The sequence below is a fragment of the Mustela nigripes genome, chromosome 9 (assembly GCF_022355385.1).
Source record: "Mustela nigripes isolate SB6536 chromosome 9, MUSNIG.SB6536, whole genome shotgun sequence".
Lineage (NCBI taxonomy): Eukaryota > Metazoa > Chordata > Mammalia > Carnivora > Mustelidae > Mustela > Mustela nigripes.
This window is the reverse complement of record NC_081565.1, coordinates 61,521,206-61,658,230: the sequence shown is the minus strand read 5'-3', so window position 1 is coordinate 61,658,230 and position 137,025 is coordinate 61,521,206. Positions and strand designations below refer to the sequence as shown.

General features: G+C 37.7%; 2 protein-coding genes and 1 pseudogene across 4 annotated transcripts in view; 1 reads left to right on the top strand and 2 right to left on the bottom strand.

Moving 5' to 3' along the window:
• Positions 1-15,515: 15,515 nt before the first annotated feature.
• UHRF2 (ubiquitin like with PHD and ring finger domains 2) lies at positions 15,516-100,937 on the top strand. Of its 3 annotated transcripts, none has more exons than XM_059411682.1 (16): positions 15,516-17,061; positions 22,626-22,859; positions 34,538-34,797; positions 52,085-52,303; positions 65,838-65,947; positions 68,831-69,017; positions 80,796-80,919; positions 81,227-81,334; positions 83,827-83,931; positions 89,544-89,650; positions 92,858-93,020; positions 93,694-93,834; positions 95,560-95,656; positions 95,974-96,144; positions 98,837-98,935; positions 99,909-99,998. In XM_059411682.1, the coding sequence occupies exons 1-15, from the start codon at positions 16,909-16,911 to the stop codon at positions 98,923-98,925; spliced, it is 2,268 nt and encodes a 755-aa protein (XP_059267665.1). In that variant the 5' UTR covers positions 15,516-16,908; the 3' UTR covers positions 98,926-98,935; positions 99,909-99,998. The 3 variants fall into 3 exon arrangements, with proteins under 3 accessions (XP_059267665.1, XP_059267666.1, XP_059267664.1); XM_059411683.1 differs by having other exon boundaries at positions 15,517-17,061; positions 95,974-96,129; XM_059411681.1 differs by having other exon boundaries at positions 15,518-17,061; positions 95,974-96,134; positions 99,909-100,937.
• An 8,947-nt stretch (positions 100,938-109,884) lies between these two features.
• Positions 109,885-110,379, bottom strand: LOC132025136 (small ribosomal subunit protein eS19-like; annotated as a pseudogene).
• Positions 110,380-121,193: 10,814 nt separating this feature from the next.
• GLDC (glycine decarboxylase) overlaps positions 121,194-137,025 on the bottom strand; it is a 95,774-nt gene continuing 79,942 nt past the window's right edge. The window contains exons 22-25 of the mRNA XM_059411680.1: positions 129,905-130,000; positions 125,190-125,362; positions 123,220-123,300; positions 121,194-121,908 (exon numbers count right to left, since the gene is read on the bottom strand). Coding sequence (XP_059267663.1) covers positions 121,765-121,908; positions 123,220-123,300; positions 125,190-125,362; positions 129,905-130,000 — 494 coding nt within the window. The 3' untranslated portion in view covers positions 121,194-121,764. The remainder of the gene's footprint in view (positions 121,909-123,219; positions 123,301-125,189; positions 125,363-129,904; positions 130,001-137,025) is intronic.

Genomic DNA, 137,025 nt, shown 5'->3' with positions numbered 1-137,025 from the left:
TCTTGTTGGACAGACCCTTTGAGTATGATATAGTGTCCTTCCTCATCTCTTATTATAGTCTTTGGCTTAAAATCTAATTGATCTGATATAAGGATTGCCACTCCTGCTTTCTTCTGATGTCCATTAGCATGGTAAATTCTTTTCCACCCCCTCACTTTAAATCTGGAGGTGTCTTCGGGCTTAAAATGAGTTTCTTGGAGGCAACATATAGATGGGTTTTGTTTTTTTATCCATCCTGATACCCTGTGTCTTTTGACAGGGGCATTTAGCCCATTAACATTCAGGGTAACTATTGAGAGATATGAATTTAGTGCCATTGTATTGCCTGTAAGGTGACTGTTACTGTATATGGTCTCTGTTCCTTTCTGATCTACCACTTGTAGGCTCTCTCTTTGCTTAGAGGACCCCTTTCAATATTTCCTGTAGAGCTGGTTTGGTGTTTGCAAATTCTTTCAGTGTTTGTTTGTCCTGGAAGCTTTTAATCTTTCCTTCTATTTTCAATGATAGCCTAGCTGGATATAGTATTCTTGGCTGCATGTTTTTCTCGTTTAGTGCTCTGAAAATATCATGCCAGCTCTTTCTGGCCTGCCAGGTCTCTGTGGATAAGTCAGCTGCCAATCTAATATTTTTACCATTGTATGTTACAGACTTCTTTTCCCGGGCTGCTTTCAGGATTTTCTCTTTGTCACTGAGACTTGTAAATTTTACTATTAGGTGACGGGGTGTGGGCCTATTCTTATTGATTTTGAGGGGCATTCTCTGAATCTCCTGAATTCTGATGCTCGTTTCCTTTGCCATATTGGGGAAATTCTCCCCAATAATTCTCTCCAGTATAACTTCTGCTCCCCTCTCACTTTCTTCTTCTTCTGGAATCCCAATTATTCTAATGTTGTTTCGTCTTATGGTGTCACTTATCTTTCGAATTCTCCCCTCGTGGTCCAGTAGCTGTTTGTCCCTCTTTTGCTCAGCTTCTTTATTCTCTGTCATTTGGTCTTCTATATCACTAGTTCTTTCTTCTGCCTCATTGATCCTAGCAGTGAGAGCCTCCATTTTTGATTGCACCTCATTAATAGCTTTTTTTGATTTCAGCTTGGTTAGATTTTAGTTCTTTTATTTCTCCAGAAAGGGCTTTTATATCTCCTGAGAGGGTTTCTCTCATATCTTCCATGCCTTTTTCGAGCCCGGCTAGAACCTTGAGAATTGTCATTCCGAACTCTAGATCTGACATATTACCAATGTCTGTATGGATTAGGTCCCTAGCCTTCGGTACTGCCTCTTGTTCTTTTTTTTGTGTTGAATTTTTCCGTCTTGTCATTTTGTCCAGATAAGAGTATATGAAGGAGCAAGTAAAATACTAAAAGGGTGGCAACAACCCCAGGAAAATATGCTTTAACCAAATTAGAAGAGATCCCAAATCGTGAGGGGGGAGAAAGGGGATAAAAAGAGGTTCAAAAAGGAAGAAAGAAAAAAAAAGAAAAAAGAAAAAAAAAAAAGAAAAGAAAAGAATTTAAAAAAAACAAATAAGAAAAATATAAAAAAGAAAAAATATATATATTAGATAAACTAGTTAAAAAACATTAAAAAAGAAAAAGGTAAAAGTTAAAAAAAAATTTTACCAGAAGGCGAGAAAAAAAAAAAGAAAAAGAAAAAAATTAAATTAACTGCAAGACTAAAAAAAATCACAGGGAAAAAGCCATGAGTTCCGTGCTTGGCTTTCTCCTCCTCTGGAATTCTGCTGCTCTCCTTGGTATTGAAACCGCACTCCTTGGTAGGTGAACTTGGTCTCGGCTGGATTTCTTGTTGATCTTCTGGGGGAGGGGCCTGTTGTAGTGATTCTCAAGTGTCTTTGCCCCAGGCAGAATTGCACCGCCCTTACCTGGGGCTTGGGTGAGTAATCCACTCGGGTTTGCTTTTAGGAGCTTTTGTTCCCTGAGCGCTTTCCGTAGAGTTCTGGAGGACGGGAATACAAATGGCGGCCTCCTGGTCTCCGGCCCAGAGGAGCCGAGAGTCCAGGGCCCCACTCCTCAGTGCGCCCTCAGAGAACAGCGCCCAGTTACTTCCGTCTGCCTGACCTCCGGCCGCGCTCCAAGCTCACCGAGCCTGCGACCGGTTCAAGGTAACACCGAGCTGTGAGCTTACTGTCGGCTCTGTCTCTGTAGCCAGCTTTCCTGTTCTAATACCCGCAAGCTCTGCGACACTCAGACACCCCCGATCCTTCTGTGACCCTGCGGGACCTGAGGCCACACTGACCCTGTGTGGGCTTCGCCCCTATTTAGCCTCTGGAGTGATGTCCCTCAGCGGAACAGACTTTTAAAAGTCCTGATTTTGTGCGCCGTAGCTCCGCCACTTGCCGGGAGCCCGCCCCTCCCCCCGAGGTCTATCTTCCCATCGCTTTGGATTCACTTCTCCCCAGGTCCTACCTTTCAGAAAGTGGTTGTTTTTCTGTTTCCAGAATTGCTGTTCTTCTTCTCTTCAATCTGCCGATGGATTTTCAGGTGTTTGCAATCTTTAGATAAGCTATCTAGCTGATCTCCGGCTAGCTGAAGTAGTCTCAGCCTGCTACTTCTCCGCCATCTTGACTCCTCCCCAACATTTTTGACAATTAAAAAGTAGTTAGCCTCTCTGCTGACTTTGGATAAAACTGCTGAAGATACACACAATTTCAACTACATTCATTTCTAATCCATGATTTTTTTCCCACTGATCTATGAATAATTCAGAATAATTGAAATCCTCAAGAATATATTTTAAATATTACTTATTATTTTAAAATTTGTATCTTGTTTCAATTTGTTCCCATACTTTTATATCAGGAAGCCAAATACAAATGTATTTTTGGCTTTTTTTTTCTTAAAGATTGTATTTATTTATTTGAGAGTGAGAGAGAGAGCTTGAGTAGGGGGAGGGGCAGAAGGAGATAGGGACAGAGGAAAAGGGAGAGGGGCAGACAGAAAGGGAGAGACAGAGGGAGAGGGGCAGAGGGAGAAGCAGACTCCCCACTGGGCAGGGAGCCCGATGCAGGGGCTTTGACCTGAGCCAAAGGCAGACACTTAACCTATGAAGGCACTCAGGCACGCCTATTTTGGCCTTCTAAATTGTACATATGGGGTATTTCAACACACTTTAAAAAATCCAATAGGTCTCTTTTGGACAGATCACAATAGGACATGTGAATATCTCATTCACATGCCATTCCAATATTCTTTATCAAAGATCCTAAACCATACTGTGAGCCAAGTGTCTGCTCATTCTTACCCCTATTTCCCATCCATGCCTTACTTTAGCGGGGTGGGCTCCCATCCCCTCCTTCATTTGTCCATGTTGCAGCAGTTTCTCTATTGTCACATAGTGGGGTTTTGTTCATTTCATTCCTGGTGGCCTCATGAATTCTCAGATCACTGCCCTCCCTCTCTATACCTTATGGTTCAGTTACATGAGTCTCAGGGAAAGGTGAGATGGTAAGGCTACTCTTCTATTTACTGTTTTGTTTCTTAATTCCCTGCCTACTGTCCCAACACCACCAACATAAGGCAGCAGAATAGGTACTACGTTTTTCTGAAGAATTGAGAGAAAATGTAGGGAAAGAAAAAAAAAAAAGAACTGGATGCTATAGGTCCAAAGAACAGAAATAAGGTTCCTTTTGAGGGAGTAGCATAGTTCCTAGACTTGCTTCACCCTCCTTCAAAGGTCACTTCACCCCAGAGCGCCTCTCTTTTTACCAATGAGATTCTAATACTACTTTATGAATATCAAACTCCCTAACACAGGAGTGATATACTAGTCCTAGGCTCTGTGCCTTGCGCTCACTTTCACCTAGAGCTATTCACTTGAGGTTAAGCATTTCTCCAAGTCTGCATTGTTATACCTAGAATAATAGTACTTAGGATCTTCAGCAAAATTTTGGGACTTAACTCAAAGCATGCACCCTTTCATGAAACCTTTGATATTTTAGAGGAAAGCTATGCCTCCAAGCTCCTCCAACGGGAATCCAGTAGAAAACAAAATGCACATACATACACAATCACAGGCACAATGTGTGCACCCAGCATATGCACACATGGTCACACACATGCGTGCATATTTATACACATGCATGTACATACACTATCATACCTTTCCCCAAAATATAGAACAACCAACCTCTCTCATCTAAGATCCTTAATTGCAGGGGTGCCTGGGTGGCTCAGTGGGTTAAGTCTCTGCCTTTAGCTCAGGTCATGATCTCAGGGTCCTGGGATCAAGCCCTGTGTCAGGCTCTCTGCTTAATAGGGAGCCTGCTTTCCCCACCACCCCCCTGCCTGTCTCTCTGCCTACTTGTGATTTCTGTCAAATAAATAAATAAAATCTTTTTTAAAATGATCCTTAATTGTAGAACCTGCAGAAGCTTTTAAATTTCATTTTTCTTTATCTTTGACCAGATCAAATTCTTATACTGGACTTTCTCCCTAATTAATCTCTGAAAAAGGAGAGAGAAGTGTGGAAGGTTAATTTCTCTATACAGATCAATGCTAAAGCTAGGATTTATATTTTCATTTATATCACCCACAGATAGAAATAAAAAGTCCACTTTTTCTAAGAAACTTATCAATATAACTGTGTGAGTATAGGTATGTATAAACATTCAATATACATAAAATGAACACCTCATACATAAAATTTTCCATATATAAACTCTCCTGTGACCACCATCCAGATCATAACTAGAATATTACTATCACTCAGAAGTTTCTCTTATACTCTCTTGGTCAACACCGCCAAGTCCTTCATCCTCCAAAGTTTTGATTTCTAACACTATGGATTAAATTCACATTTTTTTGAACTTTATATAAGAAATCGTACAATATATGTTTTTTGTCCTGGCTTCATTTACTCAACATAATGATTCTGAGATTCATTTATGTTGTGGCATATATTTGTAGCCCATTCCTTTTTATTGCTGTGTAGTAGTCCATGGTATAAATATACTACAATTAGTTCACTCATTCTCCTATTTATATTTAGGTGGTTTCCAACTTGGAGCTATTATAATAAAGCTACTACATGCATTCTTATATGTATTTTATTGAACATATGCATTAATTTCTATTGCATATATAACTGTGAGTAGAATTGCTCCTAGGGTAGATATGTAGAAACTGCCCAGGTTTCAAATTTGATTGAATCAATCTTTGTTCCCATTCTGCAAGGTACGAAACTCCCAGTTACTCTTTACTCTTGCTAACATTCAACATCGTCAGTCTTTGTATTTAGTCTATTCTTTTGAGACTTGTGGTAAGTTTTAAGAAACTAAACATTGCTGTGATATTCTTAAAAACATTTTTACTGTTGAGGCGCCTGGGTGGCTCAGTGGGTTAAGCCTCTGCCTTTGGCTCAGGTCATGATCCCGGGGTCCTGGGATAGAGCCCATCGGATTCTCTGCTCAGCAGGGAGCCTGCTTCCCTTCCTCTCTCTCTGCCTGCCTCTCTGCCTACTTGTGATCTCTCTCTGTCAAATGAATAAATAAAAATCTTTAAAAAAACACATTTTTACTGTTATGGACATAAAACAAAACAATAATTCCTAACCTCTTTCAGATTATACCATGATATATTCTAAGGGGTTACTCAAGAAAGTATATAATTTGCCCTAGCTGGGATTAGATAAAATGATACTGGACCATAAATTTGAGGTAGATCAAAGTTTAGCAACACCAACTGGTCATGTGACAAAAAATTCAGCCCAAACCAACAAATACATGAAGCACACTTATAGTAGCAATCTGTGGTTAGATTGAAAGATTGGTGGATTATGAGAAATGGAGAAACAAGCTTACCAATATTATAAAAGATTACCAATGGATAATCTATTACATCTAGGATTAATAGGAGATGGTATTTTAGATTAATCTAAATACTATTTAGATTATACATTTATATATAATTATCATATTTATATATAATTATTAATATATAATAATTTATATAATTATATATAAGTATTAAAATTTAAATATATATTATTATTTATTATATATTAATTTATATTGCTATACATAATTTATAATTATGATTAAGAATTTTGTATTGATTATTTATATTATATTTATTAAAATATAAAATATATTTATATATTATATAAATAACTATGGAGGGCCATAATTATTTCCCTCACTACCCCTTGACAATGAGTCTTTGCAATTCCTCCTATCAAGAGGGAGAGTCAATTCTCCCTCTCCTTGAATTTGGGCTGGCTGTGTACTTGATTTTTTCAATAAAATCTGATGAATTGACATTGTGCCGATTCTATGCCTAGACCTCAAGAGTTCTTGGAGGTTTCCACTGGCTTTCTTAGAACCCTGCATATCTATCATGTGAATAAGCACAGGCTAGACCCGTATGGTTCGGTAACAGATCATTTCAGGTGAGACCATTCTAGACCACTCAATTGAGCCTAGTCCAAATTTTTAACCTATAGAATAATGAATTAAGTAAATGGCTGTTGTTTTAAGCCATTTGAGGTGGTTTGTTATGCAGCAAAATCTAACAAATACAAGAAGTATAAGTACCTGATGAAAAAAATTAATTATTATGAAAAACTCCAACACAAGTTGCTCTGAGTCTGCCGATAGTTGCTGCTACTGACAATGGTACTCAACATTCACCGAATGGTATGTTAAGTGCATACATAGGATATCTCATTTATTATTACCATAAATCTATTAGGTAAGTAATTTATTTATGCTTTTATTTATTTAATTATTTATTCTTACCATAAATCTATTAGGTAAATAATAGATAATAGTTGAGATAACTGAGGTTTACCTCACAGAATTGACTCCAGAATAAAGCTTAAGCTATCAGCTTCCTTACCAGCTAATCACTAGTGGTTTATTCTAACCCAATACTACTTTTCCTGCTCATTACTATTTTAGAGATAGATAATCAATAGCCAATAAAAACTATGATTTGCTCAAAGCAGTCCCAGCTAACTCCTAGTCTTTTGCTAAAATTTTGTGAGGTTTATAAATTATATTAATGTTCATGATAAAAAATCTCCATGGTAGTTTATAAAGAAAATATGTAGGCTAAATAACCTCCAAAAATTCTCTTTCAATGACCTAAAAGGATAACAAAACTTCCTCACTGTATGTAAACTTTATAAAATGCAATTTTACCCATTCCTCCACCTTGAAATAGATAAAATGGGATTAAGAATACGTTTATCCTTTGGTGAGTGCTGTGAAGTGTGTAAACCTGGTGATTCACAGACCTGTACCCCTGGGGATAAAATATATGTTTATAAAAAATAAAAAATTATTAAAAAAATAAATAAATAAAATAAAATAAAATGCAATTTTAATAGTACAGTTTTATAGGGAGTACACAGATATATTTGGTTTATTTGCACAGTGTAAATATCATTTTAAATACCAGGAAGAAAGAGAAAATGGGACTATTGTATCACCATAAATTTATGTGTAATTGTATTGTGATGTTTTTTCTTTTGTCTTACAGAATTATTTTTTACATTTTAAACTTGGAGTCTGGGAGTGAGCAGAGAGAAGTTAAATAGTAGATCTTTCTAAGTTTGAAAATCTTCTGGGATTTCATAAGAGGATAGAAAGCTTCTTAAAGTGCCTTATAAATATTATGATTTGCTTGTCGAACTAACTAAACACAAAAATAATTTAGATATATGCCAATTTGCCAAGCAGAAGTTAGCACTTCATAATTCATCTCCATCTTAAGCTAACTGGAACCCTATCAGAAAGATAAACAAGCTCATAAACCCAAATGGACTAAAAATGACAACACAGCTTTCCATTCCACGTTCTTTATTGTCTCAAATCACCAAAAAAATCATTTGAAAACCAGAATAAATTCTTTTGACAGAACACACTCAGATATTGTGACAAAAACAGAAGAAAGTAACCATTATCAAGTACCTGTGCCAAGAGAATTTGCCTCATTTGGTTCTTGTGGTACTCTATTTCAGATACAGATCAAGACTTGGATGGGGTGCCTGGTGGCTCAGTCAGTTAAGCAGCTGCCTTCAGCTCAGATCATGACCTCAGGGTCCTGGGATCTAGCCCCTGCTCAGTGGGGAGTCTGCTTCTCTCTCTCCTGCCCTTTGCCCCTGCTTGTATGCACTCTCTCTCCCTCTCTCTCAAATAAATAAATAAAATCTTTAAAAGGAAAGAAAAAGAAATCAAGGTTTGGAGAAATTAAGCAAGTTGCCCAATGCTGTGACAGGCAATTAGCAGACTGCAGAGTCAAGTTGAGGTCTCTCCAATTCTAGAGCCCATATTCTTTCCATCATGCTACACACTTTCATCAAACCTTCATTAAACAAACCAATTACTAAACGGATATAGATCAGTTATAAAGGACTGCTTGCTCATGCAAATCAGCAAAATAATGTCAACATGTGTTTTCAATTGGAAAATGTGGGGGACACCTTTCTATAGAATGTATTTATGTTAATAACCTTTCCCAGTTCACAGGCAGTAATCCTCACAGCAAACTAATTATATTAGTGAGATTGAAACAATGTATTTTTTCTCTGTACTAGACAAAAAGCTATTTTTTATTACCTCAATTTTCTTATCCTTCATAGAGAGCAGTTAGTTTTAAAGGCATTCAATCTCTTAGAACCTGGAAATTTAGATCATAAGAAAATGTAAAGTTTTTCCACACAAAAATTATAATTATCTGTATAACTACCTCCCTGCAAAGAGGAGGTAGGAGGGCCTGAAGAAATGCTTTAGGGTGAGGTGGATTAGAATGGTGAAGAAAGTGGTATCTCTACCTTTAGAGGGCTGACGATTATGCAAATTTTTTCTTGATCCAACTAGACATCTGAATAGACTCTGGTTCCTCTCTCCCTCCCTTCCATCCTTCAACAACCACTTATTAAGTATATCTAGGTACCAAGCACTGACTTTTGTGTTGGAAACAAAGATAAATAGACTAAGTCCCCATCCTCTAGGGAATCAAAAATTTAATAGTGGAAAGACAGTCATGCAAACAAATTACAGCTCTGAGTTAAGTATTAGAGTAGAGACATGAACTAAATTTGATAATGCAGGTGAAGCATTTTCTTCAGCTGGGGAGTATCAGGAAAGTCCGCCTGGATGAAGTGGCATTTGAGGGAAATCATGACAAAGGAGTTGAAATTTTCTAGGCAGAGAAGGCATGGTAAGAAAGAGCCTGGCCAAGTTCAAAAGAGGGTGGCTACAGGGATCTAATTATAGCGGTTTACTGACCTTTACCATCAAGAATAAAAGGTGAAAAATAGAATTAAATGACGCTTTCCACAAATCAAAATTTAGTAAATCTGCCAGTTTCACTCCTACGTTAGTGTTGCTAAAAATTTCTTAAGGTAAAGGAATATGATAAGGATAGATTGGGGATGGGTTATAACCTAAAGCAACTTTTAGGGAACATGAGATATCTGTAGTGTTATAATTTTTATATTAGATCTGCGGTCAGCAATTGTGCACTCTGCCATGTATTTTCATAAAGTCTTATCAGAACACAGGCACACCATTCATTTACATATTAAGTAGCCACTTCTGTATTACAAGTGTAGGATGAAAAATTGCAAGATATCATCTGTTCAGCTTAACATATTCCCATCTGAATCTTTAATACAGTTTGCACTAGAGTCTATATATTAATGCAAATAAATCTCAGAAAAATAATATTGAGTTAAAACATGTTTCAATATTACAAATAATCATGTTATATAAACTGTAAAAAGACCTCAAATTTAATATTTGTTTAGAGATACATGTATTAAAAGTATAAAGACAGGCATGACAATAATAAATATTCAATTCAAGACAATTTCTAGAAAAGAGAGAATATAAGCAGAGAGGGATTTTAAATACTTGAAATGCTTTATTTCTAAAGCAAGTTGGTGAATGCCAAAGTATTTATTATATTATTCTCTATACTTTTTTATATGACTGATGTATTTCATAATTTAAAAACTCTTTGGTTATACAAAAAAAGAAAGATGGAAAATATTAGTGGAGAAGTTATATAAGTTTGTTTTCCTAAAATGGCTGCAACAATATCTTTCATCCCATATCCTCTTATATAATATGACTTTTGACACCCCTCCCATCAGGAGTTGGGGTATGTATCTCCTCCTCCTGAAACTGAATGGGCTTTTATAAATGTTTTGGCCAAAAGAGTATGGTACAGGTGATGCTATATGTCTTTCCAACAAAGTCGTAAAAAGTGATGCACCTCCAGTGATGCTCACTGGAGTTCTCACACTTGAAGATTTCAACTACCAGGTAGGAAGCTTGACTATTCTGAGGCAACCATGTTGTGAGAAAAGACCAAACTGCCCCACAGAGAGAAGTCCATGGAGAAGTCCTGAGACTTCCTAGCGAGAGATACCTAGATAGTTTCCAATTGCTCTAGCCTCCATTCTTCCAGTTTTAGCTGCATCTGATTACAATAGCATAATAAATTCTGAGCCAGAACTCAGGTTTTCCAACTGAGCCAATTGAGAAATCCTGTGCTACAGAAAATGTTTAAGACAGGAAAGTCACTGTTGTTATTTTAAACCTCTAAAATTTGTTTCACAGAGTAAGCTGTAACTAGAATTGACCCCATCACTAGAAAATAGAGCCTTACCTGCCTCCAGTGGGGGAAATCTGAGCTGAATTGATCCAAAGACCCTTAGAGAGGAGGGCCAATTCTAAAAGACAGGAGGGGTGCCTGACTGGCTCAGTTGGTAGAGCATGTGATTCTTGATCTCAGTGTTGTGAGTTTGAGCCCCATGTTGGGTGTAGAGATTACTTAAAAATAAAATATTTTAAAAAAATTTTTTTGAAGATTTTATTTATTTCTTGGACAGACAGAGGTCACAAGTAGGCAGAGGGGCAGGCAAAGAGAGAGAGAGGAGGAAGCAGGCTCCCTGCTGAGCAGAAAGCCTGATGCAAGGCTCTATCCCAGGACCCCGAGATCATGACCTGAGCTGAAGGCAGAGGCTTTAACCCACTGAGCCACCCAGGCGTCCTAAAAAAAATTTTTTTTTTAGGCGGGAGAAAGCATGTGACTGAAAAAACATGGATAAACTGTAAGTTTGTAGTGAGAATCCCAGGTTCCCACTTCTATCTCAGTCATCAAAGAACCAGAAGCACCCACTGCAAGAAGGACAAGGATTATTCTCTAGACAAAGTGAATGGAGAAGCCTGAGAGAAAACAAAAGAGGGACAGCTGAAGGGTAAAGAACATTGGTGAAAGAGGAATGCCACAGGGGTCTAAGCTCTAACACTGTCGTTCATTGATTACATGTCCTGTACAAATCATTTTCTTATTTTTTAAAGAGAAGATAGACTGGAATTATCTCTAAAGTGGATGTCCAAAGTAAAAATCTGTGATTCTATTAAAAAGAAGGAGCATAACCTTTAAATATAGCTAATTTAAGTAATGAGTCATAATAAAAATATTTTTTACCAATGGAAATTTTAGTTCACATCTCATAACAAATAGTTCTTTCAGAAATAGCACTAGAGATTATAACAAAACCTTTAATTAAGGTACTTTGGTGATACTCCCTGCCCCAAAAGGCACACATGCAAGGGATCAATTGAAAGGGTATGGGCCACGGTACAGAAAACTGAAGAAATATGTATGAATCTAGGACTGTAGAACTGTTACAATGTGCAGACCCAAAGCAGTAAGAAAAAGGAAAGGTTATCAAAATATGAAAGTGAGTCATGTAGAATAGGCTACTTTAAGAGTAGTAGTGATTTCCCAGGAAGGCAACAGAAGCTAGAGGTGAACATTCAGGGGGAAACCCAGTGGAATAAATATACAGACCTCATTGTTTTAGTGTTCTGTTTGTGCTTCCTTCCCTCTGGCCAGATTCAACTGGAAGCCTGAGAGTGCTGATTCCACTGATGTACTCCTTGCCCTTGGACCCCAGGACAGCAAGCTGGTAGAGTGATTCTGGTGTACCAAAAGGAAGACCACCAACATAGAAGTGCTAATGAAAAGATGATAATCATAGCTTCAGAGAGAAAATTGAAATTAGCTTTTTTAGTATATATGAAAGTTCTTGACTTTGGGACATTAGGTGGGAAAACTGGAGATATTCTGTGGTAGGAGGAGTCTGGAATAATTAGTTCAAAAATCAATTTTTTTCTGTTTTACCTGTTTTGACTTGAATAAATTTTGAGACATGACTTATGGCATAAATTTCAGTATTTGCTCTTTATCTATATAAATAATTCCTCTTTTCTTTGCCTGGTCACATCCAAGTTGTTTCAGCTACTCATGTGATAATAAAGTATGTTATGTCAGAACTGTCTGATATTTTGGTTTTTGTCAAAGAAATTCTATCTTGCTTTGACAATTGGGCAATTTCCTAAGTAAGCAAAAGCATATATGGAAAAAGGGGAAAACTTTTGTTTATTAAATTATAACATTAAATGTTATAAACACCATTTTACACTGAGGAAATTAAACGCAGAAGGGTGTATTTTGTTACATATAGAATTATTATTTGCAATCACTTATTTATATCCTAAGTAACTTACTACACACATAAGCTTACATTTCAAGAAGTAATTAATTTGGTTTCCACAAGACAGTGTATCTTTTTTGGATCTCACACCTCTAAGTCCTTATCCTTTGGGATCTATATTGACTAGATTAACACAAATCCTATATAGTCCAAGTAGATACCAATTTTGATGGTTTTCTCCCAAAAGTTCACCAGTGTAACAAGAATAAATCCCCTCATGGGGGGCAGTACAGAAAGTCTTCACTAGTTCCTCTTTCATAACTTTTCTACTTCCCTTCAAAACTTTGGGCTTTTATTTCCAGTGGTCAGTTATACATCTCCACCTACTTCAGTTAAGAGCATCACCATCTATCCAAGACATGCATTTTCTCCTAAACTAGAAACCCAGGAATTAGTCTCAGCATTTCACATTTCTACATCCCTCATATTCACACATTTTAAAAGTCTGGTAGGCTTGAAGTTCTGAATATTCTGGAATTTTCTCTTTCTTCTCTTATCCACTGCCACAAAATTTCACTGAAATGGACACAATTACCTCTTCACTAAACTTTCCGACTGGTCCCTTAGTTTTTCCCGAAGGCATCCTTCAAACGTCCTTCTGTTATCTTTCCAAATGCATATTTAATGCATCAGTGGACCCCTTAAAGTTTTAGTTTTTCCCTAGGGCCTGCAAAGTCTCCTGCTTTGAATGCTAATCTTCATACTCTGCCCTTCTCTATCTGGTAAATCTTTCTCTGATACAATATCTCCTGACCTGTAAAAATGCAAATCTTCTGTCTGTGTGTAAGCATTCTCTTCTCTTTGGGCATTCTCTGCTTATCTAAATCCTCTCAATAATAATACCATGAAAATACCTTATTGTGTACTACCAAGGGATGGGCACTATGCTATACTACACTATACATTCATTAAATATTATAAACATCATTTTACACTGAGGTAATTAAAACAAATTATTTGTCCAAGATCATATTTGAAGTAAACATCAAAACTGGGATTATATTTTCTTATACCATACATAAAGATAAACTCGAAATAGATTAAAAACCTCAAAGTGAGGCAGGAATCCATCAGAATCCTAGAGGAGAACATAGGCAGTAACCTCTTCGACATTGGCCACAGCAACTTCTTTCAAGATATGTCTCCAAAGGCAAAGGAAACAAAAGCAAAAATGAATTTTTGGGACTCCATCAAGATCAAAAGCTTCTGCACAGCAAAGGAAACAGTCAACAAAACAAAGAGGCAATCCACAGAATGGGAGAAGATATTCGCAAATGACACTACAGACAAAGGGCTGATATCCAGGATCTATAAAGAACTCCTCAAACTCAACATACACAAAACAGATAATCATATCAAAAAATGGGCAGAAGACATGAACAGACACTTCTCCAATGAAGATGTATAAATGGCTAATGGACACATCAAAAAATGTTCATTATCACTAGTATCAGGGAGATTCAAATCAAAACCACATTGAGATACCACCTTACACCACTTAGAATGGCCAAAATTAACAAGACAGTAAACAACATATGTTGGAGAGGATATGGAGAAAGGGGAACCCACTTACACTGTTGGTGGGACTGCAAGTTGGTGCAGCCACTTTGGAAAACAGTGTGGTGATGCCTTAAGAAGTTAAAAGTAGAGCTTCCTGGGCGCCTGGGTGGCTCAGTGGGTTAAAGCCTCTTCCTTCAGCTCGGGTCATGATCCCAGGGTCCTGGGATCAAGTCCTGCATGGGCCTCTTTGCTCAGCAGGGAGCCTGTTTCCCTTCCTCTCTCTGCCTACTTGTGATCTCTCTCTATCAAATAAATAAATAAAATCTTTTAAAAAAAAAAAAGTAGAGCTTCCTCATGACCCTGCAATTGCACTACTGGGTATTTACCCCAAAGATACAGATGTAGTGAAAAGAAGGGCCATCTGTACCCCAATGTTCATAGCAGCAATGGCCACAGTCGCCAGGTTGCGGAAAGAACCAAGATGCCCTTCAATGTAATGGATAAGGAAGATGTGGTCCATATACACTATGGAGTATTATGCCTCCATCAGAAAGGATGAATACCCAACTATTGTATCAACATGGATGGGACTGGAAGAAATTATTCTGAGTGAAATAAATCAAGCAGAGAAAGTCAATTATCATATGGTTTTATTTATTTGTGGAGCATAAGGAATAACACGGAGGACATGAGGAGATGGAAAAGAGAAGGGAGCTGGGGAAAATTGGAGGGGGAGACAAACCATGGTAGACTGTGGACTCTGAAAACAGTCTGAGGGTTTTGGGGAGGGGGCTGGGAGGTTGAGTGAGCCTGGTGGGGGTGTTATGGAAGGCATGTATTGCATGGAGCACTGGGTGTGGTGCATAAACAATGAATTCTGGAACACTGAAAAGAATTTTAAAAATAAATAAAAATTTAAAACAAAAACAAAAACAAAAAAAAACTGGGATTATAATCCAGATATATCTCAATCTATGAGTTGAATATTTAAATGTTCAATTACATTACAGTACGCCATCTAACTTAGGTCAAGTTGTACCCCATCCTTACACTTCCAGATAATTCTAGTCCCCCTTTTATCATTAACTGTTGTTTAAACTGACAACAAATTACTTAGTATTAAACAATTCTTTAGTATTTTCATCTTTTCTAAATCTTAACTGAACTAGGTAGCAAATTCTCTGTATGCAGGGAATTAAAGAAATTCTTAACATGTCTTCACAAAAGTATAGCACATTTTTATAATAGCAAATAGCTATTCCTCACTGGGGCAGGTTAGAAGTGTGCTTTACATATCTCCATCATCTCATTTACACATGTAATGAATATTCAATATTTGCTGTACTTAAGTCAGGAAATCAGATGAATTATATTTGGAGGATATAAGTGTATGTAAAATTTTCGGGAAGGGCAGAGACCCAAAATATGTGTGTATGTGTGTGTATATATATATATATATATTTTTTTTTTCATTCTCTCCCATGTTGGGCCATCCTTCTTTTATGTTACTTCTGGACTTCACCAGACTTATAATTATTTTAATTGGTTATTACAAAATTGCTTCTCTACCTTTATGGCAATAATTAGCACCAGTCTGAATATTCAAGTTACAGATTTTTGGCAAGTATAAAGTCCAAATTTTGTGATATATATTATTTTATATTTATATCCCTCTATATGTCTCTACTTTCATGTGTTCTCTTCCTTCTTATGAAAACATTTTCATTTTAAACAAACCCACTGTTAGGTAATCCTATGTTGGGCCTATTTCCAAGAATTTACTCCTAGTAGTTTTGGGAGTTTTTCTCCTGAGGTGTGTAGTTCTGCATCCTTTATAAGTGTTTTCCATGACCCTTCAATCCCTTAGTCAGAGGCACACTAACAAGGAAGGTCCACAAAAAGAAACGCCCGATTTTGACGAGCGGCCCTCCTTAAGAGCAATACCAAACTTCCGTGGCCAAAGGTCCAGGCCTGAGCGCGTTGGATCAGAGAGCGATACCAGCGCGACCCGCGGCCTGCGAACCTGAAGCCTCCACCTCGGCGCAGCCCCGGGAAACCACAGGAAGCTGCTTTCCGCGCGCGAAGGCAACATTCTGGCTCCGCGGGAAATTCGGGCCGGGTAGGAAGTTCGCGAAGCAGAAGGGTCTTGGGTCCTTTCCGAGCCGCGGGCCCAGCTAGGCCGCGGCGGGCCGCGTTCAGCTAAGCGCGGAGGAGCAGCTCACTTCCTTATGTGAGCTCTCTGAAATTTAGGCCGCGCCCGCTTATTTTGGGTGTGTTATTGAGACCACAGAAACCGTATCCGCTTAGGCCTGAGGAGTCGCTAGCCCCCGCAAAGACTAGATGGAATTTCCAAGGCCCAGGTGCAAGAGAAGCGACAAGTAACGGCTCTGCGCAGCCCCGCCCTATCACCCCGCTCCCGCTCTCCCCGCACCCGCCCATTTTATATCTCTTTGGTTTCTAGCCCTCTCCTCCCCGCCTCCCCACCCCCTCAGCTTCCTCTTTAAGGCGGAGCCGGGAGTCGATCTCGCGAGATCCGGGTTGGCGCCGTGACCTCCATGTGGGAGCTAGCGCTCTATAAGTAAACACTCCGCGCAGCGCAGACAAGGCTTCTTCCTATTCGTGAGGTGGGGTTGCGGTAGTGGCGGCCCGACTGGTTCCGGTTTCCTTTCCTTCTCAGCTCCGCTGGGCAGGCGCGCGGATTAGAAGTCGCCGCTGCCTGTGGGGCCCGGCGTCCGGTCGGTTTCCCTCATTTGTGCGCGCGCTCTTCCGCTGCCCGCGGAGAGCCGGAGCTGCTAGGGAAGCGGGCCGGGCCGGGCGGGGCGCGGCGTCCGGAACGCAGGGGGAGACAAAGCCCGGCCAGTCTCCTCTCCCGCCGCCAAGATGTGGATTCAGGTTCGCACCATCGACGGCTCCCAGACGCGCACCATTGAAGACGTGTCTCGCAAAGCCACAATTGAGGAGCTGCGCGAGCGGGTGTGGGCGCTGTTCGACGTGCGGCCGGAGTGCCAGCGCCTCTTCTACCGCGGCAAGCAGGTGAGGCGAGCCCACCGCACCCCCTCGGGAATCCCGGGGAGAGGGCTGCAGGGAGCCGCTAGAACGCGTGGGCTGGGCGGGCCCCAGGGCTTGGTGCGCCGCGCGCGTAGAGAACACCTGGCTCCACTTTGGGTGTGCAGCGCGCGAGGCTCAGAGTGCAGGCCCAGGCCCCGCCGAGGGGACGCAGCGGGGTCCGTACCAGCCCCGAAGTGCAGGTGCTCCTGGCAGGGTCAGAGGAGGAGGCGCCCAGACCGCGCACACCTCGCCCCCCCCTGCCCCGCCCTTTTCAGCGGGGCGGTAGCCGCTGGCACAGCCCGCCCTAGCGCCTGGGATCCCTAGCTTCCCGCCCTCGGCTGGGTCGGCGCGCTTGGAGGCGGGGAGGGCAGCGGGCTCTGGCGGCCATGCCTCAGCGCCGGTGGGGAGGGCCGACGGATCCGGCTCCCAGCGGCGCTAACCCGGCTAACGGCTCGCATTGCTTTGGTGGCTCCTCTGCGCACTCGGCTCTCAGACAGCAGGGGGGAAACTTACAACTCGTTTCCTCTTAGGCTCAAGAGCCCTAGTTCTGACTCTCCACTGTGAAAGGATTTGAGCACACTGAAGATTCGAAGGGTTTCCAAAACTTCTGGCTCTCTTCCCTCACCTCTTTTCTGGAATTGGAATCCGTCTTGAAGATTAGAAACTTGGGCTGAAGGGGCGAGCCATTGATGTAATTCGGGATCGGTTTTAAACTCCTAGGTATAGGCAAGAGAGGGTGGTTTATTTCCAGAGTGGAAAGGAGTGTGAAAGACTGAGTGGTCTGCTCTTTTTGCTTCTCCCCTTCTGATGTAGTCCCCCTCACACAAACTTTTAAAACAGCAACTGGAGTATAGCCAGCGGAACATACTTGAAGGCTGAAAGTGGTTTTGGCAGGGAGGGTGTCTGTTGGTGTCTCTGGTAGTTGTATGGTATGACCATGGTCTGGCCCATTAAAGATTTTTCTTATCCGACAAATCTACATCTGGAGACCCAAGCGTACTCAATTTTGTCTTCCTCACCCCCAACTAAAAAGGTGCATTCTCCACTTAGGCTACAGTTTGGCTTCATTTCTGTGGTTTGGAATAAATGTAGCTCTTTGATTTAGTGGAAGTACGATTTTCCTATAGCCACAAAGGATTTGAAAGGAATATTTTTCTTCCCTTCATAGGCTTAGCTTCAAAAACTGCCCAGAAATGTCAGTAACAAGATTATACTTTGAGAGAGAAAGAGAGCCAGGGTTTATTTTAATTTGTTTTTAAATAAGTGATAGCATCTTTGATAGGTGTTCGAAACTGTTTTATTGATCCTTTACTGTTTGACTTGAAAAAAAAAATGGGTGTTCAATTCCGTTGTAAACTTGGCTTTTGAAATCATACATGTTAAACCCTACCTAGCTTTATATTGCTATACCTTCAATGACTGATACCTTATTATTTTTTTGGTCAAAGATAAGAATTATATGATCACGTCTTCCGAATTTTGTTTTTTAGCTAAGGCTATAATAGTACATGAATTGCTGGGATACTTTGGTGACTTCAGCACAAGAGATAGAAATGAAACATTCTCATGTGTTCCTGGAAACTCCCAAAGTCTAATTATCAAATATCCTAAAAAGGTGCACCTGGCTGTCTTGAGGAAAAAGTAGAAATTGAGTTAAATTCAGGTCAGCAAAGTAGACTTCCAGTAAACCAGGAAATTCTGTTCCAGGTTTAGGGAAAAACTGTTGAGGATAATTACCCTTTTGTACTTCTTCTCCCAGGACAGTTGATAACTCACTATTTTGATTTCTGCAGCTCAGTGATAAACCAGTATGGACCTTTGGTGCCCCATTGAGTTGAAGACAGAAGGAAGACACTGCTTCAGCTGTGTATACTTTGTGAGCTGAGGAGTAGCCATGACAGTGATTATTACCTCTATTCTCTTTTACTCTTTGGAGTTCATAGTCCGTGGACAGAGTAGTAGGTCTATAGCAACTACTGGATTTGCATCACAGTGCTGCCCTAGCTTATAGAATGCCATTGTGCTTATTTGAAAAAGTCACCCCTTTACTGCTACATAGTGAAAAATGTAAATAAAAACACATTTACAGTGTCTCTGATGTAAATAGTACCCTTTCTCCCTTATTCCTCACCCCTTTTATGTGAGGTTTGCTGCTGTTAGTTTTTGGTATATATCAGAATCACTTATAAAGACTCCAGGTGATCTCTATGCAAATTAAATTTGAAAAGCAGAGTAGCTCCACTTTTGAGGGTCAAAATAGAGGGCAGCAATTCAGGGCTTTAAAAGTTCTGGTTAGAGTAGAGTAACCTCACTTGGACATTACTCTGGGAGGTTGAGCATGCATCCTGAGGATTAGCTCTTTAAGGAAAAATTATATTATGAATTCCTAAATATTTTGAGAATCCAGAGCTTTTCCTTATTTGAAAGGATTCTGTCACTTCCCCTCTTGCTCTTGTTTATACCACGATACCCTTTTGCCCCTGGATTCTTAATTTTTACATGGAATGCAAAGTAAAAGCATTTGCCTATTTAAACAGGGAGAGAGAATGAGTGTCTTATCTATATTGTATATATGATGTGCAAGATACATGAAGGTTGTTTAAGGGATGCAGGTCGAGGGCATTAAGTTGTCAGTAACCCCTTTGGAAAGCCTTTTCTCACTTTCTTCTCAGTCATTGTCAGTTGGTGTTTGCTTCCTAGTTTTATTTTGCATCACTGTTGCAGTTCTTCCTATTATCTGAAATTTCTTACTTCAACCCAATACTAGACACAAGACTGAAGTCTGGCAAAAAACAAAACACTCGGGCGCCTGGGTGGCTCAGTGGGTTAAGCCGCTGCCTTCGGCTCAGGTCATGATCTCAGGGTCCTGGGATCGAGTCCCGCATCGGGCTCTCTGCTCAGCAGGGAGCCTGCTTCCTCCTCTCTCTCTCTGCCTGAGTCTCTGCCTACTTGTGATCTCTCTCTGTCAAATAAATAAATAAAATCTTTAAAAAGATTTATAAAAAAAACAAAACAAAACACTCTAGGGCCATTTTTACACCTATAGTATTTTAAATACTGTGCTCCCATCTTCTAGGACAGCAGTTCCCAAGCATTTTGTCCTGTGAGACATTGATGGAATATTGTTACATGCCTGAAACTCACAGGTGTTTGTGATTTCTAAGTGACTCTGTCCCTTCTCCAGTTGGGGTATAAGTGACAGTAACTTCCAGCCAACACTTGTGCTAAATTTGGGAAAACTTCACTACTTTTCAAGTAACAATTCATTCCAGCATTCTTCACAAAAGCCTAGCTGTATGGAAGTTAATTATGCAATGGATAGTAATCAATATTTTAGGAAAACTGGAAGAATACCTTTGAATTAGGGAAGAAGTAGATAATTCAGGTAAAAGTGGCTGTCCTAGCAAGCATGAATAATTGAAGGAAAAGTTACATGTTAATGTGGGCCTAACTTCACGAGAGGGCCTCATGCCTTGATATGCAGTGTTTTTCTGACTTAAGACATTGCTTTTCATTTCAAACCAAATAATCATTTGAAGCAGCTTATATGATTTTGAGCAGTCACTTAGAAACTCATCAGAGGGATTGAGTATAAGAGTGTCCTGCCGACACTCTGATTCTTGTGCCTCAGATTTCAAAGGAAAATTATTTGTGGAAGCACTTTGAATTTCCAGTTATTTTACCACCTTAACAGCTTGCTTCATTTTGGGAAATGTCTTTCCTGTTAATTTGCATATTACTGGGGGATTTTTTTGTTTTGCATGTTCTATACTTTTAAGAGTTTGTTTTTAATCTTCTACTTGGACGCTCATAATGTGCAACAGTTGTATGGTTAATCAAGTTGTACTTTTTTAACAGTTCCAGACTAGTATGTTCTTACCTTTTTGGGGCAAAGGAGTATTGGAGAATGTCAAAAATGAAGGTGTGAATGTATAGGTTTTGGCTCCTTTAATTTTTCTCCAGGAGTTCAGAATTAGGTGGGAGTTGTGGTGGTGTTATTTTAATAAAGTAAGCAGTGGTGATCGCTAATCTTTGTAAGGGTTTATCTGCTTATTGACTTGGGAAACCCCTTTGGACTTACTTGGAATAAGCATGTGAACCAACCTCTGGGATAGTGTCTGATTTCCCTACTGGGAAATTTGTGAATTGTTTGATCCCTTATTATAGTTAAAACTGAATATGTATAATGTGTAGGATTGTGCTAGATGTGTTTTGGGACAACTTGAATTAATATTTATTTAGTATACTAGTAAGTTTATCATTTAAGGACAAACTCATTCTTCCCTTTGGTGGACTTCGGAAATACGGTCTTACTGTGTGTAGGGAGTTGAGAATGAGGATGGTTATTACATACAAAGAAGGGGAAAATGAACAGTGATTAAATTGGTAATGTTTCTAGAGAAATGTTAGTTTTGATCTTCAATGGAGTTTGGTTTTCTTACTGTATTATGGTAAAATGGCCAACGGAATTTTATAAAGAAACAAAAATGGGAGACTTAGTTTTCAAGGACTTCTGTGGGGGGAAAAAAAAAAAGGCCACCAAAACCTAGGTGGCTTAAAACAGAAATTTATTGTCTCCTGTTTCCAGAGGCTGTGAGTCTGAATGCAAAGTATCAGTAGTGCCATGTTCTCTCTGATGGCTCTAATAGAGAATCCTTCCTTGTTTCCTTTGGCTTCTAGTGTTGCTAGCAATCCTTTGTAAATTTCTTGGTTGTAGATAATTGCTTTAGTCACATGGCTGCCTTCACATCTTTGTGGTCAAATTTACACTTTTCATAAGGATGTCAATTACAGTGGATTAGGGCCCACCCAATATGACCTAATTTTAACTTGATTACTACTACTATAAAGACCCTATTTCCAAATACTCCTATACTGAGATATTTGGGATTAAGACTTTAGTATAATGGGGCAGTGGAGTGGTCACAGTTTAACCCATTGCAGAGACCTTGCCAAAATATGGGTAAGTTGCAAGATAATTTATTCATTATTCATCCTGGAAGACTTTTCATGATACAACTTGACTACCTTTACAAATGAATAGAATCAGAGAACTTTAGGCAAGTGGAATAGCATGAACAAGACTTGGAATTCCTGCTTGATTTAAAAAAAAAAAAATTGCAGTGCTTTAGAAACATAAAATTGTTAACTTAAATACGAACACAAGGTCATAAAACCACTCACCTTCAAAATTCACCTTTCTTAACAGTGGATTCAGGTACTGTTAATTTAAGTAAAACTTGGTGAGAAATCTAGGGTTTTTCTGCCTACATTTTGAAGTCCTGTAAGCAATGACATGTTTTTGGTTTTGGTGGCTGTCTGCATTCCTGATAGCTAATATGGATTGATTCTCAAGAATTTATTGAGGTCCTGAGATGCTGCTGCCATCAAAAGAGGCCATAAAGTAATAAGAATGGTTTAAGTATCACTAAATTGCTTTGCTATTTTAATAATTGGGCTAAGACATTTGGATGACTAAAGATGTGGAAAGATCAAATTTTGAGAGAAGCATTTTAATCTTTTAATGTTTTTTATCCTTTTTTTTCCAGTTGGAAAATGGATATACTTTATTTGACTATGATGTTGGACTGAATGACATTATTCAGCTACTAGTTCGCCCAGACCCAGATCTTCCTAGCACATCTAAACAGATTGATGTACAGGCCAAACCCTGTTCTAATAGCCCACCTAAAGTAAAGAAAACCCCAAGGGTGGGACCTTCTAGTCAGCCGTCTACATCAACTTGTGATTTTCTTATTGATCCTGGCATTGGTCTATATAAGGTATGTTGTCTTCTTTAGACTTGATAGTTGTGAAAATACAGATGTCTCTTCTCTTAAGGATGTTGCAAATAAGTGAAGATTGATTGTCATTTGAAAGTAAAGACTGAGCTATTAATATTTTGACTTTTAAAAGTTTCACAGAATTGTGCAATATGTACTTTAAATGTATAAAATGTGTACATACCGCCTAAAAAATACAAAACAAATACCGGTGTAATTCCACTGAAACTAAGTAGAATAATGCCAATTCCTTTTTAAAGCGACTACCAGAACATGTCTTCCTTTCTCCTTAAAGAGTAAACTACTTACTCTGAGTATTCTGATCTTTTTTGTTGTAGTGTTACTACTTTTGTTACCTCTAAAAAAATGTTTTGTTTTGCTTGTATTTAAAGTTTATGTAACAATTCTTTTTCTCAGCTTTGATTCTCATTGTATTAACATACCATAACATATTTAATCAAGGATGAATAGATAAATTTGGGCTTTTCCCAGTTTTCACCTGTTTTGAACCTCCTTTATGTATCCTGGTGCACTATTCTAGAATATCTTTAGGAATTTTTACCTAGAAATGGGAATGCTGGTTCACTCCCAGGATACTGCCAAATTGCTCTCTACAGTGTTCTTTTGGTCTGCTTGTGTATCCCTGTGCTTGCTATTCTAAGTACTGTAGCCTAGTATACTGTTACCTCCCTAACCCGTATCTCCCAAATCTATTACTGTTTAAGGGTGTCTTGGTGTTTGGCTTTTAAAACTTGCATGTAAAAATTTTAGAATTAGTTTGTTAAACTCTACAGATCAGTAATACAGGATTTGATGGGGAGAATTGACAACTCTACATACAACGTTGAGTCCTTCATTCATGGACATGATAGATGTCTCCACAACTTAGATCTTTGATAGCTTTATTAGTTTTCTCTGCATATCTTATTTCTAGTGCCTGCGTTTTTAGTGCTATTATAAATGGTTATCTACTAAAATTGTGATTTGTTTGCCTACGTATAGAAAGGCAGTTGATACATATATTGACCCTTGTATCTACCAACTTTTTCAAATGCTAATAAATTTTGTAGAAATAACTGAATGACAGTTTTGCTTCATCCTGTCCTATCCTTAACACTGTTTTTTCTTAATTATTACCAGTTGGACAAATTGGGACCAAGACTCAATTTTTCAGAGCATTTTTAAGGCTAAAATTAAAAATTAGCTGAAGTAAATTACTTAGGAAAATGCAGATAGAGGTAATTTTTGATCTAAGAAAAAATGGAAACAAATCCATATATGTAGAATCAAAAAAAACTGGCCAAGAGCTATATGTCAAAAGTACCTGGCCTAGATGGCTACAGTGATGAATTACCTTAAACCTCTAAAGAATAGATAATTATATTAGCTAACTTGACCCACAATTTAAAAAAAGGAAAGCTTCCCATTGTTTTTAAAAAGTTAATATAACACTGATACTAAAATATAACAAAAGCACACCAGTATCACTACATATTGATGTAAAACCAAAGTTATATTTAACAAATAAAATGATGACTGTTTGTTAAAAGAACAGAATATCTTGGCCAGGGATGGCTTGGAAGTGGGATAGTTCATTATTTGGATTTTTTTTTCAATATATATAATTTGCAGGTATATAATTTATCGTTTGTCTTCTAAAATTCAGGTTTATAGCTTTAGAATTCAATACATTACAAGGTGATCACCACCATAAGTCTAGTTACTACCCATTACCACACAGTTGACACACTTCACCCATTTTACCCAGCCCTCAATATAGTAATATTAATATAATTCGTCATAGTAATAAGCCAAAAAAACCAAATGATCTAATCTAAAAAAGAGATCCATTTCTGATTTTTTTTTAAATCCTTTGTAAGTGGAACAGATAGATGAATTTTTTAAACCATTACCAGCATCATGCTTAATGGTGGGGAAAAGCCAGAAGCATTCCCATTAAAGACAGGAGCCAGACAAGAAAGCAGCCACTTAATGCTGTTACTTAACATCTTTCTACATGATGGAGATAGGCAGGACAACAACAAAGTAGAATTATTGGAAAAGTCAAAACTATTATTTGAGAGCATAAGTGAGCACAAGGAGGAAAGAGAAATAGGCTCCCCACTGAGCTAGGAGCCCAACTCAGGGCTTCATCCCAGGACCCCAGAATCATGACCTGAACCAATGTAGATGCCTAACTGAGCCACCCACATACCCCCAAATTTAGAATTCTTAATATTGAATGCCCACTTTCCTTATTGTCTACATTGATACTACCCCTTTGAGTAACCAGTATTTTCTGTGTTGTTTTCTTCTTTTTTTAAAATTTTATTTATATGAGAGAGAGTATAACAGTGGATTGAGGGGCAGAGGGAGAAGTAGACTCCCTGCTGAGCAGGGTGCCCAGTGTGGGGCTCGATCCCAAGACTCCAGGATCATAACCTGAGGTGAAGGCAAACGCTTAATGGACTGAGCCACCCAGGTGCCCCTCTGTTTTCTAAATAAATTTGTTTTAGAACAATTTGAAATTTATAGCATAGTTGGGAAGATACATATATCCAACTTCTGGTTTGCCCTGTTAACCAATACTTTACATTAATATGATACATCAGTTATAAATGAACCATATCTTCTTAGATTTTACCTAACATCCTTTTTCTGTTCCAGAATCCCATCTAGGATACCATATTATATTACATTAGTACTATACTAAATAGTTGTTGAATCTCCTTAGGTTCCTCTTGGCTGTGACAGTTTTTCAGACTGACTTTGTTTTTGAAGACCTTGACAGTTTCGAGGAGTACTGGTCAGATATTTTGTAAAATACCCTTCTATTAGGATTCATCTTGTTTTCCTCATCATTAGACTGGATTTACATATTTTTTGGAGGAAGACCACAGAGGTAAAGTGCTATTTTTATCACATTCTATCTAGGGTACAAACTACCAACATTCTATGTGCTAATTATACCTTAGGTTTTTACATCAGTAGTAACTTGCTGTACTGTTGATGTGAACCTTAATCACCTGGCTGATGAAGTAGCATTCGTCAAGTTTCTTCATTGTGAAGTTACTCCTCCCCTACCCCTTTTTCACATTATATTCTTTGAGATGAGGTGCCCATATGCAGCCCACACATAAGGAGGTGGCTTGGTTACAACTCTACTTCTTGAGGGCAGATTATCTACAAAATGTACTGGGAATTCTACATGGGAGACTTGTCTCTTTGCCCTCATTTATTCAGTTAGTCATTCACATCAGTAGGGATATTTTCCCCTGTGTCCCTTTGATATACCTCCATTATTGTGGGTGATTTTCGTTGTTTTTGTTAAAGCACTTTCAGGCACTAGAAGATGCATTAGGATCATCTTAGTTATTTCTTACACCAGCCTTAGAAAACCAAGATCTAGGGTCTAGGTATGTTCCTTACTACTACAGATTCTTCCTGTATCTCCAGTATATAGCCATCTGTATATTAAACTTACATTATTTTAACTTTCTGGTTAAGAGCAGTAGTTCAGAAGCTGCTGCTTTTGACTTAATATGTTTTAGGCAGTGCAGGCATGAATTTATTTTCAAAGAGGGCCAGCTTATGTATCTGTAGGTCTGGGCTGAAGGTTAAGCAGTTCTAGTCAACCTAAATTCTTTCTCTTTAGCCAGGGTCATGGTCTCAGGCTGTGTGTTGGGCTCTGCACTCAGCACAGAATCTGCATGAGATTCTCTCCCTCTCCCCCACCTCCTGCTGACACGCTTGAGCTCTCTCTCTCAAATCCTATTAAAAAAAAAAAAAATTCTGTTGAGCGGGTATCTCCATACCCTGCCATCTCTCCACTCTAATTCAAAAAAGCATTAAGAGAAACTACGACTCTCAGCAGATCTGTCCTTTTTTTCATTATTAGCACTTCGACTAGCAACTACTTCTAGTACCTAACTTGTTAAAAAAAATGTTTATTTTTGTTTTTTAAAAGATTTTGAGAGTGAGAGCGCATGTAGGATCAGGGGGAGGGACAGAGGGAGAAGCAGATTCAGTGCTGAGCAGGGAGCTTGACACAGGGCTTGATCCCAGGACCTTGCACTACCAAAGTCCAAGGCAGACTGTGTTACCCAGGTACTCCTGTTTTTGTTTCATTTTAAAGCAGATTTTATTGGGCCGCCTGGGTGGCTCAGTTAGTTAAGCGACTGCCTTCAACTCAGGTCATGATCCTGGAATTTGAATATTGAGTCCTGCATCAGTTTCCCTGCTCAGCAGAGTCTGCTTCCCCCTCTGACCCTCTTTCCCTTCACCTCTATACTCTATTTCAGATAAATATAATCTTTAAAATAAATAAGTTATTTTATTTCTAGGATGACCCCGGAGTGGTTTTGTTTCGTTGTTAGGTTGTTTTGGGTTTTTTTAGAAAGTAGGCTCCACGCCTAGCATAGAGCTCAACAAGCCTGAACTCATTACCTTGCGATCAGAACCCAAGCTGAGATCAAGAGTCAGGTACTTAACCTACTGAGCCACTCAGGTATCCCTGTTTTTGTTTTTAAAGTGATCTCTGTACCCGTTGTGGGGCTTGAACTCATTAACCCCAAGATCAAGAGTCATGTGCTTCTGACTTGTTGGCCAATCACCTCTCTGATACCTCAATTTTTAAAGAACCTTTATATCTCATATTATATATATAGCACAGAGGTTAAGAAATTTAGCTTTGTCATCAGACATGCTTTCTTTCTTTTTTTTTTTTTTTTTTTTTTTAAGATTTTATTTATTTATTTGACAGAGATCACAAGTAGGCATAGAGGCAGGCAGAGAGAGAGGAGGAAGCAGGCTCCTGGCCAAAGAGAGAGCCTGATGTGGGGCTCAATCCCAGGACCCTGGGACCATGACCTGACCGGAAGGCAGAGGCTTTAACCCACTGAGCCACCCAGGTACCCCATCAGACATGCTTTCAAATTCTGATTCAGCTTCTCCCCATTTGTACAAATATATTACGTTTTATATTGTCTTCTTTTCCTCATTTAGAAGCATGCATGAAATCTGGAACTTAAACTCTGAAAAGGCTGTTCTGTTGTTTGTAATGTTTAGTCAGAGCTGCATTTAACTTACTAGTTGAAGAGGCTATCAGATTTATTTGCTTTTTTTTTAATGAAGCTCAGTAATTGTCATAGGTATTTGAAATTTTCACTGATTTTTATTTTTTGAGAGCAAGAGTGTGCATGGTTGCGCATGAGAGCACAGAGGAGAAGCAGACTCCCCCACTGAGGAGGGAGCCCAACTAGGGCTCAATCCCAGGACTCTTGAGATCTTGACCTGAGCCAAAGGCAGATGCTTAACCAATTGAGCCATCCAGGTGACCTGATTTTTTTTTTTTTTAACACAGAAGTGCTTATTTCTGGATAATTCATCCATTGGATGAAATATTTGGTTATCTTTAATATATTTGTACTAGATATTAGAGATGGGAGGATAAACAAATGATATTGCCCCCTGCTTTCACAGAATCTTGCTAGCTATTAAAACTTACCTTTGGCTAACCTGAAAACAACTTAGAAACTGCTACTTTTAAGTTTATTTGTTGTGAATGTTTTCCTTTGAGCAAGTCTGTGACTACTGTATCAAAATTTAATTTGTTCCTAGGTCACTAATATTGGGAGGTTTTGTTGTTTTTCTGTTTGGTTTGGGTTTTTTTTGTTGTTGTGTTTTGTTTTGCCTTTATCTTGAATTCCTGCTTATGTCATTTGTGCTATGTAAAGATTTTCCTTTTATAGATATAGGGCTTTCTATAATTAAAATTGCATTATGGATGAGCAAACAGATTTGGAGCTTTTACTTTTTGCCTAAAATTTTCCTTGGCCTTCGTGTAAGTGGATACAGAAAGTGAATTTTCAAGTCAGTATTTCTCAACTGGCATAGGTAAACATTTAAACATTAAAGAATTCTAACATTTAAAAAAATGTTTAAATCTATTTTTTTAATAATTCTATTATTTAAAAAATAGAATTTTAAACTGAAGTTCTTGTCCACCATAATTCTTGTTTTGTGCTATTTGAGGTCTGAAATGGACCAAATGTTGCTCAGTTATCTTTTCATATGTTATAAGAAACCGAGTATGTCGTTATCATACTCAGGGGGCCTGTGGAAGATTGTGCAGAGCCTGGGTACATCCCTTTCCGTGGTCTCTGGGAGGTGATTTTCTCAAACAAGGTGGACTTTTGATATCTAAATAGTTCAGTTCTGGTTTTGGATGTAGAATCTTTGAATGACTCACAGCAGATCCTACTGTTGAGATGACTGTCATCTTGGCCTAAACTCTAGAATGAAGATAAATAAGGCTTTAGAGTTTAGATAAGTTAACTTTTTTAGATAAACTTTTTACATGTATTCTGACGTTCATAATAGGAAATAAAAGAAAGGGGAAACCCCTCAATTACTAAGTGAAAGTCATGGATATTTTAATATCTCCTATCTTTTATAACACAGCGCAGCTGTGCTTCCTGATTTGGTACCTTTTCGATTATGAAACGTAATAGACAATACAAAATATAGAGCTTAGTGAAATAAGAAGTCAGTGCCTGTAAATACCACCAAATTAAGAAATATAAAACAGTATCCCAGGAACTTCCCATGGGCCCCCTCTTTTCTCCCTAGTTATAACTAACACCCAAACTTCTGAGTAGTTATTTCTTCACTTTTTATTAACTTGATCCCGTCATTACCTCTTAATAACCTTTAATCTATGTGTGCATCCTTTATTTTCTTTCTTAACTTTATGTAAATGGAACCACATTGTATTTTGATTTGTAAATTTTAGAAAAACATTGAAATGAGAGTCATGTTCTAATTCGGAAATCTTTATCAGCTTAGTTGCCACTTACAGGTGTGTATCCCCTGAGGACTCTAGTTTCTTTTGTAACTCATTGGAAAATAAGGACTTCATATTTTAGTTATTAAAGGAGGTAATATACATAACAGTAAATTGCTAATATTGTTACTAAGAAGACTATGGTATTAAGACTATACTGAGACTTAATGGGTCTTAAAATTGTACATATGTCTCCTTAGTGGAAGGAGACAGTTGTTTTCATCTGTGCCTGTGCTTGCTAGTTGGCACATCATATGGATTTAGTTACCTAATCTCTTAATACACAGCAAAGTATGTTATTGTATAAAGAAGTTGAGGCTGAGACAGGTTAAATAATTTCTTCAAGGTTATACCTAGTAGATGATAAACTTAAACCTAGGTTATCTGCAGAGCTGGTGTGGGGTTTTTGTTGTGTGTGTATGTCTGTGTACCTAAGTTAGGAGCTAGTTCTTAAATGAGAGAGCTGGTATGTTTTAAATGGAACATATAAAGTACTTAGAAGTATACCTGATACAGTAAGTTCTCCAGTATTTGTTGGTATTTCATCTTTTAATGATTTCTCCTTGTCTCCCATACTTTTTTTTTTTTTTAACTCTCATCTACTCGGATATGGAAGATTCTTCTCTAAATGTGGCTGTATTTTTTATATGAATAAATCCAACTCTTCAGCTAACATTTATGTGATTAGATTTGTTTTTAACTTTATCTCATAACTTCAGCTCAAATACTCCAACCCCATTAATTTTTTTTCCTATATCTTTTACAATTTGACATCTTTGGGGGAGGTATTTTCTGGCTAAGGATGGACGACTTCTTTCTAGAGACAGTGGTAAATATCCATTAGTGTGAATACTTGATCATAGGGTAGTCCTATTTTTAATTTTTTGAGGAAACTTGTACTATTTTCCACAGTGGTTGCCCCAGTTTGCATTCCCACCAACAGTGCAAGAGGGTTCCTTTTTCTCCACATTCTCACCAACACTTTGGTGCTTCTTGTGATTTTGGTTTCAGCTATTCTGAGAGGTATGAGGTGGTATCTCCTTGTAGTTTTGATTTACATTTCCCTAATGATGAGTAATGTTCAGCATCTTTTCATGGTCTATTAGCCATCTGTACGTCGTCTTTGCAGACATGTCTATTCATGTCTTCTCATTTTTTAACTGGGTTATTAGGGTTTGGGATATTGCATTGTATCAGTTCTTTGTATATTTTGGATACTAACCCTTTATGGATAATGTTATTTGCAAATAACTTTCCCATTCAGTAGGTTGCCTTTGAGTTGTTTCCTTTGCAGAAACTTTTTATTTTGATGTAGTCCCAATAGTTTGATTTTGCTTTTGTTTCCCTTAGGAGGCATATCTGGAAAGAGGTTGCAATAGCTGATGTCAGAGATGTTACTGCGTGTGCTCTTCTCTAGGTTTTTGATGGCTTTAGGTCTCACATTTAGGTCTTTAATTCATTTTAATTTTATTATTGTGTATGGTGAGAGAAAGTGGTCTAGTTTTATTTTCCATGTGGCTGTCTAAATCTTCAACACTGTTTGTTGAAGAGACCATCTTTTTCCATTGGCTATTTATTCCTCCTCTGTTGAGGATTGACCATGTAATTGTGGATTTGTTTTTTTTTTTCTTCTATTCCATTGATCTGTGTGTCTATTTTTGTGTCAGTCCCATACTGTTTTAATTACTGCCACTTTGTGGTAGAACTTGTAATCTGGAATAGTGATACATCCAGCTTTTTTTCCTTTTCAAGATTGCTTTGCCTATTCGAGGTCTTTTGTGGTTCCATACAAATTTTAGGATTGTTCTAGCTCTGTGAAAAATGATGTTGGTATTTTGATAGGGATTACATTGAATGCGTGGATTGTCTTGAGTAGTATAGACATTTTAACAATATTCTTCCAACCCATGAACATGGAATGTCTTCCCACTTCTTTGTGTCATCTTTAATTTCTTATATCACAGTGTTATGGTTTTCATAGTACATGTCTTTTATCTTTTTATCTAAGTTTATTCCTAGCTAATTTTACTGTTTTTGATGCAGTTGTAAATGGGATTGTTTTAATTTTTCTGCTATTTCATTATTAGTGTATAGAAATGCAACATTCTGTACATGGATTTTTGTACCTTGTGACTTTACTGTGAATTCATTTATTGCTTCTAACAGTTATGTGGTGGAGTCTTTCAGGTTTTCTAAATATAGTATGTCGTCTTCAATGAAGAGTTTGACTTCTTTCTTACCAATTTGGATGGCTTTTAATTTTGTCTAATTGCTGTGGTTAGGGCTTGAATGAAAGTGGACATTCTTATCTTGTTCCTGACCTTAGGGGAAAAGCTCTCAGTTTTTCACCATTAAGTAACATGTTAGCTGTGGGTTTTTCCATATAAGACCTTTATTATGTTGATATGTTCCCTCTAGACCTATTTTACAGAGGTTTTTTTTTTATCATAGCATATCATAACTTTATATCATATCAATGCAGTTCTTAATTTTCAGCTGGATTACTATGAAATCAAAGAAATTACCATGGCAGTATCCTGTTCTCATGTTATTCATGTAAGTTTAACTATCCTCTTCTCCATACTCAAAACCCAGGCTTTACAAAGGATCTTTAATCTCTTGCATGCATTTTGACCCATTCAATTTTGACGTAATTCAGTAGGTCTGTGTAATGTGCAGAATCCTTTTTTAAATTTAGAAGCATTTTTTTCCCACCCAGTTTATATACATTGTCATGTATGGTCATCTAGAGAATTTGCAATTCTTGTTTACAGTTGTAAGTCCAAGGTTGTTTTACTCAATGCCCTACCTTTTATGAGATAGTAAGTTCTCTTTTGAATCTGCAATGGAGTATTTTCAGATTGCCTTATGTTTCTGTTACCTATTTCAGTATCAACTGTATGCCCTCTATTCTCTGCTGTAATGAGTGCAAAGTGCTACATAAAACCTTACATTTTGATTTGCTGTGAAAGAGTAGTCTGTTCTCCCAAGTTTGATCAACCTTCACATTGATTATTTTTTGTTTTAGCTAATGTTGCCTGTAAGAAAGTGTCTTTAGGGGCGCCTGGGTGGCTCAGTGGGTTAGGCCTCTGCCTTCAGTTCGGGCTGGGGTCTCAGGGTCCTGGATTTTAGCCCCACATCGGGCTCTCTGCTCAGTGGGGAGCCTGCTTCCCCCCTCTCTCTGCCTGCTTGTGATCTCTGTCAAATAAATAAATAAAATCTTTAAAAAAAAAAAAGAAAGAAAAAAGTATCTTTAAACTTATCAGTGACTGTTAGGAAGAAAAGGACTTGTGTCCATTTAATGCATAGATTAATGTATGTATACTGTGTTTCATCTCTGATTTTTATCTTTTAATACCTTATTTCATCACTTAACCTTTGAAGTTCCTATTTACCTATCTTGTCATCTTCTCATCAGTCTTCCTAACACAGTGGCAAGAACATAAACCTCAAGGTTGATGTCTGCAAATTCTAGCTTTACATTTCATGAGCTTTCACTTGGAGCAAGTTAACTTGTCAGGGCTTTTAATTTCTTATCTTGTAAAAGAGGAATTATTAAGCTTGTTAGAGTTCAACAAGCCTAGGGACACCTGGGTCAAGCAGCTGCCTTCGGCTCAGGTCATGATCCCAGCGTCCTGGGATCGAGTCCCACATCGGGCTCCTTGCTCAGCAGGGAGCCTGCTTCTCCCTTAGCCTCTGCCTGCCATTCTGTCTGCCTGTGCTCGCTCTCTCTCCCTCTCTCTCTCTGAAGAATAAATAAAATCTTTAAAAAAAAAAAAAAAAAAAGAGTTCAACAAGCCTAAAAAGAGACTTGGATAATATATGGATATTTAACTTTGAGTATAAACTCCGCCCTGGTCCCAAGCTATACAATCCATCAGAATTCTGTTGGATAACTTAAGTGGTCTCTAATACCCTCAGGAAGAACTAGCTTGATTGGATGATCATCTTGTATTAATGAGGTCTTTTTTATTTTTAAGGGCTTTAAAAAATGAAAAAAGCTGAAGGGGGCTTTTTTCTAGGTCTCTTGGTTATTGCTCTTGAAAGAGCCTTACCTAGACCAATTGCCTGATTTTTTTCTGGAGAGGTTTTGTGTGTGTTTGTGTGTTTTATTTAACCAGCTTCCACATTGTAACTCTATTGATACACATGGTTTCTAATGCACCGTATTCCTTTTGTCAGATTGCATGTTTTAGTTCTGAATTATCCACTAGACTTGAATACATCTATTTTGCAGCTCTGTTCTCTTTATTTTCTCCTTTGAGGTACTAAATAATGCATTTGCTAGTGAGTTATTAACTGGTGATAGAACTTGCCCCATTTTTTATAGATGGGTTTGCTGGATTCTTCCCCTTATACATGTTTATAATTCCCCATATTCAAGTTTTTTCTGCTACTTAACTGTTTTCTGTTAGACTGACTGTAAGTTATCTCTAGGATTCTGAAGAAATTAAGCAGATCAGTAACAGCCACAATACTAGGAAGTCCTAGATTTTCACTAAGTGACATTCTTATTTAATGACTTGGTAGAACACTTAGGTATACAAGAATGATATTTCTAAAAGTCTAATGTAGACCCAGGCAAGGAGTAAAGAAAATACCTATTTCACTGAATGAAATTAGAAAGAAAGTTAATTTTCATAATAGTAAATAACAGATTTGACAGTATAATCCAAAAAGAATAGTTTTGATCTAATCTTTCTAATTACTTTAAACAGGAATAGCTGTAAATGATGCTAACTGTGATAACTCTCAAAATAACTTGAGTTATAGTATGGTTTTTGAAGCAATAGATGAAATTAAGCTTCATTAACTAATTTTAAACTCTTTTTAGGTAAATGAATTGGTGGATGCCAGAGATGTCGGCCTTGGTGCTTGGTTTGAAGCCCGTATACGTAGTGTTACTAGAGCTTCTGATGGACATTCACGTGGCAAAACTCCACTGAAGAATGGCAGTTCTTGTAAAAGGACTAATGGAAATGTAAATCATAATTCCAAAGAGAACACAAATAAATTGGACAGTGTACCCTCTACGTCTAATTCAGACTCTGTTGCTGCTGATGAAGACGTTATTTATCATATCGAGTATGATGAGTAAGTGCTCATGCTATTGAGGACTTCATTCATATTTTTGTTTATAGACACAAAGCCTTCCATTTCAAGATTGTTTTCAAATAATAGTCTTTCTGAAGAAATCATTTAGGGGTCATATTCAGTCTGTTACCCTTTCAGTGGTTGTAACAAGGGCTTCTTAATGTTCAGTCATCTCTGGCTCCTAAGTGGTTTGTTTTTGACATCCTAATGCCTGGCTTAAGTTAGTGTGTGTAAGGGTTTCTTTGTCTCTTCCTCTATGATCTAGTTTTTGGGTTTTTTGTTGGGGGGGTGTTGTTTTGGTTTGGTTTTCTTGGTATTTAATAATAGTAGAGTAGAGTAGTGTAGCTATTAGGATGAAGTTGAAATGCTTTTAAATAACTTATTGAGAAAATTCACATACATAGTTTACTCATTTAAAGGGTACAATTCACTGTTACTATTGTGTTCACAGGATTGTACATTACCACAAACCAATTTTAGAACATTTTTATCCCCTCCCCACAAAAAAAACCCATACCCAACAGTCACTCCCTTTCTTGTCTTCTCAATGAAATGTTTTTAGATGTTCTTTTTTAAAATTTATTTTATTTTTTAAAGATTTTATTTATTTATTTGACAGGGAGAGAGCAAGGGGCAGAGGGAGTGGGACAAGCAGGCTCCCTGCTGAGCAAGGAGCCTGATGCGGGACCCTGGGATCATGACCTTAGCTGAAGGCAGCCGCTTAACCGACTGAGTCACCCAGGTGTCCCAAAATTTATTTTATTTTTTTAAGATTTTATTCATTTGTCAGAGGGAGTGCATGCAAGTGGGAGAGGCAGGCAGAGGGAGAAGCAGGCTCCCCTCTGAGCAGGGGGCTGGATGCCGATGCCAGACTCAGTGCTGGGATCCTGGGATCATGACCTGAGCCACCCAGGTGTCCCATTTTTAAATGTTCTTATGAAAACAGTATTAAGAACTTGCCTTGGGGGCTGAGAGATTTCAAAATTGATTTTTTTTTTTAAACGTTTTCAAAATTCTAGTATAAAAGTTACCATTGGGGCAGATTTAGTATTTATTCAGCACACTAAAGGAAATTGTTATCACTCAAATGATAACCTTAATATGCATGGAAAATATTAGGCTACCAAATCTTGATCAAATATAAGAGCTCAAGATTCTTAAATGGTTTTAATATCCCCCCTCCCCCGCCGCCATGAAATCGTGTAAAAGACTTTGGTGTTAACCCAGATTTCCAGGATGCCTAGAAAGGGGTCAAAGGTAGATCTCATTAGTCATTATTTTTCTGATACTTCCTGTGGTGTGGCTAACTTGCCAACATGGCTTATTTCAAATGAGACCTCATACAGTGAATACAGTACCATGTAACCAACATGTTGAATGAATATTAAGATCCAGAATTGGCCAGAACTGGCAATATTGGTAAATTGAGTCTGGGATAGAAAGGGATTAGAGTTGGTGTGTTGACAGTAATCTGTCTCTGAGTTTGTGAATGTGTAACAAAGACTATTGAAGACTGTAGCTATCTGTATATCTGGTATCAACAAGTAGAGTTCTTGATTTGCTTTGAATTTTATTTCTTAGAAAATAGAAGAGTTATTTGGTGAAAAAAAATATTTTATAAAATATCACTGTGAGAATTAGTATAATCTTTAAACGGTAAGTGAACTAAGGCTTATTAAATTTTTAACAATTTTGGGGGACTCAGTTTTGGAGTGAGACTTTCGAGGGATAGGCCTGAGTTTGGTGTAATATTAGGGCACAAGTCACTATACCTTAGCATGTATTTGGCGGTTTTTTTGTTTGTTTTTGGAAGGAGAAATTTGTCTTGATTAGAATAAAGGTTAATAAAAGAGTCTAAATCCAGCATGCATGAGAAGACTAAAATTATTTTTCCTAAATACTTTTATGTGATAGTATTAAATGTTTCACAGCTGGCAACTTAATGATAGTTGAACTGACTTTGAGAAATAAAAGATGACAAAAGCTTAAGTGGTAGGTGAATGTCATTCACATCTTCAAAAAGAGAAAAAGACTATATAAAACAAAGTATAAAGTAAAATAGATGAGCTTTTGGATAAGAGTCTCAAGGAACAGAAAGCTGAAAAGAATCATGACTTAGAAAGAATCATGCCCCAATATGGATCTAACAAATCTTTCAAAGGTTCGTTCCTTATCGTTACTGGAAAGTAAGTTAAAAACTAGTAAAGTGCCTGTTGTTCTCAATAAGTTAATAAACAAGTTCTTGATTCTTGATTCCTTCGATAGAGGCTGCATTGAGGAGTGCTGTTGGACTGTGGGGGTTTTCTTGTTTTATTTTGTTGTTTTTTGTTCTTGTTTTTGTAAACTCCAAGTGAGTCAATAAAATGTAGCTATTAAGTAGTTATATTGTAAGGTAGCTGGAATAATCAGGGTAATGTTACTGTTGTACTGAGCTGATTATTCCCTACTTGGAATATTATTTAAGAATACCAGCAGGACCTGGTGTATCTTCAGAGTAGAACCCAAAATGTAAAATTATGATGAAAGAACTAAGTATTTTGTTTAAAAAGATGTGGATCATGATAGCTTTCACATTTTAAAAGTTCTGTATAGGAGAAAGTTCTTTACAACATAGGTGGTAAATTTAGGATAACCTAAACTTCAAAACAGTCAAATCTCTGAAGAGAGAATCATCTGCCCTGAAGAGTGAGCAATAAACAAGCATTGGCCATCTTCAGTCATATAGTTAGCGAGATTAGTTAGAGATACTACATTGCAAAGAGAACTTATAAAATTTAAGTGATTGGATTTGGTGACCCCTTAGATTAATTTTTACTTCTGCAACAGAAGTTCTCAGTTTTTTTGGACGTAAGCTTACTTAAATAGGCGTTAGGTACTTAAAAGCTACCATCCCATTCCCTTTTTGTACTAAATATTAACATTTCCCTCAGTGAACTAACCTCATTTCTCTCCTGTTAGAGTAAACTGCTTAGTTAATAATCATATCTCCAAACCTCTGAGTATAATAATATAATTTGAGCAGGCTGTCATTTAGCCAGGGCAGAGAGGTATATGGGACCAAGGAACCCCAAAAAGCCAAATAAAATCTTGTGGTAGACAAGGTTCTAAAACATAAATTTGTTTTCCTAATCTTTATTTTTCCTTCAAAAATTAAAGATTAAAACCTTGTAAATTCATAAACAGATTGAGATTTATCTGAAATATTTTAAGATTTAAGAGTTTTACTGTTCGTAAGGGTTTTTTTGTTGTTATTGTTTTAAGATTTATTTGAGAGCACGTGCAGCACTAGTAGGGCAAGGAGCAGAGGGAAGGGGAGAAGCAGACTCCCAGCTGAGCAGGGAGCCCAACTCAAGGCTTGATCCCAGGACTCCAGGCAGACACTTAACCAGCTGAGCCACCAATGTGCCCTCTAAAGGTCCCTTTTCTGTAGATTCTTTGATGGACATAGACTGAATTGTTGAAGGTTTCTAGTGAAGATCTTGTAGTTCATCAGTCATAAGGCCTAGATTAGGCTTGTCCATTTTATGGTTCACATCTACTGCAAATACGTCAAAGTGCCTGGTACAAAGTAGTAGTTGTGGGGGTTTTCTTTTCCTAATTGCTGTTTGATACCACTTATCATTTACCCTTGTCTTAGCAAGGGCTTTGTATTTTTAGAACTCAACCATTATGTCATAAGTACTTAGGAAAAGAGTTGGTAGTAGGAATATTGAATTTATACTTAAGAGATTTAGATTCTAAGAAATTCTGAAATTTTCTTTAAGGTGTGGTTTTTGTTTTGTTTTTTTAAAGATTTATTTATTTATTTATTTGACAGACAGAGATCACAAGGAGGCAGAGAGGGGGGGGGGAAGCAGGCTCCCTGCTGAGCAGAGAGCCCCATGCCGGGCTCTATCCCAGGATTCTGGGATCATGACCTGAGCCAAAGGCAGAGGCTTTAACCTATTGAGCCACCCAGGTGCCCCCTCCTTAAGGTTTTTAAAAACGTACCTGCTTAATGGGAATGTACAACATGGCTGTGAGGAGAGCTGCCATTTTTCTTCCCAAAGTCATGATTACCTGGGAGAGACTATGCCTGATGAAAGTGTATTTTTAGTGGTATTTTGGGCCAAAAAAGGGGGGAAAGGGATTCAGAAGTGAGCAAACATCAGGGTAATACAGGCAAGTATAAATCATGAAATGGTTAAGCAGTCAAGAGAAAGAACATGAAGTTTCCCCTTATTTCATAGTAAGTTTGTACTAAATACTTCCAAGCTTTCTAAAAGTTGTATTTATTTCCATTAACTGCTCTCTCTCTATAGGTAAGGTATTTAAAGTTTAACACTTACAGTCCTGAACATCTAAATCCATAAGGATGTGACTGTCATCTTTAAGAGTAAACACCCTGATGATGACTGAAGATTAAAAAGTAGACTTGGACAGGACAGTAATTTCTTAAGTGTTTCTGGTAGGTTAATATCAAGGTAGTATGTGTATGGCATAGCTTATGACGATTTAGATTATGTTAAATCTTAGGTGTCAGATTCTGATGTATCTTCTTACATGGATGACCTGTGATCTTTAGCCCCAGTGTTAGCTTCATTAACTCCCAAATGAAGATACCAAGGTTTAATTATGTAATTTGCCAAAGGCAAAATCTATTAAATGTTCTGACTCCAGAGCGAAGAGTTAACCAATATGCAGTGTTACCTCTCAGCCTAAACTTGGTACATGGGATTGATAGTAACCTATGATTCTGTTGTCTTCAAAGGTCAACCATTTTGTGACCCTAAAGTCTTACTTAGACTTAGCCTGGGATTTAAAGCAGGCACCGTACATCCAGCTTCTGTTGAGTTTAACCCGAGGTATGTAAGCAACTGAGGCCACCATACTGAATTTAATCTTGACTCCTTATTTGGCTGCTTTTATCAGCAGATAAGGGCTAAAAATCTTACCCTGCTTTTGTATTAAGCATCATCTGTTCTCAGTAGATTTGGTTTAGATTTCTTTTAATTAGCCTGACTGGTGTGTTTCAACTTGGGGTACCCATTAATTTTCTAGGACTTCCCTCAAGAACTTCTAGTATGATTGTGCTGTGGTTGAGAACAGCTGCCCTCAGATTAGTATGGTTCTCTGTATATTCCTTGGGCAGCAGCATCAGCATCACTTGTTAGAAGTGTAAATTTTGGGTCTCATGCCAGATGTAATGAATCAGTCTTGGAGTGGCCCAGCAATCTGTTTTAATAAGTCCTCTGGGTGATTTCTGCCACCCAGGCGCCCCCACAAGGTCAAACAAGTGAATTTAGGAATACTATTCTTGTTGGTAATTTTTTTCTTTATTTCTTTTTTTTACTTTTTTTTTTTTTTTTTACAATTTCATCAGAGAAGAGAGAGTGAAAGCACACCCAAGAACCTAAGCAGGGAAGGGCAGAGGCGGAGGGGAAAAGAATCTGAATCTGAAAGGGACTCCACACTGAGCACAGAGTCTTACTTGGGGCTTGATTCCACAACTGTGAAATCATGACCTGAGACAAAACCAAGAATCTGACATTTAACCAACTGAGCCACCCAGGCATCCCAAGTGATTTGCTTTCTTTACTGCTTTATTAAACTTAGCAGTCTAATGTAGAGATCTTGATTTCTAAATTTTAGCTCATTTCTGTAGAAAAGTAAGCTAGAAGACACCTGATTGGATAAGGAAGTGTATATATAAAGAAGGAGAATGGTTTTGGATGTTTGTTTTTGTTTTTGTTTTTAATGATTTTATTTTTAAGGAATTTTCTATACCCAACATGGAGCTTGAACTCACAGTCCCAAGATTAAGAATCACATGTTCCACCAACAGAGCAGCAAGGCACCCCTTATATCTATATTGTATGTTAAGAATGAGTATTTTCTATAGTTAGGTGAAGTTGAAATCTTTAAACCTGAGTAAATGTTAGCTAAGAGTCTTTGTAATCATATGCTCTGTAGTGTTCCTATTAAAATAGAAAAGTCAGTTTACCTCAGATACAAATGTTTTTGTTTTTACTTTTTAGTAAATTATTCCAACATATTCTAAAAGTGGCACCTGGGTAGCATAGATGGTTAAGCATCTGCCTTTCGCTCAGGTTATGATCTCTAGGTCCTAAGATCAAGCTCCTCATTGGGCTCCCAGCTCAGCAGGGAGTCTGTTTCTCCCTCTGTCTCAGTTTCTCTTTCTCCTCTCTCGCACTCTCAAGTGAGTAAATAAAAATCTTTTTAAGAATATTCTTTTTAAAGTATAGTAGCTTAATTTAATAACTATATAGTGCCTGACAGTGTTATTTTAGCAAGTACTTTACCTGGACTGTTTTTGTAATCCTCATAAAAATTCAGTGAAGTGTAGGTATTTTTATGTGTTAAAGTGGAGATTGTTTTTGTAATCCTCATAAAAATTCAGTGAGGTGTAGGTATTTTTATGTGTTAAAGTGGAGATAACTGAGATTTAGAGAGGTTTTAACTTGGCTGATAAGCGTTAAGCCCCAGTTCACAAAAGCACATACTTAGAACCATTCTACCATACTATAATTTTGAAAGAAGCATGGTTATAAAATAAAACATCTATATGTAGCAAATAAAACATCTATATGTAGCATTGTTTACATAATTAAAAAAAATTTTGTCTCTCCAGTTATGCTGATTTTGCAGAACAGATACCTTGAACCAAAGGTTCTTTTTGTCCATAAGTGCCTGTGTGCCTTTTTTTTCTGTGGGGAGAATCCATAGCTCATTAGTGGTATATGACTTTTTAAATCAAATAGGTTAAATTGCTGCTTTTAACACAGTGTCAAGGCTCTACCATGGGACTGAGTCAAGTGGAAATGTCCTAGCATCACTTAGGACTTAGAGTGTAACTTATGCCAAACTATAATTAAAAGCTCATCTGGCAATTATCTTAGTATAATGTTGTCATTGCTTTCAGCATTCTTTAAGATTTTTCAAGCTATTCTCGGCCTGTGTTTTATGTCTTTGAGTAGCCTTAATTATTTCATATAGAAGTCATTGAGTCAGTTCTGAATAAAACAAGTGGTATTTTTAGATAAAAGTTCTTTTTTCTATAAAGTAACAAAAACTAATTTTCTTGACTGTATTGATGTACTGATCTGTTTCTGAAGGAGTCCCCGAAATTTTTTTTTAAAGATTTTATTGTCAGAGAGAGTAAGTATGTTTATGAGCTCAAGTAGGGGGGAAGAGACCACAAGCAGGGGGAGTGGCAGGCAGAGGGGGAAAGGATCTGCTGAGCAAGGGCCCTGATGCAGGACTCTGACCCTGATCCAGGAGCCTAGGATCATGGTCTGAGCTGAAGGCAGATGCTTAACAGACTTAGCCACCCAAGTGTCCCGAGGAGTCTGAAAAATATTTTAAGCAATGTCAGAATGTAATGATTTCTGGGTTTTGATGGGAGAGAAAGAGTGGCAGATTTTTTTTAATCAAGTCAGTGTTCTGTTGATTGTTGAGTATAGACAACAAGAATGAGATGTTTAATTTCAGAACCCACATGCAGTAATCAGTCTGCCCCATTGTTACTTGAATGTTACTAATGTATTTACCAAAGACTTCAAATATTTCTTCCAGCTTTCTCTGACATGCCATAATGAAAAAGAAGGTGGAAGAAGTTAAGACTGTGGCTTTGTCATTGTTCTTCTATTGTGTTATAAGATCACTTAGTGCCTAAAATAATGACTCTATGGATTGATTTCACCTTTTCAAATGTATACATCCTCCCTTTACATCCATGTTTCTGAAAAGGTTGGACAGCAGCACTATAGATTCATGGAGAAAGATGTTTAAAGTGTAGATTCCAGAGGGACCCCAAAACCCTTGGTACTCCCACAGGGGGTACTCCTGTGTTGGGTTGGGCCTGGGTAAGGCCCAAGAATCTGCTTTTCAAGTTAAGTACCCCCAGAGACTTGTTAAGAATTCAGAGTAGTAGTTATTTTATAGTTCAGACATTAGAATCAGAATTTGGTTTGTTAAGTTTTTTTGTTTTGTTTGAACTCCTGCAGCTTTGATATCCTCATCTGTAAATATCTTCTTGACCTGTTTTTTTCCCTAATAATCTTGAAAAATACCCAGTAATAATAGAATCAAACTTTCTGCATTTCATTGATTAATAAAGGCAGGTTGGTAAATACTCTTAAATAAAGTTTCATCTTTGGCATAGGTATTTTGTAACATAAATATGTTGTTTACATTATTAAAGCAGTTATCTACCGTTGTTAATGTGTTATAGGAATGAGATTTATTTCCATGCCTACTACAAGCAGTTATAAATTAATTGTCTGAGTATGCTTGACATTTAAGGTGTGAAACTTAGTAGTGTTATCTATTAGAATAAATGCTTTTTGCATGTGGTATGACATTAAAGATTTGCTAAACTAGAACATGCCTCCAGGTGAATGGTGTTCTTACTTAAGCATATTAGCTCCAGGAAGCCATCCATATTTTGAAGGAAGGCTTCGTTAATGTTATTTTGCTTAATAAAGTTTGAGTCTAAAATTAGTATGAGCCTACAAGTCACCTAAGGAAACGTAATTTACTATTTATAATCTATTTTTGAGGAATAATGCTTAGTTTCCCTGAGATTTAACTCCTTAGGCTTTATTCAAGGATTGTTTTGTCAGTTGAAAACAGTTGGCTTTTGGCATAGTTAAGATTAATCAAAAGCGTGTACTCCAAAAGATAGTTCTAAAAGCTATCCAAATATTTGGACCAATGAAAATGTTACTGAAAAACTTGAGCTTTGGGATTTTTTAAAATTTTAATTCCAGTATAATTAAAATGTTACTAGCTTCAAGTGCACAATATAGTGATTCAGCAATAAGCTTAGGGATATTTGAGGGTTGTCTGATTTTGTCTAAACTCTAAAGGATGCAACAAAGTACCTAATTATAATAACTTACATTAGAATAACCTTGACATTAGGTTCTGAGAACAGGAAGTCATAGTATAAGAGAAGGAAGAACCCTAGTTTCATACTTGGCGTAGGTTATAGGATTGGCCCTCAGCACCACGTAGGTAAAGTTAGCCTTGATAGATTCCTAACTCTCTGTATTTCAATCTTTGAGGATATCTTGAGCCCGGTTTTAGAAGTTATTCAAGGTTATAACACTTTCCAAAATATTTCCAAAAACAAAACGAAAAAAACAAAAGTATTTCAAATAGTCTCCTACATAGTTTTGCTCAGTGCAAATGCTGAAAGAAGTTAGTTGCTTGGACCAATTTGCAGAGGTTGTCCTCCACTATACATTAGACCTTATGGGACAGGAGAATGCTGTGTTGGGGACTCCCTGTACTTAAATTGAATACTGGCATAATTAACAGTTGAACTGACTACAGGTTTTTTGTTTTTAACATCAAAAGCAATCTTTAAAAAGCCTTTATTAGGGCTTCATTGGATTCTGTGGTCCTACTTAACTAGTTAAAGGACAAAGAGGAGACATAGCAAAATCAAAATACAGTGGTCATAGTTTATTATAGTTAAGAGCCTTAGTTATTTAAAAGTCGACTTTTCTATTTAATAAGTTGCATGCCTTCAAACATTTGTAGTCCTGGTATATCCCAAATACATCAAAGTTTGAACATGGTACCTACTCAATGAAAACTTGCTTTTTTTTTTTTTTTTTTTTTTTTTTTTTTTTTTTTTTTTTTTTTTTAATTTTTTATTTTTTATAAACATATATTTTTATCCCCAGGGGTACAGGTCTGTGAATCACCAGGTTTACACACTTCACAGCACTCACCAAATCACATACCCTCCCCAATGTCCATAATCCCACCCCCTTCTCCCAAACCCCCTCCCCCCGGCAACCCTCAGTTTGTTGTGAGATTTGCTTTTTTATTGTTTTAGAAATATGTACCCCAAGTTTCTAGAGTACCTAGGGCTCCGAGAGTACAAGGTATAGGAAATAACTTCCGTGTTCCTGAAGGAGAATAGCAGAGTACCAAGGATAAAGAAGTAGGAAATAACGGTTACCTGAGGGTACATTATTGTAGCTGGAATGTAGTAGGTACAGGGTATGTAGTAAGTGAAACTAAAAGGCTTTCATTTAAACATGGATGAGGAAGATGTCTGTTTATCTCCAGTCCTTCTTAAACCTTCCTAGAAGACCATAAAAGAATCAATGCATAAACCCCGCCAAGGATTAAAAAATGATATAGGAGACACACAAAAGATAGAAGAAAACACACAGAAAAGAAAGCAGGGAACTTTTAGAAGGTAAGAAGCTAATGGGTAAATGGTACCTAACTTAACAAGTCAGAGAAAACTGGAACCTAGGAATGAGAAGCCAACAACAAGCAACTAAACTGGCATTGAACAATCTTTGAAAGACTCAGGCCTTGGATTTACCAAGTACCTTGGAGGTAGGCATATGAAATAAAACTGAGAACAAAAGGATTGGTTAATTTATTTGAAAGACTATTTTAACCAGTCCCACCCCATTCAGGGTTTAAACCAAGAAAGAAGACCGTGGTATTCAAGGAAACAGGAAATAATGAAAGGAGATCCCAGCATAAAGCTGTGGAACAAGTCTAGGCCTTACAGAGCAAGCTGTCCTGATTAGACTACAGCAAGTTCTCTAAAAGATATTTTGAAGCCAAAAAGATTGGTTGAGTGCCTGAAATGTTACGATGTACAGGAGTTTAACAGCCATGGCAGAATGGAGATAAAATAATGATGCAGAACAGTTAAGCATTCAGCGAAAACAAGAACTGTGGAAGAAAGGATAGGTATTAAAGCATACTTCTTTATTTATCTGTGATTTCTACTTGTTTAAACTATTATAAAACATTTAAAAATTTTTAAAAATCATAAAAAATACTGAATTTACAAAGTTTGTATAATGTACTTAAGAGCAAGAAAAAGTTCATCCATCCTTGCAGAAATACGGGTTTAGACCCAGATAATCAAGAGTTTGAATCCTGTCTCCTCCTTGTTCCTCTGCAAAAGAACCCTTTGTGCTTCATCTTTAATACATGGTGGTGTGGCAGGGTCGGGGGAGAGAATAGAATGGCACTTACATCCTAAGGATTGTAAATGTGTGAACACTTAAAGCAGGGCCATGTGTTAACCAATTACAAGGAAGAGGAGAATGGAGACGAACTGTGCACGAGGAATGGATAGAATAATAGATGTAAAGAAAAAGCTGAGGATTAAAAATGGTTGCATCTGGGGAATATAAGGTAAGAATATGGTGGGCTGGGCAGGAGACTACTTGTCTTCGTTGTAAAGCTTGAGTGTTGACTTTTTGAATTTTGTACATATATGGGAAAACTGAAAAAGGATGAGCCTTTTGTTTGGATTTTAACTTAATCACAAAGCACTGTATTACTTATTAGAGAAATCTTTTTTTTTTTTTTTTTTTTTTAAAGATTTTATTTATTTATTTGACAGAGAGAAATCACAAGCAGTCGGAGAGGCAGGCAGAGAGAGAGAGACACGGAAGCAGGCTCCCTGCTGAGCAGAGAGCCCGATGCGGGACTCGATCCCAGGACCCTGAGATCATGACCTGAGCCGAAGGCAGCGGCTTAACCCACTGAGCCACCCAGGCGCCCACTTATTAGAGAAATCTTTAAATTTATTCAGAGGTTGAGAAAACAGTATAATGAACCCATCCCCTAGCTTCAACCATTATGAACTCCTGGCCAGTCTTTTTTAATCTAAACTAGCATCCCTAAGCACTGCTGGATTATTTTGTAGCAAGTCCCAAACCCTACCTCATTTCAACCAGTAAATGGCCTTAGTACTATGGTGGGTGCACTGCTCCTCCCTTCAAGGAAAAAAAAAAAAAAATTGACCAGCTTCAAGAAAGAAATGCAGTTAGCTGAAAACTTCTAGCAGCACCACTTTGGAGACCTGCTACAGTGTTTGAGCCAAGACCACACTCTCCTGGCGGCACCCTCCAACCAGTGAGCAAGTGTGATCTGTACCATAGCTTACCATCGGACTGGTCAAGACTTTATCAGAGTTGTAACACATTCTCGTGCTTTTCTTGCTGAATCCTCCCTTCGAAGTGACCTAACATGGTCTTTTGCCTAGACCTAACTCTTTCTCCCTGTCTTTTATAGGTTCACCTTCATCTTAACATCTCAGAGCATTCAACGGGCAAAATAGCTGAAAGCATTCTTTTTAAAGTGTGTAAGAAAAGAACATACCAGATCTCAGACTGATTTTCTTTAAAAGGTGTTTGTGCAGTGTTTGAGAACTTAGCTTTCAGGAGGATTCTCATCATTCCATGACTTTAAAAAAATAAAAAACAAAACAATAATTCACTGTGCCTAACCTGCAGACAGTATTGGTTTGTGCTGAACACCAGCTTCTTGAAGTGCTTATGTGATCAGCCCCTAATAAAAATCGTGTATTCTTTAAAAAAAAAAAAAAAATCGTGTATTCTTTCTTTTCTGAACATCCCTAATATATAATGTTTCACATGTGTTATAATTTGTTGCTGGAGGATTTAAGCACATTTCCAGTGTGACTCCACTGGAAGAGGATTCTGAGTTTGTACTTGGTTTCCTTTGATTTTACCCTATGTGCCTTTTTCCTTTGCTTTTTGCTTTGTATCCTTTCACTGTAGTAAATCATAGCTATGGAAACAACCATATGCTGCCCTATGAAAAAGTCCTATAAATTTCCCTAGTAAATCACGGAACCTAAAGATGGTTTGGAAACCCTGACAAACCAACAAATCCCACATGAAATTTGTAATGATTCATAAATATGAAATAACCAATCAGTAGTCTTGTCTTTTCCAAAAATATATTTAGGTTGTCCAAGTAAGGATCAAAACCAAGATCTACCCATTACATTTAATTGATGGGTGAAATCTGTAAGTTGAGACTTAACCTATTTTTTCCTCCTTGCTAATTTATTTGTGACAGTTCAGTTCAGTTCATTCAGTTTTCCCAGAGTCTGGGCCTTACTGATTACATCCCTGTAGTGGTATTTTAACTTTTCAGTTTCCTGAAAGCTTATACTTCTATCTAGAGATTTGATTGGATTCAAATTCTTTACCTGATAAGACTAGTTGAGAGAGGGTGTTTACTTACTTACATAGTATAGGGAGGCACATAATACTTACTTCTTTCCTTTGGGGGGGGGGGTCTTAAGATTGAGTGTTGTGGTTCTGATCCATTTATTGTGAAATTTGCTATTAGCTTTTAATGGTTTAGCAGCCATTAATCTTTACCTAATTCCACTATTTTGTTGTGTTACAAAAAGAACGCCACCTTCTATCTTTCCTTCATTTATTAGCTATAATTCTTTCATAGAGAACTTTAACAACCAGCTTCATATATAGAAAGATAAACTGTTGGGGCACCTGGGTGGCTCAGTGGGTTAAAGCCTCTGCCTTCGGCTTAGGTCATGATCCCAGGGTCCTGGGATCAAGCCCCGAATCGGGCTCTCTGCTTGGTGGGGAGCCTGCTAACCCCCTCTCTCTCTGTCTGCTTCTCTGCCTATTTGTGATCTCTGTCAAATAAATAAAACCTTTTAAAAAAAGACTAGGAAGATAAACTATTGATTCCTAAACTTCTTTTTTTTTTTTTTAAGATTTTATTTATTTATTTGACAGAGATCACAAGTAGACAGAGAGAGGAGGGGAAGCAGGCTCCCTGCTGAGCAAAGATCCGGATGCAGGGCTCGATCCCAGGACCCTGGGATCCCATGACCCAGGATCATGACCTGAGCCGAAGGCAGAGGTTTTAACCCACTGAGCCACCTAGGCGCCCCTGAGTCCTAAACTTTTTGAGTGTTAAGTTCTTTAGAATCCTCCAAAGGTTGGCCAGTAAGATTTTTACTTAAAAGTATCATTATGAACTAATAGATTTTTAACACCTGCTTTAAAGTTTTTGGTACTCAAATTGTCCAATCTCTGGCCTGTGGAGGCTCCTTCAAGTTGAGCTTGACATAACCATTCTTGAGGGTTTCTTCGCATTCAGGTGTAGTAGGATATTCCAAGCCCTTCTGTGTCCTGCACAGGCCTGGCTTCAGCCATTTCTTCAAGGAACTCTAGTTCTTTTTAGAGATCGCATTTAGAGCACATAGTCTGGGCTGCTCATCAATACTTGTTTAATCATGTTTCTAGGTTTTCTCATTGGATACAGCCAGGAAATACTTAAATATACCATAGGTTTATATTGATATTTCCAATTAAATTGAGAGAAAGGAGTTACAATTTAATCTCTTTAATCTTCCATTTGTTATTTTTTCTCTTACTTGAAAACTCTCAGTTCCAAATAACAACATCATTGATTTGACTTATCCTACTCATTATAGGCTAGGCAATAGTAATATTGCAAACAATATGACTACTGAAAAGTTGGTGGTTTTGTTTTTTACTTTATGTTCTTAGGAAGTAACCCTATTTAGATGTATTGTTCATCTAGTGTTTTTAAGTCACATATAATAGTTCCTCCCTACGTAGTTAAGCCACCATGCCTTTGCTTTTTAGGAATTTCTTAAATGTTTTAAATTCTGCTTTATAATTGTGAAAAAATTACATAGTTCTATAGGTAGATCTCCAAAACAAGATACATGAAGAGAAACAATGACCATCATGGTTTCTTCTATTTCTTAATTCTTTTTATAGTTATAGTATAACTATATTTATTAGTTTTGGTTTATCCTGTTTTTAAACTCCAGCAAAAGTGTGGTGTGGGTTTAAGATGTGATCCTAAAGATAGGGAGTTATGTTAGGCCTTGACAGTAGGCTTAGTGAAATGCAAGTCTTCGTTAAGGAGGGTATTGTTATATGAAAGATGTTAAAGGTACAGCATAAGGAGGACTTATTAACTGAATTAACTTATTAACTGAATGAAGGCATTATTAGAGGAATTGGAGATAATTCCTAAGTTTTGGGGAGTATAAATAGTTTCCTCTAGAGAATACTGAACATCAGATTATGGGATGGGGAATTCCATCTTGGATGCCTTGAATTTCAGGTGCTTCTAAATTATCTATTAGAGAAATGTCGTTGGAGATATGAATCTGAAGAAAAAGGAGTTATAGTGGAGCTTATGTGTCACAATTCTGTGTGTGTTAGGATGTCTGTAGAATTTTTTTGCCATTGAAATATGCTTTCTTACTGTATTAAACTATGTATGCTTTCTTACTGTACTAAACTGTATTAAACATATATAATGTGAAAATTATATTTTGGCATCATGACATTACAGCGAGAAAAGAATTTTAATAGTTTTCTATCCTATGGTCTTAAGGATGTTGAAGCAGGAAACAAGTTCACAAACTTCCAAATTAGAGAAATCTTAAATAACCTAATTTAACTTTACTTTACAGATTGGGAGAGATGTTGGTTATTTTTGTGACCAAACCAATGTGAAGCAACATGAGTGTATAAACACAAGTGTTTGGCAAGAGACCTCTAAATTTAGGTTTGACCATTAAAAAATGGGATTGAAATGGGAGAAAAGCAGAACCATAGACATGGTTTTGTACTTGTCAGTTTCTTTGGGATTATTTCTGTGGGATAATGACAGAATATTAACTGACGTTTACTTAACCCATTATATGCTGTTTTAAACACTTTACAAGTCTTATTTTAGTTCTGAAAACAACCACATGTGATACACTTAGTTAACATTAAACTACATTTTACATATGGCAAGGTTTAATATGTATACAGAGTTTTCCCAAGGATATCCAGTAGTAAAAAGCTAAAATGGGAATTTAAATCCAGCCAGTGAAGACACCAGGATGATAAAGGACTCAAAATATAAGTTTTATATACGTTGAAGGAAATCCACTTAAAATATTTTTACTTAAAAGAGAACATTGACGGTGGCAAGGACATTTCGACTGTCCAGTATTACATCTTTTGTGGACAGTGTCTAAGTTTCCTCTTGGGACTTAGGTACAAAATTAGTTGCAAAGCTTATGTTTGATCCAGTATCAGGTGTTTTCTCTTCCCTATGTCAGAGCTTTATGAAGATAGAAGGGCTTTTCTGAGCATTAAAACTGCCCCATTATCACTTACTGTCCAAGCAGAGGTTACATGCTTATTTGGAAGACTTATTGTAGAAGGGAGTTATGGCACTAAGAAGGTAATTGGACCAGATCTACACTGAGGCCCTTTGCTGATAGTGAGATTTTTTTCTTTTTCAGTTAACTAAAATATGAAGAGACTTTGTTAAATTGGATGATTAACTAAAGATCTCACCCAGGATTTATGCCCGTTTACTCAAAATGAGTTAGGTATACTATGAGAGTCCTAGGTTTGCAATAATACTTGGTTTCTTCAGAAGAACCAAGGCCTTCCTGCTAGAACTGCTTCCAACTTTGGACTCACGGTTAAGGGTTAATGGTCTTGTCTACCTTGTTAATACTGTCACAGTAGGGTATGATGCTTACTCATATAATGCACTAGGTTTATCAAACTGGAGCATGCTTTTTAATTACTGACAGGATTTGTGAAAATTAATTGCTGGGCCTCATTCCCAGATGATCTGACTCATCCAAAGTGGAGCCGAAGAGTTTGCATTTGTACCATGTTCCCAGATGGTGTTGATTTCATGCTGGTGTGGGGCTCATATTTTGAGAAACACCATTATAATAGTTCGGCCTACCCCAGCAGATTGAGCTTTCCAAGAGTAGGAACAAGACATTACTTATTTCTTTGACTCCCCTACTACCAAGAGTTACAGGTCTTAATTTTGTAGCTATTGTTACTGTTACATTGCTCTCTAGCTCTCTATGGCTTGTTAATGCCAGAAGTTAGGCCTAAATTTTAGGAAACTTCTAAAGCTTTAGGTTTAGATCAAGTTTCAGTTTAAGTTAAGCTTACCTTTAGAAGCACAGAACCAGTATTCTGCTAGAATTATTTCACATGGGTCCTTTTTTTTTTTTTTTTTTTTTATCCGTTATGAGACTACATGGCTACATGTAAGAACTAGAATTTTGCCTCTCCTGGAAAAATGGAGGTTATTGAAATGTACTAAGTTCATTCTTACTGTGTGTAAAGCAAATAGCAGATCTCAGTGAACTGTTCAAGAGCAGGTCATGTGGTCCTATTAAAGTAATCTTTAAGCTTAGGTTAAGAAAATGTGGAGCAAGAAGAGCTTGTGTTTTTACCTACTCCTACGCCTTAAGCTAGCAAAGAATGTCTTACTAAAATGTTACCAAAAACTATTTATTCTGGCAGTTACAATCATGAAAAAAATAACATTTAAGTGGAATTAAGAGTGGTTGGGCTTTTTATATATATTCAATATACTTTCAGTCTTTGATAGTAAGCAGCATTTTGTGATTCTTCTCTTTTTCTCTCCTCAGATATCCAGAAAGTGGTACGGTAGAAATAAATGTCAAGGATCTTCGGCCACGAGCTAGAACCAATTTAAAGTGGAATGAACTAAATGTCGGTGATGTGGTAATGGTTAATTACTCTGTAGAAAATCCTGGTAATAGAGGATTTTGGTTTGATGCAGAAATTACCGCACTGAAGACAATCTCAAGGACCAAAAAAGAACTTCGTGTGAATATTATCTTGGGGTAAGATTACTTACTTACACTGATGCCCTTTAGCTACTGAAGTAATCAAGGATGTAATTTTTAGATATTACACACATGTTCCTTAGTTTTAATGAAAAAAAAAGGTATCTATGAAAGTTAGAAATTTACGTACTAAAGGAGAACTTTTTAATATAAATTCTTGAGATTTTTTTTTTATTAAGGATGGCCCTTAAATGTCCATCACTGCTTTAAGGCTGTGGAGATATTATTTGAAAGCATCTTGGAAATAGCTGAATATTTTATTCAAGAAATCCTTGCTTACCTCACAGGATTCTTACAGGTAATATACAAAAGCATGTCAATAGCTGTGGTTGTTAATGAGGATTTATGTTGATATAATAGCAGTGAATATCAGCCTGACCACCTATCTGCTGTACTTAGTAAGGCTAGCTGAAATTTTTCTTTATAGTAATTTTCTTCATTTTACAGAATTTAACAAGCTTAATAAAGAGAATTCGAAATATAAGATGTCACCCAAAATGCCAAATTGCTCCACTATTTCTATCATTAATTCTTCAAGAAATAATTTGGTGTTGGGGTGCCTGAGTGGCTAAATCACTTGAGTGTCTGCCTTGGGCTCAGGTCATAATCCCAGGGTCCAGGGATGCAGTCTCCCTTCAGGCTCTTTGCTCAGCAGTGAGGCTGCTTCTCCCTCTGCCTGCCACTACCCCTGCTTGTGCATGTGTGTGCGCACGTGTGCTCGCTCTCTCTCTCTGCAAATAAATAAAATTTTTTAAAAAATCATTTGGTGTTTCACTCAAGTGATAAAGTACCATGCATTGTTTCACAGCTACTTAACACATAGGAAAATATTATCACCATCTTTCTGTGTCCGATTCTTTTGAGTAGAATTTATTGGATGAACAGTAACTAATTTTTTTTAAGTCTGTTAAACTCTTTCTAGTTTTTATAGTATTTAAGTAAATAATCTCATATATGTATTTTGTGCTTTGCTTTTTTTTTTTTTAAGAATGAATTTTTATAAATACATTTCTGTTGAGCATTGGGGATTCTAGAATGTCCCTGGCAGTTGTGTATGTGTTTGTGTGTTTGTAGGAAGCAGCCCCCCCAAGATTCTTGTCAAGTTCTGTTTAACAGGATTATTGTATGTAACATATATATATATATATGTTGGATAGATATATAATATGGAGTATATGTTAAATATAATGGATGTATTATACCAAATCTGAGATTAAGCATCTGCTTACAATTAATAACACAAAGAAGGGGGTCAGTAAATAACAGCCTACTGGTTGCTTGATTTTATGAAAATACTTAACTGGAACATAATAATGTCCTCCCATTTACACATTATCTCTGGCTGTTTTTGTATTCAGCATTGTTCAGTGATGCAATTGAGACTACCTGGCTTGAATACCTAAACTCTTTACTTTCTGGCCCTTCATGGAAAAAATTCGCTGACTCCTAAGATAAAAAGAATGTTGTAGGGTGCTGAAAATAGTTTATATTTTAGAAAACAGTTTCAGAACTTTCTACAAACACTAGTGTGATTCTGTTGCCAGGTAAGGATGTAACTCAGACTTTTGAACAAATTCAGATTTGTATAAGGGTACAAATCATGAAGAAAAGGAAAGGGCCTGTACATAAATGGGTTAGATAGGGAATCTTATAACGTACTTGAGTGTAAGAAGTACAAAACAGCATGTGTATATAATAGGAGGAGATAAAAGTACTCACAGAGTTAAAAAAAGGAAAAATACCTTCCTATTTAAAAGATTTTCCCTGAGGGATTCTGAAGTATAGTTAGAGTGGAGCATCCTGGCCTTAGGGACTAGAACTAAGATTGAGTGGAAATTATAGATAGGCAGATAATGACTCACTAGAGAAAACGTGATAGATATCCCAACAGTAAAACACACTGTCCTGTAAAATACTATGTTCTGTGTCATTTAAGTTTTTACTAGATGTGTTAGAAATGTTAAGAGCTTAAAAAGAAGTCAGTGTGGCATGTGGTATGGATAGGATTTTTTTTTTCCATGGTTAGAAATCTTTTTTTTCTTTACTGGAAATAGTGGATAAATAATCGAAACCAAAGTCTAAATGTATTCTGCTATTGACAGTTTTGGGCTTATGCTGTCGTGACATCATACCCATGTTCTGTTGCTTATGCGCATTAGTTTTTGTAGGGTGCATCTTGCCCAAAAGTAGAATTTTGGGGTTGTAGAACCTGTATATCTTGACTTGTATAGATAGGACCAAATATTTAAGTAGCTGTATCAGATTGCACTTTTACAGCAGTATTAGAGGTCCCGTTGCTCTGCATTCTCATTCATAGTTAATTTTGTCACACTTGAATTTTTGCTAATCAGAGGGGTATATAATAAAATAGTATATCATTATGGTTTTGATTTGCATTTCCTTGACTAATGAGATTAATAACCTTATGTTTGTTGTCAATTTAGATACCTTTTGTGACAACCCTGTTCCAACATTAATGTTTTGTTGTTAAGTCTGTATTACTGATTTTTTTAAGGAGTTCTAATTATGAAGACTTGACCATTTCAGTTATGTAAAGGGTAAAGATTTTCACTTTTATAGTTTTTCTTATATTTTGAAGCTCTTAAAAGTTATAGTCACAAAAAGAAATTATAACTATCTGAGTAATGGAAGCTAACTTTTTGTGGTAAACATTTGTCAGTATATACATCTATCAAATCATTAGGTTATATACCTTAAACTTACAGTGTATGTCTATTATATCTCAGTAAACATGGGAGTGGGCAGGAGAGAAACTTTTCACCTTTTAACCCAAAATGAGTTAAGATATTATTTAAAAAGCTTTGTGGTTTTGCCTTTCTTTGTTAGGTCTTTAATCCATTCAATGTAGGTTTTGAGATAAGGGTTTGATTTACCTTGATATATATAGATAATGATCTTTCCTGGCATTGCTTATTAAAAAGCCCATTTTTCCCACACTGGTCTTCAGTATCACCTCATATCAAGTATGTAATTTGATGGATCCATCTGATTTCCATGCTGTACCATTGGTCTATTTTTGTGTATCCTGTCAGTTCCACATTTTGATGATACGACAGAACAGGGCTTTCTACCTTGCTCTTCAGTAGTTCTGTTTTCTTAGGTCTTTGTGCTTTCATTTGAGTTTTCCAAGTCATCTTGGTAATTTAAACATAAAAACCATTGGGAACTTAATACATATTGTGTTGACTCTAATCCAGAAATGTGCTTTTTCTTCATTTGTTTAGGTCTTTAATGTGTTTTTCTCCTATTAGCTTGAAACATACAACATGTTTTTATAGGTTCAAAATAAATCAGTGATGGCAGGTATATGGTAGAACCTATTCAATACTCTCCAGACATCTGATCTTACCCTATTTAACTTTAGGTACTACTTACTGTTCCTATAAATGCTTTTGCCCGGGGTGAGGGGGGACAGTCACTGGTATGTAAGTAACCTTTAATCTTGTATGTAGTAGCTTTACTGAATTTCCTAGTTTAAATTGACACATAGATTTTGGGGGGAATTTTTATGATTATCTCTGAATTAGGACATTTTTGTCTTTTAATCTTTTTTATTCACCAGCTGTGCTCTAGTACATTATTGAAAGGATGTGGTGATAACAGACATCTTTTTTCTCCCTTATCGCTAAGAAAAACTTTTCAAAACTCCACCAACTATAATATTTGTCATAAGCATTTTGTGGATAAATGCTGTCCTGGATTTGCACTGACAATATTTTGTGTGGAATTTTTGCATTTGTGTTACTGAGTAAACTTTGCTTGTTAATTTGCCTGTCTAGCTATCCTTCAGAAATTATTAGGTTTTATAAAATAATTAGAATAATAATTTGTCTTATAATGAAGTTTTGTGTTTTTTTCTTGACTGTTTGGTAGAACTTCTCAGTAAAGCCCTCTGGGGCTGAGCTTTCTTTGTGGAAGGATTTTTATGATTGGCTCAATTTCTGTAATGATGGGGAGACTCTGATTTCCTATTTCTTGAATTAACATTTTATATTTTTTTTCTAATTTTATTTGTCAGAAGGAGACACAGTGAGAAAGGGAACACAAGCAGAGGGAGTGGAAGAGAAAGAAGCAGGCTTTCCACTGAACGGGGAGCCTGATGCAGGGCTTGATCCCAGGACCCTAGTATCATGACCTGAGCTGAAGGCAGACGCTTAACTACTGAGCTACCCAGGCACCCCTAAAATTTTATTTTTTTAGGAACTTGATTTTACCTAAATTTTATTTACTGTCACAAGTTTGCTTAATGTCATTTTTTAATGTGCAGTCTTTATTATGATCCCTTTTTTATTCTTGAGTTTAGTTTGTGACTTTTTAATCTGTCCCACCAGATTATGAATTTTATTAAGCTTTTGCAGATAATAAGCCTACAGCTTTGATACACTCTATATTATTATATTGAAGGTACAAAAGGAGAAATGCAGGACACCCTTTTTAATCTATCTTGGATATTTGGCAAGGATATTTGACAATAAATAGATAGATATTTAATCTATTTTGGATATTTTATTTGATACAAGGATATTTAATTCCAAGGGAACTTGGAATTAAAGTCCATGCTTGTTTCTGTTTTTATTGTTGTTTTGTTTTGTTTTATTTTTAAGATTTCATCTGTTTATTTGTCAGAGAGGACAGGAGCACAAGCAGGGGGAGCGGCAGGCAGAGGGAGAAGTCAGCTCCTTACTCAGCAAGGAGCCTGATTTGGGACTCAATCCCAGGACCCTGGGATCATGACCTGAGCCAAAGGCATATGCTTAACCAACTGAGCCACCCAGGTGTCCATCTATTTTAAATTTCTGAGTACCAAAAAGTGAATATGCTTAAACTTCTAGTGATCAAATTATATTTTTAGTGTCATTTTCTGTTTCTGTTTTAGCACTGAAGAAAATTCAGAACAAAAGTTTGTGTAGTTTAAATCTGTTTTTTATAATACTTTGTTCAGTTACTGTTATGCATATTATATTTAATACCACATGAAGTTATATTAGTTTAGGTATTGATGAGTGGAATTTAAATTCTATAACAAGAAAATAATTTATCTAAGGCTAAAACTAAACTATGGGTGACTTTATTTTCAGTGCCATTTTTTTAAGAGCTTTATTTACTAAATTTTATCCATACTCTTTTATCATCAAGTCTCTTTAGTGATATTTTTAACATTCTTACACAGTACAACTTTGGTGTCCATTTTCAAGTTATAAATCAAAACTCCCTGTATTTTGACCATATGGGTCTGCTTGTGGTGCTTAATCATATATGTAAACATGTTACTGCTTCAGAGCCTTTGCATTTGGTGTTCCCTTTGCCTGTTCTGCTCCGCACAGATACTTGCTCTGTCTCTTGTCACAGGTGTTTGTTCAGACGTCACTTCAGAAGACGTCACTTTCTTGATTGTGTTGTATAAAATTGTATATGCACATGCCAGGCATAGATTCCTTGAATTCTTTCCTTACTCTTATTTTTCTTTGTAATATTGATTATCATCTGACATTTGTCTTTCTTGGCCTACTTGTGGTAGTTTTCCCATTCTTGCTGCAAAAAATTACCACAAACTTGGTGGCTTAAATAGTATAACTCACCATTTTATAAGTCCTTTAAGTCAGAAGTCTTGTATGGATTTCACTGGACTAAAAGTGTCGCAAAGATGTGTTACTTTTTGGGGACTTTGAAAGAGAATCTATTTCCTTGTCTTTTTCAGATTTTAGAGGCCCTACACCCCAATTCCTTGGCCCACTGCCCACTTCCTCCCTTTTTAACATTTCATTTCTGACTCTCCTACTTTTAAGTTTCCCTGTAATTAACTTGGGCCTACCTGCATAATCCTATTTCAAGGTCATTACTTAATCCTGTCTACAAAGTCCCTTTCACCATGTAATATAATATTCATATGTTCCCACACTTAGGATCTTGAGATCTTTGGCACTTATTTGTTCTGCCTGTCATACTACTAAAACATTAATGCCCTTTTGGTAGCTGCCATGTGCCAGGCCCTGTTCTAGGTACAAGTTATAATGCATATTCAGTTAATAGAGTATTTCACAGAATCGGAGATCAATGGTTTTTGTTTTGTTTTGTTTTGTTTTTAACATCTCAAAATGTATTTTAAAATTGCTATTGGAACACAGTTAGGTTCTTTTCAGAGATTTGAGTTTGCTTCTGCTAGGCACCTTGGAGTACCATCTAACTTAACATTCTCTGAGCCTTAGACCACACAAGTAGTATGAATTTGTATCTGCAAAACAGCATGAATCATACCTTTTGTGGTTCAGTTCTTGGGATACTTTTTCTCTTTTTACTCAGTGATAACATCAAAATAATCCTGTTTATTTTCTGTCTCTACCTGCAAGGTGGTTTATTTACCATTTATCTTAAACTGTGAGAAGAACCATTTGGTATCCTAGCTTTACTTGAGCATCCTTAGACACCTCATCTCAGACTTTTTTCTTTCTTATAATTTCATAAAATAGTGTGTCTTAGAGTTGGTTGGTTTCCATCTAGAGTACCAACTTTAGGGGTGGTTCTTAGACTACCCCATTGCAGGCTAATTTCTTTTTTGGTAGTATATAAAATACTGTATTTTACATTTGCTGGTCTATTAGATTGAAATGAAATGTAGTATTGAAGGAATTTTCATGTTTTTTGGTGTGATTTATGCTTCATAAACTTTGTGCAGAAGAAATGGGTATGGTAGGCCTTCAACTAAAATGATAAAAGAGTGAAAAAGTGATTCTTGTTTTGAAATTGTTTTTGTGATATTTATTGAAGCATCTATTGAAATACATGGAAGGTTTCTGTTTCCAGGTAGGATGGACTAGCTAGCAGTAATTAGCATTTTTACCTAAAACAACTAGAAGATCCAGATCAAATACCATTTTCATCTGAAGGCAACAGAGAGGCAACGAGAACTACCAGGGCTTAGGACTTTGGAATGGGAAGAACTTCAGAAGGCAGTTTTTTGTAGTTGCTTTTGGCCGTGGGAGCTTTGTTAATTACAGATGCAGAGCATATCTAATGGAAAGCAGTTGGGGGCATGGTGGAAACAGAAATCAGAGCTTTAGGCCAGTAATGGGGATGCCCTGTTTTCCTGATACAACTTTTGCTAAATACTGAAGTTTTGCTGGGCAGGAGGCTAAAAATGTAAGTAAACAACGAGGTGGGATTTTCAGCAGTTTTAGGAGACAAATATAGATTTTGGGATCACTAGTGGAATGGTCCCACAGAGTATACAAAAGGCTCTTAGTGGATGGCTAAGACAAGTGTGTAGCCTAAATTTTAACTAAGACTATAAACAAGACTTGCCTCCGCATAGTTGCTGAATAAAATATTAAAACACCAGAGTATCTCCCAGCAGAAGGAAGATTGCTCCCTCTTTGTGGTATAGAAATATCTGAAGCCTCCTCTAATGTCTTATATTTATACTATTGAATTCTTAGGTTTGGGTTGATAACATCTTTATTTTGGCTTCATTTTTTGTAACCTGTTTTTCATTAGAAATGTATTTCTAAATTGAGAATTTTTTCATCTGTGTTTTCAGATGCTGTTCTGTATTCTGGCTTATGCTGTATCTGATGAAAACTCAGCTTCTAGTCCCTCTGTTTTTATCTTTAGTTTTCAGCAACATTATTTCAATAAGCCACTGTGTTTTCTTTATATTTATCCTGCCATGAAGCCAAAAACACTACAAAATGACAGGGTCACGTAATGAAAAACCAGCCAGAAAAATGAAGCTGATCTTTGAGACACCTGGGTGACTCAGTTGGTTAAGCTTCAGTATTCTGCTCAGGTCATGATTCCAGGATCCTGGAATCGTGTCCCACAACAGGCTCTCTGATCAGCTCTCCTTCTCTCACTGCCCACTTGTGTGCTCCCACTTGCTCGCTCACTCTCTCTCAAATAAATAAAACCTATTTAAAAAACGCTGGTCCTGATATTTCAAGTTCTCAGGGATTTTAGAGTGAGTATGATTTAAATGCTCAAGAAAATGAGAAGATGGAGAATTTCAACTGAGAATTGGAATCTATAATCACATTGAATCTGTGAAATCACTCTAGAACTGAAAAATACAGAATCTGAAACTAAGACTTCATTAGATTGACTTAAAAGCAGAAGATAGGAGTAGTGTACTCAATGGCAAGTCAGTGAAGAATTTGGATAAATTGAAACATGGAAAAAAATAGGAGAAACAATACAGAAAAGACTTTTGGACATAGGGGACCTGGTAAAAGGTATGCATTACATCTACTTGTAGTTCCTGAAAAAGAGAAAGGTGAAAACAATATTTGAAAATATAATCGCTAGAATTTTCAAAAGTGAGAAGATCCAAGCCCAGGTTAAAGACCTGTGAACACTAAGCAGGATAAATATAAAGAAAGCACAGTGGTGCTGGTGAAACTTAAAGGTAAAAACAGAAGGAATATGAGCTGAGTTTTCATCAGAAATAATAAAAGCTCTAGAACACATGGAACAGCATCTGAAAATACTGCTAAAAAAAAATTCTCAACTTAGAAGTGAAAAAATAGTTTACAAAAAAAATGAAGCCAAGATAGTGATGTTATCAAACCAAACCAAAGAATTCAGTACCAGTAGACTATTACTAATAAAGAATTCTTTAAGCACAGGGAAGGTAATCTCAGAAACAAGGAAAAACAGGAATTAAAGAACTGAGGAAGGATAACTGAACAAGTAAGTACAAACAGACTATTCACTAGTGAAGTTTCTGTGTAGAATGAAATGGATGACAACAGTGTAAAAAATGGGGGGTGATAAATGAAGCTATGAAATTCTGACATGATCAAGGTAGTAGTGAAGTAAGATTAAGATTAAGATTAAGATTGATTTCTTGGGTTTATTTACATGGTATTATTACATGGTATATCCTTTAAGAACCACTGAATTAAACTTTTCATAGAATTATTAAGTATATATGATTTAATATATAATTGTAATGTAGCTAAATAGAATTTTAATGATAAAATATAAAAACATTAGCATATTAATAGGTGAAATGAAATAATTATAAGAATGAATCAGAAGGCAATCAAGAGTAAAAAACAGAAAGCTAGATAAAATGGAAAACAATAAAATGATAGAAACAAACCCAAATATTTCAGCCATTTATATTAACTAAATGTGAGCTAGATATTACAATTAAAGATGAATAGAATTAAAACAAAAAATCCATATGCTGCTTATAAGAAAGATTCCTTAAGTATGAAGTCACACAAGTTGACATTATAAAGATGGATGGGATTCCAGGTAGATGATAACAGTGTAGATTTTTAATCTCCCTAGATATTCTTACACAAACATATAGAACAACTAAAATACCTAATCCAGAATTCATGGGCAACTTGTATAACCATTCAGGGTGTTGTGGTATCCTCTACAAAAAAAAAAAGAAAAAAGCTGGTGGGATAAATAACTTAAAGCTACAAGACCAGTGTGTTATTGGTAGCTGTGCAAGAGGTAGGAAGGGGTAACTGTAGGATATATGATGGACCCAAGAATTCTGAAATAATAAACTAACTTAGCAAGCTGTTTTGAGAAAAGCAGGTATGATGGCCATTTCTCAAAATGATCCCCAGTATTTCCTGCTTCCTCGTATTTATACCTTGCATTTTCCCTCCCATATTTTACTTTTTTTACATATTTTACATATTTTACTCTTGTGACCAATAGGATATGACAGAAGTGATAATTTACTACTTCCAAGATTCAGTTATAAAAACAGTGAATCTTCCATTTTGGGCTCTCTCAGATAAGTTCCTTTGGGGGAAGCCAGCTACTGTTTTATGAGGATTTCATACATCCTGGTGGTCTTGCCCTAGTTGAGCCTTTAGATGAGACTGCAGCTCTGGTCAACAGCTTGACTGAAACTTTGTGCAAGATCTTGAGCTAGAACTACCCAGCTATGCTGCTTCCCAAATCGTGATTCGCAGAAACTGTGAGGTAATTTTTGTTTTAAGGTGATTTGTTAATGTTACAAGAGGACTAAGGCAGCAACTGAAGCTAGAAGGGGTATGCACACCAGTTTAGGTGAGTACAAGCAATTTGCAATAAAATTTTAAGGCATTAGCAACCAGCAAGCTCTTAAAATTACCTAGCTAAAACTGTTCCAGGACAAAGCCCCATTAAGAAAAACTACTGGGAATTTAGTCCACACTGAGTAGGATAGGGACAATAAAGACAAAAATAAAAAAGTTAAAAATAGAGAAAGAGAATAGAGCCAGGAGATTTAAGAACGTAAGCTTCCGTAGTATCTTTTTAAAATAATTTGGAGGTGTAATTTACATACAACAATATTATATATATTTATATATATAATACTATATGTAATGTATAATATATATGTATAATATAAATAAATACTGTATATTTTAAGTGAATATTGGTAAGTACATACATCCATGCCACCACTGTAATCAAGATCTAGAACATATTCATCACCCCAAAAAGTTCTTTTGGGTCCCTTAGATATCTCCACTATCCTCAGCCTTGGCCCCAGACAACTAGTCATTTGCTTTTTGTCAGATTAGATTTTAGTTTCTGTAGTAGTGAATGCATTTCCAAAAAATAATTAAAATAAATGAATTCTATGGAACTCTATAGCTGTGAGCTAATAAAGCTAAGTGAAATTATGCCATCCAGGGATTCAGTACATTTAATTTTTTTCTTTTTAAAAGGCATTGACGTCAGATTACATACTAAGAAGAAAAAGGAAAAAATGTAAGGATGTTATCCTCATTCCTTTTAAGGAAAGTATCCCAGAAAGACATTCATGAGTCAAGAAAAGATGAACCAAGGGTTTTAAGTCTAGCCAAAATGGCCTTCAGAATAAAGGCTGGAGACAAACTGCCATTACTTTGGAAGAACTAGGGTAGCTATTCTCATGAATACTTCCTGGGGAATGTTCTAGAGAACTAGCTTCAGGCCTTCAAGGTGACTGAAGAAAATTTGACATAAAGTGCCGTGATAAACATTAAAAATATTTTTACATTTAGGGACAGCTGGGTGGCTCAGTAGGTTAAGCATCTGCCTTTGGCTCAGGTCATGATCCCAGGGTCCTGGAATCGAGTCCCACATCGGGCTCCTTGCTCAGTGGGTAGCCTGCTTGTGCACGCTCACTCTCTGTCTCTCACACAAGTAAAAAAAAAATCTTAAAATATTTTTACATTTAGAAGTTAGGACTAAAGTAAGTACAAAGAAGAAAGTATAGCATGTAATGATTATTATGATCTACATCGTAGATCTAACTGTAGGATGTAGGTGGAAATAACACAAAAGGATTAAAACTGTTTTCAGTAATCATGATGACAACTAGTAAGAATGTCTTGTGTGTAATGTGGGATACAGCAAAGCAGTATATATGTAACACTCTAATTTAGATATCCCTGGTATCTTTGATAATTAGTATTTTCTGATTAGGGAAGAAGGAGAAACAGACACGTAATTGTTTTTTAAAAAGTAAATTTACCCTTTAGTTCTGACTTTGATCAAAGCATTTGTGTGAACTTAGGAAGTATTTTGTATGTGTATTCATGTGTATGCTTAAATTTTGTAGCTCTGTCCACTGAAGAAGCCTTGAAACAGTGATCAGTCTTGTTGCAGTAAGCTTTTCTAGTGCCTGAAGTATGGCTTTGAAGTATTTCCACCCAAAAGAAATTGGGCTTCCTTATAGATAGGACCCCAGACTAGGGACAGAAAATGTGCAAGATGAACTTGAAACATCTTGCCTTAGGGATGACAAGGAAAGCCACAAAGACTGCTGACTTCTCATCAGAAAAATTTGGGAGTCAGCTGGAAGTTCCTTTTGGCCAAAGATAGTTTGAATATCAACAAGGAAAATAGTTAAAATGCGTTGAAACACTTCAAGTATGTATGTGAATTCGTAGTAATACAGAAACTCATTGGTCACCTATATAGGACATTACGGAACTATTTCTTAAAGTTGCCAAAGAAAATAATTAATCCGTATTTTTTACACGATATATCACTGAGTCACCAAATAATTGATGAGGTTTCTTTCTATTGAAGTCTAGCAAATAAATTAGAAAAGAATGCTAGAACTGGAACATCGACACTTTCTAAACCCCAGTGAATTAATCTTAGCATTGAGTATCGACGGCTGCTCTCATTATAGGAAAAGAAAACTAAATAAACTGGGTGCTTCCTAAGAGAATAGACCTATAAATAGTTTTACCAAAACATGAACCTGGGTTTGATTAAGCCTTTCTAAATGCAAGGATTGACTTTGTGTGTGTGTGTAAAGGGCCAGCCCTTAACAGTCAAATGGTCTCCACCATCACAGCTACTCAACTCTGCCACTGTAGCACAAAACCAACCATAGAGAATGCGTAAGTGAGTAGGTGTAGCTATATTCCAGTGAAACTTTATTTACAAAGCAGGCAGCAGACCAGGGTTTTTTACCTCTACTCTGGATCCAGCTACCAACTTACTGGAAATGCAAATAACAGAAAAAAACCTATTTAAACTACACTTTGGGAATACAGATACCAGAATCAAGATACTGGGCAACTCTATAGGACAAATGGTGGTGGTTCTTCAACAAATTGTAAAGAAAGGTCTACAACAAATGTGGGAATTGATGGATTAGAGTCTTTAAAACACAGGCAAAACTATATAATATGCTTAGGAAGACAGGTGATAAGGCTGAAGAAAAATAAGGTAAATACAAGTCTTGGAAGGGAATAAAAGAGATTGAGGTTGGGAGGGAGCATGCCAAGGGCTTCTGAGGTAAACTCTTCTGCCTCCTGTTGTGGTCAGTGACTAGAGAATGTATACCTTATAACTGATTAAACTGTACATTTATGCAGTTTTCTGCATTTATGAATATCTGACATTAATAGTTTAAATGTGTTGCATGTGAAAATATGGGAAAAATCATCAAGCAAATTCTAACCAAAAAAAAAGTACACTTTTGATATAGAATGCATTACTAGAGATACAGACATTTTGTAAGATAATTTAAGAATTCTAAATCTGTATGTGCCCAATAATATTGCTTCAGAATATAAACCAATGTTGACAGAGTAAAAGGAAAAGTCTATACGTAAATCCATAATAGTAGGAAACTTTGAAGAAGCATGTGTAAACAGGTATAAATTGTGTCTTTGAAGAATAAGGCTTAGAATCTGAAGGACTTTTCTTTTTAATAAGTAACCTTTAACTCAGAGACGTACTGTATTTACTGGAAATATGTTTAAATCTTTTATTTTGATTCATAGAGTACCATTCAACCTAGTGTTTATAACCTAGGTGAAGTCTAACTTTTTTTTCCTAATATTGCAGTAAAGTTAACACTTTACTTTGAATAGTAACTAATCACTGTTGGACTTTTCCTGCCATTGGAAACAATAGCTCAAGGTGATTAGAATAGCTGGAATCCCAGTTTTAAATCAGTAAAGTCAGTGGGTTTCTGAAATGACTCTTAATTGTTTAGGGTTTAGATTTTGGTGGCAAAAGTTAACTTTTCTCCTTTTTTTTTAAACAGGGGTTCTGAAGGAAAATTAAATGACTGCCAGATAAGATTTGTAAATGAAATCTTTAAGATCGAGAAACCTGGAGCTCATCCCCTGTCATTGGCAGATGGAAAGTTTTTAAGTATGGATTTTTCTTATGAATTTAGACTACATGTGTTGTACTTGATTGGTATTTTAACCACCCAGGAAATAACTTCTGAGAAAGTATAAGAGTGTAGATCATACAAACATTTGCAAAACAACAATTTTGATCATTTTGGTTTAGTGGACTTAATGGATTTTTCTCAAATGACAAAATTTGTTTTCAAAAAAGTTTTTTCTCGGCATTTTATTGCCATTTTGTTTTCTATTAGATTCTGTCCAAATAACCCACTCAGTAATTTTGTGGCCACCGCAGATTGATTTTTAATAATAAGACTTATTTTTATATGAGTAGAGTCTGACAATGCCAGTTGAGCCATGAGTTTATGAGAAGTAATAAATAAGGTATGAACAATTGTGAGAATTGTATGTATTTCACTACATATTGTATTTGCTTAACATCATACAGCTGGTTGATAACGGAGGCAGGAGTAGATTTGGGGTCTTTTAATTCATGGCTTACTCACTATCTTTCCAAATAGATTACTGTCTCATACTCTCTTCATTCTGGATTTTTTGGAGAAAGTAGTTTATTGACTTTATGCTACATGTCAATATCTAGTATTTTTTTTTTTTAAGATTTTATTTTTTTAAGTAATCTCTATGGCCAACATGGGACTCAAAACCCTGAGACCAAAAGTTGCCTGCTCTACCTGGTGAGCCAGCCAGGAGCCTCAATATCTAGTATTGTTTTAGAAAAATACTCCCAACTAAAGGCTTCTGCTTAACTTTTTCTTACCGCAGTTGTGCAAGATAATAGCAAGACAATACCTTTAACAGATCAGTAAATAGACTTTCATGTTACTAGTCTAAGCCATTCTCATTCTTTGAGATTGCAATGCTGGTATATCTAGATTTGAATTAATAGCCTTCAGGCATACTCTGTATGATTACTGGTGTGGTTATATCCTAGGAGTAAAAGTAACTTGAATAAACCTGTTTCTTTTTTTTTTTTTTTTTTTTTTAAAGATTGATTTATTTTATTTTAGAGGCACGAGGAGGAGGCATGGATAAGGGCAGAGGGGGAGAAAAAAAAGAATCTTAAGCGGACTCCCTGCTGAGTGTGGAGCCTGATGCAGGGCTTGATCTTACAACCCAGAGGTCATGATCTGAGCTAAAATCAAGAGTCAGATGCTTAACCAGCTGAGCCACCCAGGTGCCCCTGAGTAAACCTATTTAATGTGAAGTTAGTCATTCTCAGTAAAACACAATACAAATCCAAGATAGATGAGGATTTTTTGTCTTTCTCTTATCTCTTAGTACATCTGTATTCTGTTCTCTCTCATTCTCCATATCTGTCCTCTGCCGAATACTAATCACCTTATAGCTACAACTTTAAATTTGTATGTAAAGAAATCATTTCACAGCAACAACCAGATTGCCTTTGATCACATCACTCTCTATACCAAAAATCTAAACATGTCAAAGGCATGTTTTTAAGTCTGTTATACAGCCATTAGTTACGTGTTGTCACAGCTCTCTTAGTGGAAGTGAAACAGAATTTTATCTGCCATTCATTAGCAGGAATAGGTTGTGACCAGTCAGACAATACTGAAATTAGTGCCTTTTCCCTTACCCCTGTCTCATTTTTCCAGTATGTTTCCCCATTTCCCTCATATTGCTACATCAGTTCTGTTATTGTAAATTTCCCACAAATGTATTGTGTACATTTATCAGAAATTCAAAATCCAGAACAATATTAATTTTAATATCGGGGGTGCCTGGGTGGCTCAGTTGGTTAGGTGACTGCCTTCATCTTAGGTCATGATTCTGGAGTCCCAGGATCCAGTGCCGCATGAGGCTCCTGCTCAGCAGGAAGTCTTCTTCTCCCTCCGACCCTCCCCCCTCTCATTCTCTCTCTCTCATTCTCTCTCCTTCAAAATAATAATTTTAAAAATGTAAATGTAGGACTCCCAGGAAGTAATCATTCTAACATTCTATATCATTCTAGACATCTTCCACTATCTACATAATTCATCTTTGTGTTTTAAAAATAAAATTCTGTAGTTTCCCTTTGTGTTTCATATACCTGATTACGTCTGTATTATGGTTCTTGTAAACTTACCTATTTTTAATAAAATCTTTCCAACCATTTCTCTTTTGACATTAAATTTTTGTATTATGAACATTAAGGTTTTTTGTGTACATGTGTATATCTTACAATTTCAAGGAAACACTTTGGCAAAAGCTGTTTGGATTTAGATAGGTGGGGGGGGGGCAATAAATGCTACACCTCTTACGTGCCAGAATTCTGAACCAATTGACAAATAAGATAAAAATCAACTGAGTTAGAAATACTAATTTCTTTACTGATAAAAAGTATTTGGGGGCATAGCTTGAATGGGAACAAAAATGGGCTTGCTAACTCTTAAAATCAGCCCTCCCCTCTTACTTTAGCCCACTCAAGGAAAGATATAGGTCTACAGAGTACATGGTATTTAATAGTTCCATTTATTAAGGAGTTAGATCCAGACAACTTTGTGCAACAGAATGTGGTATTCCCTTGAAGTCTGAAGATACCTTATGGTACCCTGGTGAGTTCTCTGCATTGCCCCTGGAACTCTCAGTCTGGTCAACACAAATTTTAAAGGCAAGAGTAAAAAAAATTAAAAAATAAAGGCAAGAGTATACATTATCCTCTTGCAGGTAGAGATGGCTGCTCTGCATGGGCTTCATCCCTATTATTTTGATGGTATAGAATGAAGCTTAAGCATTTATTCATAAAGTCCCACACTTGATTATTCTTTGTATTTTTTTTTCTATTAAAAAAGCTGTATGCTATTTTCATGTGTTTTTCTTTGTAAAATTCATAGATATAAAAATGATCCTAACACTGGGCTTGTTATAAATTTATTCTTAATAGGGAAAAATGATCCTGAGTGTGACATTTGTGGTGGAGATCCAAATAAGAAATGTCATTCTTGCTCCTGTCATATATGTGGTGGAAAACAGGAACCTAACATGCAACTTCTATGTGATGAATGTAACATGGCCTATCATATTTACTGCCTGAATCCACCTTTGGATAAGGTCCCTGAAGAGGAGTACTGGTATGATTATCAAGGTTTTTTGTTACTGTTACTATGTTAAGAATTGAATGTGAAAAGAAGATTTTTGAAGATACAGAATGTGTATTAAAGTGCTTAAAAATTTTATAGCCAATGTTTACTTGCCACTGATAACCTTATTTGGTTATTATAAGGGTTTGGGAACCGGTTTCTAGCTCCACTTTTTAATCCTCGCAGTCCTTCTTCTAATATGGTGTCTGTGTTCTTTCAAAAATACAAACCAGATTGCATTAACCCCTTTATGTCCCCCTACAGGGCCCTAGAGGGCCTTCCACAATACTGTTTAATTGATTTCTCCAGGTGTATTTCTTATTTTTCTCTTTCATCTTCCCAAATACTCTGTACCCTAGCCAGATTAAATATCTTTCAGCTCCTTAAGTAAGTTGTCATCTTTCTCTCCTCTGGGCTTTTACACTGGACACATTTTCTCTTAGAAGCATTTTCGTCTTTGCTTAACCTTCAGGATGATATTTATTCTTCAGGTTTTCACTTAACTATGACTTTACCTGGGAAAGCCTTTATGGGTGGTCTTCTCTATCCCCATTATTTTATTACTTTTTGTGTGTGTGTGCTCTTTTAAAAAATTTTTTTAAATTTTTTTCATTTAGGGGCGCCTGGGTGGCTCAGTGGGTTAAAGCCTGAGGCTCAGGTCATGGTCCCAGGGTCCTGGGATCTCTGCTCAGCAGGGAGCCTGCTTTCTCCTCTCTCTCTGCTGCCTCTCTGCCTACTTGTGATCTCTGTCTGTCAAAATAAATAAATAAATAAATCTTCAAAAAAAATTTTTTTTCATTTAAATTCAATTAATGTATGGTATATTATTAGTTTCAGAGGTAGAGTTCAGTGATTCATCAGTCTTACATAATACCCAGTACTCCTTATATCACATGCCCTCCTTAATGTCCATCACCCAGTTACCCAATCCCCAACCATCCCCCACACCCAGCAGCACTCATTTTGTTTCCTTTGATTAAGAATCTCTTACAGTTTAGCTCCCTCTCTGATTTTGTCTTGTTATTTTTTCCTCCCTTCCCCTATATGTTCCTCTGTTTTGTTTCTTAAATTCCACATATGAGTGAAATCATCTGTTAATTGTCTTCTCTGATTAACTTATTTTGCTTAGCATAATATCCTCCAGTTCTATCCACATTGTTGTAAATGGCAAGATTTCTTTTCTTTTCTCTCTCTTTTTTTTTAAATGGCTGAGTAGTATTTCATTGTATATAGATAACACATTTTTATCTATTCATCTGTTGAGGGACATCTGGCTCTTTCCTATATTGGCTATTGTGGACATTGCTGCCATAAACACTGGGGTGCATGCCCCTTCAGACCACTACTTTGTATCCTTGGGGTAAATCCCTAGTAGTGCAATTGCTGGATCATAGGGTAGTTCTATTTTTAACTTTAAGGAACCGCCATACTGTTTCCAGAGTGATGTACCAGCTTGCATTCCCACCAACAGTGTAGGAGGGTTCCTTTTTCTCTGCATCCTTCCCAACTCTATCATTTCCTGACTTGTTAATATTAGCCAATCTGACTGGTGTGAGGTAATAACTCATTGTGGTTTTGATTTGTATTTCCCTGATAGAACAGGTGATGTGGAGCATTTTTTCATAGGTGTGTTGGCCATTTGGACGTCTTTGGAGAAATGTCTTTTCCCATCTTCTGCCCATTTCTTGACTGGATTATTTGTTCTTTGGGTATTGAGTTTGATAAGTTCTTTATAGATTTTGGTTACTAGCCTTTTATCTGATAAGACATTTGCAGATAGCTTCTCCCATTCTGTTGGTTGTCTTTTGGTTTTGTCGACTATTTCTCTTGCTGTGCAAAAGCTTTTTATCTTGGGGCGCCTGGGTGGCTCAGTGGGTTAAGCCACTGCCTTTGGCTCAGGTCATGATCTCAGGGTCCTGGGATCGAGTTCCGCATCATGCTCTCTGCTCAGTGGGGAGCCTGCTTCCTCCTCTCTCTCTGCCTGCCTCTCTGTCTACTTGTGGTCTCTCTCTGTCAAATAAATAAATAAAATCTTTTAAAAAAAAAAAAAAAAAGCTTGATGAGGTCCCAGTAGTTCATTTTTGCTTTTATTTCCCTTGCCTTTGGAGATGTGTCTAGCAAGCAGTTGTGCAACTGAGGTCATAGGGGTTGCTGCCTATGTTCTCTAGGATTTTGGGGTTTTTTTTAAGATTGCAATTTATTTATTTGCCAGAGAAAGAGAGAGAGAGTGAGGACAAGTGGGAAAGTGGCAGGCAGAGGGAGAACTAGGCTACCCGCCGAGCAAGGAGCCTGATGCAGGACTTGATTCCAGAATCGTAGGATCATGATCTGAGCGGAAGGCAGATGCTTAACTGGCTAAGCCATCCAGGCATCCCTCTCCTCTAGGGTTTTGATGGATTCCTGTTTAACATCTGTCTTTCATCCATTTTAAGTCTATTTTTGTGTATGTTGTAAGAAAATGGTCAGTTTCATTCTTCTATATGTGGCTGTCCAATTTTCTCAACACCATTTGTTGAAAAGACTTGTCTTTTTTTCCATTGGATATTCTTTCCTGCTTCATCAGAGATCAGTTGACCATAGAGTTAGGAGTCTATTTCTGGCTTCTCTGTTCTGTTCCATTGATCTGTGTGTCTATTTTTGTGCCCATACCACACTGTCTTGATAATTACAGTTTTGTAATAGAGTTTGAAGTTCAGGATTGTGATGCCTGCTGCTTTTGTTTTCTTTTTCAACATTCCTTTGGCTATTTGGGGTTTTTTCTGCTTCCATACAAATTTTAGGATTATTTGTTCCAGCTCTGTGAAAAATGTTGATGGTATTTTGATAAGGATTGCATTGAATGTATAGATGGCTCTAGGTGGCATAGACATTTTCACGGTATTTGTTCATCTAGTCCATGAGCATGGAACATTTTTCCATTTCTTTGTCTTCCTCAATTTCTTTCATGAGTGTTCTATAGTTTTCTAAGTACCAATCCTTTGCCTCTGGCTAGGTTTATTCCTAGGTATCTTAGGTTCGTGGGTCAGTTGTAAATGGGATTAAACTACTTAATTTCTCTTTCTCCTATGTCATGGTTAGTATATAGAAAGGCAACCGGTTTGTGTGCATCAATTTTTATATCCTGCCACTCTACTGAATTCCTATATGAGTTCTAGCAATTTAGGGGTTGAGTCTTTGGGTTTTCCCCAGAGTATCATCTATGAAGAGTGGGAGTTTGACTTCTTCTTTGCTGGTTTGGATGCCTTCTATTTCTTTTTGTTGTCTGATTGCTGAGACTAGAACTTCTAGTACAATGTTGAATAGCATTTGTGAAAGTGGACATCCCATTTATGTTCCTGACCTTAGAGGAAAAGCTCTCAGTTTTTCCCTGTTGAGAATGGTATTTGCTGTGGGCTTTTCATAGATGGCTTTTATGATATTGAGGTATATACCTTCTATCCCTACACTGTGGAGTGTTTTCATCAAGAAAGGATGCTGTACTTTGTCAAATGCTTTTTCTGCATCTGTTGAGAGGATCATATGGTTCTTGTCCTTTCTTACATTAATGTGATGTCTCACATTGATTGATTTGCAGATATTGAATCAACCTAGCAGCCCAAGAATAAATCCACCTTGGTTGTGGAGAATAATCCTTTTAATGTTCTGTTGGAATCCTATCTTGGTGAGAATTTCTGCTTCCGTGTTCATCAGGGATATTAGTCTGTAATTCTTTTTGGTGGGATCTTTGGTTTTGGAATAAACATAATGCTGACCTCATATAAAGAGTTTGGATGTCTTCTTTCCATTTCTATTTTTTGGAACAGTTTCAAAAGAATTAGAATTTCCCTGGGGAACCATCTGGCCCTGGGCTCTTGTTTGTTGGGAGATTTTTGATAACTACTTCAATTTCCTTGCTGGCTATGGGTCTGAATGTTCAGGTTTAGTATTCTTCCGGAGTTTTGGTAGTTTATACATTTCTAGGAAAGCATTCATTTCTTCCAGATTGCCTGACTTATTGGCATACAGTTGCTCCTAATAGGTTTTTATAATTGTATTTCTGCAGTGTTGGTTGTGATATCTCCTCTTTCATTCATGATTTTATTTATTTCAGTCCTTTTTCTTTTCTTTTCTTTCTTTTTTTTTTTTTTTTTAAGATTTTTATTTATTTATTTGACAGAGAGAAATCACAAGTAGATGGAGAGGCAGGCAGAGAGAGAGACAGGGAAGCAGGTTCCCTGCTGAGCAGAGAGCCTGATGCGGGACTCGATCCCAGGACCCTGAGATCATGACCTGAGCCGAAGGCAGCGGCTTAACCCACTGAGCCACCCAGGCGCCCCTCTTTTCTTTTTGATAAGTCTGGCCAGGGACTCCCCAGTTATTTTAGATGTGCCTCTAATAGTACTTAATGATTATTAAATGGTTAAGATATGCAAACACTGATGAACTGCTTTATATGGATTATTGTATTTAATCCTTTGAGGTTAATAAGTAGAACCAGGCACTAGGGTTAAATATACTGCATCTAACCTATACTACATCTATTAAATAGTCTTAGCTAGAAAACAAAATCGTTAGAAAAAAGACTGGGAAGAACATACCCGAAATAATAATAAACTTTTTCATGTCATACTAAGAAGTTTTTCTTCTTAAGCTGTGGAGTGTTGCTGACGTACAGGGTTAAGTTAAGGAATATCACACTCAGAAATACAGTTATACTTAAGATATAGTACAGGTTCCAGACCATTACATTAAGTAAATACCACAATAAGGCAAGTCAGATGAATTTTTTTGCTTCCTAGTGCATGTAAAAGTTATGTTTACACATGATGTCATAGTCTATTAAGTGTGCAGTAACATTGTTTCTAAAAAAATACATATGATACTTTAAAATACTTAAATGCTCCCATTACTAGCCATCATCTGAGCTTTCAGCAAGTCTTAATCACTGATTGCAGATCACCTTAACAATATAATGATGAAAAAGTGTGAAATACTGCAGGAGTTACCAAAATGTGACACAGAGACAGAAAGTGAGCAAATGCTGTTGGGAAAATCGCACTAATGGACATACTCAACACTGTGTTGCCACAGATCTTCAATTTGTAAAAAACACAGTATCTGAAGTGCCATAAAATGAGCCGTGCCTGTTAATAACATCACAGTTGGGTAGCTGGTATTATTGTGAAGAATAGATTGTTCTCCATTCCTTTGGCTTCTCCCCACCTGTTGAGAAGGTTGTTAATTGTATTACCACAGAAGCTATAAGATTGGGAGAAGCAAAGGGATCTAACTTCTTCCTTTTACCCCCTCCTTCTCCCTCACATGGTCACAAGCTGTATTTTACCATCTATAAACAGTAATTATATTTCTTCTAAAGTCTCATATATTTTGTCTCATATATTTTTCTTCCCTTTTGTTTCAATTGAAATTGAAATTGGCGGATAGTTCCTATTTCTCTAAAATGCAAAGCCTTCTACCTGTACTCACAGTTCGAAAACCCTTTGCCTTTTCAGGAACTTCACTCCTATAGGTAATTCTCACATTGCCAGTACTGGGAATCCCATTTACAGATGCACCCCTCCCCTTGATCCTGTTTCTTTGCTTCCTTTATAGCAAGCTTCTGAAGAGCTATCTTCATTGATGATTTCTGTTTTCTCTTGTCTTGTTTGCTTTAGCTCTCCAATTGGACTTAGCTTTGCACAACTCCACTACATTTATGTTAGGCTTAAAGACACTTCCCATGTTGCAAAAATCCATTGGTCACTTCTAAGTCCTCTCCTTACTTGTACATCTCAGTTCTCTGTTTTTATAGATTGTGTGATACCATATGACCTAATTTTCATTGTACCTCACTTGGCCTTTCCATATCTATCAGATTTAAGAGTTTTCCAAAGCACTGCTCACTTGCTTTTTTTGACTTCATGCTTGCTTCTTAGATGACCTCATCTGATCATGAGACTTTAAATACTGAGCTCATGGTTCTAAATTTTCAGTATCTTTCTGTCTAATCGTCCCTGGGTTATATATTCCTGAATTCATTCAACTGTTTACTTGATGGACATCACAAAATTAGGCCAAATGGAGATCTTGATTTCCATAAACACACCCCCTAAAATCCTGCTCCTTCCCCAGTCTGCAGTAGATGCTGTAATTCATCTACTTGTTCAGGCTGAAAAGCTAAACTTCCTCTTTGCCCTCCTCACATATTCTACATCCAATAATACATGAGCAGGTCTTGTTAGTCCTCCATAATCTTTCTCTGCTCTCAACCCTTCAGTGCAAACTAATGTCATTTCCCTGAACTGTATATAAAACACCTAGCTGGGGACGCCTGGGTGGCTCAGTTGGTTAAGCAGCTGCCTTCGGCTCAGGTGTCATGATCCCAGCGTCCTGGGATCGAGTCCCACATCGGGCTCCTTGCTCAGCGGGGAGCCTGCTTCTCCCTCTGCCTCTGCCTGCCATTCTGTCTGCCTGTGCTCGCTCTCTCCCCTTCTCTCTCTCTGATTAATAAATAAAATCTTTAAAAAAATAAAATAAAATAAAATAAAATAAAACACCTAGCTGGTCTCCTTGCTTTCACATTGCTTACCAGCTGTCCTTTCTCCCCCAGCAGCAGAATGATCTTACTAAGTCCTGAATTGGTTTACTCTTTGTTTAAAATCCCCTAGTGTTGTCCTGTTAGACTTAGATGGCATGAGCTTAGGTTTTATTCTGACATGGCCCTGCCTGCTCTATAACCTCGTTGCTTATCTCTGTGCAGTTTATTTTGCTAAACTTCGGATCTACCCACGTTTATGTTGTTCAAAGCGTACCACTTCTTCTTATGCCTTAGGACTTGTATACTTAATGTGTTTTTGCCCAGAATGCATTCCCTGGCTAATTCATAGGACTGACCCCTTTGATCTCAGCTGGACTATCACTAGAAAATAACTCTATCGAGAAATCACAACCAACACCAAAGAAATACAAAAAATTATAAGAACATATTATGAGCAACTATACACCAGCAAATTTGACAATCTGGAAGAAATGGATGCATTCCTAAAGACATATAAACTACCGCAACTAAATCAGGAAGAAATAGAAAACCTGAACAGACCCATAACCATCAAGGAGATTGAAGCAGTCATCAAAAATCTCCCAACAAACAAAAGCCCAGGGCCAGACAGCTTCCCAGGGGAATTCCACCAAACATTTAAAGAAGAATTAATTCCTATTCTCCTGAAACTGTTCCAAAAAATAGAAATGGAAGGAAAACTTCCAAACTCATATTATGAGGCCAGCATTACCTTGATCCCCAAACCAGACAAGGATCCCATCAAAAAAGAGAATTACAGGGGTGCCTGGGTGGCTCAGTGGGTTAAAGTCTCTGCCTTCGGCTCAGGTCATGGTCCCGGGATCCTGGGATCAAGCCCCGCGTGGGGCTCTCTGCTCAGCGGGGAGCCTGCTTCCTCTTCTCTGTCTCTGCCTGCCTCTCTGCCTACTTGTGATCTCTGTCTGTCAGATAAATAAGTAAAATCTTTAAAAAAAAAAAATTTTTTTTTAAAGAATTATAGATCAATAGCCTTGATGAACACAGATGCGAAAATTCTCGCCAAAATACTAGCCAGTAGGATCCAACAGTACATTTAAAGGATTATTCACCACGACCAAGTGGGATTTATTCCAGGGCTGCAAGGTTGGTTCAACATCCACAAATCAATCAATGTGATACAATACATTAATAAAGGAAAGAACAAGAACCATATGATACTCTCAGTAGGTACTGAAAAAGCATTTGACAAAGTACAGCATCCTTTCCTGATCAAAATTCTTCAAAATGTAGGGATAGAGGGCACATACCTCAATATCATCAGAGCCATCTATGAAAAACCCACAGCGAATATCATCCTCAATGGAGAAAAACTGAGAGCTTTTCCGCTAAGGTCAGAAACACGGCAGGGATGTCCATTATCACCACTGCTCTTCAGCATTGTACTAGAAGTCCTAGCCTCAGCAATCAGACAACAAAAAGAAATTAAAGGCATCCAAATCAGCAAAGAAGAAGTCAAACTTTCTAACTCTTTGCAGATGATATGATACTATATGTGGAAAACCCAAAAGACTACAAATCTGCTAGAACTTGTACAGGAATTCAGTAGTGTCGTGATATAAAATCAACGCACAGAAATCCGTTGCATTTCTTTACACCAACAACAAAACAGAAGAAAGAGAAATTAAGAAATCAATCCCATTTACAGTTGCACCCAAAATCATAAGATACCTAAGAATAAACCTAACCAAAGAGGCAAGGAATCTATACTCAGAAAACTATAACATACTCATGAAAGAAATTGAGGAAGACACAAAGAAATGGGAAAATGTTCCATGCTCATGGATTGGAAGGACAAATACTGTGAAAATGTCTATACTACCTAAAGCACATTTAATGCAATCCCTATCAAAATATCAGCTTCTTTTTTTTTTTTTTTTTTTTTTTCAAAGAAATGGAACAAATAATCCAAAAATTTATATGGAACTAGAAAAGACCTCGAATAGCCAGGGGAATATTGAAAAAGAAAACCAAGGTTTGTGGCATCACAATTCCAGACTTCAAGCTCTATTACAAAGCTATCATGTTCAAGACCGTATGGTACTGGCACAAAAACAGACACGTAGATCAATGGAACAGAATAGAGAGCCCAGAAGTAGACCCTCAACTCTATGGTCAACTAATCTTTGACAAAGCAGGAAAGAATGTCCAATGGAAAAAAAGACAGTCCCTTCAACAAATGGTGTTGGGAAAATTGGACAGCCACATGCAGAAAAATGAAACTGGACTATTTCCTTAACACCACACACGAAAATAGACTCAAAATGGATGAAGCACGTCAATGTGAGAAAGGAATTCATCAAAACCCTTGAGGAGAACACAGCAGCAACCTCTTCGACTACAGCTGCAGCAACTGCTTCCTAGGAACATCACCAAAGGCAAGGGAAGCAAGTGCAAAAATGAACTATTGGGACTTCATCAAGATCAAAAGCTTTTGCACAGCAAAGGAAACAGTTAACAAAACCAAAAGACAACTGACAGAATGGGAGAAGATATTTGCAAACGACATATCAGACAAAGGGTTAGTATCCAAAAGAGTAAATAATCCAATCAAGAAATGGGCAGAGGACATGAACAGACATTTCTGCAAAGAAGACATTCAGATGGCCAACAGACACACGAAAAAGTGTTCCACATCACTTGGCATCAGGGAAATAAAAATCAAAACCACAATGAGTTACCACCTCACACCAGTCAGAATGGCTAAAATTAACAAGTCAGGATATGGCAGATGCTGGCAAGGATGTGGAGAAAGGGGAACCCTCCTACACTGTTGGTGGGAATGCAGGCTGGTGCAACCACTCTGGAAAACACTATGGAGGTTCCTCAAAAAGTTGAAAATAGAGCTACCCTATGACCCAGCAATTGCACTACTTGGTATTTACCGTAAAGATACAAATGTAGTGATCTGAAGGGGCACATACACGAATGTTTATAGCAGCAAAGTCCACAATAGCCAAACTATGGAAAGAACCTAGATGCCCATCAACAAATGAATAGATAAAGAAGATGTGGTATATATACACAATGGAATACTATGCAGCCATCAAAAGAAATGAAATCTTGCCATTTGCGATGACATGGGTGGAACTAGAGGGTATTATGCTTAGCGAAATAACTCAGAGAAAGACAACTGTCATGTGATCTCCCTGATATGAGGAAGGGGAGATGCAAGGGGGGGTTTGGGGGTAGGAAAAGAATAAATGAAACAAGATGGGATCGGGAGGGAGACAAAGCATCAGAGACTCTCACAAAACAAACTGAGGGTTGCCAGGGGGAGGGAGGAGGGAGAGAGTGGTGAAGTTATGGACTTTGGGGAGGGATGTGCTGTGAAGTGTGTAAATCTCGCGATTCACAGACCTGTACCCCTGGTGCTAATAATACATTATATGTTAATTTAAAAAAATAACACAAAAAAAGAAAGGAAAAGAACTCTATCTAAAGACACATATCATTTCTAGTCACTCTTAACACCCATATAACCTTGAGGTATTTCCTTTATAGAACTTCCCGACTTCCTGAAATTGTTTTGTTGTATGTAGTAGTTTTCTTTACTCTACAAACATTTTGATTATATTTATCCCCAGCACCAAAATAGTGCCTGTTATAACTTTTCTATTTCTCCAAATCATGTTGCTCACATATTTAACCTCTGAAGTCATTTTCTCGCTATAAATAGTATCTGCTTTGCCCCTAAGATCTCTGAAAAAATATAGTTTTTTTTTGTTTTTTTTTTTTTTTAAGATTTTTATTTATTTATTTGACAGAGAGAGATCACAAGCAGGCAGAGAGGCAGGCAGAGAGAGAGGAGGAAGCAGGCTCCCCACTGAGCAGAGAGCCCGATGTGGGCCTCGATCCCAGGACCCTGAGATCATGACCTGAGCCGAAGGCAGCGGCTTAACCCACTGAGCCACCCAGGCGCCCTGAAAAAATATAGTTTTAAAGTTTATCACGTTGGGTAAAATCTGGTCTTAGAGGAAATTAATTTTTGGAAGCCGCCTCATTTCCCAATAAGAAGGGATTTTACTTGATAGTATTTATTGCTCTCTCATACATTTTAATTTTTGCCTTGATTTTGCATGTGTATATCACAACCTTACTGATTTTCTCAGAATCAGGGACTAAATTATATTTTTCTTTTCTCTAATAGTAAACAAAATATCTCATAATTAAGCACTCAGAATTAACTGGTGGGCATGGATGGTTTTGTGCTCTATAAACTGTATGGAGTAATTATGAAATGAAAAGTATATAGGCACATTTAATATTAACGGGGACAGGGACCAGTTGATCTTTATTAGGACATCCCTCGAGTTCGCATTCCTTGGTAATAGAGGAACAGCCTCATCTGATTCTATAGACATATTTATACTTTGCTTTTTAAGAATGATTTAAGGTAGCTTATAATGATATGCAAGTTGTATAGTAGGTTGACCAACTACAAACAGGCTAAAGGACAAAAAGTATAGACAATTAAAGCAGAACCTAGGGATAAGGCTAATATAAACAAGCATCCTTGGATCCTGTATATTAGCTGTGTTGGAGTATACATTTTTGACTTTGAGAGTTTTAATAATGAGTTTAGATGGGGATATAACCAATTCGGTTGCATAGTTGAACATTGAGTCTAGGATTATCTATTCTTGCTACTTTTGTTTTAATAATAAGAATTTCAAATGAATAATTCCATTATTCATGTTCATGGCTACCTGGGTGGCTACTTGTTAAGCATCTGCCTTTGGCTTAGGTCATAATCCCAGGATCCTGGGATCAAGTCCCACATCGGGTTCCCTGCTCAGTGGAGAATCTGCCCCCCTACCCCCCCACCCCGCTTATGCTCACTCTCTCTTTCTCTAGCAAAAATAAGTAAATAAAATCTAAAAAAAAAAAAAAAATCAGTTCATGGTGCTATTTGAATTGGACAGCTTTTCTGGCTTTTGAACTGAATTTGAGATTTTATGATATTATAATGCTTTATGTTCTTTAAAGGAGTGATAAATTTTGGTTTTGTTTTGGGTTTTTTTTTTTTTCCTGCTAGCTTATCCTTGTAAATATTTTCAAAAGTTTAATATTTAAATGCCAGCTGAAGTTCTGTAATATACACCAAGTATTACCTCTTAAAACTTGTTCTGACCTAGAAAGGTCATTCTGTTACTGGCTTTAATAAGGTATTATCAGAATTCCTTTTTCTTTTAAAGGTACTGTCCTTCCTGTAAAACTGATTCCAGTGAAGTTGTAAAGGCTGGTGAAAGACTCAAGATGAGTAAAAAGAAAGCAAAGATGCCATCAGCTAGTACTGAAAGCCGGAGAGACTGGGGCAGGGTAAAGAAGAAAGTTTCTTTTCTTCCTAGCTATAACATTTATGACTGTAATGCAAGTTACATTTCAATACCAGCAGCAGTGGTGACATAAATTATATTTCCATATCAGAAACATTAACAAATAATTTTATTGTTTAAGTATGTAGTTGTTAATTTGCTATAACTGTTAGCTGTATGTTAATGAAATCATATAAATTATATATTGTTAATCATATAGTTAGTTTCTATTTTATTCTCATTTTTGGGAATTAAAGCCTTTAAGATATGACATAACCAGTTTCTCAAATAGCTTGTTTGTTGGCTTGTAGGGAATGGCCTGTGTTGGTCGCACTAGAGAATGTACTATTGTTCCTTCTAATCATTATGGACCTATTCCTGGGATTCCTGTTGGATCAACATGGAGATTTAGAGTTCAGGTATGTTTTAAATTGGCTTTGTTGAAAGGGTGAAGTCGGATATAGTTAAAATTGCAGCAGTGTCAGTTTCTATTGATTATAAGTGGACTAATCTAGGTTTTATCACATGGCATTCAGTTGTTAGAATGTAAGATTCCTATAGGATTGATAGACTCTTCCCCACAGCTTAAGACAGAGAACCATGTATCATGGAACTAGGCATCAGCTATGCCTTTTCATCACTTTGTTTTACTCTTATAATAGTTAACTTTTTTTTTTTTTTTTTATTCATTTGATGGAAAGAGATCACAAGTAGGCAGAGAGGCAGGCAGAGAGAGAGGGGGAAGCAGGCTTCCTGCTGAGCAGAGAGCCCGATGCGGGGCTGGATCCCAGGACCCTGAGATCATGACCTGAGCTGAAGGCAGAGGCTTAACCCACTGAGCCACCCAGGCGCCCCTAGTTGACATTATTGTTAAGCCTTTTTAGAGAATTTTTCTTGCTGATAATATAATATTTGAAATATTAAATTTTTTTGTCTTTAAAATAATGTCATTAAAGTCTTAGAAAGTTCATTCAGGTGTTTTGTTTGGGGCTTATCCTCCTGAATGAGCATTAAAGTTGTTGATCTGAGGAAGTGCCCAGATAACCCAAGGATAAAATAACTTCTCTTTTCCTCTTGAAGGTTCTATTGTATTCATTTCTAGCTTCCTTTTTAGAATGGTAATTTTATCATTATAGAGAACTTAAAATTTATTCATCTTCATTTCTTGTTTCTCAGAGACAACTACTTTAAAGTTTTAGTTGTTTCTTCTAGATGTACCTTATTTCTAAACAGCATGTTTCTGCTGCTTTTGTCTTCATATTTTAGTTCATTAACTTCTTTCTATAGGAGATGAATATTTGGTTTAACACATTCTGTGTCTTCCCATCCTTGCAATGGTTATATTATAATTTTAGCTTAATCCATATGCATGTTTTATGACTGCAGATCTTTAAATACAGTAAAAAAAAATACTACAAATAAATACAACATTATAAATACAATGAAAAGTACACTTAAGTTATTTTTAATTGCCTTGATTTTTTCCTTTTTCTTTGCTCCTGTTCCCCCACCACCACCCCTCAGTATACCTGTCACTAATTTATTCCCAAATTCTAAAAGTCCTCTTAATACGATCTCAGATGAGTTTGAGGTTGTTGCCTGAGAAACTACAGGGATGGATTTGCCATTTAGGAAGTGGGGAAGAGTCTAATTTATTTTCATCAGGATTGGTGAGGTTGGGAATCAAGTGGTCCTGTCTTCTTGAGTACCTGGTGTTTTCAAGACCTGAACTCAGGTTCTGATGCTTGTATTAGCTTCTTATCACTTCTAATATGTATCTTTCCCTACTCCGCTATTCAGGCTTGGATTTCAGCTTCTTTCTCTCTAAAAACAATTACATGAGAGAACAAATGAATTCTAATACTTCTCTCAGGGAGTTTGAAGTCCACAAAGTGACACTGTTCCAGTGAGCCAAATTGAAGATACATGGGAAGAAGCTTTGAAGTAGTAGAATACCATGAGTAAATTTAACCAATCGGGAAGCATGTTTGGGTAACATTGAGTAGTTTTGGCTCAGACATACATGCTCTATGAAGAAAAAGTTGGAGGAAATAAGAGTTAAAGTGGGGAAAGTAGATAGGAGCCAGATTGAGAGAGGGTAATACATAATACTTGGGGCTTGATATATAATATGACCATTTAATGTATGTTTAAATATTAAAAGCAGAATATATTGTTTGTGATGGGTAGAATGGGGTTTGAAGAGAAAAACTGGAAGCAGTGAAAAAAGATGTTTATAGCATTCATGACTCAAACTAAGATTATAGCAATTGAAGTAGAAAAAGATGTATTTGAGGGATTTAGGAGATTGATCAGTAGTATTTATGACCAAAATGGGTTTGAAAAATAGAGGAGAAGAATGAGGCTAAAAGTCTCCTACCTGAGGTGCCTGGGCTCATCATTCGGTTAAGCATCCTACTCTTGATTTTGGCTCAGGTCATGATCTCAGGGTCATGAGCTTGAGCCCCTGCTAAGATTCTCTCTCCCTAACCCCCTCCACCCACTTGTACACACCCTCTCTCAAAAAAAAGGAATAAATGACTCTTGCCTTTCTGATGTGGCTAGGGAGCAGCACAGTAATTGAAGAGAAGAAATAAGATAGGAAGGGATCTGGACAACTGATAAAGTCTGTTTTACCCAAGTTGAGCTGTAATGACGAGTAGACATAAAACTGTATTTAATAATTACTTTGAAACTCAGAATTCTAGGTCTGAGCAGTTTTAAGGTTACCAGCTTGTACCTAAGGGATACATAGTTGGGAAGAAATAAAGTTGGTGAGCAAATGGTAGAACTCTGGGTGACATTCAGTTATTAGTTAGAAGCTTTTAAGATTCAATAATACCTGTGAAAGCATTTTTGTAAATATAACTTGACTATTCAAAGGTATTTTGAGACTCTCTTTATTTTATAGGTGAGCGAAGCAGGTGTCCATAGGCCCCATGTTGGTGGAATTCATGGTCGAAGTAATGATGGGGCTTATTCTCTTGTCCTTGCTGGTGGATTTGCTGATGAAGTAGTAAGTCATGATACAACTTTGTTCTTTAGAACCTGGCTTGATCATTCAGAAAAATACAGAAGATTTTTCTAGGTTGTATCAAATCCCATTTTTTTTTTAGCAGTTTTTGTGTTGAAATGGTACTTCTGTACAAATTACAAGTCAGTTGGCAGTCTTCAGTCTTCACATGTACAGATTTATGTATAAATGTGTTAACTGATTACTGCAATGAAAACACAATCTCTGTAGAGTTTTTTTTTTTTTTTTTAATTAAACTTATTATTTGGGGATGTTGTAGATTGACGTGTAACCTTAGAAATATTGTAGATATCTCTGTGCCCTTTACCCATTTCCCCTTCAGTGGTAAACTCTTACAAAACTATAGTACAGTGTCACAGCCAGGATATTGATACTAATACATTCAGGTCACTAAACATCTCGCTACCACAATATCCCTCATATTGCCCTTTGATAGCCACACCCACTATATCTGCCCTCCCTCAACTCCTCCCTAACACCTGACAACCACTAATCTGTTATCCATTTCTATAATTTTGTTGTTTCAAAATTTTTAGAAGTGGAGGGGCACCTACGTGGTTCAGTCAGTTAAGCATCCGACTCTTAATTTCCACTTGGGTCATGATCTCAAGAGTCATGGGATGGAGCCCTCAGTCAGTGGGGTTCCACACTCAACGGGATGTCCACTTGAGCTTCTCAGTTTCTGTCTCCCTCTGCCCCTCCCCTCACATGCTCATGCACTCTCCCTCCCTCTCTCTTTCTCTAAAAATCTTTTTTAAAAAATTTTATAGGTGGAATCATAATAGTCTTTGACCTTTGAGAAAGGCACTTTTTACTCAGCATAATTCTCAAATTGTGGCATGTATTAATAGTCTATTCCTTTTTATTTGTCAGTAGTATTCCATGCTATAGATATGCCACAGTTTAACCATTCACCCATTGAAGAATGTTTGGATTGTTCCAGTTTCTGACTTTTACAAATAACTGCAATAAACATTTGAGTACAGGTTTTTTTAAAATAAATATAAGTCTTCGTTTTTCTGTGATAAATGCCTAGAAGTGCATTTTTGGGTTATATGGTAGTTGCATGTTTTTTTTTTTTTTTTTTGACAGAGAGAGATCACAAGTAGACAGAGAGGCAGGCAGAGAGAGAGAGAGGGAAGCAGGCTCCCCGCTGAGCAGAGAGCCCGATGTGGGCCTCGATCCCAGGACCCTGAGATCATGACCTGAGCCGAAGGCAGCGGCTTAACCCACTGAGCTACTCAGGCGCCCAGTTGCATGTTTTTTAAGGAACTGCCAAACTGTTTTCCAGAGTGACTATACCACTTTACATTTCTATTAGCAGTGTGTAAGTGATCCAGTTTCTCTGCATTCTTGCCAGCATGCAGTGTTGTTGCTTTGTTTTACTTTAGCCATTCTGATAGGTATCTCCCTAATGGCCGATGATGATATATCTTCAGGTCATTTGCCCATTTTCTGAGTCATAATTGGGGTTTTTTGCTGTTGATTGAGTATGTAGTTTGCAGGTATTTTCTCCCAGTCTGTTTCTTTGGTTTGTTTTAGCTATGTATGTTTTCAGACAAAGGTAGAAAAGCTTGCCATTTTTCTAACAGGCAGATTTAGCAGTACATTTATACTAGTATGGCAAAGGAAACTGAAGATGGAAATATGCCAGGTAATTATTTGACTACTCATTTTAACATGCCTATTTTTAAGCTGTATTTTTCAGAAATACAAAGGATGTTGTATAGTTTGCTATGGATGGCACTTAAGGTTGTTTTTTTTTGTTTGTTTGTTTTTGTTTTTGTTTTTTTTAAGGCTCTGTAATAAAACAAGCCAGCTAAAAGTAGAATCTTTAACATTTTTTTAGCATCTAGCCCTTTGTGTTTGATCTGGACTCTGACATTTGTGTGTGAGACCTTGGACTAATTATTTTACTTCAGCAAATCTCAGTTTCCCCATGAGTAAAATAGAAGAAAATAGTACCACCATTTTATATCAAAATTATTGATTTTTTTTTTAAAGATTTTGTTTATTTATTTGACAGACAGAGATCACAAGTAGGCAGAGAGGAAGGGAAGCAGGCTCCTTGCTGAGCAGAAAGCCTGATGCACAGCTCGATCCCAGGACACTGGGACCATGATCTAAGTCAAAGGCAAAGGCTTTTTAAACCACCCAGGCACCCCAAAATTATTGATTTTAAATGAGGTCACTTATGTAGTCTTAGTATACAACAAGGATTGTTAACATATAACATACTGTATTATCTATAGCAGAGTTCATCTTAAATATAAAAAACATAAACATGTAGAGGTGAAAACAAGTACCAAGTTCTATTGGGATGGTTATTATTACTTCCCCTTTTCCTCTTCTTTTAAATATAGTTACCAGTCAAACAATAAACATTTGTATAGAAAAGTACAGATGAGCCATTAATTATGTGTCTTAAGCAATTAACTCTTAGTCTGTTAAATAATGTAAGGAATAATTCATTTTGGAGCTAAAACACATAGGCTCAGATCAACAGCTAAGATATATTTGGAGATGTTAGTATATTTTATAAACCTTTTTAATCTTTTGATCTCTTATTGCAGGCAGGTCGTATCTACAGAATTGGTGGAGGAAACCTGAATAAACTTTTCTCATTTGAGAAAAAAATTTGTTTTGAAACCTTTAAGTATAACATTCATGGAGTGCATAATCTTTGTTATGTCCAGATGAATGGACATGAAACTACTGAATACCTATTGATAAACTAGTTAATATTTTAGTCTAGTAATCTGAGAGTCAAATGCTAGTTTTTTGTGCCCTCTGTTAGGGTAACCCCACTTGAGGATTAAGAACTCAGAAAGATTATGCTCAGTGACCAGGAACAGATTTTGGAACCAAACTGTGTTTGTGTCTGGTGCCATCTCTTACTAGTTAAGTGACCTTAGGTAAGTTAATGAACCTCTGCTTCATCTATAAAGTGAGGCTTTAAAAAAATACTTCCTAGGGTTCATGTGAGCGTTAAAAGAATCACATGTAAAATGCTTAGTCTAACTCTCTCTCTCTCTCTCACACACACACACACACAGAGTAAATGCTAGGTAAGTGTTAACAGCAATAAAATGGCTAGTAGTACCCAGTTTTGCAAACATCTGAGAGAATGTTTTTTGAGAGAAACTGGCAGAGATTGAAGCTGTATACTAGATAGCTTTGAATTAAGGAACCATTAAAGGTGTCTGGGAAAAGTTTAATGATCTTAACTGTGCTTTAGGATATTTATCTGATAGTCTTTACAGGGGACAATAAGGAGATTGAGATGATGGTCTTGTCTGATAAAGGTGATGGCAGGAATGGGAGCATCCAGCTTATTGTGTTAGACAGCTACTTTATCACTTGAGAGAAAAGTCAAGATTGGGAAATTGAGTCACTCTAGGGCAGTAGTATGTCCCCTATATAGATGATGGCTTCTTATATGAGGTGTTCCCAGACAGCAGACTTCTTTAGGCTGCTGACGCACAAGGGTACAACTTTGTGAAGCATGGACTAGAATGTGTAACAAATTTGGGTGGATCATTTTCCTTAGTAAGATTAGTCTGAACTAATAGATTGGCTAAGTTCTGACAGTCCAACAATTCTTTTTTCCCCTAATAATAGTTAAAAGTTTCTGTTGGTGTGATGATTAAAGTATAGATGAGCTAATGACATAGAATTTTAATTGTTCTTGATTATTTGCTATTTGAGGAATGATCAGAAATGTTTTTGTTCTTTCATTTTAAACACTACGGAGTTTAAGTTGCCCCTATTATGGTCTCATAGTCAGCACTCCTTTTTCCTTTCTAGGACCACGACAACTGTAACTTGAAAAGTTGACAGGAGGGGGGCGCCTGGGTGGCTCAGTGGGTTAAAGCCTCTTCCTTCGGCTCAGGTCATGATCCCAGAGTCCTGGGATAGGGCTCTCTGCTGAGCAGAGAGCCTGCTGCTCTGCCTACTTGTGATCTCTCTCTCTCGCTCTCTTTCTGTCAAATAAATAAATAATCTTTTAAAAAAAAAAAAAAAAGGTTGACAGGAGGGTTGCAGGGCTCAGTTGGTTAGGCATCTGGGGAGCTTGCTGCTCCCCCTGGTTGTGTGAGCTCGCTCTCTTCTCTCTCTGATGAATAAATAAAATCTTAAAAAAAGAAATTCAGAGAGTTTTGAATATAAGGATTGTGTAGTCAATCTAGATACCATTTGGAAGACTGTTTAAGAAGCGTTTTGGGCTGCTCTAGATGTAGTTGTTTACTAGATTTCCTTCAAATGGAATACACACTAACGATGAAATTCCTTAATGCCTAAGTTGTTAAAATACAGACTTCAATATTAGATCAACAAAAAGTGAAGTCATTTTGGATCAATAAAAGCACTTCTAAAACCATGAGATTTTAGTTATGACTTAATCCAAGACAAGATGCAAAATAATTGACCTTTATTACAAATGGATTATTTTGTAGAGAAAACATCTTTATCTAAAGTTTAATTTAAACTAATTAAAATCTTACAATAGAGAAGCAGCACTCTTGGGTGGGGGAAGGAACAAAAATGGGTGAAGAGGTGTGGGAAATACAGTCTTCCAGTTATGGAATGAGTAAGTTACAGGACTCAAAGGCACGGCAGAAGAAATTCAGTCAGTGGTATTGTAATAGCATTGTATCAAGACAGATGGTAGCTACACATTCTACATTATACATTATAATGTATACATTATACATTATACATTATGCTGGTGAGCCCAGCATAATGTATAAACTTGTATCACTTTGTTATATACCTGAGACTAACATTGTCAAAAAAAGAGAACTACCACTCTTGATAATGTTAGTCCAATTAATTTGTATACTGATACTCTTCTCAACTGATTTTTGAGTACTGAATCAGAGATTTAGTAATATTGGTATAAATTTGTAGCTAGTACAGAGATATTTGTAGTCCTAGTTTATGTAACATCTCCTTCCTTTGGCATTTTTTTTTTTCCCCACATTTAGTAGACACTTTATACAAATTATAGTTTTCAAATTCTTTTCCAATGTTCCTTTTAATGATGGGCAATTATTTCACCTATATGTAATTTAAATGAACCTATATATACAGTATGAAATTTGGGTGGACACAGTAAGTGAACTTATTGTGCTGTTAGGATTTTAGTTTGGAAATGCAAATTTGGGTATTGTGTTGATTACTGATGGGAAATCAGACATGAAATATTTACTAAAATGGTATTCTGTAAAAACCTACAAGATAATATTGACGTTTATTTTATTGCCATTGAATTAAATGAAACAATATTTCCAGTGCATAAAATCTTTTTTTTATAATAATCTAGAGATTATTCAGTTATATATATATATAGCATGAGAATAGCCACATTTGGAGGTATTAGAAGCTCTAACTTTAAAATGATCAAGTGATGTAACTTGAAGATGTACTATATGCACAGCTGCATTTGAGATATTTTGGCAGATATCTCTCAAGATATCTTGAGAGAGAACATATAAATTCATAACATTCTAATCAGATGTTCTGACTGTAAATTAAGAATTGACGAGATTATACTTGGTTTTCTGTATTTTAATGCTGAAAATCTTTTCCTGTAGGACCGAGGTGATGAATTCACATACACTGGAAGTGGTGGTAAAAATCTTGCTGGTAATAAAAGAATTGGTGCACCATCGGCTGATCAAACATTAACAAACATGAACAGGTACTCTTTACTGTTAGAATTTCATAAAAACTATCTCTCTATTGGGGTTTTGTATAAAAGTTTGATTATAATAATATAATTTGTAACTTAGACTGTAGGGGAAAATCTTAAATGGAGTTAAAGATCTAAATTAAAAATCCCATTACCTGATCATATAATTGTTTTTAAGCATTCTTATTTCTTCATACTGTTTTTTCAATGATGTAATTCCCAGTCTTATATAAGTGAAAATGAGGACAAGGTGGCTGTCTGCTATCCCATAGGTCAAAGTAATGTTTTACTTGACAGATTTATCTTTTAAATTAACAAACTTCTTTTTAAGAGACTCACCATTGTGAGATAGGTTTTAGTTTGGGAGCCACATTTGTGGGCATAAGTGAAACATCAGATAAACTTAATCAAAACCACACTCAAGATGTTTTTAGAATTTATAATAATGTCTCAGGTGTTATCAAAGAGAATGTTTAGTTACAGAAGTGACCTTTTCTAAGTAAATACTTATAAAGCATTACAAAATAGCCACCTTGTGCTGACCTTTGTTCTATAGATGTATTAATGATATTCCAGCTTCCATGGGAACAAAAAATGACTGCAAAATGTTTTACTTCATACGTGTATGCTATAGCAATAATAAAAAAGTGACCCAAACCAACAGATAGCACCGACCACATTATAACTTGTCATAGTGATAAATTTTTGATCAATTTCATAAAGTTGAAATTTTTATATCCTATTGTTAAGGGTGTTTTATGGATTATTGAGTAAAAATGAGTATTTTTCTTTCTTGAATCTAAATCACTCGGTTTTAAGTAGTGTGCCCTTAATTTCTGATTACCGTGTGAAGTAAAGAATATACCAGTATGATTTCAAGAATTTGTTGCATACCAAATTACATAGAGTCTGTTTTTATGTCTTCCTTCTATATTATTTCTGACAGTAGGATTATTTAACTGAACCAGCAGAGGAGACAGGTCAGATTTGCTGGTGAAAACATTCCTGAGGCAGGAGTCCAGTCCCTAGCTAGTTTTTCTCTAGCAAAATAGCATCTCTTCAGGAGGAATGATCTTAAAAGGAATTAGAAATTTTTTTATGTGTTTTTGTCAGTGAGAGTGTATATTGAATTTGCAAAAGGGCATTTTCACATTTTCAAATCTGAAAATTATACTTATCTTAATAACAGTAGATTATTTTGCTTGAGTGAAATTTGTCTCCTAACTTCCTACACTTGTAATATACATGGTAAATATTTTCCAAGCTTTTAAAGAATCTATATGCCATATGTTATAATCTATTAGAAAATAATTAACAAGTAGTAAAAATGTATTGAAAGGAAGGTAGTGAATATAGAATATTAACTCGAAACCATATAGGATTGACTTACCATAGGGACTCACATCCATTCAGTTAATTTATACATTAAGCTTTGAGTACACATTATGATTGTAAAGACCTCTGGACAAAGATACCTATATATTTTATAAACATGAAAACTGAGGTGAAAGACCCTTAGCTCTGCCCCACATTGTACTCTTTCTTGACAAGTATATAGTCTAGTTCATTTTTGCTTCTCCACTAAGAGGTAGTTTGGCACCTGCTTCTTGCTTTGAGAAGTTTTTTTTCCTATTTCTCAGTTCTTTTATTTTATGAAACTGAAGAGGGCAGGAAGATAACCTGGCCTTCCTTTACCAGGCCAGTTAGAAGCAATTGATTGAGCTGCAGAGTAATGTAAAAGCCACTTTTCACCTACTTTGATCTTAGATTCTTTTCACATACTTGAACAACGTAGATACTTACGTGAAGCTAGAAGTGAGTTAATAATGCCAGTTAGTGGTGGAAATCATTCTGAATGAAGGTGCCTATAAGCACCAAAGCATTCCACTCATTAATGTGAAAATAGTATTTGTCCTTCTCCTAGCTCTTTAAGATGAAGTATGTATATTTCAATAGGTATTACATAAATAAGATGAAATACTAGCCCTAGAAGGCTGGCTACGTTTTCTTCTCCCTCCCAGAGATTTAATGCATCTTCCTTTGAGATAAAAAAGATAAGTTGGTAAACTATATTTGACCACATTTATAAACTTTTTTTTTTTTTTTTTTCACGAAACACTTTGAGTTTATTTACTTTAACAATATAACTGATTAAGAAATCTGGGTAGATTAGACATTTCGTCATAAGGTCAATTTTTTTTTTTTATTTTGAGCCTACATAAAATTAAACCCTGAAAAAGTATTTTGTATCATATCTGAATTTACCAAATTGGTTATGTATGTGTTTTAACCTTACATGTTCTCAACGATGTCTTTTCACTTAAGTTAGGAAGTAGGTATCTGAGAAGAAGAATACTAATTTTAAATAGATTCTAGTTTGGTGGGGTTTTTGTGGGGGAGTTGTTTTGGTTTTTTGTTTTGGTTTTTTGGCAGGACTAAGTTCTCCCAGGAAAGGTCTTCTTACATAACCTTACTGATTAATTACTGCTAAGTGAGTACACATACTAAGGGACCTTCAGTTAACTCAGGTGCTACTTCTCACTCATTGTTCCTCCTTGTTCACATGTCATAGTAAAAATAGTGATCTGGAGGAGCCAAAAATCTCTATTGTTATGATTTAACACAGGCATTTGAATGCTTCAATTTTATTTAAACTTTTTACTCAAAATCTTAAAACGATATTCTCCTATTAAACTTGTTCTTTAATAGCTTCTAAACATTAAGGATTCTCTATTGTCTGGAATGTGGAAAGTAGACCTAGAAAGGTCATTTGTACCTTGCTGACAAATTTATTTTCCTGAATTTCTTTCTACATTATTCCAGCAATTTACCTCACTCCCTTATCAAAAATAAATACTACAACAATCACTTGCTTTAGTTTTCCAACTTTCTCCCTTCCCTCACAAACGTTATTTTTAAAAAAAATTCCATGTATTTCTAGTTGTTTTCTATTATACGTGGCACAGATGTTATTACTTTCAGAAGAACCCTACAGGCTATCTGAGAACCAATCCCCTGGCTTGGGGGTCACATCAGAAAACTGATTTGTCTTCTCTGCTGGTGGGGGAAAGCATAATCCTATTATCTGGAATAATATGGAAAGAATCATAGAATCTTAACCATCAGGTAAGGCATAATTCACCTTTTAATTGAGCTAATAATGCGATTATATACTTAAAGATTACTTGGTATAAAGACTTTGTTTTATTTTTTTAGGGCATTGGCCCTAAACTGTGATGCTCCATTGGATGATAAAATTGGAGCAGAGTCTCGGAATTGGAGAGCTGGTAAGCCAGTCAGAGTGATACGCAGTTTTAAAGGGAGGAAGATCAGCAAATATGCTCCTGAAGAAGGCAACAGATATGATGGCATTTATAAGGTGCTCTATCTGGCATGACATCTTGTTAGTCACTCTTCCTGGGCTTTCAAGACAGGGCTGCCAAAGGGAACTACTCTGTTGGGGTGGGCTAAAGGAAACAGTAGATCACCTTAGTTGGTACTTCTGCTTTTTCTGGAAATGTAACAGATATGTAAAGTGAGATCCTAACTTTGATACTTTTCTCTTAATGCTTATTTGAAGTCCATAAGGGCAGAGTTATATTATACTTTGAGTTAAACTTTTTATAAGTATATATTCTGTGTGATAAAACTATTTAAATGTGACCATTGTAGATACTGATTCTTATATCTTTACAAATATTTTAATTGTAATAGATTTTCAAAGCAAGCACGTAATAATTTGTAAAATAGGTTGTTTTCTTTTTTTAAAAAATGGAAATGTTTACTGCCACCATTTTTATCTATTATGCAGGAATTTATTTGTGACCATAATCTTGTTAATATTTCAAATTTATAGCAATGTGTACTTATATGGGAACTGACTTGGGAAATCAAGTCAAAACAATTAGTAAATATTTTTTATGTATTGTTTTTGTGACAAAGCAAGTATCTTTACTTGCATTTAGTTGCATTTAGTTCACTCAAGTGTACTGAAACTAGTAATACAAGTTTAAGGATTAAATCTTAAACTACTACAAAATATTATGATTTAGGTGGTGAAATACTGGCCAGAAATTTCATCAAGCCATGGATTCTTGGTTTGGCGCTACCTTTTAAGAAGAGATGATGTTGAACCTGCTCCTTGGACCTCAGAAGGAATAGAACGGTCAAGGAGATTATGTCTACGTTTACAGGTTAGATTATATTTGTCTAGGCTACTTGTATGTTCATAAAAATGCATACCTCTGTAGTATCTTTGTGCCTTAACACTGGATACAACTCCTGGCAATTGATTAGTGAACTTTAAGGGGTGAGGAATGAAATCATGGAAGTATACAGAAGGAAAAAGTAAAAAGGTAGCATTCTAGGTGTCAGACTGCCCTAAAGACCAAGAATTATGTCTGGGAAAAGCCACGCCTTCAATGAAAAGTAAAATATTTCCAATTCAATTTGGAAATGTCTTGAAGAATGAGGGAGAGGGATACATAAAATTTATATAAAGGAGGGCTTAAGAAGGGAAGTTTATCCTAGAGGGCACAGGGGGTGTGTCTCTGGTAGGGGAAGGGGGAGGTGGCTTGTAAGAGTGGTCTGCTTCCTACCCTTCTCACTTTTCCTCACCCCTTTTTTCTCTTCCCCCTCAAAGCTGCTTCCCTGTCCTGTCACCACCTTTAGTGCTTTGCCTTTTTTTTTCCCCCTTTGCCCATGTTCAGCTCTTAACCCATATAAGACTGTTGGTTTTGTGTGCATAATGGATGGTATGGCTACATTCCCCGTCCACTGCCTATGCACCCTAGACTTTGTCCCTGACACTGACTTCAGAGCATGGTTTGAGTTCATCCTCCATCATTCCCCATTGTTGTGCTTCCTGTAAAGACTACCAGCTTTTCATTTCCCCTGGCTCTGCCCACACTGCATGTGTAGGGGCTGAAATATGGGCAAGTGTCTGACCACCCAGGCAGGTGAGTGTGTGTTTTCTAGTGCAAGTGTATGTCTGTTTTTGTTTTCTTTTTAAACTTGTAGAGTTAATTGTTTCATTAATTAAATGAAACATCGGCTGTTAAAATAACTGCCAAACATAAAATAACTGCCAAAATAATTCCTTTTATAATAATTTTAAAAAAAACTTGTTAAATCCATTTTTTTTTTTAAAGATTTTTTCAGATTCATTGTTCAGCAGAGCAGTGTTCTAGATAGGTTAGATTTGAAACTGTAAATAAAAGCATATAAGCCTATCTACTGTGGTAATTTACTATATTGATGGGGCCTAAAACATGTTGAGCTTTTAATACCAGTGTTATCAACAGAGCATGTCCCCAAAAAAAGTGTAGTGAGGAAAACACAAATAGGTAGACTTTATTCCTTAAAGTTTTTAGCTGATAAAGAATTCAGTAATTTAGTGGCTTTAGGTCTTCCAAAAGCCCCATCTCCCCACCCCCACTTATTTTGGGAGATAAGAAATTTAGTCCTTAATGTGGGGGCGGGGGTGTTTGTATGGTTTTTTAAAAATTGGCTCCACAATTGAGTGTAATACCATCTATATGAGTACTGTACTGTCATCTATGGTTGATCTTCACTTACCTTCATATCTAGATTATTCTCTTCCTTAAACTTTTTAACCCACCTAGTCAAATCTCCTCAAAACTTGACTTTCCTCTTTCAGATCTGAAACTAAGATCATTATTTTATAAGATAGAAATGTCTTAATAGTTGTTATGACCACATGGTTTTACACTGAATTGGGGATTTTAATATTCTTTCTGTCCTTTAAGTGTTTGTTTCCTTTATAAAAGTCTCTCAGTTTAGGAAAAATATAGACTCTTCACCTCCCCCTTTTTAAATTTCTCAGCAGCATCTAGAAACCGCCCCCTCTCCACTTCTTTTTGAAGCTTTAATCTATATTGTGCTTTTTCCCCCATCAGTATCCAGTAGGTTACCCTTCAGATAAGGAAGGGAAGAAGACTAAAGGACAGTCAAAGAAGCAGGCCAGTGGATCCTCAAAAAGGCCGACTACAGATGGTAGGTAATGATTGCAGACATAGTCCTAAAAACATAGTTTTTAATGAAAATATTAAGAGAATAAATTGAGAAACTCGTAAGAAATTAAATGCGATATTTGGGAGTAGTGGAGAGACATGGGACTTATTGTATATTTTAGTAGTGTCAGAGCCAAAACAGTAGCAGATGTAGTATTCTGAACTCAAGGGAAGTTAAATGCTGCCTTATTATTCAGGTTATCTTCATGCTAAACATTACTGGCGTCAGTTAACTCTTTGATCTCATAGTTTGCTTGGAATCACTCATAAGTCTGCTTATATATTTTTAAATAAATCTAGATGATTGTCCAAGTGCCTCCAAAGTGTTAAAAACACCAGATTCAGCAGCAGAAGCAGTTGAGGCTTTCCAACTAACCCCTCAACAACAACATCTAATTAGAGAAGATCACCAAAACCAGAAGCTGTGGGATGAAGTGCTTGCATCTCTTGCGGAAGGTCCAGTATGTAAAGGTTTTTTAAATAATAATGTTCTAATATTAACAAATAGTGAAAAATATTCTCTGCAAATCAGTCAAAACTTGATGTTTTTATGTAATCCTCTCAGCCAGTGCCACTACCTTTCAGAAGTAATCTAAAGTAGTACCTAAATGCATTTAAATTGATTTTAGGCCTCTTAGTTATTGGTTTTGACTTCTCTGTGCCTGAACTTACTCATTTATGTTGAAGGCACTGTACATGGGAAGAATTTTCAGTTTGTATAACACAATTTAAAACCCATTGGGAAATTTTTCGCTGTAGTTCAAGATTATCTGATGGTGTAAATTTTAAGCAATTCAGCACATGTTTAACTTAGCGGTTAAAAAAAAATTTTATTTATGAGGTGCCTGGGTGGCTCAGTGGGTTAAAGCCTCTGCCTTCAGCTCAGGTCATGATCCTGGGGCCCTAGGATCGAGCCCTGCCTCGGGCTTTCTGCTCAGCAGGGAGCCTGCTTCCCTCTCTCTCTGCCTGCCTCTCTGCCTACTTGTGATCTCTGTCTGTCAAATAAATAAATAAAATATTTTTTTAAAAAATTTTATTTCAATACTTTATATGTTTTAGATTTTTTCCCATTTTTTAATAATCATTTTTTTTTAATAATCATGAAATTTTAAAATGAAAAGAAATTACAACTGATGGGTTGATTTTGTGTTAAGCTATATTTTGCAAACGATGCTTTCTTATCCAGTTCCGGAAGCTGGAATTCTCAAATATTAATTGTCTATTCCTTCTTTGTTCACTTGCTTTTATTATGTCTTTAATTTTGCTTAAAATTAGAATATTGCATTTTATTAGATAGTAACCCCTTATTAGGTGTAATACAGTTACTTTTCTGGGTTTTTCCCTCCATGCAGCTATTATGGGTGAGCTTTAGTATCCTCTCTTGAATTTTTATCCTGTCATCTTCTAGTAATTTCTTTTTTCCAGTGTTCCCTTTATTTCTGTTCGTTTGTTAGCCAGAACTTCTCATGTGTCTGAAATGGGGTTAGTTTTCTGTCTAAATTTAGAGAGAACTCTCAGTTTTTGTGTTGCTTTTTATTTGAGAAATAGTCATCAATATTAAGGAAGAATCTTCCCTGGTACAATTTTTAAATATCCAGTTATTTATTTATATATTCATTTATATGTATTTTAAGATTTTATTTTTAAGTAATTTCTACTCCCAGTATGGGACTCAAACTGAGAACCATGAGATCAAGAGTCACATGCTCTACTGACTGAGCTAGAGCCAGCCGGGTATCCCTGTTTATTCATTTTATTTTATTCTATTTTTTTGTGTGTGTGTAATCCCTACCCCCAATGTGGAGCTCAAACTCACAATACCGGGATCAAGAGGCTCATGCTTTACAGACTGAGGTAGCCAGGTGCCCCTAATTCTTAAACTTTTAGAAATGGGTGAGATTTATCAAATACCTTTTTTTTTTTTTTTAAGATTTATTGAAGAGAGAAAGAGGAAGGGAAGGGCAGAGGGAGAGAGAAACTTTAGCAGATTCCTCACTGAGCTTAGCCTGATGTGGGGTTTGATCTCAAGACCCTGAGATCATGACCTGAGTAGAAACCAAGAGTTGACACTTAACTAACTGTACTAACCAAGAACCCAAAGATGGCTCTGTCTTTTATGATTTAGTCCCAATCTGAGTAAACACTGGCATCAGGGAAGTAGGGATTTTTAGATTGACGTAAAATACCACTGAAAATAATTCTAGGAAAACAAATGTGTTGATTCTTCAGAGTATTAAATAGTACAGAGTATTAGTACTTTTAATTTTTTAGCTCAAAAAATACTGAGGTTTAGGGGCTCCTGGGTGGCTCATTGGGTTAAAGCCTCTGCCTTCAGCTCAGGTCATGATCCCAGGGTCCTGGGATCGAGCCCCACATTGGGCTCTCTGCTCTGCAGGGAGCCTACCTCCCCCTCTCTCTTTGCCTGCCTCTCTGTCTACTTGTGATTTCTGTCAAATAAATAAAATCTTTTAAAAAAAAGATATTGAGGTTTCACAACAGCAGAAGATTGAATAAATGATATGTTTTCATATACTGACATATCACCCACCTTTTTTTTTTTTTTTAATTTTATTTATTTTTTTGACAGAGAGAGATGACAAGCAGGCAGAGAGGCAGGCAGAGAGAGAGGAGGAAGCAGGCTCCTTGCTGAGCAGAGAGCCCGATGTGGGGCTCGATCCCAGGACCCTGAGATCATGACCTGAGCCGAAGGCAGCGGCTTAATCCACTGAGCCACCCAGGCGCCCCATATCACCCACCTTTTTTGAAAAAAATCTGTATGTAATGATGAGACAAGCTGTCCATGATTTTTTTTTTCTTTCAAGTTTTTATTTAAATCCCAGTTTGTTAACGTATGTCCATGATTGTTTTAAAGGGAAAAACAGTAATCTCTGGAATATGAGGTTTAATGGGAACATTCACTTTTTAATACCACATATTTTGATTTTGCACCTCTCCCAGTCCAGTTCTAAGATTTAAAATTAATGTGTATTATCTTAATGGAATGGAGTTTCTTTAGTTTTATATGTTTGTTTATGGTTAACATCCCTTTTTTTAAGACCAAATGTGTTACAGTGACAGACATTTTTCCCCCTAATTATTTAGAATCTTAATTATATTTTTTGAAATGCTAACCTTTTTTTCTTTCCCTTGGGTACCATTCTAGAATTTTCTGAAAAAATTGGAACAATCTTTTATGTGTGTCTGCTGCCAGGAGCTAGTTTACCAGCCTGTGACAACAGATTGCCTCCATAATGTCTGTAAAGTAAGTAGATTTCTTTTCTCATTTTCCCTTGTTTAGGGCAAGAGGGTACACTAACCTATAGACATGTTTTTAGCATGTAAAGCATTTTTCCATGCAGCAGAACAGTTGTGGAACCTTGTAAGTTAAGAAAGATTTCATTATATTTTGGCAATAATGCGTGTTTTAGTTCTAGAGTAATAGTTAAATACATATAGTTGAGGTATTCTGTCATGTTTGGAATTACTGAGGAGAGGTTAAAATGGGTAAGAAAATAAGGTGTTTTGATGTTTTCTATGTTAGAGCTTATGTGTGTTTCATATATTATAGTGCAAACTGAATTCTAACCACATAATAGAATCTAAAACAGATTCTGTCTGGCAGCATGCCCAGAGGAGCTGAATGTTATTAGTGTGATGTAAAGGGAAAAACTGAGTTTTAGTCACACCAAGGTGGAATCCTGCTGTACTGCTCAGTGGTTGTGCGCCCTGACCTAACTTCTGAACTTCAGTTTCTTTTGTGAAATGGAAGTTCATTTGTAAAATGGAAGTAAACCTTCCGCATATGTTTGTGCCCGAACTATATATTTCTGGAAGACCTATTCTACATTTAAGTGATTTGATGAAATCAAATCTAGTTCAAACCAGGGGAATCCTAAGTGTTTTTTTAGGTATTCTGCCATGAAAGAACAGGATTAAAATCTAACCTAGAAGATGAGTCTAGTGGAAACTGTCCATAAATTCTGACACTCTAATTTTATTGGACGAGGAAATTAAAAGACACTAAAGTCATTTACCTTAAGTCTCACAGTATGTTCTCAAAGTGGAACTTGAAGCCATGTCTGTAGACTAGTTTTCATAGTGCAGATTCAGGCTTTTACAGTTATTCATCTTAAGTTTCTAGTTCCTATTTAAAAGCATAAGTTGTTGACTTTTCTGCATATTACTACTCTTATGAAATTGGGTATGTTTTTGTTTGTTTTTTGATTTTGCCTTAGGATTGCTTACAGCGCTCCTTTAAGGCTCAAGTTTTCTCCTGCCCTGCTTGCCGGCATGATCTTGGCCAGAATTATCTCATGATTCCCAATGAGATTCTGCAGACTCTACTTGAGCTTTTCTTCCCTGGCTACAGCAAAGGACGATGATTTGTCTACTTCTACTGTGTTGCTCTTGATGGCTTTTTGGACAATAAAGAATCTAAAATGGTTGGGGGGAGGGGCGGGGAGGGTTGAAGCGCAATGGTGGACCATATCTCTCACGTTCTGAAGCAGCTAATCCTCTTTCCTACATAGCCATTATCTTGTGTGTGTAGTAAGAGGCCCATTTCTCAACTGTCTTTTAAATATCAAAAGGTAGTTCCTGTCAGTAACAGCTAGTTTTAAATGAGTAAAAAGTCAAAGCCTCAGCTCTAGTTGATATCCAAGTTATGATTTATTTTGCAACTACCTCAGGACAGAAAAGACTTATGGGGATTTTTTAAGTCATTGAGTAATTAGTTAAATGAAATTTTAGCTACGCACTGCCTCCCAAATATTAGTTGTGCCTGGTTTGTGTAATTTGATTTTACAGAGGAAATGACACTCAAGATCTTTGGAACGCAGCTTCTGTATTGTGCATAATACATTTTTAATGTCTTCTTCCATTACAATGTGTTTGGCAAGGACAGGTTCATTTTTTAGCCCATTTTGTGAGCTCCATTGTGCTTTTTTCTGGTGTTTTATGCAAGTTGACTACTAATGACTAATGAAAACAATAAGAATGCATTGTTGCTGCATTAGTGTAATGTGGTGTGGTTTTGCACTTAAAAGAGGTATTCAGATGCTCTAGTTGTAAATGTTCATGAAAAACCTCTTCTGTACTAGTCAAACTGCTTTTAGTAAGTCTCACCAGTGGTTTTACATCTGCAGAGCATTGAGGGCTGGGCTGACTTTTGAGAGGACTGAAATTGCTTCATATTGTGATCCTAAATTTTATATTCACTATATTCCCCAAAGTATACCTTAATAAATATTTTATGACCAGAAAAATAGCTCATCTTGCTTCACTTTTTTGCATTTGTGGCTTATAGTACATATTTTTAAGAATTAATCACTTCCACAGTATTTCGTTGTATATTTTAAAAAAGACATTTTCTATAATTCTCTATCCTTGATTTTTGGTAATACAAATTAGTGTGAAATCTTAAACACTAAGGACAGGTTTCACCCTGCGTTTGATTTTTTTTTTTTTTAACTTTTCCTAAATAGGAAAAATTGTCAAAATAAGTGCCCAGTGACTGTTCTTTTATCTATAATAACTTCAGTCTTGCATTCAGTTTTAGTATTGTTAGTGCTACTTGTTTTACAGCCATTAGAAAACGTCTTTCTAGTCTCTGAAAGTATATTGTTATATTTTCATCAGAGTGAAATTTTAATGTTTGTTATAATTTCATCAGAGTAAAGTTTTAATATAAAGAGTTAAATATGAGAAAACATCTTTCTAGCATCTGAAAGTATATTTTACATTTTCATCAGAGTAAAGATTTAACATCAGGGGCACCTGGGTGGCTCAGTTGGTTGAGCGACTGCCTTCGGCTCAGGTCATGCTCCCGGAGTCCCCGGATCGAGTTCCGCATCGGGCTCCCAGCTTCATGGGGAGTCTGCTTCTCCCTCTGACCTTCTCCCCTCTCATGCTCTCTCTCTCTCACTCTCTCTCTCAAATAAATAAATAAATAATCTTTAAAAAAAAAAAAAAAAGATTTAACATCAGTTTTCCTGCTTCTGAATTCAGAGCAACATATAGTGCCAATATTTATTGAATATTGCTTTGCACACTAGTCACCTGTACGTTTCTATGTATATTCATTTCATATTCCTGACAACCTTTAGAGGCAGGTACTATTATCCCCATCTTACGGATGAACATCAGAGGTACAGAAATGTTAGGAAACTTGCCGAAGCTCGTATGTCAAGGAAGTGGCACAGCTGTGCTAGAAACAGGCAATCTGAGCCCTCAGACGCTGGCAGTCTTTTACTTCCGGGCTATATAAGCCAAGCTAGTTTGGGTGCTTTTCCTGCCTTCAATTGAATTCAAAATCAGGGCCTAGGGATCACTTAACAGCATAGTGATTGGAACTGTTTTTACTTAGGGCTAGTTGTGGACATTGGAATCATTTTCATTTTGAAGAATCAAATAGAACCTTTTTAGATTGAAATGAAGCATTAAATTGTATCATCTAGTGTTGTATTTCCTTTGGCATTGGCCATCTCTCTGTGTGAAGGTGGGGAACAAATATCCCCTAGTTCAGCTACTTGAACTGGTTTAGTTCTGCTTTTATTAGCAAAATAAGTGATTCCCACAGTTAGGCTGTTTTTTATCTTAACTTTGCTATATAATATTATGGACTAGGAAAGAAAGTAGATACCAGCTTAACATGTTCAGGAGCCAAGAATGGCCCAAAACTAAGCAATTTTATGTTGGTTTTAAACTTTTTCAAAAGACCTCAGGGGTGTTTTGTTTTTCATAAATATTTTGGTTTGATATAAAAGATACAGACTTTTAGGAAATAACCACAATACCTTTGCCACACATGTGAAAAAAAGTTATTGTATCATCAGATATCTAGTAAATGTTTAAATTTCCATTGTCTAAAATGTCGTGTATAGATATTTTAGGTTTGCTTTTGTCAGGATCCAATAAGGACCTTATGTTGTTATTCATTGCTATCACTTATATATCTTTTAATCTGTACATATCCCTTCAATTTACTTTTTGCAATTTGTGTGCTTAAATTATTCTGGAGGCTGACAGTAAGATTTTGCTCATTATAACCATGTGGTATGGTTTAACCTGTTTCTCTTTATTCTATGTAAATTGGTAATTGGAATTCAAGTGTGACCAGATTCAGGTTTGATACAGCCCCCACACCCCCCACACCCCCCACACCCCCGGCCAACAGTTCTTCATAGGAGGTGTGGTTATCCTTTCAGGTGGCATATAGTATCTGGCTGACTCTTAGGCTCAAGTTTGAAAGAGCAGCTTCTCACTGGATTCTTTTATATTTAGTAGGTGACAGTGATTCCTGTTAAGTAGTCAGCCACTTTCGTATGGCAGGATTTTTTTTTAATTAGCATATGCAGTGCCTCTGGTTGTAGAACTCATTTCTAAATGAGTTCAACAAATATGGTCATGCTAGTATGTTCAAGAATATTAGTTAAACTTTGGGGAGTCTGAAACACCCTAAGCTCTCTCATAAGCTTGTTATGACAGTTTGGCTAACAGAAAGGGGACCTGCCTGTCTGTATTATAGCTTTGGATTTTAGTATAGAGCCTATATATGAACCGGATAAGAGATCTGCTCTGACTTGCCCACTGTGTACTATTTTTTTCTGCTTGTTAGGGACTGAACCTTTTCCCATTCTTCAGGACACCCTGAAATACAGAGCTCATGACTCTTCCTGATTTTAGGGAACTGAACTTAATGATTTCATGCTTATCTACTGTATGCTGACTGGTCCACACATCAGACGTTTGAATCCCTGAAAGAACTGATTATTTAGTAACCTGGATTAATCAGACAGTACAAAGAAGGAAATACCTAACACCAAACACGAAACATTAAGAACTAGCTAGAGGGACCAGGCAGGCAGACCAAGTAACAACTATTAAAAGAAAGAATGAAAGAATGAATTTTATACTATATCCTCAAGTATAAAACTACATTGCATTACTAAATAATAAGGTACTGTATGAAAAGTATTTTGAGATTAAAATTCTTGGAAGTACATGATTGAAGCAAAATAAAACAGTGGACAAAGTCTGAATGTATTAGTGGGTATTCCATTATATATGGATATTCCACAGTTTGTTTTTTCATCTGGTGATGGATATTTGAGTTTCCAGGATTTTGCTATTATAAATAGCTGCTATGAACCTTTATCTGTAAGTATTTGGAAATAGCTTGAAAGTTTCATATGAAATATGTTCTTACCATATAACCTGTCAATTTCATTAGTATTTACTCAAATGAAAAAATGCTCTAAGTGGTTTATGCCATTTTATACTCCTTTCAGTCGTGTATGACAGTTCTCACTAACACTTTGTTTTGGTCCTCTTCACTGTAACCATTCTGGAGGATGTGTAGTTTCTGTAGGACACAAGAATTGGTTGAATATTTAGTGACCAGTCATCAATACTGTTCTGATATTTCTGGCTCTCAAGTGCATGTGTTAGGATTGTACATATTAGCCTCCTTATGGTTGGCTAGGGCCATATGACCAGTTAATCAGTGAGTTATTTAATAAATGCTGTGTGTCACATCTAGGCAGAGTGTTTCATCACCCTCTAGAGCTGGTTGGGTTGTTTTGTTTTGTTTTAAGATTTTATTTGTCAGAGTGTGAGTACAAGTAGGGGGAGCAGTAGGCAGAGGGAGAAGCAGGCCCCTTGCCGGGGAAGGAGCCTGATGCAGGACTCAATCCCAGGATCCTGGGATCATGACTTGAGCCAAAGGCAGATGCTTAGCCAACTGAGCCACCCAGGCATCCCGAGAAGGAGAGTCTTAAGCAGACTCTGTGCTGAGCATGGAGCCCATTGTGGGGCTCAGTCTCATGACACAAATCATGACCCGAGCTGAAACCAAGAGTTGGATGCTTTAACTGACTGCGTTGCCCAGGCACACCTGAACTTGTTTTTGTAATAAATAGGATGTAGTCAAAGTGATGGGATATCACTTCCAAAGTTAGGTTAAAACTAATGTGGCTTCCATGTTGGGTGCCCTCTCTTTTTCACTTAGCTATCTCCTGTGTTTTGAGCTGCCTTATGAAGAGGCCCATGTGGCAAGATACTTGTCTCCAGCCGGTAGCTAAAAAGGTCCTAAACCATAGGAGTGAGCTTGGAAGTGGATTCTTCCCCTGCTGAGCCTTGAGGTGACTTCACTGTTCATTCCAACAGAGACACCCTGAGCCAGAGGTGCCAGCTCAGCTGTTGCTGGATTCCAGACCCACAGAAACTGCGATAAGGAATGTTTTAATCACTAAACTTTGGGGTAATCTGTTATGTAGCAATACATGACTAACACAGATAGGGTAGCCTTAAGTGTCAGTTTGCCCAGGACAAACCCACCTTGTATTTGTTGTTCCAGCGTGATTATGAATACAATACACTTTTCCTCTTGTAAAGTGCCCCAGCAATCTCTCAAAATAATACCAGCCGTTTTTCACAGAACTGGAACAAACAATTCTGAAATTTCTATGGAACCAGAAAAGACCCTGAATAGGCAGAGGAATGTTGAAAAAGAAAACCAAAGCTGGTGGCATCACAATCTCAGACTTCAAGCTCTATTACAAAGCTGTAATCATCAAGACAGTATGGTACTGGCACAAAAACAGACTCAGTGAAACAGAATAGAGAGCCCAGAAATTGACTCTCAATAGTATAGTCATACTAGTCTTCGACAAAGCAGGAAAGAATATCCAAAGGAAAAAAGACCATCTCTTTAACAAATAGTGTTGGGAAAATTGGACAGTCATATACGGAAGAATACTGGACCACTTTTTTTTTTTTTTTTTAAGATTTTATTTGGGGCACCTGGGTAGCTCAGTTGTTTCAGTGTCTACCTTTGACTCAGGTAATGATCTGAAGGTCCTAGGATTGAGCCCTACATCAGACTCCCTGCTAAGTGGGGGATCTGCTTCTCCTCCTTCCTCTCCCCACCCCCCACAACCCCACTTATGGATACATGTGTGCTCTCTCTTTCAAATAAAATATTTTTTTAAAGATATTTATTTGAGAGAAAGTGGGGGAAGGGGCAGAGGGAGAATCTCAAGCAGATTCCCTGCTGAGCAGGAACCTCTGTGTGGGGCTTGATCCCATGACCCTGAAATCATGACCTGAGGCGAAATCAGATGCTTAACTGACTGAATCACTCAGTCACCCTGGGATCATTTTTTTATACCATACACAAAAATAAATTCAAATGGATGAAAGACCTAAATGTGAGACAGCAATCCATCAAAATCCTACAGGAGAACACAGGCAAGAGCCTCTTTGACCTTGGCTGCAGCAACTTCTTGACACATCTCTGGAGGCAAGGGAAACAAGCAAAAATGACCTACTGGGGCTTCATCAAGATTAAAAGCTTTTGGATAGCAAAGAAATGGTTAACAAAACCAAAAGACAACTGTGAAAGAATGGGAGAGGTTATTTGCAAATGTCTTATCAGATAAATGGGTTACTATCCAAGATCTGTAAAGAGCTTCTCAAACTCAACACCTAAAAAAAAAACAAAAAACCCACAGTCAAGAAATAAGCAGAAGAGTGCTCACTTCAGCAGCACATATACCTTAAAAAAAAAAAAAAAAAGGCAGAAAACATGAACAGACATTTCTCCAAAGACATACAAATGGCTAACATACTCATGAAAAACTCAACATCACTGGTTCCCAGGGAAATCCAAATAAAAACTACAATCAGATGCCACCACACACCTGTCAGAATGGCTAAAATCAACAGCACAAGAAACAACAGGTGTTGGTGAGGATGTGGAAAAGGAAAACCCTCGTTCACTATTAGTGGGAATGCAAACTGGTGCAGCCACTCTGGAAAATAGTATGGAGGTTCCTCAAAGTTAAAAATAGAACTACCCTGTGATCCAGCAATTGCACTACTAGGGATTTACCCAAAGGCTACAAAAAACAGTGATTCAGAGGAGCACATGCAACCCAAAGTGTATAGCCCCAATGTTCATAATAGCCACAACATGGAAGGAACACAGATGAATGGGGGTGCCTGGGTGTATGAAGATGTATGTATCCACACACAGAGACACAGGAATATTACTCAGCCATCAAAAAGAATGAGATCTTGTTATTTGCAACAACATGGATAGAACTAGAGGGTATTATGCTAAGCAAAATAAGTCAGAGAAAGACAAATATATCATTTAATTCCTGTGGAACTTAAGAAACAAGATGAACATAGGGGAAGGAAAGGGAAAATAAGATCAAAACAGAGAGGCAAACTATAAGAGACTCTTAACTCTAGGAAACAAACAGTGTTGCGTGGGGCATGGGGTAACTGGGTGATGCACATGAAGGAAGGCACTTGAGGTAATCAGCACTGGATGTTGCATATGCAATTGATGAATCACTAAATACTACCCCTGAAACTATTAATACTCTATATGTTAACTAGAATTTAAATAAAATCTAAAAATATAGATGCCCCAGTTTAGGCGTCCCTGGGTGGCTCAGTCTGTTAAGCATCTGACTTGATTTCTGCTCAGGTCGTGATCTCAGGGTCATGGAATTGAGCCCCACATTGGGCTCCACACTCAGCAGGGAGTCAGCTTGAGATTCTCTCCCTGTGCCCCTTACCCCACTCACATGCTTGTTCTTGAACTCTCTAAGCAAAATCTTTTTTTAAAGATTTTATTTCTTGGGCGCCTGGGTGGCTCAGTGGGTTAAGCCGCTGCCTTCGGCTCAGGTCATGATCCCAGGGTCCTGGGATCGAGTCCCGCATCGGGCTCTCTGCTCAGCAGGGAGCCTGCTTCTCTCTCTCTCTCTCTGCCTACCTCTCAGTCTACTTGTGATCTCTCTCTGTAAAATGAATAAATAAAATCTTTAAAAAATAATAAAAAATAAAATAAAATTTTATTTCTTTATTTGACAATACAAGAAAGGGGAACTGCAGGGAGAGGGAGAAGCAGGCTCCCCACAGAGCAGGGAACCTGAATTAGGGATCCATCCCAGGACCCTGAGATCATGACCTGAGCTGAAGGCAGATGCTCAACTGAATGAACCACCCAGGCACCCCCATTAAAATCTTTTTAAAAAATAAAAGTGCCCCAGTTTAGGTAATTGATAGACTCAGGCAAGGTCTCTAATGACTTGTGGGATCAAGCTCCAAGTCAGTCTCCATGCTCAGCATGGAATCTGTTTGTATTTCCCTCTGCCTCTCTTCTCTTTTCTCTCTCTCCTCTTTCTCTCTCTCTCAAATACATAAGTCTTGAAAAAAATCTCTAATGATTGGAACACCTGGGTGGCTCAGGAGCACTGGTCTCAATCTCAGCTCAGGTCTTGATCTCATGGTCATGAATTCGAGCCCCACACTGGACTCCATATTGGGTGTGAAGCTTACCTTTAAAAAAAAAAAAAAAAGATCTCTAATGACCTAACCCTGAATTCACTTTGTTTCTGAAAGTATTCTTTCCCTCATACCCAAGAATTTAACTCAATAGCATTCTCTCCTTGAGAAAATACAGGTATTCTAAAAATCTGTGGTGAAGTACCATAGATGAGAAATGATACTGGTCGAAAGCATAGCAAATTTCTCTTTGGAGAACACCTGAGTAGCTCACTCAGTAGGTTAAGCGTCTGTCTTCAGCTTGGGTCGTGATCCCTGGGTCCTGGGATCGAGTCCCACATCAGGCTCCCAGCTCAGTAGGGAGCCTGCTTCTCCCTCTACCTACTGGTCTCCCTTACTTGTGCTCTCTCACTCTCTCAAATAAAATCTTTAAAAAATTTTTTTTTGTTTGGGTCTTCTGTATATCTCTTGTTCAAATTTGAATTTTCCTGGTCTTGATATGATGAGTAATTATGCATTGTATCCTGGACATTTTGAGTATTATGAAACTCTTGTTCCTATTTAAATCTTCTATTTTATATGACATTCAAACCACTTAGGTTCAGAATGCATATTCTGTTCCATTTATGTGGGTCCTTGTCAATTTAATTTTCTAAGCTTTTGCTTTGCTATTCTGGTCTGCATCCACTTGTGTCTTACCCAGAACCCAATCTGAAACCTGGGCAATAGTCCACACAGTTCATTTTGCTGTGTTGATTATGGTTTATTTCATGCATGGTCTGCTTGAGGAACTCCCCAGGACTTCATATACAGATTTAAAGGAACCCTTTCTCCAGCTTCCTCCTTAATCCTCCCTCAGTCTCCAGTAAAGATAGTTAAGGTGCTGCCTCTTTGCAGCTGGTCACTTAGGGATGGTCTGCAAGGCTCCTCCCCATAGGCCTGGCCACATCAGTGAGTAGGGAGTTGGGTGTTCACCAGGAGTGGGGCAGGTAAACTCAACTGGGTCTTTCCTACAGGTCACCCTTTTCCCATTCCTGTCTTTGAAATAAGGCTTTGTTGGGAGGAATGGGGTGGGGGGAGTAGCAGCAGGGTGGCTGTGCCCATCAATGTTTTCAGGTTGTAACTTCCCTTGCACCCAAGCAAAGAAGGTAAAAAGAAGGCAAAAAAGAAAACCCCCAGAAAACTTTACTGCCAGATCATTCCTCAAGTTCCAAAATGCCTAGCCCCAGGCTACCTTCATTTTTTCCACCTTTCAGAGTCTTAATTGTTGCTTTATGTATTTCCTCCAGGATTTTTAGTTCTATTTAGCGGCAGGGATAGAGTGGAATATACTTACTTCATCTTGTGTGAAACTTGAAGTCCCCCAAGTAGCCTTTCAAAAACGATTTTTACCTACTGAGAAACCAAAGCATGTTTAACATTAAAGGAACTCTATTTGAGAGGAAACTGACATTAAGCACTTAGGTATCAAACACTATACTAAGTAATATTAAAAATCTCCAACAAACCAAGAAGATCATTTCCTTCTATTATAAAACACACTCGAGCCAGGGGAAGGAAAGTAACTTCTATGCCTGTGGGGATTTTGCTTTTTTTTTTTTTTTCTTTGTAAGATTTATTTATTAGAGTTTGTGAGTGCGAGGAGGGCCAGAGGGAGAGAAGCAGATTCCCCGCTGAGTACCTGAGCCCAAACTCCAGCCGGGTGCTCAATCTCCTGAACCTGAGATCACACCTGAGTCAAAATCCTTAAGAGTCAGTTGTTGAGCCAGCTGAGACCCAGGCATCCCTGCCTGCTTGTTTTTAAAGTATGAAAAAAAAATTACAAAGAAATTGTAACAAACACCTTGCATATAGACTACTCAGTATGTCATTGTTAATTTTAATTAATGTTAATAAAAATTAACATTTTTATTATTATTATTATGAATGAGGCAATTTATTAACCCAGCATTTGTTCTAATGCTTCTTGTTGGCAGCTGCCACCTGTCCGGCGATTCTGTCCAGATCTCTCTGTCCCTGAGGTGTCAGTTTGCGGCCCCCATCTTGGTCCTTTTCCACCATTTTCAGCCCCTCTAGGGCTTGCAGGACCCTGCGGGCTACGCTCTTGGAGCCTCTACTGAAGTGGCTAGGCATGACCCCGTTTCTCTGGCATCCCCCGTAGATCTTGGTCATGGAGCCGACCCCAGCACCGCCCCGGAGGTACAGGTGCCGTGCTGTGGAAGCAGCTCCTGTGTAGAACCAGTTCTCATCGTAGGGAGCAAGCTCTTTATGCTTGGCCAGCTTGACAGTGTCCACCCATTCAGGGACTTTCAGCTTCCCAGACTTTTTGAGGAAAGCTGCCAGAGCTCTGACGAACTCCTGCTAGTTCACGTCTTTTACAGTAACTCCAGGCATCGTGCGGCCTCTGCGCTGCCAGCCAGGGGAAAGTAACGCTTTTTTAAAATAAAGAACAAAATAACTACAAAGGAAGTTGACAACTTTGTCATCCTTTCAATATTTCCCTCCACCCCAAGAAATTATCCTGAATTTAGTGATGCCTTCTCAGTTTACTTTTTATTATGTATTCATTTATATAAGTATTCATAAAATATAATATTTCAAGTATTAAGTTTTATGTAAATGGTATATTGTATGTACTCTGCAATTAGCTTTTTTACCAACTTTGTGCTTTGGGTTAGTTTTCTCTTTTAAAAAAGGTAAATTTGTTATGATTCTGAAATATTTAAACTTATTCCTCTCATTGCATTTTGTTTTCTATTTATCTTTATTATGAAAAGGGCAGGAGTAATTCCTGTCTTAACTTTCCTTCTTGTCCTTACCTCTAAAGAGGGTCTGAACCTACCCTCTTTCCCTTGCACTGCACCAAAAGTTATTCACATATTAAATCAGTTATTATCTTTTACTCTTTTATAATTTTATTTTATTTTATTTTATTTTATTTTATTTTATTTTTGAGAGAGCAGGGGGAGCAGCAGAGGGAAAGGGAGAGAAGCAGACTCCCCCTGAGCAAGAAGCCAAAGCAGGGCTCCATCCCAGGACTCTGAGATTATGACCTGAGCTGAAGTCGAGTTGGGCACGTGCAACCAACTGAGCCCCCAGGCACCCCAATTTTGTACTCATTCTTAAGTTTTTAACATACCTATACTTTGGAGCATATAAATATTTATAAAATGGCCATTGTCTCTGTTTTTTTCCTGGATAAGTATCTCACCCTATTTTTTACTACCAGCCTTCAAATACCTTTTCTGATCTGTTTTCTATGTGTTTATTATATTAGTTAGAACTCTTTAAAACCTGAGTTGTTTTTTAAAATATGTGACTTACGGATTTACTGACAAGTTTTGTCTATTTCCTTGTTCACTATTTCTTGTTGAATACTTAAAGATGTTTTTGTACCATAGACGTTCCAGTAAATGTCTGTTTTCAATAAATTTTCTCAATCTTGCATGTCTGAAAATGTGTTTCTTTTTCACACTGTTAGAAAAATTGGTTTGGTTTAGGTCTAGGTTGCTAGTTATCTTTGTTCAGCGTCTTATAGACATTCTATTATGTTCTGACATCTCTTGTTACTGAAATGTTGAGTGTCAATTTGTCATTTTTTTTAAAGGATGTAGCTTCTCTAATAGCTTTGGAGTTTCACTGAAATCCACCTAGGTGTGGATTAGTTTTTATTGGTTTGTATTGGGACCATTGTATGCCTTTGAATTGGGAATGCATGTCTTCATTTTGGCAATTTTTTACTTTCTCCTAAAAATATTGAACTTTTCCTGTTTCCTCTGTCTCCTTCTTGATCTGCTTTACCTTAACATCTCTTACATTTTTCATCCCTTTACCCACTCTGTGCTGTATTCTAGGTGATTCCTCCCTGCTGAGCAGAGAGCCTGATGCGGGGCTCAATCCCAGGACCCTGGGATCATGACCTGAGACAAAGGCAGAGGCTTTAACCCACTGAGCCACCCAGGCGCCCTGATTCCTCATATCTTATAATTCACTGAATTTTCTTTTTTAGTCTAGCCTACTGTTTAACCATCTAATGTTATATTTGACTTCAACAGCTGTTTTCTTCTAATTTTGTTGTCACATTTATCTGTTCTTGTTTCATAATCTCCTGTTCTCATTTATCAATTTTAGTCCTTCTGTTTTCTCCTTGAGCATTTAAAACGTACTTATTTCAAAGTTGTTTTCTGTCATTTCTGGTTCCTTAAGTAAGAATTCTGCCATTTGTTGGTGCTTAACGTTGAACTTCATTGTGTTTTGTAAATTTGTGAGCTCATCTTCTGTGGCATTTTCTTCTCAGAGAGTTTTCCTTATGGCATATTTTTGTGTGTAGTCACTTCCTTTGGAGAAATTTTTAGATTTGTTTCTTCTAGGGCCCTTAGAGTTTTCCTAAAACTGAACCAGTTGTTATGTGAATTGTATTGAATCTGTTTTCACCCATGGCCTCAGATAGAAAGCTTGTTTCCTGCTGTGACCTTGGGCTAGTAGAATAATGATAATTCAGTTCTCTTGGAATAGAGCTTTCCCAGTTTTGAATATGCCTCATTTCTGTTCCTTACTATCTATTATAAATGCAGCTTTAAATTCTAACATTCATTCCCTGGCATCATTGAAACCCCAATCATAAGACACACATCTAGTCCAGCCTCCTCATGGCCCAGGTAGTTTCAGGCCCTATGGGTTCTCTCTTCAATTCTGCCACCTGGAGTTTTCCTTTTCTTCCTCAATAACCAGTTCTTATCTTCCTGGGTTTTTTTGTTTTTTTGTTTGTTTGTTTGTTTGTTTAATTGGAGGAAGAAGTACTTTCTCAACATGTTCATTTGCAGCAGGGATGGCAATAGTTTTCACATCTGTGGAGTCTGTGTCCAAAAAGAAGAGTGCTATGAGCACTCATAGCACTTCTCATACACACTCTGTGAGGTAAATAGTATTATGTCCATTTTACAGACAAGGTAAAGTGATTTCAGAGAGTTACCCCAAGCCACAGGCAGCAGATAAAATTTAAACTTAAGGCTATGTGTTACTTTCTGCTACTTTTTCTGCTTCAGTGTGTTATTTATTTACTACAGTTTTTACTTTAAATTTATACTACAACCTTTTGCCTTTGAAAACCAGGTTTGGATACTATCTTAAAGGGAAGTCATATGCAACCTGACTGAATTTCATCTCAAAATATCCAATGGTTATTGCCTGGTGCATATTTCTTTTAAAGGCTCTTCTCATTTTCATACTCTTAAAAACCCTGGTTTCATTCTTAAAAGCAATTAATTTCTGGGAAATCCTAAAATTGTCTTAAGAACTGTACTGAGCCTGTTTGCCTGTGCCTAAAATTGTCTTAAGAACTGTACTGAGCCTGTTTGCCTTTAGCATCTTAGGACCGTTAACAGCAATTTTCTGAATGGCAGGTATGTCCCAGGCTAAAGCCTGTCTTTGACAAACCACAGAAATGGCGCTACCCCTCACAATCCACCCCTCCTTCCCAGCATGGCCAGCACCACTTACTATACTCACTCCTTTGCTATTTGTGAGTTTATTTAACAGCGTACCCAGCTGTCTCTTTCCATGGTGACTATTTTCCTCATTGTCTTTTGAAATGCATTTGAAGCAGCTTCTTTTAACCAATAAAAACATCTAGTTGTTATATTCTGGGGAGCTTTAATATTCATCTGTAGTTCACATTGGATAGAGTGTCTTGAACATAAGCAAGTTATTTTTTTCTTTCCATTCTTTATGCCCAGACTTTAAAGAAAGGATCTGTTTGCATCTAATTCTGCTTTGGCTGCTCATACTTCAGTGAGTAGCAGTTTGGGATCAAGTTCCCAGTGGCAGCACTACTGGGGGGAAAGTCTGCATATTTTTAGGATGACTGACATCGCTCCTGGTGCTTTTGGATTACACCCTTTTTTCCGGGAATTTATAACTTTGGCTGCTACTTAAAGCCCTTAAATCTTCAAATCTCACCAAGTTTTGTATTTTTTTTCCAAATGATCTTCCACACCCTGAATGATAACACTTTATTGGTAAGGTTAAAATACAGTGCAACAAACAGATCAAAAGCACACTAAAATTTCTCTTGCATTGGTTCTGAAAATAAGAGAGGTCCAGACACCCAGAGAGTCAGATTAAAAAAAATTTGTACTTCATTTTTTTTCAGCCCTCCATCCATTCTGTTGAATTTAGAAGAAATATCAGGCAATTTTCAACTTGCATTTTGGAAGTTAATTTGTAAAAGAATGAAGGCCATGATCTTTGAATCGATGTAGGTTGAAAATGTAATAATCTCATCTGTATGAATTTGTACGAATATTACCTATAGGAACAATGATACAGAGGAAAAGAGTAGGTTCCCAGATTAGTGTATAGAAGCCTATTAAACCATAATTTAGCAAAACTGCTCTTATGGTAAGAGCCAGTCCCAGGCTCCAGAGTCCATCCCCTGTCCCAAAACAACTAAATTTCTCCAAATTTGGGGATGGGTGAGCCAAGAGCACAAATTGTAACTTCTTTAATATCAGAGACTTCTCTCCATCCCCAGTTATATGTATGAGAGGTGGGAGCTATGGGAAAATCCCTAGATGAACAATGTATACAAAATTGGATGGTTAAAGATTGGCAAGGTAAAGCAACAGTTTGGAAGCACCCCTGAACTGGAAGGACTCAAGGGCATCAGGAGGAGAGGAAGAGGGTAAGATAGAGTATTCAGTGAAGCAAGCAATGAGAATTGCATATGAACAGGAGCAGGAAGAAAAAGGCAGTATACTCTGATGTATATAAACACACTACACAAATCATGCATATAGGGCACCTGTATATGTATAAAGTTGGAAATGAGCAAATGGGTCTTCCAGCACCTCAGCCTCCCATTCTGGGTTACTGAAATAGTCCTGGGAAGTTTCCACCAGCCTTATATTCAGGACTTTGCTGCAACCTGGGCTTAGATTTCAATTTTGCAGACATTCTAACCCCAGGGCATTCCCTTCCCTGCCTCCTGCTTCCTTACCTCTGGCCTCTGGCCTCAGGTTTAGGCTCCCTTACCTCAACAATCTCACTGCCTAGTTGGTTTCCAAAAAACATTTACCTCCTCTCTTCTCCCGGGTCCTCCCCTCTCACCCACCTTTCCCTTCCAATCATGGGCTTCTCTCTCTACCCCTTCACTAAGAGGCCACCCTGCAGTTGACCAACGACCCTCCCAGACTTTTGCACTCAACATACTTATTAACCATCCCCTTCCCCAGTCTCATCATGTTCCCTGTCCTCTTCCTGATTTGACAGTCGTCTCTCACTTTTTGATCTATGCCTTCTCGTGCTCTTGACTCCCTTCTCTTACTTCCCACTGAGAGAGCTTTCCCATCTCTCCTACCCCAGCACTTCCTGATTCTTCTGTCTAGTCACTGAGCTGATGATGTTCTTTCTCTTTCCACATCTTAATCCCTTCCTTCTCCCCATCCCTACCAGAGGCCCTTCTCTACCTCCTCGACCCTTTCCTTCTTGCATATTTCTCCCACTTTCTATCCTACTCTTTCCCTTCTTGTCCCCGATTATAGATCCTTCCCTCTCTTCCTGACCCAAGGACCTCCATCCACCCCATTTCTTTTCTCCTTTTCCTTTTTCTCAAAGCCCTTCACCTGAATCAGTGTCCCTTTCTTCTCTGGACCCTATTTTCATTCCCTGTGATCTTGACTCTAGGCTAAAACCCCTCCTCACTATTCATAACTCCTGGAAGGAGGCCCACACATCTCCCCAGCCTCAGCTTTTATTCCTCATCTTCTCTCTCCCCTCCATATTTCCCAGGGATTTAAACCTTTACATATGAAAATAACCAAGTGCTGCAATGAAGATACTAACGTGCTTCAAACATGCTTCTCTCTATTCCTGAACACTCCCCTACCCCTTCCCTACATCTAGTTATGGCTGGGTTCTTTTTTTCTTTAGATTTTAGTTGAAGAATCACCTCCTTAGAGAATCCTTCCCTACCCACCCAATGTGAAAAGGTTCTAAATCCCTCATACATATCATTTGATTTTTATTTTCTAAGGAATGTTTAACACTGAAGTCTTGATTGATGTGTTATCTGTTTGTCCATCTAGCATTGGTGCATCATGAAAGAGGTGTCATTTAGAATTGTGCCTGGTACACAATGGCGCAGTCAGAATTCACAGACTAAGTTCATGATTTCTATGAACACTATGCTAGGTGCTCACTTTGTGTTATCTCATTTAATCCTTAGAACAAGCCTGATTAAAATAAGTACTATATTATTGCTATTTTAAACCTAACAAACTCAAGTGCAGAAATTATAAGTGAATTTGCCTTTTGTCTCAAAAAAATTGGCATATCTGAGAATTTAATCTAGATCTGTATAAAGTCTCAGCCCATGTTCCTTCTACTTTCTCTGGCCATCCAGAGGAAATGGAAAGGAAAGCAAAGGAAATGCATCTGAATGCAAGGTAGGTCCAATTGGGGTCAGCATCCCACTCCTAGAGAAGAGAGTGCAAGGATTTACAGTATAGGACACAAGATCCTTAATGAAGATGAAAGTAAGAGCTAACTTAATAAACACTTATGTTGTGTCAGGCACTGTTTGGAGCAATATATTGACACTTCACCCAGGAGTCGTAGGTAATATCATTTTACAGGTAAGAAGACTGAGGCTGAGAGATGCTATTTATCCTAAGGTCATCCAGCTGGGATATGGGGAAGCTACGATCTGACTCTGGAGCAAATACTCTAATTGCCATCCTGCACTACCCTCAGTAAGAAGAGTGGAATACTGTGTGTTGGGCACTAAGTCCTGCTTCCTGGATTTTGCCCTGCCTCTTGGCCTACTTTTCACTGCTCTCCGTCGAGGAGACAACTGATGATAACATCCATTCATCCATGGTGCTCCACTAGTAAGGGGAGACCCCTTGGTATCTCCCCTGTTCACCTGGGATTAGCACAGGGCAGCACTTCTGCACCGGTGCACTGCTCTACAGACCCAAACTGTCTTCCTGAGTGGCTATCCTAGGCTTAGATTGGAGAAGCATCAGAGTGACAAAAATGGAGAGCAAGCCCTCTGATTCAGCTAAAAACACCATTTACCAATCAGCTTTATTAGTAATTAGCTGATTATTTTAAACTCAAAAAAAAGAAAGAAAGAAAGAGAAAGAAGAAAGAGAGAAAGAAGGAGAGAAAGAGAGAAAGAGAAAAACTCCTTGAGCCTTGATACCACGTTGTTAGGAGCAAGCCTACTAGATCAGAGAGTGTGGCCAAAGCCCTACTTGCTTCCACTCCTAAAGAGCCTCCTCCTGCCTCAGGATCTTCAATAGCAGCAGGGGAAAGAGGCATTTTTCTCAAAATGGTAAGATTTGCACAAAAAAATGCAAGGCTGACTAAATCCAGCCTCTTACCCACCTTCAGCCTCTTAAAACCCATCCTTTAGGGACGCCTGGGTGGCTCAGTTGGTTAAGCGGCTGCCTTCAGCTCAGGTTGTGATCCCAGCATCCTGGGATCGAGTCCCACATTGGGTTCCTTGCTCAGCAGGGAGCCTGCTTCTCTCTCTGTCTTTTCCTGCCACTCTGCATGTGCTCTCTGACAAATAAATAAATAAAATCTTTAAAAAAATTTAAAAACAAAACCATCCTTTAAAGTCTGAAATGTGAACAAAGAAGGCTGAGAAGTACTACCTGGAGCATGTTAGAAATGCAAATTCTCTGGTCCTGCCCACGAACTGTATCAAACTGAGGCCAGGGACTCAGAAGCCCTCCTAGTGGTCTATGCATGCTAAGGTTTAAAAATCACTGCCTTAGGACACATTCCTGACCAATTAAAAACCCTACACATTCTGAGCCAGAGCCCTCTGACCCTCCAAAAGTGCTAACATCTCAGCTCCCAAACTACTTGTCCCAGATGGCTTCTTATACCCCAAAGTGGCACCTCCATCCTTTATTTGGATGATAGGCACCAGTTTTGTCATTGGGAAACTTGACCTCTATGTTTACATAGTGGTTTCATGGGGTTTCCACACTAGGCCCTTGCCTTCTATCATTCACAGCAACAAGGCAATGATTGCTCCAACAGTGGCCTCCTGTTCCAGGGTTGGGAGAGGGCAGAGGGGAATTCCCCATTTATACGAAGTATGTGCATGTCTACCTCAGATCCTCATCTTCAAAACTGCTGAAAAGGTGCATTCTACACAACACTGTATAAGTACTTAATGCTACTGAATTGAATAATTTAAAATGGTAAATTTTATGTATACTTTACCACAATAAAAAAAAAAAAAAAGGTGGGGACAGGGGAGCATCCTATACAAAGCATATCTAGAGGCTTTGTCTTTAAGGCCTGGCATTTTGTACTTGAACAATTACTTGCAGCAGGCACTGAAAATACTGGTTTCCATAAGAGTGTCTCTCTTTAAGACAAAAGATCAGGGCACCTAGGTGGCTCAGTTGTTAAGCATCTGCCTTGGCCTCAGGTCATGATCCCAGCATCCTGGGATTGAGTCCCACATTGGGCTCCCTGCTCAGCGGGGAACCTGCTTCTCCATCTGCCTGCTGCTCCCCCTGCTTGTGTTCCCTCTCTTACTCTGTCATAAATAAATAAAACCTTAAAAAAAAAATCATTCCTTTACTCAATTCCTATTTCTTGCTGTTGAACATACACTATGTGGAAGACCCTGGCTCAGCACTGGGAATCCAATGATGAATGAAATTTATAGTCCCTGCTCTCAGGGAACCTTGTCTGCTAAGGTAGAAGACAACCAAGTAAACAGGGTAATTACTTGTGCTAAGGGTAAAGGAAAGCAAGCTGAGTGCCAAGATACAAAATCATAGCACATTTCACAGATGTGTGGAAGACCTTTCCCCCCACCCTAAATGAATTCTTTATTTCTCCACACCATACCTAAGCATAACAGTCTCTTTCTATTCAAAGTAGTTTTGGTGTGAACCAGTTAGTCCCTAAGAGGGTTCAGAAGTTGATTCCCACCAAGCCTCATCCCTAAACCATTCAGGTGTTGTTCTTTCCTGAAGCTCCTCTTCTACTTAGATCCAGGATGGTGTTTTTTTGTTTGTTTCTCTCTCTCTCTCTCTTTTTTTTTTTTTTTTAAGATTTTACCTTAAAATCTTATTTGAGACAGCACAAGAAAGGATGAGGATCAGAGGGACAGGTAGAAGCAGACTCCCTGCTGAGTCACTGAGCAGGGACCCTGAGATCATGACCCAAGCCAAAGGCAGCTGCTTAACCAACTGAGCCACCCAGGGCCCCCTAGATCCAGGATATTCTTAAACATGCTTGTTTTGGGGGGGAGGGCAGGGAGAGGCAATGCAGTAAGCAAAAAAGCATGAAAACAGATCCAGGGCATTCTTCCAAAGATGCTGCAAGACTCTAGGCCTAGGACAACAGATCATTTGATCAAGTGGCCTCAGTTTCTTTATCTGGAAAATGGGACGAAACTACTACTCATCCTGCTAACTGTAGGTTTTAGGATAAGCAAATAAGATGAGAGAGGAAAAGTGATCTTTCTTAACCATCTACCAAGGACGAAGCTTTTTGCTGACGTTAAGTCATTTTCAAAAACACAACAGCACTACGAAAAACGACAAATACCCTCCTGGGCCTATGAAGCTATAGGTGTTTGAAGAAGATCAGCCTGGCCTCCAAGTCCAGGAAGAAGCCGGAAGTGGCAGGGTGGCCCATGTTTCTGAGGTGATGCAACTGGCCTGGGCTCACCTTGGTTCCCATGGTAGGCTCTTCCCTGTGCTGACCCATTCTCTGAAGCAGGCTAGGAACGCTGGTTTGGCTGGGCACATGTATGAAACCTGATTCTGCTTTCTCTTAGCTAGTCCAGGGGTGGAGGGCAGACTATGGAAAATCTTCCTAAGGAAAAGCTAAAATGAACTAACGGGAGCTAGTAAAGCAAAGATGGTAGGGGAGAGTGCTCCAGGTGGAGGACACCACTCAGGCAGAGACCCAGGGGCGGTAAAGATGGGTACAAGCATCATGTGAACATATGAGCGACTTAACAGTCAAGGACAATTTGAATATTTGCTCACCTGCACCTCTGATATACTTTACAGTGAAAAGAAAAGAGCTGCTGTTCACTTCGTTTTCATATCCTGTCTTCTTCCAAAGGGCATTTTCCATACCCTGAAGGCTAGTCTGTTTTGACAGCCTGGTTTCCAGCTCAGGAAGGACAGTCTCCAGGTATGCAGTGACCATGGTAGTGTGGTAACCTGTTTTGACCAGTTCCCACTGGAGTTGTGCAGCCTGGGTTCAAATTCAGATTCTCCCTCTAATCAGCTGTGTGACCTTAGGCATTGCACCATACCCCCTTGTGTAAAAGTGGACTATTGTGAGGCTCCAATGAGATAATACAACTTAAACGTTTAGACTACCTGACCCCAGAGAACTCAGTAAATATTAACCATTTAATTATAATGTTAAAAAAAAAAACCCACATATGGATCTCATCACTTCTCTACTGCTTAATTAGGCTGTAATAAATTATTCTACAAATGTTTAAGTGTAAGAATTAAGTGGATCACTTGCGGAGCAATCAATAGAGCACTAAGTCCTTTCTTCTGATGACTATCATAATAGCTTGAATAACAGTCGACTGAGTGAGCTGCAAAGAACCAAGTAATCAGGAATTGAACAAGTGCTCACAATCAGGGAAGAAACTCTGAAACATTTGCTGTTTCTAGGGGATAGTTATTTTGTGGCAGGTGTGGTAGTTGGGTACGTAAAATCCATTTCCTCCCTTTAATTTATCTAACAAACTCCTGATTTTCTTTGGGGCACTAACATACCCAGGTAAAAGACCTCCTCATACTACCTTGCAGCTAGAAGCGGCAATGTGAAACAATTCTGGCCCGATAAAAGCAAGCAGAAGTTACTGGGTGGAATCTCTGAGAAAGCATTTCAAAAGAAGTTAATGTGGATGGAATTTGCCTTTTGTTTTCCTCCCTTTTTCCTATCTAAAATGGTTATGTGATGTCAATACATCACAGCAGCCATCTGAAAACCATGAGGATGATGACAACATGCAAAGGAAGGCACAACGGGAAGACTGAAGAACACTAGACCTTGGCTTATTATCTCTTCTATTAGTGTCTAATGAGGAAAAACCGCTAGACAAAACTGATCATGTAAAAATGGCTATTGGGTTGGGTATTCTCACTGCCCTTCAAATCTCTCCGAACCTGGGCTATGTAGAAAGAAGATCGAAAAGACAGACCAAGAAGGCATTCTTCAAATTGAAATGCTTTTATTAGAATACTAATAATTGCAGACAAATGCAAACCACACACATGGAAAATGGAAAACACTCAGAAATGCTACTATAGATTAGGCAAATTAGAGAAAAATTTTCTTCAGTGTATATAAAATGTAAACATTTGCCCTGGGATTTCTCACAGATGGCACAGTCCACAAGGACTTATTTGGAACAAGAATCTATCAGAGTTTACAGTAGAACCTCTATCAATCATGTCTCTGAACTTCCTACATCAAAAGTTAAAGTTCCTAGCACACCCCAAATTTTCTATGCAAAAAACTAAATGGCAACTTGAACATCAAGGCAACTTGAACATCAACTACTACATACGAAAGCAGCCACTGAGGCGTATCAGACTTCCAATGAGTTTCCACTCACTGTGCTAATGGTATTTACATTTACCTTGACAGAAATTACAAAAATATACACAGTATATAAAACCCCAAGTTGAGTCTGGGATGGAAAATTATACAGCTCTTGCTCATCAAATGCTCCATAGTGAGACATCAAGTCAGTTACTTGAACTTAGGGAGACAGGACTAAGAAGAGGCCCTCTTCTGTTCAGAAAATGGGGACTCATAAACTTCCATGGGTGGGCAGGTGCAAACCAGGTGCTGATCTCCGTAGATGTCATCAATCCGGGCAATGGTTGGCCAGAATTTGTTCTCTGGTTTCACAAAGGGCTGCAAGGGACAAAAGATGGGAATGTTCTGGGGTATTCTGAAACATTTCTCTTGGGGAAAGAAGAGATTACAGTGATGTTCCCACAGCCTAACCCCCAATAAGTGCCCAAAAATATAAAAGGTAAAACCCACACTATTTTTATTGCAGCATTATTTATGGTAGCCAAAATATGGAAGCAACCCAAGTGTCCAACAGAGGATAAAGACGCGCGCGTGCGCGCACACACACACACACACACACAAATGTTACTCAGCCATGAAAAAGAATGAGAGCTTGCCATTTGTAACAACATGGATTGACCTAGAGAGTATTATGCTAAGTGAAATACATCAGAGAAAAACAAGTATCATATGATTTCACTTACATGTATCTAAAAAACAAAAAAGAAACAGAACCATAAACACAGAGAACTGACAGTTGACAGAGGGGAGGGTGTGGGGAATGGGCAAAATGGGTGAAGGGGAGTGGGAGGTACACACTTCCAGGTATGGAATGAATAAGTCAGGGAGATAAAAGGTACAATACAGGAAACAGAGTCAAGAGTATTATAAGAGCATTTTGTATGGTGACAGATGACAGCTACCCTTGTGGTGAACACAACACATTGTACCAAGTTGTCAAATCACTATATGGTATACCTGAAACTAATGTAACATTGTCAACTATATTCCAATACAAAAAAAGCTAAAAGCAATCCCTTTGTTACTGTCCCCCAAAATCCCAACTTTTGACTCTTGTCTCCACCCTGCCAAACAGACTATAGAGTACCTTTTACATGTAAGAATCAGAAAGGAAACAAAGGCTGTATTTGGTGCATTTGGAGCTATCTCCCTGTTGGAGGACAGTAGAAATTTGGCAGGGACTCCTATTTGGTCTTCCTCCACCGTGTACCTGGTGGATTCCCAAACCTATGCCTGCGCTCTGCATCACTTGTCATGACCCATTTAAGAAAGTGTCCCACATAGGGGCGCCTGGGCAGCTCAGTCGGTTAAGCATCCAACTCTTGATTTCAGCTCAAGTCATGGTCTCAAGGTCTGAGACTGAGCCCCACATTGGACTCCGTGCTCACCGTGGAGTCTGCTTGTACCTCTCTCTCTGTTCCTCCCCACCCCCTGTTCTCTCTCTCTCTCTTACACTCAAATAAATAAATAAATAAATAAATAAAATCTTTATATTAGAAAAAAAAAGCATCCCACATATAGTTACTATAATGCAGCTGTAAGGATGGGAGCCCCACCGGATCGGCGATGGCCCTTCATACACACATGAACACTACCAGCTGGCGCGTGCAGCTTCAGAGGTGAACTTACAAGTGGGAATGCTGCCACCTCTCTGGAATAAGGCCGATCCCAGTGTGAGGATGTGACGCAGGTCAGGGAGTGTGGAGACATCTGAAACAGACACACAGTTAGGAAAGGGATCAGACTAGAACACTGCCTCCTCCTCCCGTGCTTTGTTTCAGGCAGTGAGCTGATAGAAGCCCAGAGACACAGAGCGGTTGTTTTGTTTAATTTCAACTTAAGGGGGAAAAATTGATAGGAAACTTTTTATTGTGAAGCATTTCAAATGTCAGAAAGTTATGGTAATATATTAGAACATCTACCACCCAACCAACATAAATCAACATTTTGTCATATGTGCTTAACCTTTTAAAATAATCATTGCAGGGGCACCTGGGTGGCTCAGTGGGCTAAGGCCTCTGCCTTCAGCTCGGGTCATGATCCCAGGGTTCTGGGATCGAGCCCCGCATCGGGCTCTCTGCTCAACAAGGAGCCTGCTTCCTCCTCTCTCTCTGCCTACTTGTGGTCTCTGTCTGTCAAATAAATAAATAAAATCTTAAAAAAAAAAATAATAATCATTGCAGACAGGCACCTGGGTGGCTGGCTCCTTGAGGTAAGTGTCCAACTCTTGGTTTTGGCTCAGATCATGATCTCAGGGTCCTGAGACCGAGCCCTGTGTCAGGTTCCATGCTTTGCTGGGAGTCAGCTTGAATTCTCCTTCTCCCTCTGCCCCTGCCCATCCCCACATGTGCTAACTCATTATCTCAAAATATAGAAATCTTTAAAAAAATAAACAGGGGCACCTGGGTGGCTCAGTCGGTCGTGCAGCTGCCTTCGGCTCAGGTCATGAACCACAGGTCCTAGAATCAAGCCCCTCATAGGGATCCCCACTCAGTGGGGAGCCTGCTTCTCCCTCTGCCCACCCCTCCCCCTGCTTGTGCTCTCCTTTTCTGTGTCAAATAAAAAAAAAAAAAACCTTGCAGATACAGTTGAGGCTGCCTACATATTCCATCCATCTCATCTCTAACCCTACTCCCCAGTGATAACCACTATGTTGAATTTGGTGTTCACCATGCTGGTTGTTTTTATACTATTACTGCATATATATGCATAAATAGCATATAGCAGAGTTGGGCACATTTTAAAATCTTAATTATCATTCTGTGAATATTATTCCCCACTTGTTTTTGTAACTCAGTATTACGTTCTTTAGATTTCTACTGCCATTTTTAAAGATGGCCTAAGTCCTTAGAATCAGCAGTATCCACAGAAAAGAGAAGTAATAATAATAAGCAAGATCCCTTCTCCTGACAGCCTTTGGCCCAGGTACTCTGCCCTCAGCTGGACACTCTGGAACTTGCCTGAGCTTCCCCAACCATCTCAGACTTGTTCTCTGGCTTGGGACCACAATAGCACAACCATAGTCTTCACATTCAATTCATGACCCCCCACCCCCAGCTTAATGTCTGGACCTAACAAGAGACTAGACTCACAAGCTCACAACAAACATGTTTCAGATTTTCTCCAAAATAGGCCATAACATTATAAAAGGCCAATTACCAATTAGATGTTCTAAGCAATAACTGCTCCAATATAAGAACTTGTCTTTATCCAGAGTTTGTAAGGTAAATAATCTCACTAGAGTGTATCAAACAGATACACAGAATGGTAAGACTCCCCAACTACACAGTTCTTCAGCCTCTGATCCCTCCTTTGGCAACCAGTCAGGTACATGTGGGAGATATGCCTCCCACAATGACAAAAAAATTACATAAACAAAATTTAAACATATCTCAAAACATCCACATTGTGCTTGAGTAACTGCTACTACGTTGTTCAAGAACATTTAAATTTGCAAGTAATGAATTTTTTCAGAAGAATCCTCTTATTCTAGGCAAGAATAATCTCATCTTCTGATGGGAGTTCAGGAGTTGTTGGCACACTGCCATACCCAATCTTCTCTATGGAACATTTTGGATAAAGTACCAGTGCCTACACACCTTCAGTGGATTGACCCTGGGGTCAATGCGGCCCTCCTCAATGTCAGCGATTTCCTGACGAATGCTGATCAAGGCATCACAGAATCTATCCAGCTCTGCCTTGTCCTCTGACTCAGTAGGCTCAACCATGAGAGTCCCTGCCACCGGCCAGGACATGGTAGGGGCATGAAAGCCTGTGAAGGAAATAGGGGAATTTGTGTCATTAACTTTGACCTCTCCAATTTAGAAGAGACCCTCCCCGTCTTAAAATTTATCCCAAGGAAATCACTGGATAAATGTGCTTACATATATAATTTGCATCTCAGCACTGTTTATGCAAGAAAAAGAAAAATAGGGGAAATAAACATCCAACAATAGACGATCGGTTAACTAAGTTTTACAGGGTATCCAAACAATAAATAAATTGCCATTCAAATGTAAGTAAATTTGTATTTGTAAATTGGGTAAACATTAAAAAATATGAAGTCAAAAAAAGCAAGCTACATAATAATGATATTCCATTTTTATAAAAAAAGTGACAAAGTATTTATTATGAAGGAAGACACCTTGAAGAATAAATACTAGAATTTTAATAGGGGTTATCACCAAAATATAAACTATTTTTATTTCCTTTGGTTTTGTTTTAGAATCTACAATGCTTGTGTATTACAGGTATAAGAGAAATTAAAATATCATAGCCTATCACAAGTTAAATAACAATATAGCAACCATAAGCCTGAAGTGAGTATTACTCACTTCAAAATAGCAACTGAGAATGACAACACAGATTCTTAATCACACCTACTGGATCCGAGTTTCCAGGTAACCTGTGTATTTAGTAAGCATCCCACATATAAGTCTTTTTTTTTAAGATTTTATTTACTTATTTGACAGAGAAAGACACAGTGAGAAAGGGAACACAAGCAGGGGGAGCGGGAGAGGGAGAAGTAGGCTTCCCACTGAGCAGGGAGCCTGATGTGGGGCTTGATCCCAGGACCCTGGGATCATGACCTGAGCCAAAGGCAGATGCTTAATGACTGAGCCACCCAGGCACCCCCCACAGATGAGTCTTAACAGCCAAAGATGACGAAACTGAGGCTTGACTGGTACACGGAAAGCCTTTTGTCTTTACACTGAATACAGACTGAACGTATTTCTGTTTCCAAAAGTTTTCATATGTAAAATGAATCAACAAGACACAGGCTTCAGAGAGATTTCCTGGACAAAGGCTAAAATCACCTTTTCCCACTTCTTACCCTTTTTCTATGAAACTGTTAAAAGATGATGAACAGCCCCAAAGCTGCTATACCGGTCAGTTAATTTTAAATGGTTGCCAAATTCTGATCTGCATAAATCACATGGGGTGCTTTAGGGTCATGTCTGTGTGCTTGAAGGAACTGTCTCCTCAACATGTTATAAACATTTTCAAACAGTAAGTTGAGAAGACTACAGAGTGAATGAATACCTATATACCATTCACCTAGATTCTAAAATAATGCTGTTTGCTTAATCAGGTATTCATTCTTCCACCTTAGTTTGTTTGTTTTTTTTTTTAAAGATTTTATTTATTTATTTGACAGATCACAAGTAGGCAGAGAGGCAGGCAGAGAGAGAGAGAGGAGGAAGCAGGCTCCCTGCCGAGCAGATTCTAACACGGGGGCTCAATCCCAGAACCCTGGGATCATGACCTGAGCCAAAGGCAGAGGCTATAACCCACTGAGCCACCCAGGCGCCCCTCCACCTTAGTTTTGATGCATTTCAATGTATGCTTCAGTCATCACTGCACTGTTCTTTTAAATACTTCAGCATGCATATTATGAACTAGAATTTCGTATTTGTTCACATGTATTTGTGATAAAATTTACATAAAGTAAAATGCACAAATCTTAAATTATTTAGTTAAGTTTTCACAAAGACATATAACTATGTCATTCAAACCAGAAAAGCATTTATTTTTTTAAAACAAGCTAATCTCATTACCCATGAAGTCCAACCTCAATTTCATGTGTGAGCAAATTCAGCCCAACATATTCTGCTACAGCAGCTCCTGTATCTTAAAACCATCAGAGTTGTCTTGGGAACACAGATTCTTGGATCTTCACCCTGATTCAGGAAGTCCAAAGTAAGGCTCAGAAATCTATGAGTCTTAAAAACTCCCTGGTGACTTTTATTACTAAATTTGGAAACTTCTCCCCCAGGGCAGCGTGCTCCATCTTTTGCTGTTAAGACTCATCTGTGGGGTACTTGTTAAATATACAGGTTACCTGGAAACTCTGATCCAGTAAGTGTGATTAAGAATCTGTGTTGTCATTCGCAATTGCCGTTTTGGGGTTTTTTGATGGACTTTTATTTGTTTATTTTACTTAGCTATTCATTCATCCTCTCACATTTTTTTAAAAAGTTTATTCAAGTAATCTCTACACCCAATGTGGAGCTCGAACTCACGACCCGAGGTCAAGAGTTGCATGCTCCACAGCCAGCCAGCCAGGCACCTCATTCTCTCACTTTAATTAAACATGTTCGTTCTGAGGTGTTTACAAAACGCTAGGCACCTGTACAACCTAGACTTGGGGCAAGTATGGCAATCCCCCTATCAAACGTCAAAATAATGTCAAGGTTGGAGATAGACCAAGACTTTGAAGTACTGGGTTGTAACTTCAGTGACAACTTCCTCCTCACCTGCCCTGTCCCTCCCTGCAGATGCTGCTGCTGCCAGACATGTAAGGCAGACAAGAAAGCTCAGAGGTGAATCTATAGCCTGCATGAATCGCCCATCACTCAGTCATTCGCCTGAAGGCCACGTCAGGTTACAGGAGCATCCAAGAGATTTTGAGGGAGTAACTGCTAATTTCATTAATGAAAACTTTCTCTGGCTTTCCCACTGCACATATTATAACTCTGCATAATAAGATCGTGCTTTCAGGAGAGGAATGAGCTACACATGTGGGACTCCCGTTATGATGCACTAGGGAAACTATTAAATTTTTGAAGCTTTCACTTTCCTTATTAAGAGAAGTTATTCAAATTATTAAAATTCAGATAGAACTCCACACCCACTGAAAGGCAAAGTTCTCCCCACCTTAGCCGGAGAATAGACGTGTCTTTGATATTATTGATAATGGCACTAAAACATATATTTCAATAAGGACTGTGCTGAATGAACATCCACTAATTCATGAAGGGCCTGTGTTTTTCAAAATTCTTCCCAGAAAACTGCACTGTCTTTATGAAACCATATTCCTATGGTGGAAGAAACTCTTCATAAGGTGAGGGAAGCCTACTCCTTCATCTACAGAAACAGCTAAAACAGCTATGCCACAACTGAGGTGCTTGTAACACTCAAATGCCATTCATTGGTCTCGAACACTTCTATTCGTTACCTGCTCTACTTCCTTAACCATTACATCAACTTATCTCTTCATGAACTCCTTTGTTTACCAAGAGTGGAAAAGGAGTAAGAATTTACCAGAAATATAAGCAAGACAACACACACATACAAAAAAAACCAAATAATCCAATTAAAAGAAGGCAGAAGACATGTACAGATACTTCTGCAAAGAGGACATCCAAATGGCCACAAGATATATAAAAAAGATGCTTGACATGACTCATTATCAGGGAAATGCAAATCAAAACTCTAAGATATTACTTCATAACTGTCAGAATGGCTAACTTAAAAAACACAAGAAACAAGTGTTGGCGATGATGTGGACAAAAGGAACCCCCTTGCACTGTTAGTGGAAATGCAAGCTGGTGCAGCCACTCTTGATCACAGCACGGAGCGTCCTCAAAAAGTTAAAAATAGAGCTACCCTATGACCCAGCAATTGAACTAGTAGGTATTTACCTAAAGGACACAAAACTACTGATTCAAAGGGACACATGCACCCAGTGTTTAGAGCAGCACTATCAGCAATAGCCAATTGTGAGCAAGAGCCCAAATGTCCACCAACTGAAGAATGGATAAAGAAGATGTTGTATATGAAGTATTATTCTGCCATAAAAAAAAAAAAAGCTTAAAATCTTGCCATTTGCAACAACACAGATGGGAGTTAGAGAGTATAATGCTAAGCAAAATAAATTAGTCACAGAAAAACAAGTATCCTATGATTTCACCCGTATGTGGAATTTAAGAAACAAAACAAATCAACAAAGAGCGGAAAAAAGAGGGATAGGCAAACCAAGAAATAGATTCGTGACTACAGAGATCAAACTGATGATGACCAGAGGGGATGTGGGGGAGATGTGTGAAATAGGTGCTGGGAATGTACATTTATCATGATAAGCACTGAGTAATGTATGGAAATGTTGAATCACTATATTGTACACCTGAAACTGACAAATACTGTATGTTAACTGTAATGGAATTTAAATTAAAAATTTAGTTAAAAATGTAAAAAAAATAAAGAAATATAGGAAACAGCAACCATTTTCTTTGGGGTTTTTAATTATGTTAACTACAAAGACTTCTTTCTAGGATGCCTATCGATTCAGGATATATGATTTAATATCTTTTGAAGGATATTACCAATGCAGTCATAGGGAAAGTGTTTTCTCATCATTTTGAAGGTTGCCTAGAACCCAGTGCTCACCGTTTAGCCAATGGATCAGTTTATTATGGTGCCTGCACATGTGGTTAGTGCCTTGAGGAAGTGGCCCATAGTCAGCATGGAAAATTGCATGAATGTCAAAAACCTGAGTTGCCCTAAAAGGAGTTGCTCCCACAAGGTCACTCACCATAATCCTGAAGCCTCTTGGCCACATCCACAGCTTCAATATTTGCAGACTTTTTGAAGGGCCTTGTATCCAAAATAAATTCATGAGCCACATAACCTGGAAAATTGTTTCAGCTCAAGATTAGCAGCAGCTTGTTTTACCCAAGCAAATGAACAAATAAATCAGCTTTTTAGCACATATCAACAAAGTACCAAGAAGCCATGGTCACTTGCCAAACTTACTTGTGGTAACAAAGACCTCATCTACTTTATCAAATATAAAATATAAAAATAATTGTAAAAATAAAGATGTTTTTAACACGTCAGGTCAATGTGTCCGATCTTCAGTGCACAACACACCCCTGAGCCAAGAGGCTGATGGGAGCTGGGACTCAGGTGCCGATGTACTGCTGCAGGATTTGCTTAGAGATTCCTGGGGATGGTATTTTTTCTACTCTGTAGTTATAAAATCTACTTCCAACAGTTAAACATATCATCACAGGCCTGACCCTTTTATTACAAAATTATTTCTAGAGCTAAAGATACACTGACACTGTTTTCGGAACTCTGCCCCCAGCATCAAATAACTTTCTTCTGAGTCTATATAAATATATAGTAAACCTATATCTGTAGGGCATATACGTAATTGTATGTGATTCTTCAAAGGGGCTCTTGTGATTTTGGTTTCAGGCTTCAAGCTGAGAATCAGAAATTGGGACTGTCAAACACCACACCACAAGTGGCAAGAAGCTGAAGAAGCCAAAGGCTCTGGAAGTCAGTTCACTTTGCTCTAGTCCTTGCACTAATGGCCCTCCAGGCCTAGGCTGCTATCGGCTCAGCATGAGCTATTTGATCACCCACCCGTCAGCAGGAATAAGTCATCAACTAAGTCAGCATTTCCATAAATAGAACAACATTTCTGGGGGCATCCAAATTCCATGTCTCACACAACTGATGAGTTTCCTTCTAAGAAAGTATCTGCTCCTGAGATAATAATGTACACCTTCTTCTTAACCTACTTCTCTGGAATCTCAGCAAACAATGAATCTTACTTATAAATACAGAGTGGACATAATTCCTCAAGCCTGAGTACAGCTCCAGTCATTAATAATAGCCCCTGAGACCATCTGTAACTGCTCTGCTTCTTATGTAATGACTAGGTAAGAAAGGACTGGTTTTGTTAGAAAACGAAAGTATGAGAACCTGAAGCTTTAAATATACTCTCACTGAGTATTTTTAAAATATTTTTCCTAACAATGATGGGGATTAAATTTGTAGGAAGTGGGATTCCAAAGTACAAGGTTGTATTCTTAGCTAGGTAGTCAGGGAGGAAAAGGTACCTAAAAGAAGCGACCAATTGGAGTACTGGGTGGGGCTGGGGGTGGCTGGGGAGGGTGGGAATGGTGAGATCATTTAAGTCTAGAAATCCTAAATACAAAATTGTCCCTACCCCATTTTGGTAGCCCAGCCTCAACTTTTAACCTTTCTTCTCTGACCCTCTGGCAGCTATCCCAGCACTGTGACAGTGACCCAAGAAAGAAGGCTAACAGAACTCACTGCTCTGAAGGATGCTCAGTGGGCGAAGGGGGAGAGGGACACACGATGGAGGAAAGGAGTCACTCCCACTGGCAGGCAGAGGGCAGTCTTCCAAAGAGAAGTTCAGTCACGCGGAGCCCCGCCCGGTACTGTTAACACAAAGCCCGCCTCTGCAGGGCCCCCACCAGAGCCAGGCGGTTTGGAAAGAGCTCGGTTTTCAAAATAAGGTTCAGATGTTATTTTCTAAATCCATATCCCAAGGTGTTCAATGGAAACAGTGTAATTTCAGTGTATCTCTCTCTCTCTTTGTACTTGAGCCCTGAAGGGGGTGAAACTGATTCTTGGTGGCTCTTAGAGGCCAGATCCCAAGATGTTCATCTTTGTTTGTATTTTTTATTTATTTTATTTTATTATTATTTTTTAAAGATTTTATTTATTTATTTGACAGAGAGAAATCACAAGTAGATGGAGAGGCAGGCAGAGAGAGAGAGAGAGGGAAGCAGGCTCCCTGCTGAGCAGAGAGCCCGATGCGGGACTCGATCCCCGGACCCTGAGATCATGACCTGAGCCAAAGGCAGCGGCTTAACCCACTGAGCCACCCAGGCGCCCTGTTTGTATTTTTTAAAGAGAAAAGATACACAAACCTTCTATGGCATATGGTGAGTCAGGGCAATCTGAAGTAGAAATTACATAAACTGATCAGCACAAGTTTGAATTTCCTTTGGATTTGATGCTCCTGCTGGGCCTAACCATGACTATAGCTGAGAGTCTGAAAAGATACCAAGTTAAAGGACCAAGGAGGGGAGGGTGGCATGATGGAAAACCAAAATAAAAGTGGCTTGGCTCTAAGCTCCCCATCCTCAGAGTGACTGCCTAAAAAATAAATGGAACTCACTGACTAATTGCTCATAAACCTTATTAGGAGGGCAATCAGGGCTTGGTCAAGCTTTTCAGATGCAATCCAGGGACCATAACTAATCGAATCAAAACTGCAAAACTGAATGTTTCCTCGGAAATGAGGTCAGGTAGATGGGGCCTCTGGCCTCAGGAGGGTCACTTTCCTGGCCTGGGATGTGTAGGCCCATCCTACACATGAGGCCCATATCTGCCCATAAAGGACACTGGGAAACCAACTGAGGAACAGGAATTTCCAGGCAGTGTTAGGTTTGTCTGAGGTCAAAAAGGGATAGGCATTTAAGAAATTAGAACCTAAATAAAACTTTGGGATACTAATAAAGTTGCCTACTCCCCTGACAGAAACACCATTTAGATCCATAAGCTTAGCCTCCCACTAGAGTAGACATCTGTGAATTTTTTTAATTCCTCCTTTAGAAAAAGGTTCCATCTTAAAACAAAAAACAAAAAACACTCAACTAGATGTTTTTCTTTTCTTTCTTTCTTTTATTTTTTTTTAAAAATTTTTTATTTGACAGAGAACACAAGTAGGCAGAGAGGCAGGCAGAGAGAGAGGAGGGAAGCAGACTCCCCATGGAGCAAAGAGCCTGATGTGGGGCTCGATCCCAGGACCCTGGGATCATGACCTGAGCTGAAGGCAGAGGCTTTAGCCCACTGAACCACCCAGGCGCCCCTGTTTTTCAATAAATAAGAATTTATCATTAAAACAAACAAAAAGAGATACCATTCTACCTGAGGTAATTCCTTTCTTTCCTCATCCTAAATACTACTGCTTTTCCCCCAACCCAATTCTTTCCTGTCACTTCCTTACTTCAGAAAACCATAAGCCTTAGTGGTTTAGCTGGTATTTTCAAATCTCTCAAAGAAATAGTTCATAAAGGGAAGCCTGGAGTTCATTAAAATTATTGCCTCATAGTCATCTGTAATTCCAAAGTCCTTTATATAGAACTAGTAAATACGATTAAGATGAATAATGGTCTTTTAACATTGCCATTAAACATGTTGGAATACAATGTGTTTATTAAGAACATTTCTATTTTGGCCCTCGGGAGGTATGGTGGTAATTCTTTTCTAGGCCCTAGAACACTCAGCTTCAAATTATATAATGAATGTTTTTACCAGACCAAACATGAGACAATTTTTTATTTCATGAACTTTGGGATTAGGTAATAAAATCTGTAATCACCAATATATCTCTGCGTGGGATGAGAAATACAATTTATTATTTAATTCTGGGATAAAATGTCAGAACAAATGGAAATTGCATCTATCATTTTGTGCTGCAAATCCCCGAGGATGGAGACCGTCTCTGCTTAAAGCAGTCACTCAAATGCTAAGCTCATGGTGGGTACCTGAGAAACGCTTGTTCACTTTCTCTGCTAGACTGCCACTGTACCCCCATGCAGTCCAGATACTTGCATTTTTTTTTTTTTTTATCACATGCAATCTTGCTTTAAAAAACTAAACTTCAGGGGCGCCTGGGTGGCTCAGTGGGTTAAGCCTCTGCCTTCGGCTCAGGTCATGATCCCAGGGTCCTGGGATCGAGCCCCGTATCGGGCTCTCTGCTCAGCAGGGAGCCTGCTTCCCCACCCTCTCTCTGCCTGCCTTTCTGCCTATTTGTGATCTCTGTTTGTCAAATAAATAAATAAAATCTTTAAAAAAATAAAAATAAAAAACTAAACTTCAGACTGCACATCTGTGTGAACACACTAAAAATTGTGAATCGTACATTTAAAGTGGGTCATTTGTATGGTATATGCATTCTGCCTCAATGAAGTTTTCAAATAAAGTTAATCATAAGTAAATTTCAAATACCTTAAAAAAAAAAAACAGAAAAACAAAAACACCCTAAAGCTTGTCAATTAAAACAAAAAGATCATTTTTTCAACCACCAGAATGGCAAAGATACTTTGTTTTTGTTGGTGGTGTCTTTTCAGCCTGGCACCTGGTATTCACGAGGCCCTCGTGTGATGGTCACTTCATATGCTATTAGCATGAAATAAATTGGTACAAATTCTCTGTGGGGACAACCAGGCCACACATACCAAGAGCTTAAATGCATTCATTCTCTGAGATAGCAATTTTTCTTCTACAGCTCTAACCTCAGGAAATAATCAGAAATGTTTTTTAAAAATCTAAATAAAAAAGGTATTTGTTGCAGCATTGTTACAAATGTAAAGCAAACAACTAGGGGGAAAACATTATACCTAGATCCTGGTATATCCATATAATAGAACCAACGTAGCTACTTTCAAATAACATTTAAGGACAAGGGGAAATGATCACAATATAAGATAAGTTAAAAAAACAGGACACATGGACATTGGGGAGGGTATGTGCTTTGGTGAGTGCTGTGAAGTGTGTAAAACCTGGTGATTCACAGACCTGTACCCCTGGGGATAAAAAATATATGTTTATAAAAAATAAAAAATTAATTAAAAACAAACAAACAAACAAAAAAACAGGACACAAACTGTATTTGTAATGTGATTTCAATGGTCTAAATGTAAAAGCAGAAATATAGCAAAATATTAATTGTGGTTATGTCTGCTTGATGAAACCATGGATCATTATATTTCTTTCCTCATAGTTTTTTATCTTCCCAATTTTTTTGGTGAGCATACACAAATTACTTATACACTCAGGCAAAACAAATACTTAATTAATCCTGAAGGCCAATACATAAGCAGGATACATGGAGCTCTGTTTGAATGAATTAATTAGTAGTTCTTGTAGATTCTTCATTACCCACCTCAGAAGCATTTTACTGTATTGCTTAGAGACGTATTGTCCACAACTTTCTTTCCTAATCTCTGGGGAGCATTCCTAACCAGAGCTTCTAGTTATTTAGCGCTTTTCTATTTTCAAACTCCAGAACTAACCCTTTCGGTACATATTTTTAAGGCAAGATCCCAGGTGTAGATATATACTCCACCTGAGCTAGAGAAACAGTCAGAACGGCCTCCTTCTTGTGGCCCATGCTGCTTATTGATGGCTGTCCCTCTGCTCCAACCTCCAAGTCCCCATCCGTCCCTGTCTCTGATTCTGTGCCCATAGCCAATGTGCTGCCTATCTACCTGGCTCTTAGCACCCTTTCCTCCCATCACCTCCAGGATGACTTTGTTCACCCATCTATCATTCCTTCTGTTGTAGCTTCACTTTCCCCTCTTCAATTCCTTTTCTCTGGCAGTTTAAAATCATGCTTTGTGTTTTTTTTTTTTTTTTTAAGATTTTATTTATTTATTTGAGAGAGAGAGAGTATGAGAAGGGGTGGGTCAGAGGGAGAAGCAGACTCCCTGCCAAGCAGGGAGCCCGATGCAGGACTTGATCCCGGGACTCCAGGATCATGACCTGAGCCGAAGGCAGTTGCTTTAGCAACTGAGCCACCCAGGTGCCCAAATCATGTTCTTTTCTTATTTCAAAACAAAACTGCATCCTATTGCAGTAGCTCCCACCTGTCCGCTGCCTTCACTACCATGAATAACTCCCCCAAACCATGAATGCCTCTCCCTTCTTTTCCCCACCCTCAATCCATTTCTCAGCTCATTTCTATTTGGCATCTGCCTTATCATTTTTGTCCCAATTCTTTCAAAGGTGACCAAAATGTTCACAACTGTTAAAGGCAAGGTTCTTTTTAAGACTCATGTCATAAGACCAGTCTGTTTCTGCTGTGCAACACTGCATACATTTATGGTTGGCCAGGCATGACTGACAGGTATACGTGCTAGAGAGTGGAAGCAGGCACAGTCTTTATCCTGCAGGAGTTCAAGGTCTGATGGAGAGAGCCAGACAAGAAACCGAGAGGGAGAAATCTTCAGTCGTGGAGAGAACAAGGGAAGGAGTAGTTCTCTCTGCCAGGATAAGAGGGCTTCAGGGAGGAGGTGTAACCAGAACAGAGACACACAGGACCAGCAGGGGCTTTTCTTGGGAGAGGTACTGTGACAAATGCAGAGGCCCTACGGCTGCCTCAAGCATGGAACCCTCCCTCACCAGGTACTCCTTTCTTGCTCATCCCTGTTAGTGTAGCCATCTGCTTGACGGGTCTTGCCCTATTTACTCAAAACTCTTTCCTTGGGTTTCACCATTTCTAAGAGTCTGCTCGTAGAGTCTGTGCCCAAAGCCAGATTTCTGCAAATCTGGCTCCATCCCCTCCCCATCTTCCAGGGTAACTTCGTTCCCCCTTCTATTATTCCAACTATTGTACCTCTATTGTCAGCGTTAAGAGGCTTACACAGAAATTCTCTTCACACTCAAATAATCAGTAACTAAGTCCTATTGTTTTTACTTCTAATAGGATGTTCATCCCCTCCCAATTTTCTTAATGACTTTATCATTCTCCTAACCCTGTCATTCCCCTGATCAAAAAACCTTTCATGGCTGTCATCTGGCTCAAGGATAAAGCTAAGAGCCTTTTGAGATCTTCAAGGCCCCAAGCTGCCTCTCCAAGTTCATTCTTCATCTGTTTCCCTTCCTCCTATCCCACCTATCAACCCCAGCCAAAGCCTCCCACCACCTAGACAATTCTGGCTTGTTGTAGTCTCTGTTTACCGGGGTCCGCTCCTCTCTCATCCAGGTTCATCTCAAGGGGCTCCTCCTAGAAGTCTCTCCCAATTATTTCACCCCTCCTCTGTCCAGTCTGAATTACTCCACTCTTCTAGAGGCATTCCCATAGCACTTTGTGAGGTAATGAGC

Excerpts from the sequence above, each read along its gene's own strand:
- UHRF2 (XM_059411681.1), top strand. The coding sequence starts at position 16,909 with ATGTGGATTCAGGTTCGCACCATCGACGGCTCCCAGACGCGCACCATT. Across the intron at positions 22,860-34,537 it reads CTGGCATTGGTCTATATAAG|GTAAATGAATTGGTGGATGC; the intron begins GTATGTTGTCTT and ends AACTCTTTTTAG. Across the intron at positions 65,948-68,830 it reads GGCAGATGGAAAGTTTTTAA|GGAAAAATGATCCTGAGTGT; the intron begins GTATGGATTTTT and ends TATTCTTAATAG.